This window comes from Lissotriton helveticus, chromosome 5_1 (genome assembly GCF_964261635.1).
Source record: "Lissotriton helveticus chromosome 5_1, aLisHel1.1, whole genome shotgun sequence".
In the NCBI taxonomy this organism is placed as follows: Eukaryota; Metazoa; Chordata; class Amphibia; order Caudata; family Salamandridae; genus Lissotriton; species Lissotriton helveticus.
Genome location: NC_136065.1, coordinates 2,110,149,062 through 2,110,293,240, shown reverse-complemented (window position 1 = coordinate 2,110,293,240; position 144,179 = coordinate 2,110,149,062). Strand labels below are relative to the sequence as shown.

At 47.3% G+C, this 144,179-nt stretch overlaps 1 protein-coding gene across 1 annotated transcript; it reads left to right on the top strand.

The window, feature by feature from the left end:
- The first annotated feature begins 25,843 nt into the window (after window positions 1–25,843).
- Window positions 25,844–97,791, top strand: LOC144754017 (zinc finger protein Gfi-1b-like). Its single transcript, XM_078641533.1, has 6 exons — window positions 25,844–25,976; window positions 32,389–32,547; window positions 42,499–42,767; window positions 67,011–67,148; window positions 91,409–91,574; window positions 95,800–97,791. The coding sequence occupies exons 1-6, from the start codon at window positions 25,865–25,867 to the stop codon at window positions 95,970–95,972; spliced, it is 1,017 nt and encodes a 338-aa protein (XP_078497659.1). The 5' UTR covers window positions 25,844–25,864; the 3' UTR covers window positions 95,973–97,791.
- Window positions 97,792–144,179: the final 46,388 nt, after the last annotated feature.

The window sequence follows — 144,179 nt, the reverse complement described above, 5'->3', positions numbered from 1 at the left end:
GGATTGCTGCTGGTAGGGTGGTGTATCATGGTGCCTTCAAGGATGTGAGCTGCTTGGATTGCTGCTGGTAGGGTGGTGTGTCATGGTGCCCTCAAGGACGTGAGCTGCTTGGATTGCTGCTGGTAGGGTGGTGTGTCATGGTGCCTTGAAGGATGTGAGCTGCTTGGATTGCTGCTGGTAGGGTGGTGTGTCTTGGTGCCTTCAAGGATGTGAGCTGCTTGGATTGCTGCTGGTAGGGCGGTGTGTCATGGTGCCTTGAAGGATGTGAGCTGCTTGGATTGCTGCTGGTAGGGTTGTGTGTCATGGTGACTTCAAGGATGTGAGCTGCTTGGATTGCTGCTGGTAGGGTGTTGTGTCATGGTGCCTTCAATGATGTGAGCTTCTTGGATTGCTGCTGGTGGGGTGGTGTGTCATGGTGCCTTGAAGGACGTGAGCTGCTTGGATTGCTGCTGGTAGGGTGGTGTGTCATGGTGCCTTCAATGATGTGAGCTGCTTGGATTGCTGCTGGTAGGGTGGTGTGTCATGGTGCCTTCAAGGATGTGAGCTGCTTGGATTGCTGCTGGTAGGGCGGTGTGTCATGGTGCCTTGAAGGATGTGAGCTGCTTGGATTGCTGCTGGTAGGGTGGTGTGTCATGGTGACTTCAAGGATGTGAGCTGCTTGGATTGCTGCTGGTAGGGTGGTGTGTCATGGTGCCTTCAATGATGTGAGCTGCTTGGATTGCTGCTGGTAGGGTGGTGTGTCATGGTGACTTCAAGGATGTGAGCTGCTTGGATTGCTGCTGGTAGGGTGGTGTGTCATGGTGCCTTCAATGATGTGAGCTGCTTGGATTGCTGCTGGTAGGGTGGTGTGTCATGGTGCCTTCAAGGATGTGAGCTGCTTGGATTGCTGCTGGTAGGGCAGTGTGTCATGGTGCCCTCAAGGATGTGAGCTGCTTGGATTGCTGATGGTAGGGTGGTGTATCATGGTGACTTCAAGGATGTGAGCTGGCTGGATTGCTGCTGGTAGGGTGGTGTATCATGGTGCCCTCAAGGATGTGAGCTGCTTGGATTGCTGCTGGTAGGGCGGTGTGTCATGGTGCCTTGAAGGACGTGAGCTGCTTGGATTGCTGCTGGTAGGGTGGTGTGTCTTGGTGTCTTCAAGGATGTGAGCTGCTTGGATTGCTGCTGGTACGGTGGTGTGTGATGGTGCCCTCAAGGATGTGAGCTGCTTGGATTGCTGATGGTAGGGTGGTGTATCATGGTGACTTCAAGGATGTGAGCTGGCTGGATTGCTGCTGGTAGGGTGGTGTGTCATGGTGCCTTCAAGGATGTGAGCTGGCTGGATTACTGCTGGTAGGGTGGTGTATCATGGTGCCTTCAAGGATGTGAGCTGCTTGGATTGCTGCTGGTAGGGTGGTGTGCCATGGTGCCCTCAAGGACGTGAGCTGCTTGGATTGCTGCTGGTAGGGTGGTGTATCATGGTGCTTTCAAGGACGTGAGCTGCTTGGATTGCTGCTGGTAGGGTGGTGTGTCATGGTGCCTTCAAGGATGTGAGCTGCTTGGATTGCTGCTGGTAGGGTGGTGTATCATGGTGCTTTCAAGGACGTGAGCTGCTTGGATTGCTGCTGGTAGGGTGGTGTGTCATGGTGCCTTCAAGGATGTGAGCTGCTTGGATTGCTGCTGGTAGGGTGGTGTATCATGGTGCTTTCAAGGACGTGAGCTGCTTGGATTGCTGCTGGTAGGGTGGTGTATCATGGTGCCTTCAAAGATGTGACCTGGTTGGATTGCTGCTGGTAGGGTGGTGTGTCATGGTGCCTTGAAGGTCGTTAGCTGCTTGGATTGCTGCTGGTAGGGTGCTGTGTCATGGTGCCTTCAAGGACGTGAGCTGCTTGGATTGCTGCTGGTAGTGTGGTGTGTCATGGTGCCCTCAAGGATGTGAGCTGCTTGGATTGCTGCTGGTGGGGTGGTGTGTCATGGTGCCTTGAAGGACGTGAGCTGCTTGGATTGCTGCTGGTAGGGTGGTGTATCATGGTGCCTTGAAGGACGTGAGCTGGCTGGATTGCTGCTGGTAGGGTGGTGTGTCATGGTGCCTTCAAGGATGTGAGCTGGCTGGATTACTGCTGGTAGGGTGGTGTATCATGGTGCCTTCAAGGATGTGAGCTGCTTGGATTGCTGCTGGTAGGGTGGTGTGTCATGGTGCCCTCAAGGACGTGAGCTGCTTGGATTGCTGCTGGTAGGGTGGTGTGTCATGGTGCCTTGAAGGATGTGAGCTGCTTGGATTGCTGCTGGTAGGGTGGTGTGTCTTGGTGCCTTCAAGGATGTGAGCTGCTTGGATTGCTGCTGGTAGGGCGGTGTGTCATGGTGCCTTGAAGGTCGTTCGCTGCTTGGATTGCTGCTGGTAGGGTGCTGTGTCATGGTGCCTTCAAGGACGTGAGCTGCTTGGATTGCTGCTGGTAGGGTGGTGTGTCATGGTGCCCTCAAGGATGTGAGCTGCTTGGATTGCTGCTGGTGGGGTGGTGTGTCATGGTGCCTTGAAGGACGTGAGCTGCTTGGATTGCTGCTGGTAGGGTGGTGTATCATGGTGCCTTGAAGGACGTGAGCTGCTTGGATTGCTGCTGGTAGGGTGGTGTGTCATGGTGCCTTGAAGGACGTGAGCTGCTTGGATTGCTGCTGCAGAGTTGGTCTGTCATGGTGCTTTCAAGGACGTGAGCTGGCTGGATTGCTGCTGGTAGGGTGGTGTGTCATGGTGCCCTCAAGGATGTGAGCTGCTTGGATTGCTGATGGTAGGGTGGTGTATCATGGTGACTTCAAGGATGTGAGCTGGCTGGATTGCTGCTGGTAGGGTGGTGTGTCATGGTGCCTTCAAGGATGTGAGCTGGCTGGATTGCTGCTGGTAGGGTGGTGTGTCATGGTGCCTTCAAGGATGTGAGCTGCTTGGATTGCTGCTGGTAGGGTGGTGTATCATGGTGCCTTCAAGGATGTGAGCTGCTTGGATTGCTGCTGGTAGGGCGGTGTGTCATGGTGCCTTGAAGGATGTGAGCTGCTTGGATTGCTGCTGGTAGGGTTGTGTGTCATGGTGACTTCAAGGATGTGAGCTGCTTGGATTGCTGCTGGTAGGGTGTTGTGTCATGGTGCCTTCAATGATGTGAGCTGCTTGGATTGCTGCTGGTGGGGTGGTGTGTCATGGTGCCTTGAAGGACGTGAGCTGCTTGGATTGCTGCTGGTAGGGTGGTGTGTCATGGTGCCTTCAATGATGTGAGCTGCTTGGATTGCTGCTGGTAGGGTGGTGTGTCATGGTGCCTTCAAGGATGTGAGCTGCTTGGATTGCTGCTGGTAGGGCGGTGTGTCATGGCGCCTTGAAGGATGTGAGCTGCTTGGATTGCTGCTGGTAGGGTGGTGTGTCATGGTGACTTCAAGGATGTGAGCTGCTTGGATTGCTGCTGGTAGGGTGGTGTGTCATGGTGCCTTCAATGATGTGAGCTGCTTGGATTGCTGCTGGTAGGGTGGTGTGTCATGGTGACTTCAAGGATGTGAGCTGCTTGGATTGCTGCTGGTAGGGTGGTGTGTCATGGTGCCTTCAATGATGTGAGCTGCTTGGATTGCTGCTGGTAGGGTGGTGTGTCATGGTGCCTTCAAGGATGTGAGCTGCTTGGATTGCTGCTGGTAGGGCGGTGTGTCATGGTGCCCTCAAGGATGTGAGCTGCTTGGATTGCTGATGGTAGGGTGGTGTATCATGGTGACTTCAAGGATGTGAGCTGGCTGGATTGCTGCTGGTAGGGTGGTGTATCATGGTGCCCTCAAGGATGTGAGCTGCTTGGATTGCTGCTGGTAGGGCGGTGTGTCATGGTGCCTTGAAGGACGTGAGCTGCTTGGATTGCTGCTGGTAGGGTGGTGTGTCTTGGTGTCTTCAAGGATGTGAGCTGCTTGGATTGCTGCTGGTACGGTGGTGTGTGATGGTGCCCTCAAGGATGTGAGCTGCTTGGATTGCTGATGGTAGGGTGGTGTATCATGGTGACTTCAAGGATGTGAGCTGGCTGGATTGCTGCTGGTAGGGTGGTGTGTCATGGTGCCTTCAAGGATGTGAGCTGGCTGGATTACTGCTGGTAGGGTGGTGTATCATGGTGCCTTCAAGGATGTGAGCTGCTTGGATTGCTGCTGGTAGGGTGGTGTGTCATGGTGCCCTCAAGGACGTGAGCTGCTTGGATTGCTGCTGGTAGGGTGGTGTATCATGGTGCTTTCAAGGACGTGAGCTGCTTGGATTGCTGCTGGTAGGGTGGTGTGTCATGGTGCCTTCAAGGATGTGAGCTGCTTGGATTGCTGCTGGTAGGGTGGTGTATCATGGTGCTTTCAAGGACGTGAGCTGCTTGGATTGCTGCTGGTAGGGTGGTGTGTCATGGTGCCTTCAAGGATGTGAGCTGCTTGGATTGCTGCTGGTAGGGTGGTGTATCATGGTGCTTTCAAGGACGTGAGCTGCTTGGATTGCTGCTGGTAGGGTGGTGTATCATGGTGCCTTCAAAGATGTGACTTGGTTGGATTGCTGCTGGTAGGGTGGTGTGTCATGGTGCCTTGAAGGTCGTTAGCTGCTTGGATTGCTGCTGGTAGGGTGCTGTGTCATGGTGCCTTCAAGGACGTGAGCTGCTTGGATTGCTGCTGGTAGGGTGGTGTGTCATGGTGCCCTCAAGGATGTGAGCTGCTTGGATTGCTGCTGGTGGGGTGGTGTGTCATGGTGCCTTGAAGGACGTGAGCTGCTTGGATTGCTGCTGGTAGGGTGGTGTATCATGGTGCCTTGAAGGACGTGAGCTGCTTGGATTGCTGCTGGTAGGGTGGTGTGTCATGGTGCCTTGAAGGACGTGAGCTGCTTGGATTGCTGCTGCAGAGTTGGTCTGTCATGGTGCTTTCAAGGACGTGAGCTGGCTGGATTGCTGCTGGTAGGGTGGTGTATCATGGTGCCTTCAAGGATGTGAGCTGCTTGGATTGCTGCTGGTAGGGTGGTGTATCATGGTGCCTTCAAGGATGTGAGCTGCTTGGATTGCTGCTGGTAGGGTGGTGTATCATGGTGCCTTCAAGGATGTGAGCTGCTTGGATTGCTGCTGGTAGGGTGGTGTGTCATGGTGCTTTCAAGGACGTGAGCTGGCTGGATTGCTGCTGGTAGGGTGGTGTGTCATGGTGCCTTGAAGGAGGTGAGCTGCTTGGATTGCTGCTGGTAGGGTGGTGTATCATGGTGCCTTCAAGGATGTGAGCTGGCTGGATTGCTGCTGGTAGGGTGGTGTGTCATGGTGCTTTGAAGGACGTGAGCTGCTTGGATTGCTGCTGGTAGGGTGGTGTATCATGGTGCTTTCAAGGACGTGAGCTGCTTGGATTGCTACTGGTAGGGTGGTGTATCATGGTGCTTTCAAGGACGTGAGCTGCTTGAATTGCTGCTGGTAGGGTGGTGTATCATGGTGCCTTCAAGGATGTGAGCTGCTTGGATTGCTGCTGGTAGGGTGGTGTGTCATGGTGCTTTCAAGGACGTGATCTGGCTGGATTGCTGCTGGTAGAGTGGTGTGTCATGGTGCCTTCAAGGATGTGAGCTGCTTGGATTGCTGCTGGAAGGGTGGTGTATCATGGTGCCTTCAAGGATGTGAGCTGCTTGGATTGCTGCTGGTAGGGTGGTGTATCATGGTGCTTTCAAGGATGTGAGCTGCCTGGATTGCTGCTGACAGGTTGGTGTGTCTTGGTGCCTTCAAGGATGTGAGCTGCTTGGATTGCTGCTGGTAGGGTGGTGTATCATGGTGCCTTCAAGGATGTGAGCTGCTTGGATTGCTGCTGGTAGGGTGGTGTGTCTTGGTGCCTTCAAGGATGTGAGCTGCTTGGATTGCTGCTGGTAGGGTGGTGTGTCTTGGTGCCTTCAAGGATGTGAGCTGCTTGGATTGCTGCTGGTAGGGTGGTGTATCATGGTGCCTTCAAGGATGTGAGCTGCTTGGATTGCTGCTGGTAGGGAGGTGTATCATGGTGCCTTCAAGGATGTGAGCTGCTTGGATTGCTGCTGGTAGGGTGGTGTATCATGGTGCCTTCAAGGATGTGAGCTGCTTGGATTGCTGCTGGTAGGGAGGTGTATCATGGTGCCTTCAAGGACGTGAGCTGCTTGGATTGCTGCTGGTAGGGTGGTGTGTCATGGTGCCTTCAAGGATGTGAGCTGCTTGGATTGCTGCTGGTAGGGTGGTGTGTCATGGTGTCTTGAAGGATGTGAGCTGCTTGGATTGCTGCTGGTAGGGTGGTGTGTCATGGTGTCTTGAAGGACCTGAGCTGCTTGGATTGCTGCTGGTAGGGGGGGGTGTCTTGGTGCCTTCAATGATGTGAGCTGGCTGGATTGCTGCTGGTAGGGTGGTGTATCATGGTGCCTTCAAGGATGTGAGCTGCTTGGATTGCTGCTGGTAGGGTGGTGTATCATGGTGCCTTCAAGGATGTGAGCTGCCTGGATTGCTGCTGGTAGGGTGGTGTATCATGGTGCCTTCAAGGATGTGAGCTGCTTGGATTGCTGCTGGTAGGGTGGTGTATCATGGTGCTTTCAAGGACGTGAGCTGCTTGGATTGCTGCTGGTAGGGTGGTGTGTCATGGTGCCTTCAAGGATGTGAGCTGCTTGGATTGCTGCTGGTAGGGTGGTGTATCATGGTGCTTTCAAGGACGTGAGCTGCTTGGATTGCTGCTGGTAGGGTGGTGTGTCATGGTGCCTTCAAGGATGTGAGCTGCTTGGATTGCTGATGGTAGGGTGGTGTGTCATGGTGACTTCAAGGATGTGAGCTGGCTGGATTGCTGCTGATAGGGTGGTGTATCATGGTGCCTTCAAGGATGTGAGCTGGCTGGATTGCTGCTGGTAGGGTGGTGTATCATGGTGCCTTCAAGGATGTGAGCTGCTTGGATTGCTGCTGGTAGGGTGGTGTGTCATGGTGCCTTCAAGGATGTGAGCTGCTTGGATTGCTGCTGGTAGGGTGGTGTGTCATGGTGCCTGGAAGGATGTGAGCTGCTTGGATTGCTGCTGGTAGGGTGGTGTATCATGGTGCCTTCAAGGATGTGAGCTGCTTGGATTGCTGCTGGTAGGGTGGTGTATCATGGTGCTTTCAAGGACGCGAGCTGCTTGGATTGCTGCTGGTAGGGTGGTGTATCATGGTGCTTTCAAGGACGTGAGCTGGCTGGATTGCTGCTGGTAGGGTGGTGTGTCATGGTGCCTGGAAGGATGTGAGCTGCTTGGATTGCTGCTGGTAGGGTGGTGTATCATGGTGCCTTCAAGGATGTGAGCTGCTTGGATTGCTGCTGGTAGGGTGGTGTATCATGGTGCTTTCAAGGACGTGAGCTGCTTGGATTGCTGCTGGTAGGGTGGTGTGTCATGGTGCCTTGAAGGACGTGAGCTGCTTGGATTGCTGCTGGTAGGGTGGTGTATCATGGTGCCTTGAAGGACGTGAGCTGCTTGGATTGCTGCTGGTAGGGTGGTGTGTCATGGTGCCTTGAAGGACGTGAGCTGCTTGGATTGCTGCTGCAGAGTTGGTCTGTCATGGTGCTTTCAAGGACGTGAGCTGCTTGGATTGCTGCTGGTAGGGTGGTGTATCATGGTGCCTTCAAGGATGTGAGCTGCTTGGATTGCTGCTGGTAGGGTGGTGTATCATGGTGCCTTCAAGGATGTGAGCTGCTTGGATTGCTGCTGGTAGGGTGGTGTGTCATGATGCCCTCAAGGACGTGAGCTGCTTGGATTGCTGCTGGTAGGGTGGTGTGTCATGGTGCCTTCAAGGATGTGAGCTGCTTGGATTGCTGCTGGTAGGGTGGTGTGTCATGGTGCTTTGAAGGACGTGAGCTGCTTGGATTGCTGCTGGTAGGGTGGTGTGTCATGGTGCCTTGATGGTCGTTAGCTGCTTGGATTGCTGCTGGTAGGGTGGTGTGTCATGGTGCCTGGAAGGATGTGAGCTGCTTGGATTGCTGCTGGTAGGGTGGTGTATCATGGTGCTTTCAAGGACGTGAGGGTGGTAGGGTGGTGTGTCATGGTGCCTTCAAGGATGTGAGCTGCTTGGATTGCTGCTGGTAGGGTGGTGTGTCATGGTGTCTTGAAGGATGTGAGCTGCTTGGATTGCTGCTGGTAGGGTGGTGTGTCATGGTGTCTTGAAGGACGTGAGCTGCTTGGATTGCTGCTGGTAGGGGGGTGTGTCTTGGTGCCTTCAAGGATGTGAGCTGCCTGGATTGCTGCTGGTAGGGTGGTGTATCATGGTGCCTTCAATGATGTGAGCTGGCTGGATTGCTGCTGGTAGGGTGGTGTATCATGGTGCCTTCAAGGATGTGAGCTGCTTGGATTGCTGCTGGTAGGGTGGTGTATCATGGTGCCTTCAAGGATGTGAGCTGCTTGGATTGCTGCTGGTAGGGTGGTGTGTCATGATGCCCTCAAGGACGTGAGCTGCTTGGATTGCTGCTGGTAGGGTGGTGTGTCATGGTGCCTTCAAGGATGTGAGCTGCTTGGATTGCTGCTGGTAGGGTGGTGTGTCATGGTGCTTTGAAGGACGTGAGCTGCTTGGATTGCTGCTGGTAGGGTGGTGTGTCATGGTGCTTTGAAGGACGTGAGCTGCTTGGATTGCTGCTGGTAGGGTGCTGTGTCATGGTGCCATGAAGGTCGTTAGCTGCTTGGATTGCTGCTGGTAGGGTGGTGTGTCATGGTGCCTGGAAGGATGTGAGCTGCTTGGATTGCTGCTGGTAGGGTGGTGTATCATGGTGCTTTCAAGGACGTGAGCTGGCTGGATTGCTGCTGGTAGGGTGGTGTATCATGGTGCCTTGAAGGACGTGAGCTGCTTGGATTGCTGCTGGTAGGGGGGTGTGTCTTGGTGCCTTCAATGATGTGAGCTGCTTGGATTGCTGCTGGTAGGGTGGTGTGTCATGGTGCCTTCAAGGATGTGAGCTGCTTGGATTGCTGCTGGTAGGGTGGTGTGTCATGGTGTCTTGAAGGATGTGAGCTGCTTGGATTGCTGCTGGTAGGGTGGTGTGTCATGGTGTCTTGAAGGACGTGAGCTGCTTGGATTGCTGCTGGTAGGGGGGTGTGTCTTGGTGCCTTCAAGGATGTGAGCTGCCTGGATTGCTGCTGGTAGGGTGGTGTATCATGGTGCCTTCAATGATGTGAGCTGCTTGGATTGCTGCTGGTAGGGTGGTGTGTCATGGTGCCTTCAAGGATGTGAGCTGCTTGGATTGCTGATGGTAGGGTGGTGTGTCATGGTGCCTGGAAGGATGTGAGCTGTTTGGATTGCTGCTGGTAGGGTGGTGTGTCATGGTGCCTTCAAGGATGTGAGCTGGCTGGATTGCTGCTGGTAGGGTGGTGTGTCATGGTGCCTTCAAGGATGTGAGCTGCTTGGATTGCTGCTGGTGGGGTGCTGTGTCATGGTGCCTTGAAGGTCGTTAGCTGCTTGGATTGCTGCTGGTAGGGTGCTGTGTCATGGTGCCTTCAAGGACGTGAGCTGCTTGGATTGCTGCTGGTAGGGTGGTGTGTCATGGTGCCCTCAAGGATGTGAGCTGCTTGGATTGCTGCTGGTAGGGCGGTGTGTTATGGTGCCTTGAAGGATGTGAGCTGCTTGGATTGCTGCTGGTAGGGTGGTGTGTCATGGTGCCTTCAAGGATGTGAGCTGGCTGGATTGCTGCTGGTAGGGTGGTGTGTCATGGTGCCTGGAAGGATGTGAGCTGCTTGGATTGCTGCTGGTAGGGTGGTGTGTCATGGTGCCCTCAAGGACGTGAGCTGCTTGGATTGCTGCTGGTAGGGTGGTGTGTCTTGGTGCCTTCAAGGATGTGAGCTGCTTGGATTGCTGCTGGTAGGGTGGTGTATCATGGTGCCTTGAAGGTCGTTAGCTGCTTGGATTGCTGCTGGTAGGGTGCTGTGTCATGGTGCCTTCAAGGACGTGAGCTGCTTGAATTGCTGCTGGTAGGGTGGTGTGTCATGGGGCCTTCAAGGACGTGAGCTGCTTGGATTGCTGCTGGTAGGGTGGTGTGTCATGGGGCCTTCAAGGACGTGAGCTGTTTGGATTGCTGCTGGTAGGGTGGTGTGTCATGGTGCTTTGAAGGACGTGAGCTGCTTGGATTGCTGCTGGTAGGGTGGTGTGTCATGGTGCCTTCAAGGACGTGAGCTGCTTGGATTGCTGCTGGTAGGGCGGTGTGTCATGGTGCCCTCAAGGATGTGAGCTGTGCTGATTGCTGCTGGTGGGGTGCTGTGTCATGGGGCCTTGAAGGATGTGAGCTGCTTGGATTGCTGCTGGTAGGGTGGTGTGTCATGGTGCCTTGAAGGATGTGAGCTGCTTGGATTGCTGCTGGTAGGGTGGTGTATCATGGTGCTTTCAAGGACGTGAGCTGGCTGGATTGCTGCTGGTAGGGTGGTGTGTCTTGGTGTCTTCAAGGATGTGAGCTGCTTGGATTGCTGCTGGTAGGGTGGTGTGTCATGGTGCCTTGAAGGATGTGAGCTGCTTGGATTGCTGCTGGTAGGGTGGTGTGTCTTGGTGCTTTCAAGGACGTGAGCTGGCTGGATTGCTGCTGGTAGGGTGGTGTGTCTTGGTGCCTTCAATGATGTGAGCTGCTTGGATTGCTGCTGGTAGGGTGGTGTGTCATGGTGCCTTGAAGGATGTGAGCTGCTTGGATTGCTGCTGGTAGGGTGGTGTGTCATGGTGCCCTCAAGGATGTGAGCTGGCTGGATTGCTGCTGGTAGGATGGTGTGTCATGGTGCCTTCAAGGATGTGAGCTGCTTGGATTGCTGCTGGTAGGGTGGTGTGTCATGGTGTCTTCAAGGCTGTGAGCTGCTTGGATTGCTGCTGGTAGGGTGGTGTGTCATGGTGCCTTCAAGGATGTGAGCTGCTTGGATTGCTGCTGGTAGGGTGGTGTGTCATGGTGCCTGGAAGGATGTGAGCTGCTTGGATTGCTGCTGGTAGGGTGGTGTGTCATGGTGCTTTGAAGGACGTGAGCTGCTTGGATTGCTGCTGGTAGGGTGGTGTGTCATGGTGCTTTGAAGGATGTGAGCTGCTTGGATTGCTGCTGGTAGGGTGGTGTATCATGGTGTCTTCAAGGCTGTGAGCTGCTTGGATTGCTGCTGGTAGGGTGGTGTGTCATAGTGTCTTCAATTAAGTACGCTGGTTGGATTGCTGCTGAGCAGAGACACGCCCTGCTTAGTCTGTAATGCAACTGGTGCTCTGTAAAGCGCTCTGACACCTTCAGTTCACGCTATTTAAAATTGTAAAAAAAAAAAAATCCGCTGTCAGAAAATCACCGACACGGTCACCACACACCTCATGTGTGATCCTGAGCACTTTACTGTCTCTGTTAACCACCTGTCAGACCACGCATGCGCGCCATTGAAAGGACAGGGGCCTTTACCTGGCTTGGCGCCATGGCCTGGGTTTTTTGAAAAACCCTGATTTTTCATGCTTGGCTCGGAGTTTGATACTCGGACTACCTGCGGGGAGTCCCGGCCGCCACTTCCTGTTCTGGAGTCGGAAGTAGAAAGAGGAAAGGACTGGACGGGGAACTTTTGCTTCTCTGCAAATGTCATTCTGTGAAAAAGAGCGCAGGAGCTTTCTGTCCACGGCTTCATGTTGGTGAGGGATGCACAGGTGAGGATGGGTGGGCGGGGCCAGGCGGAATCTGAGGATATGACTGGGGTCAGGGTGGACTGGGCGGGGCCAGACTGGATCGGATGGATATGAATGGGGTTAGGGTGGACTGGGCGGAGTCAGGCTGGATCTGGTGGATATGAATGGGGCTAGGGTGGACTGGGCGGGGCCAGACTGGATCTGGTGGATATGACTGGGGTCAGGGTGGACTAGGCGGGGCCAGACTGGATCTGGTGGATATGACTGGGGTTAGGGGGACTGGGCGGGGCCAGGCCAGATCTGATGGATGTGAATGGGGTTAGGGTGGACTGGGCGGGGCCAGGCCGCATCTGGTGGATATGACTGGGGTTAGGGGGACTGGGCGGGGCCAGACTGGATCTGGTGGATATGACTGGGGTTAGGGGGGACTGGGCGGAGTCAGGCTGGATCTAGTGGATATGACTGGGGATAGGGGGACTGGGCGGGGCCAGGCTGGATCTAGTGGATGTGACTGGGGTTAGGGGGACTGGGCAGGGCCAGGCCGTATCTGATTGGGGTTAGGGTGGACTGGGGGAGGTCAGGCTGGATCTGGTGGATATGAATGGGGTTAGGGTGGACTGGGCGGAGTCAGGTCGGATCTGGTGGATATGACTGGGGTTGGGGTTAGGGTGGACTGGGCGGTGCCAAGCCGTATCTGATGGATATGAATGGGGGTGAAATGGGCAGGGCCATACCGGATCTGGTAGATCTGATTGGGGTTAGGGTGGACTAGGGATGGATATGAATGGGGTTAGGGTGGATCTGGTGGATATGAATGGGGCAACGGGGGACTGGGAGTGGCCAGTATGGAACTTGTGCATATGAATGGGGCTGTTGTGGACTGGGCGGGGCCAGAATAGATCAGAGTTCACTGGCCTGGGCCAGGGTAGCTCTAGTAGTTGTGAATGGGTTAAGTTGGCAATGCTTGTTCTGATAGATAAGAATGGGCTTAGGGTGGACTAGGTGGGCCTGGCCTGACGTAGTGGATACGAATGGGCTCACAGCAGACTGAATGGGGTCAGGTTGGATACAATAGAGATGAAGAATGGACTGGGCAGGGTCAGACCGGATCTGGTGGATATGAATGGATGATGAAGAACTGGGCGGGCCAGGCTATTTGAGGGCGGGCCAGGTGGATCTGATAGACTTTAATGGGTTTAGGGTAGACTGCATGGGGCCCGGTTGCACCTGGAGATTAAGAATGGGGTTAAAGTGGAGTGGGATGGGTCAGATATTAACTGGTAGATGAAAATATGGTTAGGGTGGACTGGGAGGAGTCAGGCCGGATACGGTGGATATGACTGGGGTTAGGGTGGACTGGGTGGGGCCAGGTGGACGGCTGGTGTCTGGAAGGTTGGTGGAAATTCAGGTGGTGGTTGATGTATGCTGGTCCATGGTTGTTGGTTCTTGGTCGTGAAGGGCCTCGTAGGCGTGTATCAGCATCTTGAATTGGCATCTTTTATGAATGGGGAGCCAGTGGAGGTTCTTGAGGTGGGGGTTAATGTGGGTCCGTTTAGGAAGGTAGAGGATAAGCCTGGAGCTGAGTTCTGTATCATCTTGAGCCTCTTCAGGAGGTGGATGGTGATTCCTACCTAGAGTGCATTGCCGTAGTCCAGCTGGCTGGTGACTAGAGCTTGAGTGACGGTTTTCCTGGTGTTGACGGGAAACCATCTGAGTATTTTTTGGAGCATGTGAAGGGTGTGGAAGCAGGCGGAAGATAGTGCCATGATCTGGTTTTTCCTGGTGAGTTTACTGTCCAGAATGAGGCCACGGTTGCTGACGTGATCTGTCGGTGTGGGTGTAGGTCCTAGTTTGGAGGGACACCAGGTGTCATTCCATGGGGAAGTGTTGTTCATGAAGATCAGCACTTCTGTCTTGTCTTTGTTGACTTTCAAGCAGTTGGGCTTCATCCAGTTGGCGACACTCGTCATGTTATGTTATGTTAATAACATTCCTAGAGCGCGACTGTTACCCTAAGGTGTCCTGGCGCTGAGCACTGCCTAATTGGTTCCCGTGGAGTGAAACAACTAAAATGTAAATAATTAGGGGCCAGATGTAGGAGCCCTAATACCGGTCGGAAACGGACGATTTCGTCCGTTTCCGACCGGTATTAGGGTTTTCAGATGTAGGGGGCTGAAAATTACAGAATCGGTATATTTACCGAATCGGTAAAATTACCGATTCGGTAAATTACCGAATCAGTAAATATACCGATTCTGTAATTCCAAATGTAGGTGGCACAGTTTACAGTGCCACAGGCCCTTAATGGTAAAATACTGAATTCAGGTGTGCATGCACATCTGTGCATGCACACCTGTGCAATGTGATACACAGACATGCCCTTAGGGCATGTATGTGTGCCACATGTCACACAAGCCTGTACTTGGGGTGCTAGAGGGTGTCAAAGTGACACCCCCTGCACCCTTGCAGGATTCGGTATTTACCGATTCTGTAAATACAGAATCGGTATTTCCCATTGATTCCTATGGGCTTCAAAGAACATAGGAATCAATGGGAAATACTGATTCTGTATTTACAGAATCGGTAAATATCGAATGTTACAGATTCGGTAATTCTGAATTTGAAATTACCTACATCTGCCTCCTTCCTATTTACCTACTCTTAAATACCGAATCGGTAAAATTCGGTATTTAAGAGTAGGTAAATCGGAATTACCTACATCTAGCCCTATGTTTTCAACCCTCGCCTGAAGGAGAGGAGCTCAGTTTCATTTCTAAGGTGGAATAGTAGATTGTTCCATGCTTTTGCGGCGGAGGCAGTAAAACTCCTGCCACCCCAGCAAGCTTTTTTAATTAAGGGAACAATCACCTGTTTTGATGCCAGAGAGCGCACGGTTCTTCTGGGGACATACCATTTAAAATGTTTTTTCAAGTAGTCAAGACCTTCTCCATTTAATGCCTTGGAGACTGTGCACAGGGATTTAAATTGAGCCTGATGTTTTACTGGGAGCCTGTGAAGCTGTCTTAGTTCCCTCTTGACAGAGATAAACCTAGCTGTACACGTCAGCAGACTGGCCGCTGCGTTTTGAACTACTTGAACTTTGTTCATATGTCTCTTTTGTATATTCAAGTAGAGACTATTACAGTACTTTAAGCAGGACATAAAGAGTGCTGTAACTACTGTCCTCAGGCTGTCGCCAGAAAGAAGGAACTTTATTTTCCTCAGAATTCTGAGACGAAGGAAGCAAGAAGAGACAACCCCACTTATTTAATCTCCAAAAGTGTGTTTATTGTCCATAATCACCCCCAAGTTCTTCACCTTCTCAGCTGGTTCTGGAAGTGTTCCCAGTTCTTTCGGCCACCAGTAAGGTGTCCAGATATTCATGTTATTACCAAAAATAATAACCTCAGTCTTTCCAGAATTAAGTCTCAAGCAGTTGGACGCCATCCATCCTGAGATGGCTTTCATGCAGTTGTGACATTTTATTCCGGGTTCAGATTCATGGCCACGCTGAAGGGACAATGGGGCACATGCATCATTGGTTTTTGCATTCGCAAACGGTGCGAATCGGAAAAATCGGCCGTTTGCGAATGCAAAAAACATTTTTGGGATGCATCAAACTTTTTTTCTTAATTCGCATTTTTTTGCATTTCTAAAAAATGCGAATGCATTTAAGGAATCGCATTTGTGCGATTCCTTAAATGCAATGCATCAATTAAAAAAAAAATGCGAATTATGAAATAGGAAGTGCAAATTAACACGAGGTTGGCCCTCGTGTTAATTTGCGAAAGTCTTTCAAAAATGAAAAAAATGAATTTTTTAAACTGTCATGTTACAGACACACATGTTCTTAGGACATGTGTGTGTGAAACATGCACTTTCAAATATATTTCAGGGGTGCAGGGGGGGTCCTTTGGATCCCCCCCTGCACCCGTGGAATGCATCAACAAATTGCGAATTCTTAAATGCCTTCCCATTGACTCCTATGGGCCTTTCGGCCCATAGGAATCAATGGGAATTGCGAAAATGCACTTTGGAATTCGCTATTTATTTGAGATTCGGTAAAAATTGCGATTTTTACCGAATCGCAAATAAATAGTGAAAAAAATGATGCATAGCATTTTGCAATTCTTAATTTGCGATTCGGTAATTTTCGCAAATTAAGAATCGCAAAACCTATGAATGATGCATGTGCCCCAATACAACTTGCGCGTCATCCGCAATGATGTCAGTTGGAACCCGAAAGACCTTATCAGGGCTCCCAGCGGGGACACGTATACATTAAAAGGAGTAGAGCGCAGGGAGGAACCCTGAGGCACCCCACAAGGAAGGGAGAAGGGTTTGGACCTAACCTTGTCCAGGTCCACTGTTTGCAATCTGTCAGTGAGAAAGGATTTAAGGAGGCTCCAAGCAGTGCCTTGAACCCATAAACAGTCCATCAGAACCCTGTGATCGACCGTATCGAAGGCCACCGAGAGATCTAACATGATCAAGATTGCGGCGCCTCCTTGGTCCAAGGCCTCTCTAACCTCCTCTGTGGACTTGACCAATGCCAACTCTGTGCTGTGTTCAGCTCTGAATCCATATTGGGTTGGATCCAGTATATTATGGGTCTGCAAGAACTGGCTGAGTTGCACATTCAAGGATTTCTCGATCATTTTTGCTGGTAGTGGGAAGCGGGAAATAGGTCTATAGTTGTTCGTGTCCTTGGGGTCGAGGTTTTGTTTTTTGAGCAGAGGCAGAATAGATGCTGTCTTCCATTTTTTGGGAAAATGACCCGATTTAAGAATGGAGTTAAACAAGGGAGTGAGAGCTGCCCCAACAGTTTGTGGGTTTTGTTTGATCACAGAGGCAGGGCACGCAGTTGTGGAAGTTAGTCCTAGTTATGGAGGAGACTTCTGAACACAAGAGGATTAGCAGAGTGTCGCCTGTGTAGAATGTGATGTTGAGGCCATATGTTCTGACGATGTTGACAGGGTGGGGATGAGAGACGAGACTCCAAGGACACCACAGATGATGTTCTTGAGTTCGGAGTAGAAGGGTGATAGGTGGATTCTCAGTTTTTTTCCTCTGAGGCAGGAGGCAATTCATTTGAAGGTGTCTCACTGGATCCCGATTTAATGAAATCGTTTGATAAGGGTGTGGTGGGATACGGTATCAAATTCTGTTGAGAGGTCGAGGAGAATCACGGCCACTGTTTCTCCTCAGTCGAGGAAGGTTGTGATGTGGTCGGTGGCAGCGATCAGTGTTATGGAAACCGGATTTGGAGATGTCCAGCAGACTGTTGATCTCCAGGTGTTCGGTGAGTTAGCGGTCGATGACCTTCTTGAGGTCTTCAGCGGGGGAGGGGAGTAAAGAGATAGGATGGTAGTTCTTGAGTTTGCTGGGATCAGCGAAGGGTTTTTTGAGGAGGGGAGGAGTTTGACCTCTGCATGTTTCCATCAATCAGGGACCTAAGATTGAAGAAGTGGTAGTGCAGGCGTCCAGCAGTGCTGTGGAGTGGATGTAGTTCATGATGACTGTGGTGCTCTGTGTGGTGAACTGTTCCCATGTGGTGAGTGGGTGATTGTGGGTGGCATTAGTTGGAGTGAGGAGGCTGTAGAGTTCGGTGGGTTGGGGTTCAAAGTTTCCGTAGATGGTAGATATCTTGTTGTGGAAGTAGTCTGCCAGGTTGTCAGGGAGTTACTGGGAAGGGGAGATTATGTTCCAGGTGTCTGAAGGTCAGGAGAACTGAACTCCTGTAAGGGGTTAGAAAGGACTAGGTAGAGTCAGGCTGGTTCTCACAGAGGTTAATGGTGTTAGAAATGACTATGTGGGGGTCAGGCTAGTTCTGGTAGAAGTGAATGGGGTTAGAATGGACTGGGTAGGGTCAGGCTAGTTTAAGCAGAGGTGAATGAAGTTAGAAAGGCCTAGGTAGGGTCTGGCTAGTTCTGACAGAGGTTAATGTGGTTAGAAGGGACTAGCTAGGGTTGGGTTAGTTCTGGTAGAGACCAATTGGATTATAATTGACTGGCTAGGATCAGGCTAGTTCTGGTAGAGACAAATGGCTTTACAATGGACTGAGTAGGATCAGGCTTGTTCTGGTAAAGGGTAGAGGCAAATGAGAATAGGACTAGGTTGAGTCATACTTCTTCTGGGAGGGGGTTAGGGTGAACTAGGTATAGTCAGGCTACTTCTGGTAAATGAGAACGGGGTTAGAATGGACTAGGTTGGGTCAAGCTACTTCTGGTAGATAAGAATGGGGTTAGAATGGACTAGGTTGGGTCAGGCTATTTCTGGTAAATGGTAATGGGGTTAGAAGGGACGAGGTTGGGTCAGGCTGGTAAAGATGGATGTTAATGAGGTTATAATGAAATGGGTGGAATGGCTAGGTAGGGTCAGGGTGGATCTGGTAGAAGTGAATGTGGATTGATAGCACGGGGTAGAGCTGGCTACCTCTGGTCGTTTTGAATGTGGTTTAACTCCATTTGGCCAGGCTCTACTAGTTCTGGTAGATGTTAATGGGGCTAGAATGTACTGGATTGTGTTCTGCTGGTTCCGATACAGTGAATGGGATTAGAATGGAATAGGTAGAGTCAGGCTAGTACTAGTAGAGGCAAATGACATTAGGCAGAACTAGATAGGGTCAGGCTAATTGTGGTAGAGGCAAATTACGTTAACAAGAACTAGGTAGGGTCAAGCTAGTTCTGGTAGAGGTTTATGAGGTTAGAATTGCCTGGGTATGGTCAGGCTAGTTCTAGTAGGGATGCATTACCATTTATCGGGTTAACAATGTCAGCAACCAAAATATAGAGTTTTCATTCTACCATTTTTTTTATTGTCAACCAGAATACCATCCATAAAGGTAAATGTGTGTGTGTGTGTGTGTATATGTATATATGCTGAGATTGAAGTGAGAATGCTTAATCTAACTCTTCCAAACACGTACACTTCCCATGTGGTTTCTGTGATTAGTGTAGAAATAGTAAATGTAACCCCTCCAATCACCTACTATTTTATAGCTATGATTGTAAACTTATATTATTTTGTTTTTTAAATACATATATGATTATTTATAAAAAGGAAGAGATCATTTGTAATGTTTTATTTATATTTAAATGTTGATTTTGTATTAATTGTATTTTTAATACAATTTGAAGAATTTGTTAACATTTATATATATATATATATATTCCTTTTTCATAAATTTCTGTAAATACTTTCTAGATTTTGTTTCCTATTATATTATTGTTGTAAAATGTAATATTTCCAATAACTTGAATATGAATTTATATATATATATATATATATATATATATATATATATATATATATATATATATATATATATATATATATATATATATATATATTTTTTTTTTTTTTTCAAAATTATCCAATTTAGACGCGCACTCAGAGGTAAAGTGGTACACAGTGTCGCTTTATTTGCTGTTACGCGTTTCGGAAGCCTTAACTCCCTTGCTCACTGTGTGAGCAAGGGAGTTAAGGCTTCCGAAACGCGTAACAGCAAATAAAGCGACACTGTGTACCACTTTACCTCTGAGTGCGCGTCTAAATTGGATAATTTTGGAAAAGCGATTGACTGGCGGGGCTCTGCCAGCCGTAAGCGCGCCACCAGACTGTGGGAGGTTCCGCCGCGAATGAGCCGTGGAAAGTAAGCAGCTATATATATATATATATATATATATATAATATTGTGGACCACAATACCATCCAAAAAGGTAAATGTCAACAACAGTAGCGTACATTATGGACTTTAGAGGGGTTAGATATACTATTCCCTCTCCAATCTCAGCAAGAGTTGGATTTTGGAAGGGTTAGATTGACTATTTCCGCTCCAAACTCAGCAATAGTAAGGAACGTGTTCGGCTTTGGAGGGGGTCACATTTACTATCCCCACTCTACCCTAAACTAAAACAGGGAAATTGTTAGACTTTGGAGAGGTTCGATTTACTATTCCGACAGCAATCTAAGTGGTGGACTTAGTAGGTGACAAATTTACTATGCTTTTTCAAAAACACATTTAAATATAAAACAAAATAAAAACATGTAAACATATTTAAAATAAAAATATATTCACTTAAAATAAATTTGATTGAATTAAATTCTAAAAATACACATTTTATATTAAGAATGAAATACAAAACTTGAATGAAAATACACTTTACTCTAGAATATCTCAAATAACTGAACAATTAAAATTAAGAACTGAATAAAACATTATATAAATGAAACATTAATATTATTGAATTATTTTTAAATACAACAATCAAAAGTAACATTATTATTAGATAAAAAATAATGCACATCATTTTACGAATAAATAAATACACACATGGATCATTTTGCAAATATTTATCAATTACTACATTGATTTACATAAAAATAATTTACATTAAAAAAATGCCTTTTAAATAACCTCCTAATGCAATCCCCTACAAACTCAACAACCAACTACTAAATTGAAAACATCTGATTAAATTTAGAAAATTTAAAGTTCACAATAGAATGACCACGTATACTATAAAAATTAAATGGAAATACTTTTATAATACTAATACCATAAAATGATAAAATAACTAATATCTATTCAATTTACTTACACAAGACATTTTTACAACCATAGTATATACAATTATATTATGAACAACAATATTTATAAAAACGATAGTATATTTTTAAAAACAATTTATTCTTACCATCTATATTTTGTCCAACAATATTTCTGAAATAACAATATTTTTGACACAATATTCTTGTCTCACCATATTTTTTTCCATGATATGTTGGTCATTGGCTTCTGGTAGGAGTGAATTGGTTTACAATGGACTAGATTGGGTCAGGTTAGGTCTGGTAGAGGTAGATAGAACTAGAATGGACTTGGTAGAGTAAGACTACTATTGGGAGAGGAGAATAGAGTTAGAATAGAGTTGGTAGACTCAAGCTAATTCTGAAAGAAGCGAATGTGGTTTAAATGCACTGGGCAGGGCTGGCTACTTCTGGTAGAGGTAAATGGGTTAAGAATGAACTGATCTTGGACAGGTTACTTTGGTAGCGGTGAATATGGTTAGAAATGACTGGGTTGGGTCAGGCTAGTTCTGATAGACGCGATTGGGGTCAGAATGGACTGGGTGGGGTCAGGCTAGTTCTGGTAGAGGTGAATAGAGTTAAAATGGACCAGAGCTGGGTCAGGCTAGTTCTGGTCGAGGTGAATGGGGTCAGAATGGGCTTGGTGGACTCAGAGAAGTTCTGATAGAGATAACTGGGATTTGGTTGCACTTTGCAGGGCTGGCTAGTTCTGGTAGAGGCAAATGGGATTACGTGTGACTGGGTTGGGTCAGGTTAGTTCTGGTAGAGGTGAATGGGGTTAGAAAGGGCTTGGTAGACTTAGGCTAGTTCTGGTAAAGGTGAATTGGATTTGGATGCACTGGGCAGGGTTGGCTAGTTCTGGTAGAGGTAAATGAGATTAGAATGGACTAGGTTGGGTCAGGCTAGTTCTGGTAGAGGTGAATAGGATTAACATTGACTGGGTTGGGACACGTTAGGTCTGGTAGAGGTGAATGGGGTTAGAATAGACTGGGTTGGGTTGGGTTAGGCTAGCTCTGGTAGAGGCGAATGGGGTTATAATGGACTGGATAGGGTCAGTTTAGTTTTGGTAGAGGTGAATGGAATTCAAATTGACTGGGTTGGGGCAGGCTAGTTCTGGTAGAGGTAAATGGGGTTAGAATGGCTCGCTTGGGTCAGGCTAGCTCTGGTAGACACAAATGGGGTTAGAATTGACTGGGTGGGGGTAGGCTAGTTCTGGTAGAGTCGAATGGGGTTAAAATTGACTGTGTTTAGTCAGGCTAGTTCTGGCAGAGACGAATGGGGTTAGAATGGACTGAGTTAGGTCAGGCTATCTCTAGTAGACACAAATGGGGTTAAAATGGACTGGGTTGGGTTGGGCTAGTTCTGGAACAAGCGAATGGGGTTAGAATGGATTTGTTAAACTGAAGCTACTTCTGTTAGAGGTGAATTGGGTCAGAATGGACTTGGCAGAGCTAGGCTGTTTATATTATTTGTGAATGTAGCTAGATCACAATAGGCCCGCCTGGAGTTGTTTTGGTGTATGCTACGGGGGTTGTAGTTGACTGAGTGGGGCTAGCTGGGTTTGATATGCGTAAATTTAATTGGACTATATATGGCAGAGGTTCGAAAGTATAGCATTGAGAAGAACGTGGCATGGTTGCATGGTTGCATGTGATAAGGAAGGAAAGAGAGAATTGTGTTTTGTTGTCAGAGCTCACTCACCAGAAGCTGATCCGACAGGGTTGAAAATGGTTAGAAACCTAACTTTGGATTCAAGTACTTAGTCAGGTTGGAGGAAAGAGCCTCTCCACAGGACAAAAGGTCTCTATCCTCCAAAATACATCCCTTAGAAAGGAAAGGTTTAAGAGATGCTTGCATCCCTTACAAAAATGCAGCAAAACAATACCTAGACCTACATCTCATGTTATGCACAGAAGGGTACCTGGCCAGCATCATGGGCCACCAGGACATCATTACGTCACCAAGGGTTATGGGTATGACAGACTGGTAGCTTGTGGTGGGCACTGGCCAGGGATTTTACCTAAGTCAGATACCTGGAACAGGTCATAATGAAGTCAAGAAAGTCTTCAAATCTCTGCTGGTGTGATGGATTTCAAGATCATCTGGGGGCACCCTGCAGCATCCCTGGGTTAAAGCACAGCACTGAAGCAGATCCCATTGAAGCCCCTTCTATGGCAATGCTTTGATGAACACTTTTAATCTATGCCTCCTACACTGTGAAAAGGATGCAAGGTAAAAGCTCATTCTGGTCATCACCGGAGGCCTCTATAAACGCAGCCCAGCCCAACCCAGCCCAACCCAGCCCAGCCCAAGCCAGGCTAGCCAGCCCAAGCCAGCCCAGCCCAACCCAGGCCGGGCCAGGCGAGCCCAACCCAGCCCAGCCCAAGCCAGCCCAGCCCAACCCAGGCCGGGCCAGGTGAGCCCAACCCAGCCCAGCCCAAGCCAGGCTAGCCAGCCCAAGCCAGCCCAGCCCAACCCAGGCCGGGCCAGTCCAGCCCAGCCAGCCCAGCCCAACCCAGCCCAGGCAAGCCCAACCCAACCCAGCCCAGGCCAAGCCAGGCTAGCCAGCCCAAGCCAGCCCAGCCCAACCCAGGCCGGGCCAGCCCAACCCAGCCCAGCCCAGGTCAGCCCATCCAGCCAGCCCAAGCCAGCCCAGCCCAGCCCAGCCCATCCAGGGCCAGCCCAGCCTGCCCAGTCCAGCCCAGCCCAACCCAGCCCAGCCCAGGCCAGCCCACTCAGCCAGCCCAGCCCAAGCCAGGCCAGCCTAACCCAGTCAGGGCCAGCGCAGCCTGCCCAGGCCAAGCCAGCCCAGCCCAGCCCAGTCCGACCCAGCCAGCCCAGCCCAACCCCTCCCAGGCCAGCCCAACCCAGGCCAGCCCAGTCTGCCCAGCCCAGCCTGCCCAGCCCAAGCCAGCCCAGGCCAGCCCAACCAGGTGCCACCAAGAAGAGGACTTGGGAAGCAAAGGCTTGTCATAGGCTAGGACTTTCTGTTGAAAGCCATCAGTTGAAAAGTTTACCTTAGTGCTTAATTCTGATAGAAGGACTGCTCCTAAGCACTTTCAATTTGTTTCACTCAGCAATTTGTTTAAACTAAGACATAACCTTTTTCCATTGACGACCTGTCTGTAGTCAACTCAGTCTGTGAAGGACCAGGCCTCACCAATCAGAGGACACTCAGCTAGTCAACCCAACTTCCCACCTGTTTGATGACTTCCTGGTGAGCTAGCACCTTGGCGTCGCGGCAGGGTGACAGCACCCTACGGATCACCAACAATAACGAAATGGGCTCTAGAGATCCCGGGGCTGACATGGGGTGAGAATATGACCCTGAAACCACTCTCTTCCCTGCCAGGTCTGCTCCACCCTCGCTGAGGCAGGGTCACCTTCCCTCGCTTCCAAGCGACCCTTCATGTCCTCCGCTCCCAACATTTCTAACCCACTCTCTGACCACTGGTTTTGTTCCCTTCCAGAACTTCCCAATGTCTCTTACTTTGCACATTCTCCAGCAGTCCTGGGACTGCCCACCATACTTGCGAATTCTGGTTTAGTGCTGCAACCAATGTGTACATCTGTCGACAGTGCAAAACAGAAGGCGGCTTTGCATAGTAGCTGGCAACTATGCCTGGGCGGTGAACTTCGCTCCGTTCGCAGAGTTTGCAGAGTTTTCTGCACTCCGTCGAGCTCACGGAGTGCAGAAAGCTCCGCTTTGCGATGTGCACCTGAGTTTTTTCCCCACTCGCGAACAGTAAGTTCGCGAGCGCGACCTGCGGCTCGAGTAGAATTTCTACCCAAGCAGCAGGAATATCAGCAAAAACTTCAGTCCGCACTGCACTACGCCCCTTGCGGAACTTCGCAGAGTTTTTTTGTAACTTCGCAGAGTTCCGCGTAGCAAAACTCCGCGAACAACACCCAGGCCTGGCTGGCATGTGAGGCACAGTGGCCGCTTTGAAACCCGCCCTTTATGTATGAGGCCAGGTGTGAAGATGTAGAATCTATAATAAAAAAACATAGCACATTCAAAATGGAGAATTCTTTTTTATTTTTTAAACACATTTTTATTGGTTTTTAGCCCACAGCAAGTGGTAAAAGTGAACAGTTCACACACACATTTATCGCAGTGCAGAAGAAGAACAGACAATTGCTCAAATCAGTGACTCTCAAGCCTTGCACCATAATTGGAGAAAGCACCATCCCACTTACAACTCCAATTACAAGTTCAAACAGATTGACACAACCATTTCCGACACATCCGCCATATTTGTGGGGACAGCCTCTTGCCTCATAGACCACCAGGTCCTGCTGCGCTCACCTGATGTCCACCCTGATGCCCGCTGCCAGGGTGGGCGACATCTATCGAGCAGCGATATCGTGCTTGGCAACTAGGAGGGCCGAACCCAGGAATGATCGTTCAGTCTTGTGCCTCCAGAGCCCTCCAACACACCAAGTAATAACAACAAGGGGGAACTTCCTACCCAAGGATGTCCGATAGATCTCGGGTCACCATGGTCCAGTAGCTTGGGGGCACATTATCAAGCGGCAGTGATAATTATCACTGGCTGCGCTTAGCGTTAGATTTTTTAATCGCCGGCTAACGCTGGAAATTATCGCCATGCTAGCGCTGTATTAACATCGCATAGCGCAAGGACGATAATTATTCCAGCGATAGCGGTGTTTTCCATGGAGCATCGCTGGTTTTCCAGCGATGTTCCATGGAAAACGGCGAAAACCTTGGTGATATGACCCTGTGGTCGTATCAGCATAATCCACCCCCAATGTAAAGTATAGGTAAGTCAGCATTTTAGCAGACGTTAGATTTTGTCGAAACCTGCGGTTTTCGCCAAAAACTAACGTCTGCTAAAATGCATGGGCCTCCTTGTAAATATCCCGATGTGCACATCAGCGATAACTTACAAGCAGTACCGCCCAGTGACGCCCACTCTGCATCTCATTAGAGATGCAAAGGGAGGCGTCGGGAAAAGGGGTGCGAACATGCGCTAATGCATGTTAGCACCCACTTGTAAATAGGGCGAAAGTTTTATCTCCGCTTTCTTGGCTTTTAAAGCCAAAAAAGCGGAGATAAGGCCCTTGTTGATATGCCCCTTGGAATCACTGAGTAGGACCATAGAAATGGAGAATGCTTAATGATAAAGTTTCAATTTTACTTAGATTGATACTAATTTTTAATTTATATGACGAAAGTATGGCTTCAATGCGAACCCGAACCGTAAACCTAGTTATAACTCTAGCACTAACCATAATGTTTGCTCAAACACTAACCTGTGCTCTAAGTCTTACACTGACCCTCATGCCAACCCTTGCACTAACCATTACCCAACCTCTAACCCCAAGAAGAAGCCTGGTTACAGCCCTGGACCAACACTCAATTCAACCCTCAGTTGTTTTTTATTAAATGTCACATTGCTATTTTTAAAAACATCAAAGACATACACTATCTCAATGCTTTTTTCAAGATACCTAAAATGTTTGTCATTTTTTCTTTTCTTCATTCTGTATTCTACAATGTTGTGTTTCTGTTTTTATGGTTTCTTTATTTTCACCTCAGGGTGGGGCTCAGATCAAGAGACTTTGTTGTGATGTATTACACCATTACTTCCACATAAAACCATTTCTTTGGAGTCAATAGAACTGGAGTTGGTGTAAAAGGGTTTTTACTGAAAGGTTGTGTGTTCTGTTCCTCAAGGATCACCCCGGCCATTGGGTAGAAAATGCCTCGGTCTTTTCTCGTGAAAAGCAAGAAGACCCACTCGTACCATCAGCACCGCTACGTGGACACCGACTTCCTGCCCCGATGGAATCCAGTGATGAGTCTCAGCACAGGTGAGTGGATCTCCTTATATGGATCCCCTGATCACAATCCATCAGCCCCAAGCTGAGGAGCCCAAGAGGTTCCAGGGAATGTCCTTGCTCCCAACTCTGACCAGAAATGAGGAGAGGTTGACCCTTCGGCTTGAAGACCCCCACCCTAGATTCCAGAATCCATTGGTCCAGTTGAGTCAAAAAGGTGCCCACCGTCTCATCGCGAGTAAACAGAGAACCCCCAGTGTAGATGGAGCTCCCTGGGACTCAGGTCTGCACTCTAGACCTGATATTGAAAGGCTCCAGAAATCTGATAATGAAATCAGAGAATGTAGCCTTACGGCTAGAGCGATCAACATCGAAGCTGGGGAACCGGGTCGAGTCTCGGCAGGGACGCTGACCATCCTGTGATTCTGGGCAAATCACGTAATCTCCCCGTGCCTAACAAAAATGAATGTGTCCATCTGTAACCCAACTGGTGCTCATGTAAAGTGCTCTGATACCTTATCTCTGCGGGTCGAGTCTGCGCTATATAAAACTCAAATAACAATTGTTCTCGGTTCCACGTGGAATTTTTTGAAGCTGAAAAACTATATATAACTGAAAAATATGAAGGTAAAAATGATAACTTGTCTCTTGAGATTGTCTAAAATAATATTTTGTTGGAAGACTAGTTTATCGTCCTACGGGCTGAACTATTTTTGTTTGTCATTGCATACAAGTATTAATAATAGAATATAAATTTAAGGGTGCTGTAAAAATGTCCATTACTATAACAAGGATTCGGACTACTAATATACTCCATCATATAACAGGAAGTAGGTGACTTGGATTTTGAATTTTTTTAGGGTCAATGGTTTTGTTTTTAGGGCTTTTCTCTGGTCTATTTTTAACGTCTACATTTTACATTCTGCACCTAAAGAGTGTAAGCTATTTAAACTACAGGTCTGTGCTTCACATGAACACAGTTGGCAGGGTAAAATGGCGACCAAGGTGTACTGTGCATGTAGATATGGAGGATGTACGTTAGTACAACACGATCTTTTAGATCGCGGTACTTTACAACGCTACCTTTACAACGCAAGTCGTTACAACGACTTGCGTTGGTGTGCGTGGATTGTGGAATATTATAATTTTATATTCCAACACCAGTCCACGTAACAGTAGGGAAGGTGTTGGAATATAACATTACAATATTCCTTAACCAACAGCGCCATCCAGCGCAAGTCGTAGTAACAACTTGCGTTGTATTGGCACCGTTGTAAAGGTACTGCGGTGTAAACATTGCGTTGTAAACGATGTTCCCCGGGTATGGGCACTGCACCAGACCGCAGTGTTTGCTTTCCGAAAGTGCATGCTATGTAGCTGAGTTTCCCTAAGACCTGATGGCTGGGAAGGAATACCAAGGCTTCCTTCACCCTGCTCCTGCCACAGTTTCACAGTAAAGCCAGGGTCAGGCTCAGGATGGGATTCTCCCAGCATGAATTTGGTAAAGGCTCTTATGGCTCATACCGGAAGCACTCAAGAGAAGACCAGGCAAGCAAAGCTCCAAGGTGGGCAGCTGGTTCACATATGCCAGGTACGAGTCCAGACGCACCTGCAGACATCTCGAGAAGAAATGAAGGAGCAACAAAACCCCAGAAACTCATGCTACCTTCAAATCGGCCATCAATGCACACCACCTCCTCCTGAAAACCACCAAGAAAACAGCCCTCCAAGACAGAATCAACACCAAAGTACACATCAGCAAAGAACTCTTCGCCATCGTCAAGGAGTTTGCCAGGCCCAACAGTGAGGCCACAGACAATCCCCTCTCCCAAGACCTCTGAAACAAACTAGGCAACTTCTTCCACCACAAAATCAGGAAGTAATACAACAGCTTCAACACTTTAGACACAGCTGCCATGTCTGTCACCATCGCAGACAATCAAGCCACCACTCAAACGAACATGCTCTACTAGACCCCGCTCACTACAGAGGACATGCTCAAGATGATGAAGAGCATCCACTCAGGGGCCCCGGTGGACACTTCCACAGATCAGCAGCCGCCATCGCTCCCAGCTCCGCTGCACCATCAACCGCTCCAACGAAACTGCCACCTTCCCCGACAACTGGAAACACGCCGGGATCAACTCCCTGCTGAAGAAGCCATCCTCAGACCCATCGGACATCAAGAACTTCAGACCGATCTCTCTCCCCCCCCCTTCCCTGCCAAGGTCATCGAGAAGGCCATCAATATCCAGATGTCTGAGTTCATCAAAACGAACCACGTCCTGGACTGTTCCCAATCAGGCTTCTGTAGCAACCACAGCACAGAGAGTGCCCTATTCACTGCAACAGACGATATCCACTCCATCCTTGACTGCGGCGTGACCGCAGCCATAATCCTACTGGACTTCTCAGCCTCCTTTAACACCATCTCCCACCGCACCCTAATTCCCAGACTCCACGATACCGGCATCCGCAACAAGGCTCTAGACTGGAACCACTCACCGTCCGAAACCATTGAGTCAGACTACCACAGACTACCACAGTTTCTCTTAGAACCCATGGAGATCAGCTGTGGAGTCCCCCAAGGCTTCCTCCCTGAGCCCACCCTCTTCAACGTCTACACGTCCCCCCTCACAGCCATCGTCAGAAGCCATGCACTCAACATCGTCTCCGAAGCCGATAACACCCAGCTGATCATCCTCTCCCTCACCAAAGAACTCTCGACCGCCAGACCCAACTTCCACAATGGAATAAAGGTTGTCGCTACATGGATGAAAGACAGCTGCCTCAACCTCAACTTGGACAAGACGAAAGTTCTCATTCTGGGACCCTCCACGTCAGCCCGGGACGACTCCTGGTGGCCGCCCGCGTTGGGCACTTCCCCCACCCTGATGGACCATGCATGCAACCTTGGCATCATACTGAACTCTTCGCTCACAATGAACCACCAAATCAACGTAGCCGGCTTCCACATGCTCCACCTGCTCTGAAATACATTCAGATGGATCCCCACAGAATCCAGAAGGATGGTCACCCATGCATCATCATCACCAGCAGACTCTACTATGGCAACGCACTCTATGCTGGCGCCATCCAGAAACACTCAAGAAACTCCAGAACGTCCAAAACGCCACTGACAGACTGATCCTCGACATCCCCTGCTGCAGCCACATCATGCAACACCTCCAACAACTCAACTGGATCCAAGTCAAATAGAGAGTCACCTTTAAGCTCTTCACTCATGCCTATAAGGCACACATGACGAAGGACCAGTGAACTTGAACTACTGCCTCACCTTCCAAGTACCCACCAGAAAACTCCGATACTCTCAACTCGCAACTCGACCTCGCCTCCATCCCCGGGATCCATGTAAGGAAGGACGTAACTCCAACATTTCTGACTTCCTCGACCAAGTCCAGGAAACAGAGAGCGCTCCAGTATTCCATGGAAGGAGAGCGGATGAATGGCCACACCCCTTAGAAGGCCAAAGGAAGCACAAGGCAAAAGGGGAGTGTTTAACATGGTAACTGCCCGCAAGAGACAAGGAAGATGCAGACATTCGGATACTGGGAGGAGAGGCAGCAACGTCAGGAAGCGAGGAGACAGACGACTTCCCTGCTGGATCAACCCATAGCCTGGACCCAGCTGCAAGAGCAGCTGAATGCCCCGGAGATGCTGGAGTGAAGGACCCCTAAGAGTGGCTGTTGTACTGCACCGGTGAACGTCCAAGGTACTTGAGGGACGAGACAGATGCCTCAGCACCCAATGTCACGACCCATGAGACGGGTTGTGGCCCAAGGCAAGTACCGAAAGACACACAGTGCTTCTGGCGGGGCACCACAAAATAAAGGGCACGATGAAACAAAGAAACGCATGTGGGATTTGCACGTGGGTATGTTGGGGTGACCTTAATACCACCAACTTCCCACCACGCATGAACACCCCTGGCTGGTGGCGGTAGCATTAGCATTAAGGTTGACATCCTATAAAGAGGAAGCCAGGGTCAGGCTGGGATTTTCCCAGCTAGGCCTGGGCAGTAAATTCCATTCCGCTTGCGGAATTTGGGTAATTTTCCGTTTCAGGGAGAACGCGGAATTGACAAAAATTCCGCGATTCCGCTTGTTCTCTCTTTCAAAATGCGTGTTCACGAGATATTTCTCCCCGAGCACGCAAACAGCATTTGCAAACAAGAAAAAAGCATTGCAAACAGGAGGAACAAGCAATTCCACATGTCCCTGGAACTTTTACGTCCTCGTGGAGATTTTTTACCATTTTTTGGAGCTTTACGTAGCGCGATTATGCAAATTCTGCCCACCCCTACAGTCCCAGCATGCCTTTGGTGATACAACGGTGAGGGAGTGAGGCAGCTGCAGAACAAAGCTGCTGTTTCTTTAAAGCTACAAAACAGACAGCAGCAGGTCTGAGGATGAAATCTGCAGCCTGAATTACAGAAAAAAACACAAAGATGACGCTTCTAAGCATTTGTAGGACTAAAAAGTGGCCTGGGTTCCCTTACATGGATCACTGCTCTGAGGGGGTCTGGCAGGACCTCTGGTTGTCCATCAGCACCAGTGGTGGACCAGAGATGGAGTGGGGGGCGGGGGGGTACAGAGGACCCCATGTATGACCCGCAGGTGGAAGGGTCCGGGAAACGTGCTGACAAATCCGTCAAGTAACCAGTGGTGTCACACATATGTCACACATATTCAAAGTCCCAAGGCTGAACGGGGGAGTGGTCCTGAAGGGTTGGGTCCCCCCCTGTACTGCAGGGGCCAGTGTCACACACTGTGTTACCACCTGGTGCCCCCCACCCCCTTGTGTGAGTAACTTCACAGTCACAGCCAGGTGTAACCACGTTTTAACTCGTGACTGTCCCATGGGATTCACTTTTAAATTGATTTCATTTTTTAAACACTGAAAAGATATTTTACTCTTAAGTGAGTAAAATATTTTTTTCTTGATTTTAGTGGAGTAAAAATGCAGTCAGCTGATAACTGGATAATTAGGGCGAGGCATCAATTATAATACATAGTTGAACGGAGCCAGGAGAATTTCCAACAAGCATTGGAACAGGCAATAGATCTGGCGCTTGCCCGGGTTTTTTTTGTTGGGGGGGTTGTCGGGTGTTTGTAAAATGTTATTTTAGGTGAAGCTGACGGCACCTGGCACTCAAGGGAACTACGTTGTGGCTTGTGAAAGGGCAGAGTGCTGTCACTCACAGTCAATTTAGCCAATGGCGGAAGTGGGCTGACCCATTGTCCCTTGTTGTGTATTGTAATGGGTGGAAGAAACATGTGAATGACCCAATAACAGACCAATGGATGAAGAGGGCTGACTGAAAGTCCCTCCAAATGTATTATTCTTACAACTTGAGTAAAACCAAAAGGTCATGGCCAACACCAGAGGTACAGACTGCCCAGCATGCTTAGGGGGTAGACTTGTACAATCAGTTGTAACTATTTCACAGTGGACTTTGGCTTCACGAAACACGGGCAAAGCATGGAAAACGAGGCTTCAAGTCCACTGAGGTGAACTAGGCGACTGCCTAGGGTGCCAGGACAGATGGTGTGTTAAAGTCGAGGAAAAAAATTAATTTAAAACAAAATGTAAATTATTTTAAAAATGGTGGGGCCGCTATAAAGTATAGTAAACAAAGAAGGCCATTGCTCATCAAATTACATGGGAAACTTGCTGTTTTAGATTGCAAAGGTTTTTATTAAGTCTGGGCGGACAACTACGCTACGCTTGCGTAGTTTGTGAAGTTTGCGCTACTTCGCGCTACGCGAATTGTATGTAGCACAGTGCAAACACGCGAAGCGTAGCGGTCATTTTTTGCTTGATTGCGGTCCTCAACGTCAAGTTGGGGACCGCGGGCAAGCAAAATGACATCCAGGTGAGACTTTTTCCTCGTTCGCGATCAGCAACATCAAGTTGGCGATCGCGAGCGTGGAAAATAAACTTCCTGGCGAGATTCTCATTGCGGGGAGGTCAGGTTTCTCATTGCGAGTGGTCACGTATGCTCGTGACCGCTTGCGATGAGAAACTACCAGTCCGCGTTGAGAAAGCTGCCGCTCGAGTAAAAATCTACTAGAATGGAAGAAAACGACAGCTCGCACTGTGCAAGATGCCGTTTTCAATGATTGCACAGTGCGGACAAGCAATCATCGCGAACAGCGCACTATGCAGTCCGCGTAGCATGCAAAGTACACTTTGCGTAGCTACGCTCAGCGCTACTTCACGAACTACGCCCAGGGTTACTTTTTATTAACCATAAGCAATATAGTATTAAACTTGGCTGTGTTCGCTCCAACTCTTGTGGAATCCGGCGCCTTGCGCCACAGGCAGCGCTTTGTGCTTTGGTGAGGAGTGGGTGTGCACACTGGTGTAAAATGAAAAGTGACAGCTTTAGAAGAAGATTGGCCCATGTACTGTTTATTTCCAGCTGTGTTCGGTGAAACCAAGGCGGAGCCGGAACCCTGTATAGCCGCCCCCCTGCTGAGCCCAGCGCCCGAGCGGCCCATCAAAGAAGAGGCGCCCTGCATGGACACAGGGGTCTCTCCCCTCCAGTACCTGAACAGGACGGTACTGCACCGAGCTCAAGGTAAGGGCGAGGGCGTGCACTCTTTCACAGCCACACACCCAGGGGCTGACTAAGCTCCACCGCCAGCAGTCTGAGGTCAAGCGCAGTCCTGGCCTGACAGTGAATGTGTGGGTCCTGGCCTGAAAGAAGAGGTGTCAGTCCAGGCCTGAGAGTGGTGGTGTCAGTCCAGGCCTGAGAGTGGTGGTGTCAGTCCAGACCTGAGAGTGGAGGTGTCAGTCCAGGCCTGAGAGTGGTGGTGTCAGTCCAGGCCTGAGAGTGGAGGTGTCAGTCCTGGCCTGAAAGAAGAGGTGTCAGTCCAGACCTGAGAGTGGAGGTGTCAGTCCAGGCCTGAGAGTGGAGGTGTCAGTCGAGACCTGAGAGTGGAGGTGTCAGTCCCGGCCTGAGAGTGGAGGTGTCAGTCCAGACCTGAGGGTGGAGGTGTCAGTCCAGACCTGAGGGTGGAGGTGTGAGTCCCGGCCTGAGAGTGGATGTGTCAGTCCCGGCCTGAAAGGGGAGGTGTCAGTCCAGGCCTGAGAGTGGAGGTGTCAGTCCAGGCCTGAGAGTGGAGGTGTCAATCCCGGCCTGAGAGTGGAGGTGTCAGTCCAGGCCTGAGAGTGGAGTTTTCAGTCCAGACCTGAGAGTGGAGGTGTCAGTCCCGGCCTGAGAGTGGAGGTGTCAGTCCCGGCCTGAGAGTGGAGGTGTCAGTCCCGGCCTGAGAGTGGAGGTGTCAGTCCCGGCCTGAGAGTGGAGGTGTCAGTCCCGGCCTGAGAGTGGAGGTGTCAGTCCAGGCCTGAGAGTGGAGGTGTCAGTCCAGCCCTGAGAGTGGAGGTGTTAGTCCAGCCCTGAGAGTGGAGGTGTCAGTTCTGAGAGTGGAGGTGTCAGTCTACACCTGAAAGTAGAGGTGTCAGTCCTAGCCTGAAAGTGGAGGTGTCAGCCCAGGCCTGAGAGTGGAGGTGTCAGTCCAGCCCTGAGAGTGGAGGTGTCAGTCCAGCCCTGAGAGTGGAGATGTCAGTCCAGCCCTGAGAGTGGAGGCGTCAGTCCAGGCCTGAGAGTGGAGGTGTCAGTTCACACCTGAAAGTAGAGGTGCCAGTTCTGGCCTGAGAGTGGAGGTGTCAGTCCAGGCCTGAGAGTGGAGGTGTCAGTCCAGGCCTGAGAGTGGAGGTGTGAGTCCCGGCCTGAGAGTGGAGGTGTCAGTCTCGGCCTGAGAGTGGAGGTGTCAGTCCAGGCCTGAGAGTGGAGGTGTCAGTCCAGGCCTGAGAGTGGAGGTGTCAGTCCAGGCCTGAGAGTGGAGGTGTCAGTCCCGGCCTGAGAGTGGAGGTGTGAGTCCAGGCCTGAGAGTGGAGGTGTCAGTCCAGGCCTGAGAGTGGAGGTGTCAGTCCAGGCCTGAGAGTGGAGGTGTCAGTCCAGGCCTGAGGGTGAAGGTGTCAGTCCAGGCCTGAGAGGGGAGGTGTCAGTCCAGGCCTGAGAGGGGAGGTGTCAGTCCAGGCCTGAGAGGGGAGGTGTCAGTCCAGCCCTGAGAGTGGAGGTGTCAGTCCAGCCCTGAGAGTGGAGGTGTCAGTCTCGGCCTGAGAGTGGAGGTGTCAGTCCAGGCCTGAGAGTGGAGGTGTGAGTCCCGGCCTGAGAGTGGAGGTGTCAGTCTCGGCCTGAGAGTGGAGGTGTCAGTCCAGGCCTGAGAGGGGAGGTGTCAGTCCAGGCCTGAGAGGGGAGGTGTCAGTCCAGGCCTGAGAGGGGAGGTGTCAGTCCAGGCCTGAGAGTGGAGGTGTCAGTCCAGGCCTGAGAGTGGAGGTGTGAGTCCAGGCCTGAGAGTGGAGGTGTGAGTCCAGGCCTGAGAGTGGAGGTGTCAGTCCAGACCTGAGACAGGAGGTGTGACTCCCGGCCTGAGAGTGGAGGTGTCAGTCTCGGCCTGAGAGTGGAGGTGTCAGTCCAGGCCTGAGAGTGGAGGTGTCAGTCCAGGCCAGAGAGTGGAGGTGTGAGTCCAGGCCTGAGAGTGGAGGTGTCAGTCCAGGCCTGAGAGTGGAGGTGTCAGTCCAGGCCTGAGGGTGAAGGTGTCAGTCCAGGCCTGAGAGTGGAGGTGTCAGTCCAGGCCTGAGGGTGAAGGTGTCAGTCCAGGCCTGAGAGGGGAGGTGTCAGTCCAGGCCTGAGAGGGGAGGTGTCAGTCCAGGCCTGAGAGTGGAGGTGTCAGTCCAGACCTGAGGGTGGAGGTGTCAGTCCCGGCCTGAGAGTGGAGGTGTCAGTCCCGGCCTGAGAGTGGAGGTGTCAGTCCCGGCCTGAGAGTGGAGGTGTCAGTCCCGGCCTGAGAGTGGAGGTGTCAGTCCAGGCCGGAGAGTGGAGGTGTCAGTCCAGCCCTGAGAGTGGAGGTGTCAGTCCAGCCCTGAGAGTGGAGGTGTTAGTCCAGCCCTGAGAGTGGAGGTGTCAGTTCTGAGAGTGGAGGTGTCAGTCTACACCTGAAAGTAGAGGTGTCAGTCCTAGCCTGAAAGTGGAGGTGTCAGCCCAGGCCTGAGAGTGGAGGTGTCAGTCCAGCCCTGAGAGTGGAGGTGTCAGTCCAGCCCTGAGAGTGGAGATGTCAGTCCAGCCCTGAGAGTGGAGGCGTCAGTCCAGGCCTGAGAGTGGAGGTGTCAGTTCACACCTGAAAGTAGAGGTGCCAGTTCTGGCCTGAGAGTGGAGGTGTCAGTCCAGGCCTGAGAGTGGAGGTGTCAGTCCAGGCCTGAGAGTGGAGGTGTGAGTCCCGGCCTGAGAGTGGAGGTGTCAGTCCCGGCCTGAGAGTGGAGGTGTCAGTCCAGGCCTGAGAGTGGAGGTGTGAGTCCAGGCCTGAGAGTGGAGGTGTCAGTCCAGACCTGAGACAGGAGGTGTGACTCCCGGCCTGAGAGTGGAGGTGTCAGTCTCGGCCTGAGAGTGGAGGTGTCAGTCCAGGCCTGAGAGTGGAGGTGTCAGTCCAGGCCTGAGAGTGGAGGTGTGAGTCCAGGCCTGAGAGTGGAGGTGTCAGTCCAGCCCTGAGAGTGGAGGTGTTAGTCCAGGCCTGAGAGTGGAGGTGTGACTCCCGGCCTGAGAGTGGAGGTGTCAGCCCAGACCTGAGAGTGGAGGTGTCAGTCCAGGCCTGAGAGTGGAGGTGTCAGTCCAGGCCTGAGAGTGGAGGTGTGAGTCCTGGCCTGAGGGTGAAGGTGTGAGTCCAGGCCTGAGAGTGGAGTTTTCAGTCCAGGCCTGAGAGTGGAGGTGTCAGTCCAGGCCTGAGGGTGTAGGTGTCAGTCAGGCCTGAGAGTGGAGGTGTGAGTCCAGGCCTGAGGGTGAAGGTGTCAGTCCAGGCCTGAGAGTGGAGGTGTGAGTCCAGGCCTGAGAGTGGAGGTGTGAGTCCAGGCCTGAGAGTGGAGGTGTGAGTCCAGGCCTGAGGGTGAAGGTGTCAGTCCAGGCCTGAGAGTGGAGTTGTCAGTCCAGGCCTGAGGGTGGAGGTGTCAGTCAGGCCTGAGAGTGGAGGTGTCAGTCCAGCCCTGAGAGTGGAGGTGTCAGTCCAGGCCTGAGGGTGGAGGTGTCAGTCAGGCCTGAGAGTGGAGGTGTGAGTCCAGGCCTGAGGGTGAAGGTGTCAGTCCAGGCCTGAGAGTGGAGGTGTCAGTCCAGGCCTGAGGGTGAAGGTGTCAGTCCAGGCCTGGGAGTGGAGGTGTGAGTCCAGGCCTGAGAGTGGAGGTGTGAGTCCAGGCCTGAGAGTGGAGGTGTGAGTCCAGGCCTGAGGGTGAAGGTGTCAGTCCAGGCCTGAGAGTGGAGTTGTCAGTCCAGGCCTGAGGGTGGAGGTGTCAGTCAGGCCTGAGAGTGGAGGTGTGAGTCCAGGCCTGAGGGTGAAGGTGTCAGTCCAGGCCTGAGAGTGGAGGTGTCAGTCCAGGCCTGAGGGTGAAGGTGTCAGTCCAGGCCTGAGAGTGGAGGTGTGAGTCCAGGCCTGAGAGTGGAGGTGTGAGTCCAGGCCTGAGAGTGGAGGTGTGAGTCCAGGCCTGAGGGTGAAGGTGTCAGTCCAGGCCTGAGAGTGGAGTTGTCAGTCCAGGCCTGAGGGTGGAGGTGTCAGTCAGGCCTGAGAGTGGAGGTGTCAGTCCAGGCCTGAGAGGGGAAGTGTCAGTCCAGGCATGAGAGGGGAGGTGTCAGTCCAGGCTTGAGAGTGGAGGTGTCAGTCCAGGCCTGAGAGTGGAGGTGTCAGTCCAGGCCTGAGAGTGGAGGTGTCAGTCCAGGCCTGAGAGGGGAAGTGTCAGTCCAGGCATGAGAGGGGAGGTGTCAGTCCAGGCTTGAGAGTGGAGGTGTCAGTCCAGGCCTGAGAGTGGAGGTGTGACTCCCGGCCTGAGAGTGGAGGTGTCAGTCTCGGCCTGAGAGTGGAGGTGTCAGCCCAGACCTGAGAGTGGAGGTGTCAGTCCAGGCCTGAGAGTGGAGTTTTCAGTCCAGGCCTGAGAGTGGAGGTGTCAGTCCAGGCCTGAGAGTGGAGGTGTCAGTCCAGGCCTGAGAGTGGAGGTGTCAGCCCAGACCTGAGAGTGGAGGTGTCAGTCCAGGCCTGAGAGTGGAGTTTTCAGTCCAGGCCTGAGAGTGGAGGTGTCAGTCCAGGCCTGAGAGTGGAGGTGTGAGTCCAGGCCTGAGAGTGGAGGTGTGAGTCCAGGCCTGAGAGTGGAGGTGGAGTCCAGGCCTGAGAGTGGAGGTGGAGTCAGGCCTGAGAGTGGAGGTGTGAGTCCAGGCCTGAGGGTGAAGGTGTCAGTCCAGGCCTGAGAGTGGAGGTGTCAGTCCAGGCCTGAGAGTGGAGGTGTCAGTCCAGGCCTGAGGGTGAAGGTGTCAGTCGAGGCATGAGAGGGGAGGTGTCAGTCCAGGCCTGAGAGGGGAGGTGTCAGTCCAGGCCTGAGAGTGGAGGTGTCAGTCCAGGCCTGAGAGTGGAGGTGTGAGTCCAGGCCTGAGAGTGGAGGTGGAGTCCAGGCCTGAGAGTGGAGGTGGAGTCCAGGCCTGAGAGGGGAGGTGTCAGTCCAGGCCTGAGAGTGGAGGTGTGAGTCCCGGCCTGAGAGTGGAGGTGTCAGTCCAGGCCTGAGAGTGGAGGTGTCAGTCCAGGCCTGAGGGTGAAGGTGTCAGTCCAGGCATGAGAGGGGAGGTGTCAGTCCAGGCCTGAGAGGGGAGGTGTCAGTCCTGGCCTGAGAGTGGAGGTGTCAGTCCAGGCCTGAGAGTGGAGGTGTGAGTCCAGGCCTGAGAGTGGAGGTGGAGTCCAGGCCTGAGAGTGGAGGTGGAGTCCAGGCCTGAGAGGGGAGGTGTCAGTCCAGGCCTGATAGTGGAGGTGTCAGTCCAGGCCTGAGAGGGGAGGTGTCAGTCCTGGCCTGAGAGTGGAGGTGTCAGTCCAGGCCTGAGAGTGGAGGTGTGAGTCCAGGCCTGAGAGTGGAGGTGGAGTCCAGGCCTGAGAGTGGAGGTGGAGTCCAGGCCTGAGAGGGGAGGTGTCAGTCCAGGCCTGAGAGTGGAGGTGTCAGTCCAGGCCTGAGAGGGGAGGTGTCAGTCCTGGCCTGAGAGTGGAGGTGTCAGTCCAGGCCTGAGAGTGGAGGTGTGAGTCCAGGCCTGAGGGTGAAGGTGTCAGTCCAGGCCTGAGAGTGGAGGTGTCAGTCCTGGCCATAGAGTGGAGGTGTGAGTCCTGGCCTGAGAGTGGAGGCACAGGTATCAAAAGTCTCTAGAGGGGAAGGTACCAGTGGTCTCAAGAGGCACAGGTACCAGGGGTCTCAAGAGGCACAGGTACCAGAGGTCTCCTGAGGCACAGGTACCAGAGGTCTCCAGGTACCAGGGGTCTCCAGAGACGCAGGCACTAGGGGTCCCCAGAGGCACATGGGTTCTGGTCACTAGAAACACATTGTTCAGGGGTCAGTAGCGGCTCAGGAGTCAAGTGTCTGTTGAGGAGAGGGGTCAGAGTTCATTAGAGGCACAGTCTCAGATGTGTATATAGGGGCAGGAGACAGATGCTTCCAGAGGCACAGAAGTCAGAGGTCCCTAAGGGTACATAGGGTCACTGGCATGAAGAAGCATACCGTTCAGATATTTCTCGGGGCGCAGGGGGGTCAGAGGTCACTAGAGGCACAAATTCAGAAGTCTGTAGAAACTATGGGCCCGTATACCGGGCCAGTTGCACGAAAGGCCTCGAAGCACTTCCTCTTTAAAGTGGGCTTTTAAACAAGTAAATGAGGTAGTGGAGTAGACGTTTCTGTACTTTTTTTTAAAGTTTGAAGTTTATTGAAGAAAATAGAAACAGTATAGGAAAGAATATGCAATAAAATACAAACGTTACAGTGGAAATCAATTATGACCATAATATGTAGAAAAGATAAGGAGAGGAGAAGAAGGGAGGGGGAAGAGAAGAGAAAGAGGGGGGAAACGAAGAAAAGGGGGGTCCAAAATATTACCCAAATGCAAGTCTAGCAAAGGTAACAAATGTAACAATAAATTGAATATGAACATCCAAGGTATGATAGTCACAATCAGGAGAAAGGAGTTATAACGGAAAGCATATATTAAAACATATGTAAGCATAGGCAAAATTAGAGGCCATGGAGGTTCCCTGACCTCCTCTGAGGTGAGTAAAGAAGTGGAAGCTAAAGCTGAGGAAGACAAGTAAGATGATAAAGGAAGCCAGAAAAGATCTCTCTTAATACCTAAAGAAATTGGGGAAACATTACTGGTGTCTAATCTGTGGTGGAAACAGACAGCATTCCACCAGGCCTTAAAAGTGAGTTTCTCAGCTTGCTTCCAATTAGAGGTAATTAGGTGTAGGGCTATTGCGATAAGCAAATCTAGTAGTGTGGGAGTGGAGGAAGGGAACGGCCATACGGGTGAAAGGGAGCCTAGAAAAATGTTAGAGATAGAAAAAGGAATTCGGGTATGAAAGATTTTATTAATTTGGGACCAAATCAAAAGCCAAAAGCGGGAAAGGAAAGGGCACTCAAACAACATATGTTTTAAATCTGCTGAGGGATGTTTGCATGACCAGCAATGGGAGGAAAGGTCAGAAGAGAAGGCGGCTAGTTTCATCGGAGTGAAGAGAAGGCGTTTGTATAAGAAGTATAAAGTTTGAGAAGTGCTGGCTGTTCTGGACGTCTTATGAATCTTTAACCATAATTTATCCCAAAAGGGAGTACTCCAACAATCCGCAAGGTCTTTTTCCCAGGCCAATTCACATTAACTTTTGGGTCTATCCGAAGAGAAGAATAAATTACGATAAAGTGATGAGGTAGAAGTAGAGGGAGATAGTAAAGGAAAAAGTATTGTACATTTGTTAGGAATAGTGGGACTAGTAGGTAGGGAGAGAAGGTATTGCTGGAGGGAGGGGAGTAGTAAATCATATTGAGATCTACAGGATGAAGGTAGAGAGAAGGACGATTGAAGATCTAGAAAAGAACGAGGAAGATCATTAGATACCAATTGAGAAATCCATAGTAAACCTCTGGATCTCCATACTTTCCAGTAAAAGGTCCTACCTTTAATGCGTAAAAAATAGTTGTTCCAAATGGGTTGAAGGTCCAGCGATGAGGTAGCAGGGAAGGAGGACGGAAGAAGAGGCACTAGTATTTTACGAGTATGAGAAATAACTTGAGGACGAAAGGAAGAAATGGTTTTAGTAAAAGCAAGAGATTCATCAAAATGGAAAGGGGTTATGAAATATTTTTCAATTTCCAGCCAAAGAGGAGGGTGAGAATCTTGATCCTGATCAGGAGAAGAAATCCAACGAGAGGCTTGACGAAGTGAAAAAGCAAGATGATAGGATTTGAAATCAGGAAATTTAAGACCACCAGAAATTTTATCAGCTTTAAGAGCAGCAAGAGAAATACGAGGAGATTTATTTTTCAAAGAAATTTGTTTAAGATGGAGTCAATCTTTTTAAAATAAAAATTAGGAATATGAACTGGAATCATGGATAAGAGATAAAGGACGAGTGGAGAGAGCATAATTTTGATGGAGTCTAAGCGTCCCCACCAGGAGAGAAAAAGTGGATGCCAACGGTCAATAGAAAAAGATAACGATTTGGAAAGAGCCTCAAAATTTTCTTTCAGTGTGTCAGGGATGGAAGAAGAGAACCATAAGCCTAAGTATTTAATCTTAGTAGTTTTCCAAGAAAAACCGGTTGAGATAAAATCTTGTTGTAGGCAAAGAACATTTAAGGGAAGAACCTCACATTTATCTGAATTCAGACGATAACCAGAGAGTTGGGAAAAAGTGTCGACTTGGGATAGGAAAGCTGGAAGAGAAGTAGAGGGGTTGGAGCAATAAAGAAGGATATCATCAGCGTATACCGACAATTTAACTTGTGAAGTACAAAGTTTAAAACCGGAAATTCTATCATCTAGACTGATTTTCGTTAAGAAGGGGTCTAAGGCAACTATAAATAAAAGAGGGGAGAGGGGGCAGCCTTGGCGGACACCTCGAAACAAAGAAAAGGAAGACAAAGGTTTCCCATTGACAAATATAGAGGCTTTCGGATCTGAATATAATAATGAGATGAAAGAAATCAATTTGGGAGGAAAACCTATCCATTTAAGAGCCTGAAACATAAAATCCCATCCAATTCTATCGAAAGCTTTCTCAGCATCTACTGCTACAGCAGCAATGGGATAGTCAAGGGAAGAGGCTTTACTGAGAATATTAAAAAAGACTCTGGAATTATCTGAAGACAGACGACCTTTAACAAAACCAGATTGTTCCGGTCCAATAACATATGGAAGAATGGGGTCAATACGAAGAGCAAGAATCTTAGCAAAAATCTTATAATCCAAATTGACCAAGGAAATTGGGCGGTAGTTTTTACATAAAGAAGGGTCCTTATTTTCTTTGGGGATTAAACAAATCACTGCTTCTTGAAAAGAACCAGAAGAAGAGTTACATCGTATAAAGTATTGATAGAGCGATAGAAGATGAGTAAGTAATAAAGAGGAAAAATTATGATAGAATTCAATAGTAAAGCCATCAGGGCCAGGGGCTTTACCCCTTTTTAATTTGGAAACAGCTGTTTTAATTTCGGATAAAGAGACGTCGGTATCCAAAGAGGAAAAGTCCAAGGCTGAGTGTAAAGGGGTAGAAGTGAGTCAAAAAAGGAGGAGAGCGCAGCGGACGAAGGGTGTTGTTCTGGTGTGTATAAGGTCTTATAAAAAGAAACAAATGAATTGAGAATGTCCTCATCTTTAAAAAATGAGTCACCAGCATTGTTACGAATAGCTTCAATTTTTGTACGTTCTTTACGAATTTTTAATTAGTTCGCAAGCAATTTGCCCATCTTGTTTTGTCCTCCATAGTACCGGGCACTACTTTTCAAAAGGTAAGAGGAAGCAGCTTCTGTGGAAGATTTATTAAAGGATATTTTAGCTGCAATAAACTTTTTTAAGGAAGTGTCGGAATTCGTACGGTAATAAGAGTATTCTAGATGTTTAATTTCAGCTAATAGTTGAGTATGTTGTTTCTCAAAGAATTCTCTTTTCCGCGAAACGAAGTTGATAATAAAACCTCTAGCCGCCGCCTTGAAAGAATCCCAGATCATTACTGGAGAAGAGTCTGGGGAAGAGTTAAGAGAGAAGAATTCAGTCACAAAAAAAGTGAATTGGCCTGTGAAATTAGGATCCGAAAGTAGTGTATTATTAAAACGCCATCTGCCAGAATGAGGAGAGAAGGGGAGCAAATCAAAGTCCGCAAAGACAGGAGCATGGTCGGAAATCAGAATAGAACCAATTTCAGAGTGTGAGACAAGTTGGGATAGAGGTTTACTGAAGAAAAGATAGTCTATTCTGGACTGCGAATTATGAGGAGGAGAATAAAAAGTATATTCCTGTAGATCAGAATTACAAAGCCTCCAGATATCAGACAAGGCTTTGCGGCGAATGGCAGAGGTGAATTGTGAGTGCATTCTAGTGTTGGAGAATTTAACTGTGGAGCATCTATCTAAAATGGGATCAAAAACTTGGTTGCATAGACGTTTCTGTACTTTAACGAGAATCCATTTCCTCTTAGATCCACCTCTGGTCCCTCTGCCCATCAAGGCCTACAGCTCGCCCGCCATGGTACCCTACTACAAGCCCAGCTTCCCGTGGGACTCCTACTGCCCGCCCTACCCCTCTTTCAGGCAGATGACCCCCAGCGCACAGCCCGCCCTGCTGGAGCGCTCCATCAACCTCTACGGAAGCCGCCTGGGACCAAGCGCCGACCCCGAGCCGCCCATCGACTACTGCACCCGGTACTCACCCCTCATGGAGTCCTACCACTGCGTCAAGTGCAACAAGGTAAGTGGTCTCTGCACTTTGTGTACCCTGTACACAGCGTCTCGGGGTAGCACTTGGAGGATCACAACCTGTGCTTAATTTGAGCCGGTGGTTTCCTGGGCTCGCCACCGGAACTTAATTGTGAACACTGGCGCTTTTGTAGTCTGCCACAAGGTGGCCCAGTTTGGCTAATTTAGAGGTGAACACAACAACAGTTAATTTATTAATTTAATTTACATTAAATATGACTATTACCTGCGTCCCAAGCCATTGTTAATAGATTTGGGGCCTGAAATAGTCCAAATTGTCACACTTGTAGGCATGTCGTGGTTAGTAGGTGTGTTGTTACTATCATTGGCAGTGCTGGCAGTGTCAATGTGTGATGCTAGCTGCAGTGCCCTCCTAATGAGAGCCCTGGCACTTAATATTTTACAAATTAAGGACTGGCACAAACCGAGAACGAATTGTCAATAAAAGATCATCTCCACGCCCCAGTGGAAACCATCATCCTCAAGCTCCAGTGCACATTCTCACCAGGATTCCTCCAGAGTGGACCCCCCACCCGTACTCACCTAGAAGTGTAAGTCCTGAACAGCCAGGGGTCAGGAGGTCAGTTTGAAGACTCGCTGGGGCCCCACCTCCAGCGACAGCCACAGTCAGCACATCAGACACTGCCCTGTCAGCCTGGGAAGAGCAAGGCTGTTCCTGTTTCACATTTCACGTTTTACGTACTTTTGCATTTTCTGAGAGTATTTGTTTTTTTTCTCCAGGATGGCGTGGTTCTGTAGTTTTTTTCATGCACCATACTACTCTCTAATGCGTAGTGTGAAAAAGCCACTTCTATCTACCACTGTGAGTTCAGGTTGTGAGAGGGCCACGATTAAGAGCTAGAGAAATCAGGGTGAACGCAGTGCAAATGTCTCAAAATACCTGCCAGTGGGTCAGCAAGGGATTCGGAATACATGCTCATCCAATCCTTGGCCTCTCTGTAAAGGTCACATAGCAATGGACAGTGGTGCCAATTGTAACTGTGAGTATATGCGAAAGTATGTGAAGGAGGTACTCAGCTGTCAATATATTGGCAGGGTGAAAGTTCAAGAAAGTTGGGTGCTTACGGGTGTGTGGGTGCGTTGTATTTGTGTGGGTGGGTGGTAAAGTGAAAGAGAAGATGGGAGTACGTGCAGGACAGAGTGACAAGAGGGTGCTGAAGAGGAAAGGGGCGAGGCGTACGACACGTCTTAAAAATAGACTGCAAAAGAGAGTCCTGTGAAGAAGAGAACAGGAGTGATTGAGACACTTTGAAGACCTTGCCCCCTCCACTGACCATAGTAATGTTTAATTCACAGTCTGCTTGAAATGTTTAAGGGCCATATGTATCATTCCAAATTGTGATTACAAACGCTGAAATTCACAGAATTTCAGCGTTTGCGATCGCAATTGGGCTTAGTGGTATGTATGAAAGAAAAACTGCTTCGCAAAATAAGGAATCGCAAAATTGGCGATTCCCTATTTTGAGATTGCATTTAAGGAATTGCAATTTGAGATTCCTTAAATGCAATGTAAGAAGCACAGAAAAAGTGCAATTTGGCATTAAGGAATAGCAATTTACTATCAACTTTAAGTTGGTGGTAATTTGCAATTTGTTTTGAAAAATTCACTTTTTTGCATTTTTCAAAGTGCTGTGTGGCGCACATACATTCCCTTATGGCATGTATGTGTGCCACATGTGCACACATGCACATATCAGGGGTGCAACAGGGTGTCCTTTTGACACCCTTGAAATTGCATTCTCAATTTGCGATTCTTTAATTGAGAATCGCAAATTGAGAATGTCTCCCCATTCATTCCTATGTGCCTCTAGGCCCATAGGAATGAATGGGGAGGTATTCCCTAATTGCGAATCGCAATTTGCAATTCACAATTAAGGAATATGTAGGATTTGCAAAATTATTTGCAAATCCTACATAAGCGTTTTGCAATTCTCAAATAGCGATGCGCAAAAAATCGCTATTTGAGAATCGCAAATGAACATTTTGATACATATGGCCCAAAATTAATATATATAAACATATACATACAACAGACGTGCACATTCTTCATGATCACTCGTTGTATGCAGCCCCATCCGTTTATCTGTGGTCCCTTGTGTCCCCTCCCACCTAAAAATCACATCTACAGACCCCACTGGGCCAACTTTACGCTTTCTCATGCAGGGGCGGTTGGCAAGTACTTGGATCGGTGGGGCAGGCAACAGAGTTGTTGGTGGTTGGGTGCATGCGGTCACTTACCTTGCTTGCTGCACGTCGGACATCCTCCTCGCTCCAGTGCCTCTTCTGTCAGCTCCATGGGCTCCAGCCTACAGCTAATTCCCCTAGCCAATCCTGGCACTACTCTCAAGCTGGCAACCAGCATGACAGAAGCGCCAGGATTGGATGGAGTGGGCTGGATGGACAATCCTTCAGCCCCTGTAGGCCTGTGCTTCGCCTCCACCCAGCTGTTAACCTAGGTATACAACGTTGCCAACGCAATTTTTACAACGCACTACCATTACAACGAAACTTTTACAACGCAACATCCATTACAACGCATACATTTACAACGCAGTCATTACAATGCATGACACTACAATGCACACCACTGCAACGCATACCATTACAACGCAGTCATTACAACGCATACTATTACAACGCAAAACTTACCATCCAACACTTACCCTACTGTTGCACCCCCTGGAGTTAGAATAGTAATTTTAACCCCTACACTATCCAAAACTTTCCCTACTGTTGCACCCCCTGGAGTTAGAATAGTAATTTTAACCCCTACACTATCCAACACTTACCTTATATGCAATGTAATGTAATGCGTTGTAATGGTATGCGTTGTAAATGTAGTATGCGTTGTAAAGGTATTTTTAAAGAATTCGTTGTAATGGTATGCGTTGTAATGGTGTGCGTTGTAATGAATGTTGCGGTGTAAAAAATGCGTTGTAAAGGTATGAGTTGTAAAAGTGTGCGTTGTAACGTCATACATCCGTTAACCTGAGCCCTGTCCACTTTCTGTCCTTCCCACACCACGCCACCTGTCTCTTATCCCCTCAGTAGCCTAAAGGAGGCTGTTCTGGGAGGGAGGGAGGATATGGTGTCATGTCTGTGACATCATAGGGAGGGAACAGGTGCGCGGCGTCACTTCCGGTACCCCTTGCATCTTGGTGAATTAACATCCATCAGGGCTCATGAGGCAACCCGTCCATACCGAGGACTTCACTGGGTGGCTGAAGAGAGCTGGTTGCAGAGAGGCCGTAATAACAGGGAAAGACAGACATGTTTCATTCAAACACTTGTCATATAAACAATTAAATATTCAATTGTTCAAAATTGCTAACCTGAATGATCTGAGCCCTAAAACTAATGCTTGCAGCAGTTATACAAACTTTACGGTGCAGAGCTACGCATCGAAAAAATGGGCTGTTAATAGAGGTGGGAGAAGTTTTAACCTGGCTTCCAAAGTTGTTGTAAAGTTCACAGGTTGCAGAGTTATACCAGCCTCGCACAACTAGGCTTAAAGAAGAATTTCTGTAAATTATATTTTGGGAAAATAAGTCTTCCTCTGCTGGCATTTTGTTCCTGAAAAACAATAATGTCGATTTTATTGCCAGCAATTTATACTTCTTATTTCTCAACAGGGCTACCTTTAAGGTGTTGCGATCGGTGCAGCCGCACCAGGCACTGACATCACGGTGTCCTGTGTTTAAAAATAACATATGGGTTTAAATGCAGGTGTTGCTGAGTTCCTTGTGCATCCGGCCGTTTTCAGGCAACAATAAAAATGTCAAGATAAATCTGGTGATTAATGTTCCTGCTGGAAAGAGATAGGAGTTTTGTCTAGTGGCTGTTTTGACTCATCCTAAAGTAGCACACAGGGTTAATGTGCCTGCTGCAAAGAACGTGTACCATGCAGGACGCAGAACTGAGTGTGAGTGAACTATGAGTAGCGCTATAAAAAAATGATGTCTGAGGGTGGTAGTGAGGGAGTTCATGGAGAAGGAGGTCATTGTGGGTGCCAAAAAGCTCATTGCACCGGGCGCCACTAGTGCTAAAGTCGACCCTGCTTCACAACCCCTGCAAAGATTGCAAAGCTTCAGTAGAAGACTGTGGAGGAAAAACTTTGGGACTTTCCAGAGCCCTGGTCAGAACCAAGGTGCAGCTACGGTGCGCGTCACCGGAGCACATCTCTGCACTAGGGAACACAAGGTTAACAAAGCTAGAGGAAAGTTAGCACAAAGACACACACATCCAGCCTGGGGCCTGAATCAAAAGCGCTGTAACAGAAAATCATCCAATTTGGGGAGGCGCTAAATGCAGAGTGGAGCCCATCAGGCTTGTGTGAGAGGGACTGGTGCCCCCTGCTGGTATGAGAGGGGGCTGGTTTCAAGGTGCTGTGTTGTGGGGCTATTTATGGGATTTTAGAGTAGGGCAGCACAGCAGGGCATCTTGCTGTGCTGCCCTACGCCAAAGCGAAAGGGCCGGAATGCACAGTAATTAAGCAATACAGTGCATTCCTATCCTTTCTCCATGTGCTGGCGCTGTTTCGACAGCCGCGCGCCAATGTAGGCACTCTTGCACCATGGTGCCAAGGTGCCTCTGTTGCATGCAGGATTGTTTTTGTGCAGTAATGGGCACCTTCCTGCACAAAGGGTGTAATGTTATGCAGCGGGCACATGGTGAATGTGTGTGCTGTTTGTATGGCACAATTCAGAAAGGCTACAGTACTGAGCAGTGTGCGCAGAGTGAAGATGTGTGCTGAAAGTTTGTGTGCCTGGAGTGGCACGAGATTGACGTACTTAACAAAAAGAGGAGACCCTGTGTCCCTCAGAACCTTGGTAAGCTTATAGTTAATCAAAAAATGGTTCTGTCGGGTAGTAAAAACTTAGGTTCAGGATGCTATTAATGCAATCTGTAAAAAGGCTCTCTGACACACAGCGATAACATAATGTCTTTAGCACTTAATGAATAAGACAAGAAAAAGGAAAGATTTGATGAGGTTATTTATATCAGAGTTACTTCATTCAATGATATACACGTTAATACAGATGGACTGTCAAGATCAGTGCATATAAGTGACAAGTGTGCCTGGTGCTCAGGTGGCGAACATTATATACAGTGCAAGCATTTTCATATATACAAGTGATAGCAAAAGTAGGCCAGATGTTGATTTCAATCCAAAGATTCCTATCTATCCTAGTATAAAATCCTGGTGATGCTGGACCTAGAAAAGCGTCAATGTTTCGACCCTGTGGCGCCCTGGCTGGTCATCTAAACTGACACCAAAGGCTGATCACTCAGCTTGGGTAAGGTGGTGTAATCACCCCTTACTTAGATATAGTATATCTATATCTACCTTATATATAGACACATAGTAACCTATAAGTCACTGTTGGACTTTGCCCTTCTGGCAGGTTCACCCCTGAACTTTTTACCTTTTAGTGTTACATAATTATAATGATTTCTGGTCCTTGCACACTTTAGCACTGTGGCGCAGTGTAAAGTGAGTGTGCTCTCTGAATGAGTGTGTGAGATTGGCCTGCCCTCCCATAGGAATGCATGGGGAATGTGTGTGTCCATGGTAATTCCTGATGCGCGGGGAGGGCAAGTGCGAGTTTGGTATGTGCGGACTCGTGAGATTGAATGCTGCGCGATGATATGTGCGGCGTTCATGTGTCTAGTGTGGAAGTGCCACTTCTAGAAGTTGGTGTGTCTGTGCAGTGAATATGCTGGCTTGTGATTGGCTGGAGCTGGCTGGCGTGCCAGGCTCCTGGAGTCTGGATGGGTCTGCCCCGGTGGTGAATGGGGAGATCTGCATGTGATGGCAGGGAGGGGCTGCACCTGGGACCTGAATAGGGCTGGGCTTTCCCCTCACAATGCTGGCTCGATCCCCTGTGGTGTGTCTGATGTCCCTGACCCATCCTGTGAATAGGCAGAGGGGCTGAGCAAAACAAAGTGCTCAGGGACCAGTTGTATCTGGTTAGCCCCTTGCCTGCACCTTTAGACAAAGGAATTGTGTGTATAAAAAGAGGCTGTGACCTCTTGTAAAATGTTCTTGTTTCCTGACTTGAATCTACCAGGGGCGTGCTGCTGCTGGGGCCCAGGGGAAGGCTTGCCTCCCTGGGCCCTGCCCAGCCCCTGGATGCCCTGGATGCTGGAAGACTTCTTGGGGACCCCTCTGCCTGGTTTGGAATGACTAGAGGATTTTTCCTTGCCCCAGGATCCTTTCTTGTTCTTCTGGGACCTTTTGACTGTTTTCAATGCCCCCAGGACTTTTGCGCTATCTTTTGCCTTGGGAGCCTGGGGGCTGAGCAGGTAGCACTGGGCTGCGTTGTATGTGAGGGAGTCCCCCTGCTGGGGACCCCCCCTCTTTGGCCCCTTCGTAGCAGGAGCCCACCCTGCTTCATCGTCCCATTCAGAGGGAGCCTACCCCTCATTTGCGGTCTTGAAAAACCTACGTATTTACAAAACGGGTGCCCACCCCGTGTTTGTGTGCCTTAGCGGGTGCCCACCCCGCTTCTACATTTTATTTGCCTACTGAGGGTGCCCACCCCTCATTTGCCGTTAAGAAAATCACCGCCACAGCCCTGCTCCGTGAAACCGGAAGTCAGGCACCTTTGGCCGGGACGTGGGCGGGGCCTGCGATCCGGCAGGAAGTCCCGCCCGCCGCCACCGGCCGGAAAGAGAAGCAGGCCGAGTGATGGCCGCCCGGGGTTCCCATGAATTAGGGAGAGCCCCGGGGCCGCCAGAGACACCTGCTGAATGCTGCGGGGCTCCCATTTCCAGGAGGGAGCCCCGAAAAGAAGTTGACCCGGAGCCTTGCGGCTCCACACTGAAGTCCCGGTCCCGAGATGGGGGACCGGGTGAAGACCGGGGTGAAGAGCGGGCACATTGGGAAGGCGGGGCTCCCATGAGGAGAGAGAGCCCCGCCGAGCGCTACCGCCGCCCAAGAAAGAAGCCTTTCCCCACCGAGAGCCGATAAGCAGGGACGGCTGGAGCGGGGGGGAAGCCATGGTGCATCGCGGGCCCGCAGTGGTGGGCTGGCCCTAGCGATGGGCAAATCCAAATAAAGGGGCCCCCGTGGGGCTCCCTCAGGCACCCGAGTGGTGCTCCTTGCCAGAGCAGCCCCGGATGTCAGCAGGCCGCTCCTACGTTTAGGGGGGCATCATTGTATTTCGAGCCCACGAGAGGCTCCTACCTATGCCCACACATTTGGGGGGCATTACGGGAGGTAGAGCGGCCCCAGCAGGCAGCGGGTCGCCCCCCCCAGGATGGCAGCATTTTTGCCTCCAGAGCTCACATGGCTCCCACGAGGCCCCAGTATCCCTTGAGCCTAGATGGCTCCAACCGGGGGCCCATTTGTTCCTAAGCCTGGAGGGCTCCCAGAAGGGCGCATATGATTGTTCCAGAGCCTAGAAGGCTCCCAGTTGGCGCAGTTTTATCCTAGGGCCAGTGAGGGCCCTTGTCGCCATTTTGACCTACAGCTGCCCAGCAAGTAGTGGGCAGCTGCTCCGTTTAGGTTTTCTTTCTAGGGGACTTGGTCCTTGGACTCAGGAGTGAGTCGCACTCCTTCGCCCCTAATTTGGCCTTCCATAGCTGCGCAGTACTTTGTGCCAGCTGCAGCGTTTAGGCCCTGTTCTTGTCCCCCAGCTGCCCAGCAATTAGTGGACAGCTGCTACGTTTAGGTTTTGGCGCAGTGGCGCAACCTGGACTTTGATGTGAGACATGTGCTAACTGTGATTTCTGCACTAAATGTGATGTATGTGGTATTATGATTTATGCGCTAATGCTTTGGGTGGTAGGAAATGTACTGTGTGTAGTATGTTTTGCGCACGCTGTGTTCTGACACCGCTGAATGTGTTTTTATGCGTCATGTGTTTTACTGACACCGCTGAATGTGTTTTTATGCGTCATGTGTTTTCCCTACACCGCTGAATGTGTTTTTATGCGTCATGTGTCTTACTGACACCGCTGAATGTGTTTTTATGCGTCATGTGTTTTCCCTACACCGCTGAATGTGTTTTTATGCGTCATCTGTCTTACTGACACCGCTGACTGTGTTTTTATGCATCATGTGTCTTCCCTACACCGCTGAATGTGTTTGTATGCATCATGTGTCTTACCTACGCCTCTGAATGTGTTTTTATGCATCATGTGTGAAGCTTCTGCTTGTTCTATGTTCTAAGTGCTAGTTCTAAAAGTGCTTATTCCTGACAGTGATCCATGTGGCCCTGTCCCATATATATAATCCCCTGTAAATTCTGCCCATGCCTATGGCATAATGTACATCCTGAGATTCTGATTCTGATGTGTTCTGATAATACAAAGGCAATTTTTTATATAACCTTGTGTAGAGTTCCTTTCGTGGGGGGCCTGGGATGTTGTTGCTGGGGGTGCGTGCGCAAATGCTTTACACATTGCCTCTGAGATAAGCCTGACTGCTCGTGCCAAGCTACCAAGAGGGTGAGCAGGGGTTGTCTTGGCGGGTGACTTCCTTGCCCTGACTTAGAATGGTGGTTTCTGCCTGACTTTGGCGCAAGCCTTAGCCAACCAGAAATCCCATTTCTAACATTGGTGGCAGCGGTGGGATATGGACTTGTGTTTGCGCAGTACCACAGCAACAACTGGCTCCACTACAAAACTCTGCATTTTAGATAGTCACATGGAAAGGGATTATTGTTTTTAAGTTTGTTCTAAATGTAATTTCTTTGGAAATGTGATGTGTTTCTTGTGCACTGTGAGTTAGGTGTCCCTAGCTCGGGAGGGTAGATCACCCCCTAAGTGCAGTATGAGTTTTCTGGATTCACCAGTAAGGGTGGTATCCAGTGGTGGCAGCAAAAATGTGTCCAGTGCATGTGTTCCCCATCCCGTTCCCGGAGTAATGGTACCTGTGTCACGTGTGGTCAGGTTGAGAAATCAGAGGTGGTAGAAACTGCCTTACCGGTCTGGGGGGTGGGTGGATGAATGGTGTGTTGCACTGGACAAGTGGTGTGAGTTCTCTGGGATAGGGAACTTGCTGAATGAATGAGTGTGAGTTCTCTGGGATGGGGAGCCTGCTGAATACTTGTTGTGTACTCTTGTTTTTAATCAGACACCTAGGTTCCTTGTGTTAAACTTTTCCTGAGAACGTCTGCAGAAGTGGAGCCTGCTTTTGATTTCTGTGGTCTGTTTAGATAGAGTATGTGCGACTTGGTAAGGTTCTGGGAAAAGAGAGACATAGGAGATGGAGTATTTCCAAAAGTAGTGGCTGCGGTGTCTTCCAGCCCAGCGTGGTGGAAGAGTTTAAGTGTAGCCCAGCTAGGTCTCGCTGTAGGGGCTCACGTCCTGTCTCAGAGGAGAAGGAGTGGGCGGGACTGCGTGTCTCCAGGTGCCCGAGACCCAGTCTCAGGGCCTGGATTGTTTCTGAAGGGAACATCAGGTCGGGGGCCTAGGCTGTACCAATAGGTCATTTGAGGAGGATCTCCCAGAGTGTCTAGAGAACGTGGAACATCTGTAAACAGGGATCCAGCAGTTCTGGTGTCTGGCAGTACCGCTCCAGTTGGGAGGGTGCAGAAGTCCAGATTGAGGGGTGCGAGGGGGATAGGCTCCCCAGTGGAAGAACCAGTGGGTCAGGGGCTAGCCAGAAGGGTTGTGTCGCCAAGGAGTGACCATGGTGATGCCACTTCTGTCCTGGATAACAGGCAGACTTGTGACGTGACACATTAGTTATATGTCACCCTCAAGGAAGTCCTGGTGCGCCAGGCATCTGACCGAAGGGTACGTCCCTCAATTGGGGAGCCAGTAGCCGGTTTTTCCAGATCTGGACGTAAGGGCAACTGTAAGTAGTGTCCTGAAGTTACAAGAAGGAACTTCTGCCTGTAGAGAAGGAACCGGGTAAGCTGTATTGAGGAGTACTGTCCCTGACATGGGGGATTGGCCTGCAGTGGTTGCCTTGCTGCTGAAGGAGAGGAGGAAGTCTTAGATTTTTGTTTTCAACTTGTAGAAGTCCTGGTGCGCCAGGCATCTAACCAAAGGGTAGCGTCCCTAGGTTGGGGAGCCAGGTTCAGGTGTTTGCCTATCCTGGACGGCAGGGCGACTGTAGCAAGTGCCCTGGCCGGTTTGTCTTCTAGGGGTACCACTCCAGTTGGGAGGGTGCAGAACTCTGGAAGGGGGTCAGAGGGAGTCTGACCCAGTGTTCCCTGGAACCTGCGCGGCTGGGCGCCCTGGCACATCAATGCCCCTGAGCGCGCACTGCAATGTGTGTGGCGCGCACACACATCTCCGAGAGCATTCGCGCCACCGAAGCAGCGCGAAAAACACGCAAATTCCTTTTGTTTTCTAGAGTGTGGCTGTGGGCTTCATTGTGTGCTTTTGTTTAAAGCATACGTGTTAATTGCAGAGCCCATCACAAGCTGCAATTAACATCAATGCTTTAAACAAAAGCACACAATATGTCCTTCAGCCACACTCTGGAGAACAAAACAAATGCAGCACCAAACACAGCGTGTGCTTTTAGAATCACCTAAAAACAAACCCTGTGTTTGTATTCTTGCTACATTTCTTGTCTTAATAGAGCTGGGCTGTGGGGTGTGATTCTGTGCCTTTCTTTTTTAAAGTTTTCATGTTAATTGCAGCTCATGGACGCTACCATTAACATGAAAACGTTAAGAAAGGCGCAAAATCACCCCACAGCTGCGCTCTATTAAGATAAGACATGCAGGAAGCCTACAAACGGGGCATCTAACTGGCACAGTACAATGCAATCTTAGCAGCCTCTTGACGGATTGGACAACCGTTCTGACATTTTATACTTTAGGTTAGAGCTCATGTGATGTACCGGAATCTGGGCTCTAGTGAACTGCTCCTTGAAGATGATAGACGACAATCTACTTTACTGAGGTATTTGCTCAGCAGGTTCATGCTAATGACGGTGGTCGGGCTCTTACTATGAAGAATGTTATATTTTAGCAAGTTTTAGATTATATTTTCACCGTGTTTTACGCCCTAGGTTTGAGCCTTTGTGATTTATTGGGCTCTGGGACCTTTTTCCTGTTCCTTGTAACGCTATACTGAGGTATTATTTACATTCCGAGTTACCTTCCTATTATTTCTTACAGTGCCGGCCATTGTGCCATGGATTAGCGGTGTGTTCCTCTTTTAACCTTTTCACTTGTTCAATTTTTGGTTACCAGAGTCTTGCGTATATGGCTTTTGTACTTGTGCTCTTATCTGTTATACGCATATGCATATTTTATGAATATTGATTCAGGATATGTAAACATGTTTGCCCGTTTATATTAATATTGAACAGCTAGTCGTACTTGTCTGCCTTAATTAATTTTGCAGCTCCGTCTTGATACATATGATTATTATTTTGTGCAATGTGTCTTGTGTCACACTTATTTGTATGATTGCATTAACTTCAATATACCCTTCCTGCTCGTTTCGAGGGTAATGGCTTGTTTTTTTGACTTGCTGTGTAGTTTCTTCTGCCTCTTCAGACGTTTAACTTGGTTCTAATGTTGGTAGAACATTATCCATTAACACAATACATACTCTGTTGCCCTAATTGAGAGCCTTTTTTATGGCAATTTTGAATGGTGATTAATACGTCCTTTCTAGGATTTTGATACAATTAGGTCGTTTGGCCTTTGGATGATTCCATTCTTTTGTGCCACCATTACTTTACTTACACATAATTTATTGGTAAGTTGATTTGGTCCTTATTTTTTATGCATAGTGTAAGTGTGTATTGTCTGTAGTTCACTAGGGGTATATTTTCTTTTTCTTTTATTTTTTCATCTGCACTTACTTATATGTTTGGTGTGTTATTGCACATCTTTGCACTTCTTGGCACTAGAGGTGTTGGCTTTTCTCTCATTTTTCTTACTCTATTCATTCTGGTACATTACTGCCTGCATTTCCTCATTTGGAAAGTGATCTTCATTCAGCACTTTTCTGTAAGTTCTTTCTACTTACTTTCTAAATAACTAGTAAAGTGATCCTTTATGCTCAATGTAGGGCTGTTCCAAATATTATCTAAGACTATTTAATGTTTGTTTTCACCCCTGACAAAGTAGTTGGTCTTAATGTGCCAGACGAAACACGTGTTGGCAAGATCTGCTGGCCTTTCCATTTGCTGAAGAACTCTTTATGATTTGGTTACCCTGTGTTTGGGCTGAACTGTGAAAGGATTTATAATGAAGAAAGCATGAATTTTGAAAAATAAAGAAGAAAACGAAAACCTTACATATTGGAGAAGAATGTTATTGATATGGACATGTATTTATGCTAGCGCTGCCCAGGTTGGAAATTGTGTGTGACGGATTGGACAAGGTTTATCAGTCACATAACAGGACTATGGTAGAGCAATGTATTTTGGGCCCTTCCTGAGGACGAGTTATTAAGTTTGTAGTTTTATAAAGCGTTACAGGTTGCTTTTTGGATGCTTCTTAGCATTGGACGTCGATGTGATAGAACAGTGTGCTCTAGCAGGAATTTAGAAGGTTAGATCTGATCTGGTAGGGTAAGAATTTATCCTGCTATTCTTAATTTGATCTCCATATTCTGCCATGACTTAGTGAGTTTGAGAAGTTTGCTTTTCAAGTTTTCTTCCGAAACGTATGTTGTTTTGACTAGGTTCCCATGTTTAGATACAGGAAGAGAATGTCCTCCTTCATCATGACAAATACATGGTTAGGCATGAAGTAACGTTTTCCGAATTCTCAGGTGTGTGTTTCTATTCAAATGAACCCTTTTTGCAACCATAGGGTAATCAGACTGGGGAAAACATGAAAGTTAATAGCTCACTGTTCTATTTTAGGATTTTGACTTATAAACTGCACGTATAAAAAGGATCTCACTGACAAAAGCAGTGACCCACTGACCCATTTACATTATGTGCACTTTGTGATCTGGATGGTACATGTTATTTGCAGCAGGCAAATTAGCCCTCTGCGCTACCTTTCCATGAGTCAAAACTTTCACTTGACAAAACTCCACCTATCTCTAGGAAGAACATTAATCACCGGAGTTATCATGACATTTGTATTGTTGCCTAAAACTGCTAGCGGCCAGGCCTGCTCAGCACTGTTCATGAATATTCTATCTCTGATGCATAGTAGTCTAAATTTGAAGGCGCAGTTGCATACTCATATATGTTAGACAATTTTAGCGTACTGGTGCTGCTTCATTGGCAGTGTACCTCAATTGCAGTATTGTCAAAGGGGTGCTAGAATACAGGACTAATGCATTTTAATGCTGTGATGTGGACACTAGCATTAAAATGCGTTAGTCGAAAGCCTGATGCAGCCCTACCCTAACCCAGCCCTGAAACTGCATTTGTTAAAGTTTTCATGTTAATCACAGCGCCCTTTGTGAGCTGAAATTAACATGAAAACTTGAACAAATGCACACAATCAACCCACAGCCCAGCTCTATTAAGAAAATAAATGCAGCAACATAGCTGCCAATGTGGAAATAAGGGTTCAGGCAGATCAGGTCGGTTACCCCTTTCTACTAGTTGCCCGGCGTTAGCCGCTTCTCACCCAACTCGCGATTATCAAATAAAGAGGCAGGCGCTGGAGACTGGAAGGCAAGAAACAGGAGTTTATTTCCGATCGGAACAGAACACGTCAAATCAGACAACAGGGTATCTTCTCGAGGTGCTCTCCCCAGTTTCTCTACGGCTCCGTCTTTTATACACAGGTTTATGATGCACAAACATTCCTTATTACAATAAAGACACTTTGAAGTACAAAAAGGGCATGTCTGGGATCCCAGCTCCAGGCCTATTCCCATACCGGCCGCTCTGATGTTGTTTTCCCCTCCCAAATGTGACATGTGACTGCAATCTGAAGCCGGACATCTCAACAGGACATGAGGGCAGGAGGGGGTATGTCCATGAGACCTAGTTTTATGACCTGGGACTGGGTCGAGAGGCCAGGTGTAGCCGGGGGGGGTCATCGGAAGAGGGGAAGGGTGTTCCTGGGAGGAATCCAGGGGTGTCGGTCAGGTCTAGGGGTGTGAAGGCCTTCATTAATCACCGCTCTTCTGATGTGAGGCGAGGTCCTACTGTAGGAAGTAATAAACTGCATCTGTTGGGCTAGGTGATGGCCTGGGATCAGGCCGGGCAATCGGGCAGGGAGGAAGAGGTTACCGAAAGAGTCTATTCTATGGCTGGGATGAAAGAGTGAAGGGGGGGGGGGGCAGGGGTTCAGCATGGAAGCAGGGTCGTGCTGAGGGGCGCGTTCATGGCTCGCGCAGGAGAAACCGGGGGCTGTCAGGGCGCGGGGGAATACTCGCGAGGCTGGGGAGTGGGAGAGAGAGCGAGACGCAGGCTATTTGGCAGTGAGCAGAGAGGCCATGACACAAAAGTGGCTACTATCTATGTTCGTGATGGGGCCTAAAAGGGGACAAGATGGCGGGGCAACTGTTTCGTGATTTTCGCTTTTCCTCCAATAGTGACGAGGGTGAACACAAATGAACGCCGCTTATGTACATACATATTGTCAATTTCCACACCAAGGTTTCAAATTGACACGTGGGACGGTTTCAAACCTGCCTTAACAACATTCACTTGGATCTGTTGGTGAGAAAATGCACCGTCTTTTCACTTTTTTAAGCAAGTTTGGAGTGATATTTGGCGCTGCACCCACACGTGCGGTCTGGTTACTGGCGCACATAGCCTTGGTTCCAGCGCACATAGACCTTACACTGCCGCACACAGAAGAAAAATATTAGAGGGAACATTGGTCTGACCCCTGTGCATCTGGTGAATTTGTATCCCAGGTGGTAGACCAGTGGAGGGAGAGAGGTCCTAAACTGGTGGGAGAGTAGTGTTCTGGAGGGTGCTTCTCCTGGGAGAGTGCGCAACCCCAGAAGTAGAGGTGGGGTGGGGCATTCTTGCCCGTGACCTCTGGTCAGCCTGAGGGTGCGGACCCTGGGTTGGAGGATCAGTGGTAGTTTGGAACTACACTGAGAAGGAGGGTGGAGAATGGCTATTGTAGGCCAGGGGTTACTACCCCCCACTCTGTGGATTGGCAAGGACCAGTGGTATCTGGGTGGCCTAGGGCCTGGTCCTAGCCGTGGACAACTAAGGAGTACCAGTGGGGTAGCCTAGTTGGGCCTGAATTTGTTTTTTAATTGTGCTTGTTTATGGATCAATGTGGTGTAGAACCGGAGGGTGTCCCTGCAGTGCGGGCCCGCGCCCGTGTTTTATCGCCCAAAGCAGGGAAGTCCATCACAATGGTGATTGGTCTGCCCTGTGTTTTGGTTGGAAGGGGGTTGTGTTGGACTTGGCCCTTCCTGCAGGTTCACCCCTGAACTTTTTGCCTTTTAGTGTTACATAATTATAATGATTTCTGGTCTTTGCGCACTTTAGCACTGTGGCGCAGTGTAAAGTGCGTGTGCTCTCTGAATGCGTGTGTGAGATTGGCCTGCCCTCCCATAGGAGTGCATGGGGAATGTGTGTGTCCATGGTAATTCCTGATCCGTGGGGAGGGCAAGTGCGAGTTTGGTATGTGCGGACTCGTGAGATTGAATGCTGTGCGATGATGTGTGCGACGTTCATGTGTCTAGTGTGGAAGTGCCACTTCTAGAAGTTGGTGTGTCTGTGCAGTGAATATGCTGGCTTGTGATTGGCTGGAGCTGGCTGGTGTGCCAGGCTCCTGGAGTCTGGAAGGGTCTGACCCGGTGGTGAATGGGGAGATCTGCATATGATGGCAGGGAGGGGCTGCACCTGGGACCTGAATAGGGCTGGGCTTTCCCCCTCACAATGCTGGCTCCACCCCCTGTGTTGTGTCTGATGTCCCTGACCCATCCTGTGAATAGGCAGAGGGGCTGAGCAAAACAAAGTGCTCAGGAACCAGTTGTATCTGGTTCGCCCCTTGCCTGCACCTTTAGACAAAGGAATTGTGTGTATAAAAAGAGGCTGTGACCTCTTGTAAATTGTTCTTGTTTCCTGACTTGAATCTACCAGGGGCGTGCTGCTGCTGGGGCTCAGGGGAAGGCTTGCCTCCCTGGGCCCTGCCCAGCCCCTGGATGCCCTGGATGCTGGAAGACTTCTTGGGGACCCCTCTGCCTGGTCTGGAATGACTAGGGGATTTTCCTTGCCCCAGGATCCTTTCTTGTTCTTCTGGGACCCTTAGACCGTTTTCTTTGCCTCAGGACTTTTGCGCTGTCTTTTGCCTTGGGAGCCTGGGGGCTGAGCAGGCAGCGCTGGGCTGCGTTGTGTGTGAGGGAGTCCCCCTGCCTGGGGACCCACCCTCTTTGGCCCCTTCATAGCAGGAGCCCACCCTGCTTCATCATCCCATTCAGAGGGAGCCTACCCCTCATTTGCGCTCTTGAAAAACCTACTTATTTACAGAACGGGTGCCCACCCCGTGTTTGTGTACCTTAGCGGGTACCCAACCCGCTTTTACATTTTATTTGCCTACCGAGGGTGCCCACCCCTCATTTGCCGTTAAGAAAATCACCGCCACAGCCTTGCTCCGTGAAACTGGAAGTCAGGCACCTTTGGCCGGGAGGTGGGTGGGGCCTGCGATCCGGCAGGGAGTCCCAACCGCCGCCGCCGACCGGAAAGAGAAGCAGACCGAGTGATGGCCGCCCGGGGCTCCAATGAATTAGGGAGAGCCCCGGGGCCGCCAGCGACACCCGCTGAATGCTGCGGGGCTCCCAATCCCATTTCCAAGAGGGAGCCCCGGAAAAGAAGTTAACCCGGAGCCTTGCGGCTCCACACTGAAGTCCTTGTCCCGAGATGGGGGACCGGGTGAAGAGTGGGGTGAAGAGCGGGCGCGTTCTGAAGGCAGGGCTCCCATGAGGAGAGAGAGCCCCGCCGAGCGCTACCGCCGGTAAGCAGGGACGGCTGGAGCGGGGGTGAGGCCATGTTGCACCGCGGGCCCGCAGTGGCGGGCCGGCCCTAGCGATGGGCAAATCCAAGTGAAGGGGCCCCCGTGGGGGTCCCTCAGGCACCCGAGTGGTGCCCCTTGCCAGAGCGGCCCCGGATGTCAGCGGGTCACTCCTACGTTTAGGGGGGCATCATTGAATTTCGAGCCCACGAGAGGCTTCTACCTATGCCCACACATTTGGGGGGCATTACGGGAAGTAGAGCGGCCCCAGCAGGTAGCGGGCCGCTCCCCATCAGGATGGCAGCATTTTTGCCTCCAGCGCTCACATGGCTCCCTCGAGGCCCCAGTATCCCTTGAGCCTAGATGGCTCCAACCGGGGGCCCATTTGTTCCTGAGCCTAGAGGGCTCCCAGAAGGGCGCATATGATTGCTCCAGAACATAGAAGGCTCCCAGTTGGTGCAGTTTTGTTCTAGGGCCAGTGAGTGCCCTTGTCGCCATTTTGACCTACAGCTGCCCAGCAAGTAGTGGGCAGCTGCTCCGTTTAGGTTTTCTTTCTAGGGGACTTGTTACTTGGACTCAGGAGTGAGTCGCACTCCTTCGCCCCTAATTTGGCCTTCCCCAGCTGCGTAGCACTTAGTGCCAACTGCAGCGTTTAGGCCCTGTTCTTGTCCCCCAGCTGCCCAGCAAGTAGTGGGCAGCTGCTACGTTTAGGTTTTGGCGCAGTGGCGCAACCTGGACTTTGATGTGAGATATGTGCTAACTGTGATTTCTGCGCTAAATGTGATTTATGTGCTATTATGATGTGTGCGCTAATGCTTTGGGTGGTAGGAAATGTACTGTGTGTAGTATGTTTCGCCACCGCTGAATGTGTTCTTATGCATCATGTGTCTTCCCTACACAGCTGAATGTGTTTTTATGCATCATGTGTCTTACTGACACCACTGAATGTGTTTTTATGCGTCATGTGTTTTCCCTACACCGCTGAATGTGTTTTTATGCGTCATGTGTCTTACTGACACCGCTGAATGTGTTTTTATGCATCATGTGTTTTTCCTACACCGCTGAATGTGTTTGTATGCGTCATGTGTCTTACTGACACCTCTGAATGTGTTTTTATGCATCATGTGTGAAGCTTCTGCTTGTTCTATGTTCTAAGTGCTAGTTCTAAAAGTGCTTATTCCTGACAGTGGTCCATTTGACCCTGTCCCATGTATATAATCCCCTGTAAATTCTGCCCGTGCCTATGGCACAATGTACATCCTGTGATTATGATTTTGATGTGTTCTGATAATACAAAGGCTATTTTTTTATATAACCTTGGGTGGAGTTCCTTTTGTGGGGGGCCTGGGATGGTGTTGCTGGGGGTGCGTGCGCAAATGCTTTACACATTGCCTCTGAGATAAGCCTGACTGCTCGTGCCAAGCTACCAAGAGGGTGAGCAGGGGTTCCTTGCCCTGACTTAGAATGGTGGTTTCTGCCTGACTTTGGCGCAAGCCTTAGCCAACCTGAAATCCCATTTCTAACAGTCACTCCTATAGCAGGCCTTATAGATCCTGGAGGCAGATTGCTTGGTTTTATGTGAGAGGGTGCCCTAGCATGAGCTTAGCCCCTCTGTAGCTTTCGGAACCATCTCCTTATAGCTGTTCTATGATATAGCCATACCATATACTCTTAAGTGCATTATAATCCTCGCAGTTAATGCTAACTTTTGTTTGGCTTTATCAAAACAGTTGTGTAAGGTGTCAAACACTTTGGAATACTACCACCCCCCACCAATTCTGGTGGCGGGGGTAGCATTCCACCCTTCTAGAGGGAGAAGACATGTAGTTACTGTTAACCCCGGTTAAAGTAAAACAAAGCTTCAGCATCACAAAATGGATGCTGCTGCCACAGACACGAGTCTAACCTCCTGTTGCTGGGTGAAACTCCAGCAAGGGCAGCCTGGACAATAGGTTTCCTGTCCAGGGAGGTGCCAGCACCTCCCCAGACAGGGTTTTGTGTATTGGGGCAGGGAGGGCTGCATCAGCAGATGCTTTTTGAGAGACTGCCTGGGGCAACCAAGGTGCTCCATACATAGCCCGGTTCAAACCAGTTGCTGGGGCACTCCAGCCCCAGCTCTGGCGTGAAACTGGACAAAGGGAAAGGGGTGTAACCACCCCCTTCCCAGGTCCACCCATAGGAGGGACCTAGCAGGTAATCTAGCCCCTTTTCCTAGTATAAGTATAAGAGCTGTGTCCCCAGGACTTTAGATTATCCTGGAACGAAACTTTGATACAGAACTCTTGGACCTTCGACGTTCTATTCTGACTAGAACACTGAAGACATCTCCCTTGTGGTCAAGGAGTGACCACCCTGTGCAAACAGGCACCACCAGTAACTTGCCAGTCTGCTTTGTCGATGCTCCTGCCGGAACCCGAAGACTCAGCGACACAGAAACTGGACTTCCAGATTTCTCTGACTCCGATCCACATCCACAGCAAAGCTGAGACCCGTGGTGGACACGAGAGACGTGGGACCAGACACTCTGGACATCCTGCATTTTGCTAACTGCATCAACTCATGAAGTATCTCGAAATTGTGCATTGGGGCACAAGAAGCCCCAGACCCGAGCACCATTTGCACCGAAGCTCAGCCCTCCACACTCCTTGAGTGTGGCGTGGGGCCTGCTCTTGCATTTCAGCTTGATGCGTCTTCCTGGTTGCTAGCCCGTTGGCTAGTTAGCCCTCTGAAGACTTTCTTTTAAACCCAAACTGCTTTCCTGGTTGCTCCAGGCTTGCTCCAGCTTCCCTGCAAATGAGAAGCTCTACAGACCTTGCTGGTCTGCACCGAAGCCAATCTTCACTTCCTGCGTGGGTTGCGTTTGCCAAGGCTTGTTGGGTCTAATCCGGATTCTAACACTGCAGTCAACTAGATCCTTTGTGGGGCAGCTGGAATCCAGCTCCTGGTCATTGTCGACACCTCCTGGTCCTCGTGGCTGCAGAGACAAGCTTCACCTCTTCACCTGAGATCATCGCAACATTGCCTGGTTCCTTCCTGGTACCTTCCTGGTCACTGGTAGTGACCCAAACTCTGTCCCCTCTGCTTTCAGGTTCTTCAGTTCTTCGATCCACCCTTGGATCCACCCGGATACTTTTCCTCTGGTCGCCTGCAGCACTTCTTTGCAGATCTCTATTGAAAACATCGACGAAACCCGACACCAAAAGGCACCTATGCACCCGGCTTCCCTGGGTGAGGTAACACGAGTATTCCGGTGCTCCCGTGGGTCTTGACTCTTGAAGTGTCCTAGTCTAAAGGGGTTTTGTCATAGTCCCTCCGGAAGTGCCCTTAAACAGTAACTTTGTAACTTTTACGTTTCCCATTATAAGTCAATAGTAACTCGCGACTGTGTTTAGACACTGCACGCGTCTCCCGTGGGTCTCCTACTTCCTAACCTTTGGTTGTTTAGTGTAGCCCCAGCGATTTCCTAGGCCCTAGGCCTACTTACTATTTCTGTTGTGGTTCTTATATCACTATTTTAGTATATGGTTTGTGAGGCCCCTAGGGCATTACTGTATATTGTGCAACTTATCATATGCTAATTAAGTAACTTGAATTGTGCTTTTACCTCTGACCTCATAAAGAGTGCAGAGGGGTTCTGTTTAGAATAAATACATATATATTTGATATATACCTTGTGTGGTGTCCTTTCATTTGGTATTCAAGGGATTATAATTGGTAAAACAGCTGGCTTCACATGCTCTCTGAAGTTTTAGCCTAAGACAGCTGGTCCATGCTACCACTAGGATAGCTTGTCTATAAGGTTGACTTTACAACCACCATCAATAAGGGTCGTTTAGACTGGTGCAAGGTGCCCGCTAGAATAGTGGACATCATATGCCAGGCTAACTTCTCACACAAGTCTGCCTGTAATGGTACATTACATGGACGACTCTGGGTTTCACCAGGCTTGCCTGTTGAAGTCATGAGGGGGTAGAGGAATCACGCCGACAGATGTGTGTCTTGCTGCACTCCTGTGAGCTGGGTGGGACACACTTCAAAGACTGCTCTTTGTCTCTGTGATATGTCGCAAGGAAGGTGCCTGGACACATCTCAGGAAGGAGATGGGGCTGATAAGGGAACCTTAAAGAGTAGGGCTGAGAGCCTTTTAATATACGTCACTGTGGCTGACATACAGATGGTGTGAACACCAGTCAGTCCCATGGTCTGTTTTGTGGGACTATCAGCTTCGAAGTCTCTCCTGCTGTGACAGATGCCATTTCAAGAGGAGAGGTGTGTACTGCAAAACAAGCAGACCTCCAACATAAAACTTCAAAGACCGAGACCCAAAATCAGGGCCGGTTTTAGGGCAGTGCGACCAGTGCGTCTGCACTGGGCGCTGACCTGTGGAGGGGGCGCTACATTTAGTAATAACTTATGATTGGAGAGCTGAGCGGCACTTTTGCCCGGTAGTAGTGAGAGAATCCGAAGAGGCGGTCATGGGGTGTAGGGGCTTCAAAAATGTTTGTTGCACGGGGCATCACTAGTGCTAAAGCCGGCCCTGCCCAAAATCACATTTGGTGTCTGGAGATAGACTATCGGTAGGGGAGGTTGAGACCATAAAAAGTCTCATCTACCAAGCAGCGAGGTGGACTGTTTGAGAGGGGAAGCACTGCAAGACTTCTCACTTTGACCAGGACTGGGGACCAAGACCACCTACTCTGAAGCACCAGTGCCTGCCTGCTTGCCAAGACCAGCGTGCACTGTGAGGAAGAGGAGAGAATGGAGGGAGTGAGATCTATTGTTGAGGTCTGTTGAGTGGACTCCTAGTGAGCCGTGTCAGGAAACGACTATTGCACCTATGGGGTCATTGCCTGTGTGCAGATTTAATTCGGTGATCTCCGAATGCCAGGAGAAGGCCTCCGTAAAGATAGTCGTGGAAAGTGTGCCGTGCGGTGAGAGCACAGCCGGTGCAGCACTGCTGTGGTGACCCCGTATGCCAGGAGCGGCTGCTGTGAAAGTTACTGCCTAATAACGAGGGGTGAAGCCTGTGCTGCATCGTAGTGGCAACCCCATGTGCAAGGAGGGTCTGCCATGGTACAGACCGCTGTGCGGTGAGGGTCGGTCCCTGGGTGGCAGTGGTGCGGCAACTATGTATGCCCGGAGAGGCTCCGGGAAATATTTGTGCTGTAAGGATCAGGATGATGCCTGAGAACTGTGAAGCCGTGATGACTTGTTGGTCATGAGGAGCATCGAGGACTGCATCTGACCCGAAGAGAGAGGGAGGACGCCGTGGACACATCGCCACATCACTGGGAGCAGGGGCGGCTTTAGGCATGTGCAAGCTGTGCACCTGCACAGGGCCGCCAAACCCCAGGGGCCGCCACGCCAATATATATCCTTAATATAATAATTCTCTGAGGATGGATACATATTTGCGTGGCAGCCCCTGGCAGCGATTCGGGGGCCCCACCCGGACCCCCTTTTCCGAGGCACCCTACCTACGCTCCCTGCCCAGGGCCGCCATGAGCCTAGAGCCGCCCCTGCTGGGAGCCAGATCAGGAGCATCAGAACCAACCCCCCTCCCCTGTTGGACAGCACATAACTTACTGTGGAGTGGTGTGGCTCACTGGTTAGAGGCGGCAGACCCGGAAGCAGGAGTCGGCCCGGGACCAGGGTTCAATTCCCGACGCGGCAGGGTCGTGGACCAGGGTCAGCGGACTCGATAATTCCCGCCTCGGTGCCTACTCTAACCAGGGGTCCCACTCGCCAACTCTGGGCATTAGCTTGCCTAATCTCCACAACGGCCCCATCAACGCCGGGGATGCCTGGCTTCACCTTGGGGACTCCCAGTAGGGACCATCCCACAGGGAAAGCCAGTACGGGTTCCCCAGCGGTATACCGCGCCAGGATACTCCGGCAGTAATTGAGCGCGTTACAAAACAGCTTATAACATAACATAACTGTTCAGGATGAGAGTGGCAATACCTCTGATTGCTGCTGGAGACGACTCGAGGAGAGCCTGCATTTGCCGAGTGCTGCTGTACCTTACGCGTGTAGCCAACTCACCGAGCAGAACCGGAGCCTTACGAGTGCCCGCAGACGGGGCTCCCGCAGAAACGCTGCACTCTTCCTCTTTGCTGGAGTGGGTTAGATTGGTAACGGGTCTACCAGACCCCAGGGGTCTTGTTGCTTAGAGTGCTGCGGCGCCAAGACACTTTTGACTATTGTCTAAAAGTCCGAGGGGACTCTTGATTTAAGGCTACTAGTGGCATTCCATGGATCCCCCCACTAGTGAATGGGGGAATAACCCCAACCACATTTCGAGGAGCAAGTGGGACAGGGATTTGCCAGAGAAACACTAGAGCCCAATTTTAAGGAGAAATGTGTTGTTGTTTATAAATGTCGTAACCTCCTTTGCATGCTTAGAGTTAGAAATAAAAGGTGTTTTTTTGTTAGAAAAATAAGTATTAGTCTAGATATTGGTTTATTGATACTGCTGTACGTTCTTGGAGTTGTGAGTCGTGTTCACAAACCTGTATCCACACTTCTTCCCCGAGGGAGCCTTGACTGCTCATCAACCGCTACCACTGAGAGTCAAGTGCAGGAGGGGTTCTTGGCCCAGTTGCCCAGAATCCATAGTAGGTCAGGCCCCGGGGCATCAGGAGTAAAAGACCTCAACCCCCACGGTTGAGTATAGTATTCCTGAGGCCCTCTGAAAAAGGTTCTGAAAAAAAGCAGTCTATCTTACGCAACATATGTCTCTGCTCATGTACTTAATTATATGTACATAATTTTACTCAATAAAAACATCTTTCTACAGTGCCATCTTCTGGTCCCACAATGGAGCCTAACTCTATTAGAACATAACAGAACCTAGGATATGTATGAGCTATCCATGCAACTGGATGGATGGGTAGGTGGAGGAGTGGGTGGATGGGTGGATGTATGGTTAGGTGAGTGGGTAGATGGCTGGATGGATGGATGGATGGGTGGGTGGATAGATGGATGGATGGATGGGTGGGTGGGTGGATAGATGGATATATTGACTGATGGATGGTTGGGTGGGTGGATGGATGGATGGATGGATGGGTGGGTGGGTGGATAGATGGATATATTGACTGATGTATGGTTGGGTGGGTGGATGGATGGATGGATGGATGGATGGATGGGTGGGTGGGTGGGTGGATGGATGGGTGGGTGGGTGGGTGGGTGGATGGATGAGTGGGTGGGTGGATGGATGGGTGTGTGGGTGGATGGATGGTTGGATATATGGAGGGAGGATGTATTGATGAGGGATGGAGAGAGGGATGGATTGAAGTCTTATGTCCAAGATCTTGCTGAAATCCCACTCTCTGTACAGGGCACTCCCATCTACCCTACAACAGTGAGTTGACTGGTTGCCATTTACTTTTTCCCAGGTGTTCTCCACGCCACATGGGCTCGAAGTCCACGTGCGCAGGTCCCACAGCGGCACCCGGCCCTTCGCGTGCGACATCTGTGGTAAAACATTTGGCCACTCAGTGAGCCGGGAACAGCACATGAACATCCACTCTCAGGTACGTCTCTGGCGAGCACCCATGGTCACCGTCTGCTTTGATTACGCCACTATCCTCCAAATCACCTTGTCTGTCTCACAAGCCCCACCATGGCTTGCAGTCTATTATCGCCCTACTCTACAACGCATGGCATGTCTTTGCTCCTAAGTCAGAACCACTTGAACAGTTAAATGAGTAAGTAAGGGGCAGATCTACAAGCCCCTTGCGCCACTTTTGCGTCACTTTTCCCATGTTAAAAGTGACGCAAAAGTGGCGCAAAGGGCTTATAATTCTGTCCCATAGTATTTTTAGAAAAATATGCCATGAAATTGGAAACCTTGTAGATGTGCTGGAACCTTGGGGGGCATAAAGACAAAACCGCCATATTGTACAGAAAATAATCGAAAAAGAGATATTTTTTACTCATTTAGAGGGGGGCAGCTCTTGCACTGTGGTGCTGGGTGCAGTTTACTGTTTGCCGTCTTCAATGTTTACGTCATTAAAGTCGTAGGGATTGTGAAAACTCCAAGCATTCAGCAGGAGAGTGGGAAAGGTGTAGTGTGTAGTTGGTGGTGCATTTTGGGGCACACCGTCAGAAACACACTATTAAAGCATGGTGTGGCAGTGCACTGTTGTTTACATACAGCACATCTCCATTGAAATGACCACTAAATATGCACAGAAGATGAGTTTTACTGATAAAACTATAAAGCTCACAAGCAATGATGTTTGGAAATCAGGTTTCAGCAAATATTTTAATTTGTGCGTCACCAAGTGTATTGATTTGCTGTGATCCAATTATAATGTGCTTCATTGGGCTTTCTCATCTGCTGATATATTCTGAAATATTAAAATGCTGTTGTGTGTGACAAAAAAATTACATCCTACAGCCTTTCAAGTCAAGTCAATAAAACTTTATTTCGGTTTTTGTTCAAAACCATAAAAGTACATATACAGTAATGCTAGCAATTCATAATACTTTTTGTTAAAAGCACATATCATAATAAAGTGCAGAGGTGCAAGGATCTAATTTCGTCATTACATGAATACCAGGAGATTGGAAAAATTCATTGCGTAAGGCACATTACAGATCCACACATTTTCTATATTTAACAGTTAGTTTTAAAAATTCAGTAACTTGGAGAATACTATCATTGTGCAGAAGTTGTAAATACATCAGGGCCGGTCTGATCTGAGTAAAATTAAGATTCCTTAAAAGAGTCACCAGATAGCGCTTACGGGGTATTCATAAAAACGACATAAAAATATAAAATGCAGCATGTCCTGCGGAGACTTTCCGTCACAGCCGCAGGGAGCTGCAGTCTTGTTAAAATTAGCAGTTCTTGGCCTAATAAGCAGATTTTGAAAAAGATTCAGCCTGAACCTGGTTAATAAAAAATTTTCATAAGAGGTCAGGGAACGGCTCAGTAGTTACACACGTTTTTAACATAACATATTTTCTGACACTCGGCTTCTGGAGCTCTATGCCTTCCCTCTGGGTCTTCCTATCCATGAGGAAGGCCCATTTCGTTACCTCCAGGTCCCCCTTAACAATATGACTGGGATTTACAAACAGTTCGGGACGCCCCAGTCTAGAGAAGCTGGATTTCAGGTATTTTATCCATGGGATAGCCAGTGCCTTGTCCTGAGACAAACAGTCCATCACAATCAGGTGTGTCAATGGGATGTCAGGATTCAACCAGTGTTTTATCCAGCAGGTCAGTGGGCGTAAAGAGAAGGTGTCACATATATATTGTGTCCCCAATTCTTCATGAACTGCAAGATTGGACGTACCTGAGGGGACGCACAGGAGATGCTTCATAAAAGAATTTTCAACAATCTGCAGCTGCTCACCACCGACATACCCCCATATTTCACTACCGTATGTAGCCGTGGCCACTGATTTGGCATTATAAAGTTGCAGCATGGCTCCAGTAGGTTTTTTCCCCAATTTCGAGGCAAAGTTAAAAATAGAAGCGCTCACCCTAATCAGTTTTCCTTTCTTTTTTAGGGCCCCTGTTATGTTTTGTATCAAAAAGTACCCCTAGGTAGGAGAACGTTTTTAATATCGGGATTACTGCTTCGTCTATTTTAAATAGAAAATTTCTTCTGGGTTGTTGACCTACTTGCATGACAAATGATTTAGAGTTATTAATCATTAGGTCTCTATCTGTCATGATGGATTTAAAAGCATTTAAAAGAGCTTGAAGGCCCCTTTCGGTCCTGGATATTAATACTGCATCATCTGCATATAAAAGAACTGGAATACCCTGCCGACCGACTCTGGGACAGTCAGCCGGCACCTCCTGTAAGACGCTATCCAGATCATTGATATAAAAATTAAAAAGGAAAGGAGCCAAGATACATCCCTGGCGGACTCCCTTTTCAATATCAAAATTGTTAGTCACGCTCAGGTCTTGAGAGTATCTAACATTAGCTCTGGTATTGCTGTGAAGATCCATAAGAAAATCGACAATACCACTGTCCACCCCCTTCGCCCTCATCGACTGCCACAGCTTCCGCCTGTTCACACAGACGAAAGCTGAGGACATGTCCATGAAGGGGAGGTGGATGGTGCCCCTATGAGCCACTGTGTACTTACTTAAAATTAAGAATAGGTTAAGGCATTGGGTTATTGTTGAACGATGTTAGAAAGGCGAACCCGGGGGAGGCAGAAGGTGTCTGACTGACCACCCCTAGGTCTACCCCTCCTTCAGAGAAGGGACCGAGGGATGTCGAGAGGCCTCCGATGGGAGGGCCCTCTCCTAGAATCGTACAGCAGAGTAACCACACCACTACAAATATACACCACACGTAGATAGAGTTTTCAATCTTTATCGGACAATTAGTATCGTTTCAATATATATACAGCAGATCCCGAGATCTGGAAAGTCTTGTGGCAAGGGGCAAGGTAGCGGGACAGTCTTATAGATGGTCGGTTGCAAGGAGACCCTACGCACAGCTCTCAATCCTCGAGCTGGGGGGTTCCGGAAGGTTGGGCCGCGGCAGCGCCAGCAGGCTCCAAGATGGTTCAGCGAGTGTGGACCGCGGCAGCGCCAGCAGGTTCCAAGATGGTTCAGCGAGTGTGGACCGCGGCAGCGCCAGCAGGCTCCAAGATGGTTCAGCGAGTGTGGGCCGCGGCAGCGCCAGCAGGCTCCAAGATGGTTCAGCGAGTGTGGACCGCGGCAGCGCCAGCAGGTTCCGAGATGGTTCAGCGAGTGTGGACCGCGGCAGCGCCAGCAGGCTCCAAGATGGTTACAGCAAAGATGGACCGCGGCAGCGCCAGCAGGCTCCAAGGTGGTTACAGCGAAGATGGACCGCGGCAGCGCCAGCAGGCTCCAAGGTGGTTACAGCGAAGATGGACCGCGGCAGCGCCAGCAGGTTCCAGGTAGAGCAGCAAGGGGAGTTCGTCTCAGGGTCAGCCGCGACAGTGTCAGCAGGGCTTCTCGACTCCGGGATACAACTGCCGTCCTACTCCGGGGCTGGCCCAGATATAGGTCTGGAGTCCTTTGATGTCCGGACCCTCTCGCCTGGGGGTCAGAAGGGCCGGGATGATGGTGTCCAGACACCCAGCAGGGGTTGGGGCCAGCGCTCAGGGAGGCCGGAGGTCGATCGAAACCAGGCATCCGGGGACGGTTGGAGAGCCATCGAAACTCCCCTCTCCTTGTCTCTGGTTGAGTGGCCACTCTACCACCCGGAGGGTTCTTGGTGCCTCGATGGCGAGCTCGCTAGGGCCGTGGCCGCGGCTGGTCCGGGACCACGTGTCTGGGACGTGATGGGCCCAAGATGGCGTCGGGCCTGGAATGTGGGTCCGGGGTGGGCACCGGACCGGTAATGCTGGGGCGGCCCGAGTGTGCCGTGTCAGTGGTTGTGGGCCGCCGGGTGGCGGATCTGGAGGTTTGGAGGGCGTGCAGAGGTGTGCCCGAGGCCGACCCGGGCTGGATGGAGGGCCGATGTCGTCCGGGGCCCGCCATGCGGGAGGGGTAGGACCATGCCACGAGGCCGGGTCCAACACATGTCCCCTCCAGCTGAAGGCGGGGGAGAGTCACCCATCTTCTTGGGGATTCTCCTCGCCAAGGCGGAAGAATCTGGAGAGGCCGTCAGCGTTGGCGTGGTCGTTGCCAGGGCGATGCTCCACGGTGAAGTTCATCCCTTGGAGGGAGATGGACCAACGTAGCAACTTCTGGTTCTCGCCCCGCATCTGCATCAACCACCGCAGGGGCCGGTGGTCGGTCTGTATTCGGAAGTGGGTGCCGAAGAGGTAGGGCCGGAGCTTCTTTAGGGCCCATACGACGGCGAATGCTTCCCTCTCGATGGTGCTCCATCGTTGTTCTCGGGCCAGCAGGCGCCGGCTGATGAAGGCCACAGGGAGGTCAACTCCGTCAGAGTTCATTTGGGACAGTACGGCCCCAATGCCGTGTTCCGAGGCGTCAGTTTGGACGATGAACTCTCGGCTGTAGTCGGGGGCCTGGAGCACCGGGGCGGTGCACATGGCAGTCTTTAGTGTCTCAAAGGCTCGGACGGCGGTCTGGGTGACGGGGGGCTCCCAGGCCTGGATGGCGTCGATCTTGGGTTGGAGGGGAGCCACTTGGCCGCTCCCCACTTGGTGTCCCAGATAGGTCACGGACCCTTGACCGATCTGGCACTTGCTGGCTTTTATTGTTAGTCCGGCCCGTTGGAGGGCCGTCAGGACCTTCCAGAGGTGGGTCAGGTGCTCGTCCCAACAGAGGCTGTACACCGCAATATCGTCCAGATAGGCGGCACTGAACTCTTCCAGCCCTGCCAGCACCCGATTCACTAGTCTCTGGAAGGTGGCCGGAGCATTCTTCATGCCGAAGGGCATCACGTTGAAGTGGAAGTGGCCATCAGGGGTCGAGAAAGCGGATCGTTCTTGGGCCCCTGGCGTGAGGCCGATTTGCCAGGATCCGGCCATGAGGTCGAAGGTGCTGAGGTACCTGGCGGCTCCCAGGCGATCGATCAGTTCATCCGCTCGGAGGATGGGATGGGCGTCGGTCCTGGTGACGGCATTCAGTCCCCGGTAGTCGACACAGAACCGCAGCTCCGGGGGCACCTCGGGGGCGGCGGCCTTAGGGACCAGGACGACGGGACTGGCCCTTGGACTGTCTGAGGGCTCGACTACCCCTAGGGCTAGCATCTTGGAAACTTCGGCTTGGATGCAGGCCCGGACTCGGTCGGGGACTCGGTAGGCTCGGTGCCGCACGGGCGGACTGTCCCCGGTGACTCCGGGGGTGAGGGAAAATAAGTTCGCAAATTGACCCAGCAGTTTCTGGCAGTCCTGGCGCTGTTTGGGTGTCAGCGTGGGAGAGAGGGAGACTCCCTCGACGGAGCCATCTTTCTCGGAGGGGCTCAGGAGGTCTGGTAGAGGCTCGGAGTCGTCCTCTGCTCCGTCATCGGTAGCCAACAACAGGCTCAGTTCGGTGCGGACAAAGTGGGGCTTGAGCCGATTGGCGTGTAGGACCCGGAGGGGGTTCCGGGGGGACTCCATGTTCACTAGGTAGGTGACGGGGCTCTTGCGCTCCACCACTTTGAAGGGCCCCGTCCATTTGTCCTGGAGGGCGCCGGGGTCGACCGGGGACATGACCCAGACCTGCTGGCCCGGTTCGAATTCAATGGACGAGGCATTTTCATCATACCAGCGCTTCATCTCCGCTTGACTGGCCTTAAGGTTGGTTTCGGCCAGTTCCCGGAACTTCCGAGTCTGGTTGCGGAGAGTCAAGAGGTATCGGAAAACATCAGGCGGAGCATCGGAGGCGGCCAGCTCCCAGCCTTCCTTGACCAGGCTGAGGGGGCCTCGCACCGGGTGTCCATATAATAGTTCAAAGGGGCTGAACCCCAGGGACTTCTGGGGTACCTCCCGGTAGGCGAACAGGAGGCACGGCAGCAGAACGTCCCATTTGCGCCGGAGGGGCTCTTCTAGGCCCTTGATCATTCCTTTCAGGGTCCTATTAAATCACTCCACTAGTCCATTCCCTTGAGGGTGATACGGGGTGGTGAACTTATACGCGACCCCGCACTGTTGCCACAGGGACCGCATATATTTCGATATAAAGTTTGTGCCCCGATCACTGACGACCTCTCGGGGGAAGCCGACTCTGGAGAAGATCCCCATTAGCGCCCGACCCACTACGGGGGCTGTGATAGTCCGGAGGGGGATAGCTTCTGGGTAGCGGGTGGCATGGTCCACCAGGACGAGGATGAAGCGGTGCCCCTGAGAGGTTGGGGGATCCAGGGGCCCCACGATGTCGATCCCTACTCGCTCGAAGGGAGTGGTCACCACGGGAAACGGTTGGAGTGGGGCCTTGATTTTCCCCCCACTCTTTCCGCTGGCTTGGCAGGTCGGACAGGTTCGGCAGTGGTTGTACACATCGCGGCGCATCTTCGGCCAATAAAAGTGGGTCACCAGGCGGCTGTAGGTTTTGTCCTGCCCCAGGTGCCCGGCGAGGGGCACATCATGTGCCAGGTTTAAGAGAAAGTCTCTGAAGTGGAGGGGGACGACTAGCACTCGGCCGGCCCCCAGTTCGGCGATCTTTTGTTCACTGTACAGGAGGTCCTGGTCCCAATAGATCCAGTGGGACCCCGAGGAGTCTCCTGAGGCTTGCGTGGTGGCTTGTTGTCGGAGTCCCTCAAGGGAAGGACATGTCTTTTGTTCCCGACGGAACTGTTCGCGGGTGGGGACCCCTTCTTGAAGTCACTGGGCTAGTTTGGGAAGGGGCCCGAGCTCGGGAAGTTCTTCATGGCTGGGGCCCTGCGGCCCCAGTTCGGGTTCGGCCGTGGCAGTGGCGGGTGGCGGAGGTGCCGGCCATTCAGGTTCTTCGGGCAGATTGTCTTCGGTTGGGGCGGTGTCCCGGGTGGACATGGATCGGGTCGTTACGCAAACCCATTCAGGAAGGCCTAGCATCCCCAGATGCTCTCTTCGCTCGATCTGTGCCCAGGGGGAACTTTCCAGGTCGTTCCCTAGGAGGCAGTCCACCGGGGCATCGTCTCGGACGGTGACTTTCAGCATGCCGGACACTCCTCCCCACTCGAAGGGGATGCGAGCCATCTGGCACAGGCTCTCGGAATTGTCCGCTGACCGGACAGGGCACAGAACGTGGGGCAAGATTTGTTCTGGGGTCACCAGATGGCAGCGGACGGCGGTTATGCTGGCCCTCGTGTCACGGAGAGCCTCGGCCCGGCGTCCGTTGATGGTGACCCACTGGCGGTACTTCTGGGTGTTGATCGGAATCTGGTCTCGGGGGATCATGTCTTTGTCGCCCAGGGAGGCGAGGCACATGGCCGCGGACTCCCATTCTTCTGGTTCCATAGGGACCTCCTCTTCTTCATCCTTTTCTTCGCTCAGAGCAGCTGCCGTGATTTGTTGACCGGGGGGCCCGGTGGTGCCGGGCCGCTGGTTCATGGGGCAGAGAGGATCATTGGCATAGTGACCCAGCCGCTGGCATCTGTGGCACGTAACGTTGGGGCGTGGCCCCGGTCGGGCTGGATGGGTCCCCCTCGGGCTGGAGGCTGGTGTAGAGGAGGCGGGCGAAGACCCCGGCGGGAGGTCTCGGCCTCGGCTGATGCCAGACCCGCCGCCTCGCGGCTGGTGGTTCCCCGGGGACCCCCGTCCGTATTCTCCTGTGGTGTTCCGGTGGACGCGGTTGATCGCCCACCGATCTGCTTCGACCGCTAGCTTTCGCGGCTCGGTCAACTTGCTGTCGAGGAGGTGCTGTCGTAGTTCAATGAAGCAGTTGTTGGAGATGTGCTCCCATAACATCAGGTCGACCAACTGCTGGTAGGTAGTGACCTGACTGCCTTTGACCCACCCCTCGAAGGCTCTGCTAAAAAAGTTCACATATTCTACCCAAGTGGTACCGGGGATTTTTTTACAGTCTCGGAACCTCTGCCGGTACATTTCGGGGGTGAGTCCGTAGCGCGTGAGTAGGGCCGTTTTCATGTGTTCATAGGAGGTCATTTCGGTATCAGGGAGTTCCAGCAGGGCGTCCCTCCCTTCGTTGACGAACTTCCCCCACAGGCCGGCGCCCCAATCCTTCAGGGGCACCCGATGGACGGTCATGGCCACCTCGTAGGCTTTGAACCATTGTTGGATATCATCGTTCTTGTAGTATTCTTTGACTACATCTTTCGGTAGGTGAACCTTGGTGTCCATGGGAGGGGCCGAGGTCTTGGCCCCGGCCGCGCTATCTTCGTTGATCTTGGACTTGATTTCTAGTTCTCTCAGGCCTCGTTCGTGTTCATATACTAGTCGTTTTTCTTCGAGGTCACGTTGTCTCCGTTTCTCTTCTAGATCCCCCTCCAGCCGTAGTTGCTCGAGGGCTATCTTTTTCTCCGCTAGCTGGAGTTCTCCGTCTAGCCGGAGTCGTGCAAGCTCCACTTCGTGTAGCCGGTTGCACTCTCGTTCTCGAGCGTCTTCATAGATGAGGTCCGCGTTTAGTGTTGCGGTTCTTTCCCCCGTGGGGGGTGCGCGGGTTTCCTGTTGCCCGTTCGGGCCACTCTCCTCTTGGGGTGGTCTGTCTCGGGTTTCCACCCAGGCTTGTAGGGCCGATTTGAAGTCCTCTTTTGTGCTCAGGCCAGTGGTAGCGATACCCATGTCTTTACAGAATTGTTTTAGTTCTTTGTGGCTGTATTCTTCTATCTTCTCTTTCTGGAATTCGGCAGGTAGGTTGGTTCCTTGGGTCGTCATGGTCTCTGTGTGTTTTTCCGTCGTAGCGGGTAGATCACTCTCTGTACGATTTTGCGTTGGCTCGGATCGCAGCGCCTGCCACCAATGTTAGAAAGGCGAACCCGGGGGAGGCAGAAGGTGTCTGACTGACCACCCCTAGGTCTACCCCTCCTTCAGAGAAGGGACCGAGCGATGTCGAGAGGCCTCCGACGGGAGGGCCCTCTCCTAGAATCGTACAGCAGAGTAACCACACCACTACAAATATACACCACACGTAGATAGAGTTTTCAATCTTTATCGGGCAATTAGTATCGTTTCAATATATATTCAGCAGATCCCGAGATCTGGAAAGTCTCGTGGCAAGGGGCAAGGTAGCGGGACAGTCTTATAGATGGTCGGTTGCAAGGAGACCCTACGCACAGCTCTCAATCCTCGAGCTGGGGGGTTCCGGAAGGTTGGGCCGCGGCAGCGCCAGCAGGCTACAAGATGGTTCAGCGAGTGTGGACCGCGGCAGCGCCAGCAGGTTCCAAGATGGTTCAGCGAGTGTGGACCGCGGCAGCGCCAGCAGGCTCCAAGATGGTTCAGCGAGTGTGGGCCGCGGCAGCGCCAGCAGGCTCCAAAATGGTTCAGCGAGTGTGGACCGCGGCAGCGCCAGCAGGTTCCAAGATGGTTCAGCGAGTGTGGACCGCGGCAGCGCCAGCAGGTTCCGAGATGGTTCAGCGAGTGTGGACCGCGGCAGCGCCAGCAGGCTCCAAGATGGTTACAGCAAAGATGGACAAGAAAAGGCTTTTTCATTACGGCCCAAAATCTAGAGCTACTCTTTAAAGTTATGGGGTCCAGTATCTCGTTCCAGGCCACTTCCCTTAGGGATTCCTTACGTTTGGCTATATTAGATTTATATTCTTTCCGGCAAAGTTGTACGGTCGCCTGTTCTCTTGGTTTAGCTACTAAATCCAGCCTGAGGTTACTTGCTGCTTTAGTGCAGTCATGATTAAACCACTTTGGGCCCACATTAGCTTGATTTTTAGCTGGTGCCGACAGCAGCTTGGAGACCTTATCTGAGAGTCACTGAAACGCCCCGAGCACCTTTCTAGGCTGAGCACCTTCTTGGGTACAAGTATTAATTTCATCTTCGCATATGACTTTGATGTCTTTATGCAGCAGATCTGGAGTAATCTTGGACCATCTCTGTCTGCGTCGCCCATCAGTTGTGCTCAGTCTTCCCTGACTGGGATTCGGCCCTTCCTTAACTATCCAAGGTCCCAGCAGACGTACAGTGAGAGGGTTATGGTCGCTAAATTCACTCTCTTCAATAATTAAAGAATCCACAAAAGACTGCATAGATAAAGAAATTAGTACATAGTCAATGAAAGTTCTCCTCCCATGACCCTTAAAAGTAGGTGTCTCAAATCTTTTGACGGGATCCATCAAGGCGATAGTAGGTGTCACATCCAGATAATTCAGTAAATCATTAAAAAGCTCCCCCTAGGAGGAGCCTAGCCTGCGACGAAGATGGCCGCCTAGGACATCGGCTCCGCCGACCCTAGCGCTTCTCTTCATTATCCTGTTCTTTATCCTGTCCTTCTGCCCAGCGACTGCAACGGTGATACTCTCCTGCTTCCGCCGGTGTGTCTCCCGGCGAGACCCGAGTCGTTTTGGCGGTGATCCGCCCTTGCTCCTTTCCCGGCCCGGCGCAGCTGGGGGACCGGGGCTTTGTTTGTTGGTCCGGCCGTCCTCGACCACAGTGGTGGCGGTCAGCGCGGAGGAGGAGGAGCCGGTCGGCTGTTGGGAGGCTGCCGAGTTGTTCTTGTCGCTGCAGCGCCTCGTCCTGCTCGTTTATCCTGTGCGCCTGGATACATTGTATCTCTGCAATTGCTCGGCTTGGAAGCTGTCGGAACGGTTTCTTTGTTTCATCGGCTGGTAGCGGACGCCATTTTCTGCTCAGCCCCTCAGCTTCTGACAGTGGAGTGCCTGGAGCTCATTTGGGGATCCCGATGTTGCATGAACAAGACTGAGCCTGTGCCGCGATGCCCACAGTCGCCCCCATGTCTCTGGCCCGGCGGCCACTGGCGAAAAGTCGGCGCAGTGAACAGTGGGCGGCGAGTTACGATGGCGCTCGGCTTCCCGGGCTGTCTCTCCTTAGTGAGCCTGGTGTGGTTGGAGCTGCTCTTTTCTCTCAGCCTGTGAAGCCGCTGGGGACCGGTGCTGTCCTGTGTGCACTGGAGGCGGTTGGGGCTGCTCTTCGTGTCCATGCCCGAGATCTGGGTTACAGGCTCGATGCTATTTCTCCTGTGGGCCGTGGTTACCCCCCCGTGCGGCACACTGCGCCACATCCTGAGCCGATTCCTGTTGATCTCCATGCTGGGGCGTCTATTGAGAGGTTGGAGGATTATGGATCTGATTCTGCTGAGGTGCTGACCGCGATGATCCGGAGGAGCTCTGGAATTTGTGGTTTCGTACGCTGGCGGGGATGTCGTCCCTGGGCGCCATTTTTGTCATCTCCTTTGTGTGCTGGTGGCGTGACTTTAAATCCATTCCTGGGACTGTTGTTGTCGCTCTGGCCGGCTGCTTCTGACTTCCAGTTTCACTGCCCTGTTTCTGTTTGCATCACTCCTGGACATGTGACTGTGTTTGGCGTGGGCTTTTGTGGGCGACCTCCCATCCTTTGCTGGCTGTTCCGGGATTGTTTCTTCTTCGCGGCGCTGGCCGGACGGCTGGACTCCATCAACCAACATGATCGCAAGGGACAAGGTTAAGACAGTTTTTTTGGGTCGCTATTCCTTCCGTTGCTGGGACTGTATTGAGTGAGCGGAACATTGATTACACCGGCCGTTGGTATCCTGTCTGGTGTGGGAGCCGGTAGCGGGCGGCCGGGTACATATTTGTTGGTGGTCTTCTTCTTCTTCTGCTGATCCTTACCACCTTCGTTGTTTCATTCTCTCCTCCTCCATTCTTTGTACTTGTTGTACTTTTTCCCTTCTTTGGGGCAGTTCCGGGCGACAGGCACGCTGTTTATGGGCTGGGCCGTAGCCATCACAGGGGTGCAGGGTGGCGGGTGTGGGGGGGGTTTGTTATTTTAGTTTTTTTTGTTCTATGGTCTCTTTCGCTCTTTTCTAGCTTGGGAGGGTTCTTTCCCCTTTGTAGGGCTGGCTGTCCCTTGGTTTTGTGCCTTCTTTCTTTCTCGGGCGTCTTCTTAAACCCCTGTCTTTCTCTTACTGGGGTGGGACTTCTGGGGTGATATCGGGGAATGTTGTTTATTGTATGGTGACCTGTTAATTGATATTACCGTCTCGGTTGTTTAGCTTATTTGGTAGTTATAATCATTGCCTGCCTCAGTTTGCCATCCGGGTATGTCCCCAATGTTTTTTGGTTTTTCTCCTTTTTACGTGAGGTGCAATATCCTTGTTGTGACAGCCCCTACTCTCCTTTGTAATTTAAAAACGAAAACCTAATATCCTTTGTTTTACGCCCCACGACCGGATTTGGTGTCTTTTCATGTATCCTGTTTACCGATTGGTATGCCTTCCTCCTGTTTATGATCGACTGTTTTGCGGCCGGCCATGATGGTTGTGGGCCTGCGCATGTATCTCTTTGTGTTTTTCGAATAAAGGTTTTCAAAAAAAAAAAAAAAAAAAAAAAAAAAAAAAAAGCTCCCCCTAAATTGAGTGTTCTAGGTGTAAACCTTTAAATCGTACACAGTTTAGATCTGAGATACATTTGAATAAGGGGTCACCACAAGGGTGAACATAAGTCACCCATGATCATAAGGTTATGCAAGCTCTGTTTCATTGACATACTAATGAAGACATTCAAAGCAGATAAGTGACTAAAATCTGAGCACGAGTTAACTGAATTATAAAAATGTACCAGACCAGCCAGACAATTTTCTCCATTTAAAATTAAATCAAGAATACCAGGGTTAGCAGATGGTACTCTACGTACTTTACAAGTTAGTGCAACAGCAATGTATATAACCAACCCCCCCCCCCCAGGTCTTCCCTTGTTGGTTGCAGTGGCTGGAACATAATATGCCTTCTACCCTTCTAAAAAGGGATTACATTCAATAGACCAAGTCTCCTGTAAACAAATTATAAGATACTGTTTAATGTAAGTAATCCAATTACAATCCTGCATTTTAGCACCTAAGCTGGCAATGTTCCAAGAGATTCCCAGGCATGCACAAACGTAACTAGCAAGTACACATGTAGATAGAATTATCTACAACAACATTAGACAACTGCTTTCTCCAATAAAATTGGTTTTAATTTCTTTCAAATATTCATAAGAAGTTCATACGATAAAAATGCATTACAATGTTCAGAGTCAATGCAAACTTCATTGTAACTATACATAATTTGTCATGGTTAAAATTTCAATAGACATTATAAAAACTGATGGTTTCCTGTCGACGCGTTTCGACACGTAAGTTGTGTCTTCTTCAGGACTGTACCATCGATATTCTGTAAGAATAATAATTATGGACATTTTTTACTTTATAGTTCTTTTCCTGGTAAAGCAGTTATTCAATCATTTATAACATGTTCGTTGTACCGCTAGTCATTCTTTCATACAAATTGATGTACCGCATTACTGCTCTAAATATCTATAGTGAACCCATTAACTATGTCTATTGTCTCTATACACATAGGCGTCTTCAAAATAGGCCATAAACATGCTTTAAAGTTAATAGCAGTATCAGCATTTGCTATTCAACATCATCAAAATAAAGCGTAATTATGCTTCATAGTTCTTCACATTGTTGGCATTTCTCATATACAATCCAGATTTTCTAGTTACCCTGGTAATTTGTTGAAAACTCAAAGACAAGTTTATGTCAGAACAGGCTGGCATGGGTACATACTATGCTGTATATATATTCTACTCAAACACAAAAGGCAGGGATTACCCATGGAGGAAAAACGTATAGGTCTGCACAGTCGTGGATAGAGTTCTACCGACTGTACAGAGTAAGTCGTATTAATACCCGAATGCGTAATCGGTGCACTATCCCGCGGGAAGAATTATCCAGCGAAGCACTGCAAGGAATGCGCACTGATCTATTGGTGAATATGTGTTAGAGAGAATGACCCATGCATGTATACCTATCTCTGCATGTGTAAATCGATTCACACATATTGGTCTTGGCCTATTCCTATTTAGGAGACAAATACTACAAAAGTATATCAAGGCAGCTCGTCTGTCCCCTATATAAAGTGATTGCTTTCTAATTTATTATTTACTCACATATACAAGAATCTCACCTTCTAGTATGTCAAAAAATGGCGTTGATATATGTTAGGTTTAATTTTCTAAAGGCGGGTTACCCAACGAAGTACTCCAGTCACAGGGATATAAAGACACTTAATATCTGGAATGGTATGAAAACAAAGGGTATCATTTAAGGTGTTCTAATTTAATTAGGACGACACAATTGCTTTACATTTTAGCACTGGGGCATGTTACCTTGGATTCGGTGACTCGTGACTGGTGGCATGTGCTATTTTGGTAATAGTTAAAACATCCTCTTTCCACTCTATGATATATCGGGACGCTGGGCACGCTGTAGACGCTGTAGAACGCTCGTATTGCCGACCCTGAAGTTAAGAACATTTACTATTATAGCGTGTATTTACTTTTCCCCATTATTCAGATTCTCGATGCTCTAATTTAATTAGGACGACACAATTGCTTTGCATTTTAGCACTGGGGCATGTTACCTTGGATTCGGTGACTCGTGACTGGTGGCATGTGCTATTATGGTAATAGTTAGAACATCCTCTTTCCACTCTATGATATATCGGGACGTTGGGCACGCTGTAGACGCTGTAGAATGCTCGTATTGCCGACCCTGAAGTTAAGAACATTTACTATTATAGCGTGTATTTACTTTCCCCCATTATTCAGATTAAAAAGCACGGCGATTCTTACCGAGTTGATTTTATTAGCCACACCTACTCAGAGGATTTGGTATAACCAATAGACGGACAAGGGGACGGCCAGACTTGACGGAATGAAGTTCGTCCGTTTCTTGGCGGATAAGATGAAAAGAACGCTCTGTGCTGAAACCGGCAGCTATAGGGATAGAGGCCTGATTTTAGAGAAGTGATATCTGTAGCCTACCCCCTTAAAATTGAAGGACATGTATACCGTGTGGACAATTCTTACCGGTAAAATTTTCCTAGATCTAGTTGGTTGTCTGGAGCGGTGCAGCGTGTAGGTTGATAGCGGTGACGTCTATCTGTATAATAAGGCAAGGGAAAGAGGGTGTCACCCGAACTGAGTTCACAGTCTATTTGTACACGGAAATAGTTAACGCTACTGAAGCCGTCCTACTCTTACCGTTCTCCCAGGTCTGTGAGTCGCGTATGCTGTCTTCCTTCGTTCGATCAAGGTTTGAGTCTGTGACTACCCAGGCCTTTTATATAAACGAACTAGCCATTGGTGGATACAATCCATTTTATTTAAAGGGATATAGCGCCTTTTACAAGGCGACGGTCGTTCTTAGCCTTGGACTTACAACTTAGCGGTGATAACACATGTATATAGATGTAGCCTGTTTTCTCATGAAGCAAATATAGCGTTATTTATCTAACCCTTAAGGGGTTTTCATGAGAACTTAATTTGTTTCTTTTATTTAGTCATGACATAAGTATTTTTTCCACATTGCGATTATATTGCGGTGTACATCAACATTGGTATGGAATGGTGGAGGGGGAGGGAGGGGGCGGGGGGGGTTATAATTGGAAGATACAAGGGGGACACACTTCATCTTTAAATCCAGCATGGATTTAAGACGAAAATCCCTCATAGATATCATTGAGTGTGTATGAAAAACAGTATTTGGGCTCCTGGACATCTCATTCGACAGTAGTTGGGCTACTATTTCTGTTAGAGGATGGCATTTGACCATGGTAGATCATTATTCAGGCCTTGAGAAAATGTCTTAAGCGAAAAAATCCAGAAGACTTCTTTCTTCTTTCTTATTTTATCGCCACCCGCATTATCGGGTGTGTGTATTTTCTCAAGAATGCGCCATCTGATGTCAGTTGGAGCATGGCGATATTCTATGTAATGACTCACTAAGGGAGATGTTAATTTCTTTGTCTTGATCGCTGATTTATGTTCCGTCAATCGTGTTTTGATCATACGGGCAGTTTCGCCAACATACCCTTTGTTGCACGGACATAAAATCAGATAGACAACATTGCTTGTCTTACAGGTCCAAAGTTCCCTTGCTGTTATTTTAAAATCATTATGTATTAGAGTATCTCCTGAGATGATTCCATCACAAGATAGGCATGTGCCACATCGAGAAGTGCCTTTAAAGGCATCAGTGCCTGTTATTGACTTCTGTATAAAGGGGGTTCTTGCCGTTGGGCTGTCAAAGCGCGATCTGACTATCAGATCTTTCAGATTCTTATTTCGCCGATGCGCATACATCGGTTTGGCAAGTTTCGGTCTGGATGGATCTGTGTTCAACAAGTGCCAGTTGGCATTGATAGTTTGTCTGATGGTAGCATTCAATGTGGAGTGCTTAGTAATACACACCAGTTTAGGTTCTTGTGTTGGTCTATTCTGTTTGAGGAGACTCTCTCGGTTGTAAAACCGGGCTCTCTTGTATGCTTCTCGCACCCGACGACGTGGGTATCCCCTATCTATGAATTTTTGTTTCATTTTTATAGATTGTTGGTCATAATCTCTAATGTTGGTGCAGTTTCTCCTTACACGCAAGAATTGGGAGAAGGGGATTCCATCTTTTTGGCACCTGGGGTGATAGCTGGAAAAGTGGAGGAGGGTGTTCCTCGCGGTAGATTTCGTGAATAGATCCACCTCCAGTTTGTTGGACTGATTTCTGATATATATATCCAGAAATTCAACCTGGGACTCATGTACATGTGCAGTGAACCGAAGGTTACTGTCAGCCATGTTAATCCATTGCAGGAATTCTCGTAGAGTCTGTTCCCCATTGGTCCAGATGAAAAAGATATCATCTATAAACCGGTACCAATGGGAAACAGACTCATAAAAGGGGGCCATTTCATTGAATATATGGTGAGCCTCAAAGAGGGCCATATATATATTTGCTATGGACAGAGCCATGGCTGCCCCCATGCTCACGCCCTTGATCTGCTGGTACATATGGTCACCAAACTGGAAGACATTTTCCTTCAGTACCAGGTTGAGGCATTCACAAATAAATTGTTTATTACATGGAATGCTATGTAAGTCGATGAACCACATGGTGGCCTCTACTGCTTCTGTTTGGGGGATGTTGCTATACAGAGCTTCAACATCAAGAGTGACTAATAGGTCACTATTGGTGTTGAAGGGAAGATGTTCTATCTTAGTGATGATCGCTCCAGTGTCTTTGATGTACGATGGAGACAATGATACGTATGGTCTCAGAATATTATCTAAATATTTTGAAATGGCCTCAGTGGGGGTGCCTATGGTGGATACAATGGGACGATAGGGTGGGTCTAGTTGGTCCTTATGCATTTTAGGCATCCCGTAGATGCATGCTATCTTTTTTTGTGATGTGTTGAGGAACTCATACTCCTTTTTATTTATTATGTTTTCCTGTAGGGCCTTGGTGGTGATTTTTTGGATTTTGTTGATTACTCTCATAGTAGGGTTGTTTGTTACTTTTTTATAGAAAAGGGGGTCATTCAACATCTTTAGCATGTTGGTTTCATACTGTGTTGAATCTATAAGAACAATGCCCCCTCCTTTGTCGCTACTCTTGATTACGACCGATTTGTTATTTTTTAAGTTATTTAAAGAGTCGTATTCATCTTTAGATATATTGTACCTAGGTTTGGGTATATATCTGAGAGCTTGTTCCAACTTGGGTATAACCACTTTTTCAAAAATAGCCACTTCTGGGCCTAATTGGTCCAAATTTGGGGTAAAGGTAGAGGGTAAGGCTACAATGTTATTGCTTCCCATGTCTATATCATTGTCAGATTTGTCCTGGAAGAATTTTTGAAGTCTTATCTTCCTGAAGAAAAAGTGTAAGTCCTGATGAAGTTCAAATGTATCTACATTTGTATGGGGGACGAAAGTAAGCCCTTTTGTTAGCAGGGATACATCTGATGTTTCCAGATGGTATTTGGAAAGGTTAAAGATGGGTATTAAATCCATTGTTTGTGGTATTGTTTGTGGTGTGTTTCTAGGTAGTTCTGGTGTTCTGGAGGATGTTGGTGTGTCTGATATTGACCTCGGGACTGGGGTTGGAACCGAACCCGTTGTCGGCCCGTCTTGCCCCGCGGTGGCCTAAAAAAGGCTGCCGAGTATTTTTTCGTCCCTGTTGGGGATTATATGGGCCGTCTTCCTGATAATTTGAATCTATGTCTGAATCCGGGTCGGAGGAATCGAAAAGTTATTTATTCTAGGTTGGTTATAGTTGGCTCCTCCTGAATACCGGTAAGAATTGTCCACACGGTATACATGTCCTTCAATTTTAAGGGGGTAGGCTACAGATATCACTTCTCTAAAATCAGGCCTCTATCCCTATAGCTGCCGGTTTCAGCACAGAGCGTTCTTTTCATCTTATCCGCCAAGAAACGGACGAACTTCATTCCGTCAAGTCTGGCCGTCCCCTTGTCCGTCTATTGGTTATACCAAATCCTCTGAGTAGGTGTGGCTAATAAAATCAACTCGGTAAGAATCGCCGTGCTTTTTAATCTGAATAATGGGGGAAAGTAAATACACGCTATAATAGTAAATGTTCTTAACTTCAGGGTCGGCAATACGAGCGTTCTACAGCGTCTACAGCGTGCCCAACGTCCCGATATATCATAGAGTGGAAAGAGGATGTTCTAACTATTACCATAATAGCACATGCCACCAGTCACGAGTCACCGAATCCAAGGTAACATGCCCCAGTGCTAAAATGCAAAGCAATTGTGTCGTCCTAATTAAATTAGAGCATCGAGAATCTGAATAATGGGGAAAAGTAAATACACGCTATAATAGTAAATGTTCTTAACTTCAGGGTCGGCAATACGAGCGTTCTACAGCGTCTACAGCGTGCCCAGCGTCCCGATATATCATAGAGTGGAAAGAGGATGTTTTAACTATTACCAAAATAGCACATGCCACCAGTCACGAGTCACCGAATCCAAGGTAACATGCCCCAGTGCTAAAATGTAAAGCAATTGTGTCGTCCTAATTAAATTAGAACACCTTAAATGATACCCTTTGTTTTCATACCATTCCAGATATTAAGTGTCTTTATATCCCTGTGACTGGAGTACTTCGTTGGGTAACCCGCCTTTAGAAAATTAAACCTAACATATATCAACGCCATTTTTTGACATACTAGAAGGTGAGATTCTTGTATATGTGAGTAAATAATGAATTAGAAAGCAATCACTTTATATAGGGACAGACGAGCTGCCTTGATATACTTTTGTAGTATTTGTCTCCTAAATAGGAATAGGCCAAGACCAATATGTGTGAATCGATTTACACATGCAGAGATAGGTATACATGCATGGGTCATTCTCTCTAACACATATTCACCAATAGATCAGTGCGCATTCCTTGCAGTGCTTCGCTGGATAATTCTTCCCGCGGGATAGTGCACCGATTACGCATTCGGGTATTAATACGACTTACTCTGTACAGTCGGTAGAACTCTATCCAGGACTGTGCAGACCTATACGTTTTTCCTCCATGGGTAATCCCTGCCTTTTGTGTTTGAGTAGAATATATATACAGCATAGTATGTACCCATGCCAGCCTGTTCTGACATAAACTTGTCTTTGAGTTTTCAACAAATTACCAGGGTAACTAGAAAATCTGGATTGTATATGAGAAATGCCAACAATGTGAAGAACTATGAAGCATAATTACGCTTTATTTTGATGATGTTGAATAGCAAATGCTGATACTGCTATTAACTTTAAAGCATGTTTATGTCCTATTTTGAAGACGCCTATGTGTATAGAGACAATAGACATAGTTAATGGGTTCACTATAGATATTTAGAGCAGTAATGCGGTACATCAATTTGTATGAAAGAATGACTAGCGGTACAACGAACATGTTATAAATGATTGAATAACTGCTTTACCAGGAAAAGAACTATAAAGTAAAAAATGTCCATAATTATTATTCTTACAGAATATCGATGGTACAGTCCTGAAGAAGACACAACTTACGTGTCGAAACGCGTCGACAGGAAACCATCAGTTTTTATAATGTCTATTGAAATTTTAACCATGACAAATTATGTATAGTTACAATGAAGTTTGCATTGACTCTGAACATTGTAATGCATTTTTATCGTATGAACTTCTTATGAATATTTGAAAGAAATTAAAACCAATTTCTTTGGAGAAAGCAGTTGTCTAATGTTGTTGTAGATAATTCTATCTACATGTGTACTTGCTAGTTACGTTTGTGCATGCCTGGGAATTTTTGTTTACGTATATTCTCTACCCTGACCCAGGATTGCTATTCGCACCAGGGGGCTCCTGTTATTTTACATAATGTTCCAAGAGATTACATTGTTAGAGGTCCTCTTGCCCAAGGTAGCTTCTGTAGCTCCCAGATCAATCGATCTCTCCAGTCCCTGTTCTCCGGGGCACTCAAGTCAATCACATGCTTCTAGACCTGATAAAAGTTCAAATCTGTTTTGGGTTGGGACACCGAACCCGTTCCTACAGTGGTTGCCAAGATTGTTAAATTGTAACCTTGGTGGCGGATAGCTGGTAAGGGGTCTCGCCCTTGAATTATCTCTTGTGCGCCAATTACCTCCCTGGCTAGGGCGTGTCAGGCCTCTCCCAAAAGCGGGCCTGTAGAAAAAGCCTAGAGGGAATAATTCAATTGCAGTACCAGTCATCCGCTGATGACATTGTCCGTAGGATAGTAATTGGCCAGCAGTGGAAGGGTTATCGAAATTAACAATGATACAGTCCCCACTCCCATTTTTGTTTGTGCTGCCAATCCAGCTGACCCTACGTAACATTAATATGTTATTTGCGACATTCATCCTCCCTAGGCGGTTTTGATTAAGCCAGTAGGTTGTTTTGTTTCATAGTTGCTCATAGCTCTCTGACTCCCCGTGTGGGAGAGCAGGAGCAATCCCCAATATAATGACATATGGGGTCACCTCTGGGGGTAAATAAATGACTATGGAGCGGCGGGTCGCACTGACTCTTTCGTCCAGTCTCGGTTGGGGGTCGGGTAAGGGCATATCCCTCCTAGTGCTTGCCTGTTGTGAGGTAGAAATAGTCGCATCAGCAGGACCTGGAGAGCTTAGGTTATTAATTTCTGGAGCAGTCGGATTGATGCTACTGCTGAGTGTCTTGGATTTACTGCTAGTGGTAGAAGGAGGATTTGCTATGTTAGTAGTGGGAGCTGTAACCGCTGTTTGCTTTCCATTCCCCATGGACGTTTCCAGGAGCAGAAGCCTGGATTCTATCCCAGTAAGCTTCAGTATAATTGGTGCCAACAGCGTTTGCATAATACCTTCTAGTTTCCCCCAGAACTCTCCCCAAGTCAAATTACAAATCTGTGCTATTCCGTCGCATTGTACGTTTCGGGTGAGACCACTGTTGGTTTTTCCCCCGGTGGCATGGATATCTGCTACCGTTATAAACTCACTACCTGTAGCTACGCGGCTCTGTTTAGGCACCCTGCTATTTTTTAGGGAAGTGGGTTTTTTCGAGCAGTTCAAGACTGGCTTTTCTGTTTTGCCCTTAGTCTAGGTTTTACCGGGCTCAGGGCCTGTACCAATAATTAGGTTATCATTTATTGAGGAAGTGTCACTGTCTGGCTGCATCACCGTTAGTTGGCCAGGTGGGGGTTTGTTAGTGACTCATTACTCAATAAAGCAGGGGAGGCTATTACTCGTCCAAAAAGAGGGTCCCTAGAGAGCCTAGGCTCATCAGGGAGATTTCTTTATTGACGACTGACTCGGCCCTAGTCAGGTAGGCATCTAGGGTCCCAATCATCCCCGCTGTACCAGTGTCTTTCTCTTTGCGTGGTGCCATATTGGGCTCCTCAACCAAAGAAGCAAATAATTTACCGTTTAGGAGAGCTTAAACCACACAGAAAATAAGTGTAGAAACAAACACAATAGTATTTACACCATCTGGATTGAGACCACCCAAATCGATTGTTTATAGTTCCTGTTAACCTTGAAAATGAGATGTTATTTCCGTAAGTTCTTTGTGCCTTTAGAGACCTAGCCGGTGAAAAAACACTCAATGTCAATGTAAGTCGAGTTTTAACACTAACAGGAAAAGCGTCCAAGCGATCCCACTTAGCTAAATGTCACTTAATCAAGTTGCGACTATGCCTACTCACAGCGTTTCTTACAGTAACTTTTACTTTTAAGGGGGGTGGCCCAGCCCAGCCTCTTCTGGCCCCTGATGGCCACAGATGGTCCCGCCCTTGTCCCGGGCTCCTCCCAGGCTCGCCCGCGCGTGTCCCGCGATGCGGGAGGAGCAGCTCTCCTTTAGGCGCCTCCGGGCGCGGAAGTGGGCGGTGGTAGGCGTCCCCCAGCAGGCAGGGAAGGAACGCTGGGAGCCGTAGTCTTTCTCCCCTCTCGGCGGGCGCGTTGTTCCTGCAGCGGCAGCGGGGGAGAAATCGTGGCTACAGCAGACCCCCTGGACGGCGGTCTGGGCAGGCGAGTATGCGGGTGCCACACAAAATGCCCCCAAAGCGTTATGAGAGCCCCCTTACAGCCTTTCCTTTTACACTACCAGATCTTCTTCAAGATTGTCACTGTATAAAATCCTCTTACTTTGCAATCAAACAAAGAAAATTAAACACCAATCTCCATGTTAAAAGAATAAGCAGCACTTTGTCATAAAACAGAGCCTGACATTTGACCTCTGTTTTTGAAGCACAACAAATGTGATGTGGTACAAAAACACAAAATGTAAAGGCATCTTTATTGCTCATTCTGTTTCTTATCTCCAGCATGGTTATAATGGAGGTGCTGCAGCAACCCCTTCACCCCTGCTTCCAGCACCTATGCTCTTGTCTGGTCTTGTCTTGCTGGAATTATGCGATTGTGCTGCTGCAGTGCATGTGGAATAATTATAGATTTGCTGCATTTGCCACCTAATCCATCATCTGCTGCGTAATCTGCAGGTTTGAACGAAAACAAAATACTTCTTGGTCAAATGGTTCAAGAGTTACTAAAAATGCAGCCACATGTCTGCCGGCAGAAGAAGGCCCTTTGCAAAGGTTGACTGGTCACCTTTCTGTTGTTGGTAGCTATTTCGGGATATTAAACTGGTACTAAAGAGGTGCACTCAATGCCCAAACAGTGTAAAAGTGAAAGTAATACTATAGCAAAATGTGGCGCATTACGCCACATAATTTGCCTATTCTTGCCGCACAATAAACGTAAGCCGCCTGCCGCATAATTTGGTCCTCCTCTGCCACATAATTCCACTGTCCATGGTTATAGGGTGTCGTCTAAGCAGATTAATGCAGAAGCGTCATGGCGCTGTAGGCCATGTAATCGTGGCTTTCCTTACAGCCTGGTCTGAGCACAGAAGATCACCTGAGACCTGCCCGGCGGCTGCACAACTTTGTTTTTGGATCTATCTAGACCAGAGCCCCACCTGCACTGTAGGTAAATGTAAATACAATGTTGTATTTGTAAAGCGCACGGCTGCCCAACTTCATTAATACATCATGTATTACCTCTACCCAAAGTCATGAAAAGCAGTATATCTGAATCAACTGGTCATTTCATAACAATCCATCAACTTCATTAATACATCATGTATTACCTCTACCCAAAGTCATGAAAAGCAGTATATCTGAATCAACTGGTCATTTCATAACAATCCATCAACTTCATTAATACATCATATATTAATGAAGTTGATGGATTGTTATGAAATGACCAGTTGATTCAGATATACTGCTTTTCATGACTTTTATGTGAAAGTTTTGTTCTATGTTTTGTCCCCATGAAATTTTCTCTATGATTGATCTTAATACAAAAATTTGAAACATAACCTTTCTTTGCTGTGTACTTCTTCTCTTGACCACATTCTTTTATTTGTATGAAAATCGGTGATTATATTTGAGTAATCCTGTAGATACATCTGGTTCAATTTATTGAAAGAACCTACGAATAACTATTATATATACCCCCACTGATCTATAAACTAAATCCCTTGTAGCCACCCCTTACTTGAACTAACTACTGCCCAAGCCTACAAGGGTATATTGGGTCTCCCACGTCCTTTGAGAGCATCATTGTATGTCACGCTAATGAGGGCAAAATTGCGACATACAAAGCTATCCTAGCTTAGCTATCGATTCCAAGAATATAGTGAACGTACGCATTCATAGGTAAGTATTGATTCACTTTTGTTAACACCACATCTACGTACCTTGAAGATATACGTATCCTCAGGGTACATGTGTGCACCTTCACAATATGTTAGCATTCAATATTCAGGCCACAATTTTCTGTAAATCCATATTTCGCCCATGGTATCCCAGTAGTATACTCCCGCAAGGTGTCCGGCAAGTCACTTTGTTGAAGACTTGTGAGAATTAGGTTTACAAAAGTTGATAAAAAGTTAAACCTGTGCATTGGGGTCTTATCCCCCTCCAGGAGCGAAGCTTCGAGTGCAAGATGTGCGGTAAGACCTTCAAGCGGTCGTCCACGCTGTCCACCCACCTCCTGATCCATTCGGACACCCGGCCCTACCCATGCCAGTTCTGTGGCAAGCGCTTCCACCAGAAGTCCGACATGAAGAAACACACGTACATCCACACAGGTAAGGACCTGCCAAGTGGGTACTGGAGCCTGGGGTCCAGAATGGCATTTGTAGGAAGGTATGTGTATTGGACTGCTGGTGACCTGTTCTTATTTGAAGGATGGTCTGTGTGTTGGACTTCAGATGTCCTGTTTGTGTTTGAAGGAGGGTCTGTGTGTGTTGGACTTCAGGTGTCCTGTTTGTGTTTGAAGGAGGGTCTGTGTGTTGGACTGCAGGTGACCTGTTTGTGTTTGAAGGTGGGTCTGTGTATTGGACTGCTGGTGACCTGTTCGTATTTGAAGGAGAGTCTGTGTGTTGGACTGCTGGTGACCTGTTCTTATTGGAAGGATGGTCTGTGTGTTGGACTTTGGGTGACCTGTTTGTGTTTGAAGGAGGGTCTGTGTGTTGGACTTTGGGTGACCTGTTTGTATTTGAAGGAGGGTCTGTGTGTTGGACTGCAGGTGACCTGTTTGTATTTTAAGGAGGGTCTGTGTGTTGGACTTTGGGTGACCTGTTTGTATTTGAAGGAAGGTATGTGTGTTGGACTTTGGGTGACCTGTTTGTATTTGAAGGAAGGTATGTGTGTTGGACTTTGGGTGACCTGTTTGTATTTTAAGGAGGGTCTGTGTGTTGGACTTTGGGTGACCTGTTTGTATTTGAAGGAAGGTATGTGTGTTGGACTTTAGGTGACCTGTTTGTATTTGAAGGAGAGTCTGTGTGTTGGACTGCAGGTGACCTGTTTGTATTTGAAGGATGGTCTGTGTGTTGGACTTTGGGTGACCTGTTTGTATTTGAAGGAGGGTCTGTGTGTTGGACTGCAGGTGACCTGTTTGTATTTGAAGGATGGTCTGTGTGTTGGACTTTGGGTGACCTGTTTGTATTTGAAGGAGGGTCTGTGTGTTGGACTTCAGGTGTCCTGTTTGTATTTGAAGGTGGGTCTGTGTGTGTTGGACTTCAGGTGTCCTGTTTGTGTTTGAAGGAGGGTCTGTGTGTTGGACTGCAGGTGACCTGTTTGTGTTTGAAGGTGGGTCTGTGTATTGGACTGCTGGTGACCTGTTCGTATTTGAAGGAGAGTCTGTGTGTTGGACTGCTGGTGACCTGTTCTTATTGGAAGGATGGTCTGTGTGTTGGACTTTGGGTGACCTGTTTGTGTTTGAAGGAGGGTCTGTGTGTTGGACTTTGGGTGACCTGTTTGTATTTGAAGGAGGGTCTGTGTGTTGGACTGCAGTTGACCTGTTTGTATTTGAAGGATGGTCTGTGTGTTGGACTGCAAGTGACCTGTTTGTGTTTGAAGGGAGGTCTGTGCGTTGGACTTTGGGTGACCTGTTTGTATTTGAAGGAGGGTCGGTGTGTTGGACTTTGGGTGACCTGTTTGTATTTGAAGGAGGGTCTGTGTGTTGGACTGCAGGTGACCTGTTTGTATTTTAAGGAGGGTCTGTGTGTTGGACTTTGGGTGACCTGTTTGTATTTGAAAGAAGGTATGTGTGTTGGACTTTGGGTGACCTGTTTGTATTTGAAGGAAGGTATGTGTGTTGGACTTTGGGTGACCTGTTTGTATTTTAAGGAGGGTCTGTGTGTTGGACTTTGGGTGACCTGTTTGTATTTGAAGGAAGGTATGTGTGTTGGACTTTAGGTGACCTGTTTGTATTTGAAGGAGAGTCTGTGTGTTGGACTGCAGGTGACCTGTTTGTATTTGAAGGATGGTCTGTGTGTTGGACTTTGGGTGACCTGTTTGTATTTGAAGGAGGGTCTGTGTGTTGGACTGCAGGTGACCTGTTTGTATTTGAAGGTGGGTCTGTGTGTTGGACTGCAGGTGACCTGTTTGTATTTGAAGGAAGGTATGTGTGTTGGACTTTAGGTGACCTGTTTGTATTTGAAGGAGAGTCTGTGTCTTGGACTGCAGGTGACCTGTTTGTATTTGAAGGAGGGTCGGTCTGTTGGACTTTGGGTGACCTGTTTGTATTTGAAGGAAGGTATGTGTGTTGGACTTTGGGTGACCTGTTTGTATTTTAAGGAGGGTCTGTGTGTTGGACTTTGGGTGACCTGTTTGTATTTGAAGGAAGGTATGTGTGTTGGACTTTAGGTGACCTGTTTGTATTTGAAGGAGGGTCTGTGTGTTGGACTGCAGGTGACCTGTTTGTATTTGAAGGAAGGTATGTGTGTTGGACTTTGGGTGACCTGTTTGTATTTGAAGGAGAGTCTGTGTCTTGGACTGCAGGTGACCTGTTTGTATTTGAAGGATGGTCTGTGTGTTGGACTTTGGGTGACCTGTTTGTATTTGAAGGAGGGTCTGTGTGTTGGACTGCAGGTGACCTGTTTGTATTTGAAGGTGGGTCTGTGTGTTGGACTGCAGGTGACCTGTTTGTATTTGAAGGAGGGTCGGTGTGTTGGACTGCAGGTGACCTGTTTGTATTTGAAGGAGGGTCTGTGTGTTGGACTGCAGGTGACCTGTTTGTATTTGAAGGAGGGTCGGTGTGTTGGACTGCAGGTGACCTGTTTGTATTTTAAGGAGGGTCTGTGTGTTGGGCTTTGGGTGACCTGTTTGTATTTGAAGGAAGGTATGTGTGTTGGACTTTGGGTGACCTGTTTGTATTTGAAGGAAGGTATGTGTGTTGGACTTTGGGTGACCTGTTTGTATTTTAAGGAGGATCTGTGTGTTGGACTTTGGGTGGCCTGTTTGTATTTGAAGGAAGGTATGTGTGTTGGACTTTGGGTGACCTGTTTGTATTTGAAGGAAGGTATGTGTGTTGGACTTTGGGTGACCTGTTTGTATTTGAAGGAGGGTCTGTGTGTTGGACTTTGGGTGACCTGTTTGTATTTTAAGGAGGGTCTGTGTGTTGGACTTTGGGTGACCTGTTTGTATTTTAAGGAGGGTCTGTGTGTTGGACTTTGGGTGGCCTGTTTGTATTTGAAGGAAGGTATGTGTGTTGGACTTTAGGTGACCTGTTTGTATTTGAAGGAGAGTCTGTGTGTTGGACTGCAGGTGACCTGTTTGTATTTGAAGGATGGTCTGTGTGTTGGACTTTGGGTGACCTGTTTGTATTTGAAGGAGGGTCTGTGTGTTGGACTGCAGGTGACCTGTTTGTATTTGAAGGTGGGTCTGTGTGTTGGACTGCAGGTGACCTGTTTGTATTTGAAGGAAGATATGTGTGTTGGACTTTAGGTGACCTGTTTGTATTTGAAGGAGAGTCTGTGTCTTGGACTGCAGGTGACCTGTTTGTATTTGAAGGATGGTCTGTGTGTTGGACTTTGGGTGACCTGTTTGTATTTGAAGGAGGGTCTGTGTGTTGGACTGCAGGTGACCTGTTTGTATTTGAAGGTGGGTCTGTGTGTTGGACTGCAGGTGACCTGTTTGTATTTGAAGGAGGGTCTGTGTGTTGGACTGCAGGTGGCCTGTTTGTATTTGAAGGAGAGTCTGTGTGTGGGACTTTGGGTGACCTGTTTGTATTTGAAGGAGAGTCTGTGTGTTGGACTTTGGGTGACCTGTTTGTATTTGAAGGAGAGTCTGTGTGTTGGACTGCAGGTGACCTGTTTGTATTTGAAGGAGGGTCTTTGTGTTGGATGTCAGGATGTGTCCTTTTCATTTTGAATTAGGGTCTGCTTGGTGACGTATAAGTTGACTTATATTTACTTAAAGCTGACCTACAAATTGGAGTGTAGTAGAAGTTTGATATTTGAAACGGGTGTTGATGTTGGAGCACAGGTTTACGTTTGGCTTCTGGAAGACCTGGGTACTGGATCTTAGGTTAGCTTTTGTTTTTTGAAGGTTTCTGTCTTGCAGAGCTGTTTATTTTTGGTACTGGGTGAGGGTCCTTGAGGGGAGCCACATGTTGATTTTTAGTCTGTTATACAGGTTTGGCTGTTGGGTGTCAGCTAATTCTGTCCTTGGTGTATTGGGAGACTCTTTTGATGGCAGTGTGTGATTGATTGGACTTTGGTGGTGGTTCCTGCTTTAACCAGGGTCAGTGAAGATGTCTCAGAATGGAAGCCATATGAACTCTCCTCTTGGTCAGGAAAGGACAGTGGAAAAGTGGTCTGGGTTATTTTGGCAATGAATGACCCTCTTCTTCGGTCGCCTAGGCCGGTTCTTGTAAAGGTCCATTTCAGCTCCAACCACAGCATCAGTGTTTTTGGGTGGGTGAGGCTTGGGGTGTTTTAGTAGGTGAGTGCTCAAGTTGTCAGGCTCTTGTTCCTTGTTTTGGAGCCCACCACCCTGAACTGATCTCTTTCCTGCCTTGTGTTTCAGGGGAGAAGCCTCACAAATGCCAAGTCTGTGGCAAAGCCTTCAGCCAGAGCTCCAACCTCATCACACACAGCCGGAAGCACACCGGCTTCAAGCCCTTCACCTGTGAATTGTGCGGCAAGGGCTTCCAGCGGAAGGTGGACCTCAGGCGCCACCGCGAGAGCCAGCATGGCTGAAGCAGTGCCTGGTGGTCTACCGGAGAAGAACCACCATGGCTTAAGGTGCAACTGGCAGCCAGGGCAGAGCCAGCACTGGTGAATGTGGGCCCAGAGCAGATAAACGCGTGACTGGAGGCACTGGGAAAGCCAACACAAAGGAACTTTTCAGAGCCAACTCATTGAATGTTTCAGTGTGGATACATGTGCATCAGGCGGTGTTAGGGGAGTCGCACTAGTGGACACATGCCCGGCAGCCAGGCCTAACCCTCTTTGCACTAATAGACAGACTTCTGAAGACCAAAAGCAAGAAGTGACAGTGTCTGAGGTTGTGATGCAGAGACGGGAGTAGGGGCAGAGACTTGAGGGGTATACCGCCCGAGACATGTACACACACGTGCACGTGCACACACACTCTCTTCTGTTTCACAAGTTATTGTGAGTTTGGTTAAAGAGTGGGCGCCAGGTTCGGGTCTGACTGGAGCCCGAACCCCCAGATTCCCACCCAGTTCATCCAAGGCCCATTCAGGAACTGGAAAACCAGAGTTTGATCTTTTTCTACATGCTTCACGGGTTCCTGCAGCAGACATTTCTGTGCTTAGTGGTTTCACTTTCGTGATTAACACTAGTGACTTGGGCTACTTTAAGTGCCAGGTGTGAGTATAGTAGGGGTGGTGTCTGCTGGGACATGCACACCCAAACAGCAGGGGTCTCTAGTGACACTGCCACGCTACCAAAACAGACTGCAAGCTCCCATCACAGTTCACTTCAGAGACAAAAACAGTCTTACAACAAACAATAGGAAAAGGCTGCTGCCATCCCTAAGCAAGGGAGTGAAAATGCAGAATATTTGAACATAAGTGCCAGCAAGTGACTTGTTCTATTTTCGGATGTAAACGCAACTCTACATGCATTTGCCACGCATGCCTTTACTCCGCAGTCATTACCCCAACTGCGACGCTCCATGCATTCCTCTACCGCGCAAGTCATTACAACAACTTCACTTAGGGGGGCGCTGGACTTTGGAATACTATAAATTACTATTCTAACTTCAGTCGGTGTATCAGTAGGGAAGGTGTTGGACTTAAAATCCAACACCAGTCCAACGACACACGCCTAAAGCAAGTCATTGTAACGACTTGCGTGGTAAAGCAACACATGGTAACGCCGAAGTTGGGGTAGTGACTGCGGAGTAGAGCAGTTTGTGGTTCTACCTGCGGTGTAAAGGATGTTTCCCTTTATATTTTTCCTCCTTAGAGTCCATTCCTAAGTTTCAGTTCTAAATGAAAAATAAATGAAAAGTGCACGAAAACTGCAACTGTTTTTCCAAAGGTACATTCACTAGAGTGATTCTGCATTTCATTAGGGCTCCGTATAGTTACTGAGGTGAGCTTTATACCTACCTCCTTAAGGGATGCACTTTTCATTTTCACCAGGAGGGAACAAAGCTTGCACTGTTGATGCTGCTGTGAAGTGCTGTCCACTTAGTGTCTTTCAGGTGCTCCCCGAACATGAATTTGTTCTTTCTACTCAGGCACAATCTATACATAAGTCTGAATGTGCTTAAAGTGTTTTTCTCTTCAGAGGCAGTTTTTACTATTTATTAATTTAGAGGTGGAGCTCTTATAATGTAGGTGAATGTCAGGCTTTGGGAAATGTGATGCAAGCAACATTGTTAAGTGTGTACTTTAAGGTGACTTATGAAAAACCCCATGTAAGGATAGTGCTCAGGAACTGTGTTCATCTCATAAAGGATGTATGACGTTACAACGCAGGCTATTACAACGCCTGCCTTTACAACGCGGTTTTTACATCGCAATCCATTACAACGCATAGTGCTTTTGGGTGTTGGATAGTGAATAGTTTAGTGTGGCGCCGCGGCCAGGGCGACTGACGCTGGAATCTGGGGACCACGGTTCGATCCCCGGCTCCGGCGGCAGGTCAGCCCAGCACCATGTGACTCTGGGCAATAGCTCGCTTAATCTTCCCGACGGCCCCCCAGCGCCTAGAGACCCTTACGGGTGATTGTGCGCTTTACAAATGTGGACTTTACTTTACTTTGTGGACTTTACTATTCCAACTCCAGTCCCCGTGGACACTAGGGAAGGTTATTGGATAGTAAATTAACCTATTCCCTATCCTAGAGCGCCCCCCAGCGCAATGCGTTGTAATGGTTTGCGTTGTAATGACCGCGTTGTAATGGTAGAGCGTTGTAAAAGTTTCGTTGTAAAGGTTGTTTACCTCTCATAAAGCAGGACTTCCAAACATTTGTTAACAAAGACTCACTTTTTAGAACGACAAACCTTCACCAACCACCTAGCTTTAATGGACATGAAGTGGGTGATTTTTTAATGCAAATGTAATAAAGCGTTGTGTGGCAGAACACTGTCATTACAGACAGAATATTTTCTATTGTCGTTACCACCTAATTGTGCCCAGAAATACAGCTTTACTGATAAAACTATACAGCACACAAATGATAGAGTGTGTGGATCGGGTTTCAGTGAATATTTATTATTTGTGAATCACCAAGTAAATTGTCTTGATTTGTTTTGAACCTATTAAAGTCTTTGCTTCATCACATTTCACAGTTACAATTACAAAAAAAATTGTTTCAGTTTGCTTTCCTAATTGTTGAATGTGTACAGTTCATTTAAAGGTATTTACACTTTGTTATGTGTTACAAAACATTACATCCTACAGCCTTATCTTTCACACTCCCTCTCCTTCAGCAAGATTGTCACATAATACACTTTACTTTTCTTTATCTCACTGTAAAGTGAGAGCAGTTTCTAAGCCCCAACGCCCATGTTAAAAAACAAAAACAGAAGCAGCCATTTGTCAGAATACATGGCCTGACATTTGACCTCTGTTTATGAAGAGCAGCAAATGTGACAAGAATAATACAGAATTTAAAGGTATGTTTATTTATTGCCAGAAGTAGCGGAAGTGACCTCACATACCCTTTGACCTTAACAACATCACAGGTAGTGATATCATATGACTTTTGACTCTGCTTTTATAATCGGGAAGGCTTCTCACAAGACCCTAAAATCACAACCAGTCATAGGTGAAGTTCTGCGATAACTGCGTGATTAGTATAACAGCATAAAACAAACAAATATTTAGATTAGATACCGCATATATTATGGTGGGCACTTGATCTTTGAAAGTTCTAGGTCACAATTGTTGCCCTTGATTTGAATGAGTGAACAAAGTGAGTAAGTCAGTCATTTTTTGGGGGGTTCTCCTCCCAAGAAAAAGTTGAAAAGAATGGGGTAAAATTGTGAATTTTAAAGCGCAATTTTCACATGCATTTGCTAAAATGCCATAGGCGCTGAAAGGGCAAATATTAAATATTGAAATCCTTTCATGGGGCACCAAGCTAATGAACCCTGACCTACCCCAGGAGTTGACCTTTTTCCCCAAATGTGCTATGGATGCACCCATTTTTCAAAAATGATATCCACTATGCTAGACCCATTATTTTGTCATGTGCATCCCCCTATTCCAAGGGTGCTCCCTTATTTAAAAAAAGACAGATCATTCCAGTGGCAACATTTTGGAATGTATACCGTCGATATAACATATGTTTATGTTTATGTTTATGCAATTTTTGAAGCGCACAACTACCCGGAGGTGTCTCGGCGCTCAGAATACAAAACATAGGGGACCCGTATGCCAAAAATTATGCCAGTGTGCCAGGACCAGTCTTTTGTCATGGCTGCTGGCCTCCCAGATGCCTCGTTGTTCACCTGTATGCCAAGAATGACCTCAGTTGTGCCAGGGCCAGCATTCTGCCACTGCTGTCCACGTGCCATGGTCTCAAGCATGCCAGTATTTGTCCATGGGTGCCCTTCATGCCATGAATTACCTCGAGTATGCCAGTAGCATTATTTTTCCGTTGGTGGCCCAGTATTCCAAGAACTACCCTAGTGTGCCAGTGCCAGCATTATGCCACAGGTGTCTGTTTTACTAAGAATTGCGCAAGCATGCCAGCACAAGTATTTTGCCATATGGATTTCCATAAGACAAAAATTACCTGCAGCATGCCAGGGCCAATGACAAACCTGCTCACACTCACATTCACTCACTCATACTCATGTTCTCACTCACCCTCTCTTTCACCCAATAATTCTCACTCACACTCTCTTACACCCCCATACACTCATTCTTATTCAATCTTGCTCACTTGCATTCACTCTCCCTTATTTACTCACTCATACTTACTAACACTCAGTTCCAGATTTACTAACTTCTTATGCCGGATTTGCGTCAATTTTGCGATGCAAACCAGGTGCAAAATGTTCAGGTGGGATTTAATGTCCAATGCTAATCAGGGCTCGCGTTGGATAGTATCCCAAAGTAAAGCAAAGTTGCGCTATGCGTTGCTTTATATTATTTTGTGTGATGAGGGATTTCCATGGGTGGCTCAGGGGTGTTTCCATGCAACCACCCATGGGATTTGATACAAATCCCTAACTACAAACATTGGTAGACAGGAATTAGCTCCAAAATCTTACACCTCCTTGAGGCAGGCATAATGAGGAGAAGTGCTTTCTTTTGACTTTGTTTTTCCAACTTTGCATGTGTGCTGCCTTGTACAGCACACATACAAAGCGGGAAGAGATTTAAAGCATAGTTTTTGTACTGGAGGGGACGCCTTGCAGTCCCAAACCTATGCTTCAGTGAATGAAGACATCCTGGTTGCATCCTTGTCCTACGGCACAAGGGTTTTTGCTTTTCCGCATGGCTGCCAAATGTGCGCCAGCACACACAGAGAGAAAAATGCACCAGATCTTAATAGATTTGGCAATTTCTTTTCTCTCCCGTTGACGCAAGGCAGTGCAGCAACTTTGGGGATGCGTTGCATTTCATCAGAAAATAGAACAAGCATTTACAATGCAATGGTTTCGCCTTTTGAAAAGTTTGAGCTATTGGCATTGTAAATGACAACATTTTTATTTATGTGTTGGTTTTCGAAAACAGATAATTAAATGGCATTGTCATTTACAATGCCAATAGTTTAATCTCTGGCAAATGCCACACAAAAACACATAGACCCACACACACACACAGACCCACACACACAAACAGAGCCCCCCACACACACAGAGCCACACACACAGAGCCACACACACAGAGCCACACACACAGAGCCTCAGCTCCATAAAGGCGTAGTCAAAGATAGGGCTCTCCCAAGCTCTTCGTCAATTATTTCAATTTGGGATTCAGAACTACAGGAGTACTAGTTAATATGCTTATAAATACTTTGTGGAATACGTTCCACAAAAAGAATGTAAACTTTGCATTATCTGCATCGAGCTTTGCAATGGCATTTAGGCATACAGTAAACATCATGTGTTTAGTGGGAGCAGACACAAATGAAGTTTAAACACTCCACTATTTGTGTCTTTTCCTTATTAGAAGCAGACAAACAAAAATAATGTAAATTATGCACTATTTGTATCGTGTGTTTAGTGAGGGAGTATGTAAACAAAGCTTAGTAAGGGCAGAGGAAAGACTGTAAACACTGCTTTATTTGCACCGTGTGCTTAATGAGGGAAGACGGTGGCCACTGCTCTGTTTGCAGCATGTGCTTAGTACGGGCAGACTAAAGTCTGCAAACAGTGCTCGGTAAGGGCAAAGCAAAGTCTGTAAACAATGCTCTACTTGGATCATTTGCTTAGGGAGGGCAAATACTCAGACTGTTAAGGTGCGCTTTTGGGATGCTTTTGAAGGTTGACACAGGAACAGAATAACAATAAGTCTTCAGCATCATATAATCATCGTGAGGTTTACATGTAATGGTGAAGTCCTGCCTTTCCAAAACTCATTGGTTGGTTCGGTGTTGTCCGTATGTACACACTCACCCTGTTGCAGCATCTGAGAGGTGAAGCGGTATGACCCCGCCTGTCCTTCGCTATGTACCCCATATACTAACTGCACTTAGGAAAAGGGAACTGGAGACTCACACATCCGTATTATGAGTATTTGAAGTGGGCTCTGGTTGCGTGCACGATTTCACACAGGTACAAAAGTAAGAATGCCAGCCCCCAAGCGACAGCAGAAGTCTCTATTTTGGACGTGCCCCCATTGCCACAGGTGAAGGGTATAATGCCACAAATAAAGGGGCGCGTTCTGAAACTGCCGTTATGGAACAGGAATCGACCGAAGGGCACCGCTTTCTATTTCACGCAACTTTGATCGCTGGCCTTACAAGTTCCAAGGAGAGGGGGGCATGCTCTCAACGTGGCCATTCTGGTTCCAAATTGCAAATCGTACTTGCACAGTGTGAATGGGGAGGTGATGCTGCATGGGGCTTGGCGTGTCCCTCGCAGTATGTTCATCTGGGCCCCTGAGATGAAGCCCGATCTCCTTGCTGCCTATTCATGTTTTAATTCAACGCTCTTCAGCCACAGGCCTCTGGTGCATCAGCGGGAGGGGGGACGGGTACACGGACAGCGGGAGGGGGGACGGGCACACGGACAGCGGGGGGGGGGGGGCACACAGACAGCGGATGGGGGGGTGGGGACGGGCACACGGACAGCGGAAGGGGCGGGCGGGAACGGGCTCACGGACAGCGGGAGGGGGGCGGGAACGGGATTAAAAAAAGTATTAAAATATCACAAATGAAGTTTAAACACTCCACTATTTGTGTCTTTTCCTTATTAGAAGCAGACAAACAAAAATAATGTAAATTATGCACTATTTGTATCGTGTGTTCCAAGGAGAGGGGGGCATGCTCTCAACTTGGCCATTCTGGTTCCAAATTGCAAATCGTACTTGCACAGTGTGAATGGGGAGGTGATGCTGCATGGGGCTTGGCGTGTCCCTCGCAGTATGTTCATCTGGGCCCCTGAGATGAAGCCCGACCTCCTTGCTGCCTATTCATGTTTTAGTTCAACGCTCTTCAGCTACAGGCCTCTGGTGCATCAGCGGGAGGGGGGACGGGCACACGGACAGCGGGAGGGGGGATGGGCACAAGGATAGCGGGAGGGGGGACGGGCACATGGACAGCGGGAGGGGGGACGGGCTCACGGACAGCGGGAGGGGGGACGGGCACACAGATGGCGGGAGGGGGGCGGGGACGGGCACACGGACAGCGGGAGGGGGTCGGGAACGGGTACACGGACAGCGGGGGGGGCTGGAACGGGATTTAAAAAAGTATTAAAATATGCCGCTTACCTGCTAGCAACTCTTGGAAAGTCAAATCGCGCAGCCCACCCCTGCAAAGCACACGTTGCAAATGAAACCAACATGCAGATACGAAAAAAAAAAAACAACCGCCCACCGCCGGAATGACGTCACAAAGGGGCGGGATGAGAAAAAGTCGACGGAAACGCCCACGAAGCCTCGCAGAATGACGGACGCCTCTCTCTTCCAATGGCTAGCCTCCATTTATGGAGCTAGCCAATGGAACAGAGAGGCGGGACAACACACACATACTATTCTCAAAAGATTTCGCCTGCGCGAAACGCTGCTGCGCAGCTGTTCGCCAGGCGAAACCTAAAAATTGGGCCTCAATCTCACACAGTCTCACTCACTGCCTGTCACTGACTCTACCTCAGTTTCACTCACACACACTTGCTCAAACATACACACGCTCTCTCTCACTTAAACACTCTCACCGAAAGCACGCACACAACATACATTTACAATCATTTTAACATCATAACCGTCACCAAAAGGTCTCGTTCCAGCAAAATGTGCTCCACTTTTTTATTTTTTATTGACCATTACAACATTCGTCATGTACAGAATCGGGATATACAGTTCGTCATTGAAAAAAGAGAAATGCTGTTTAATATGCAACAATACAATCAGGTATTACAGTTTCATGAATTTCCTTTGTGTCATTTCAAGTTCTACAGTTGGTGAGATGCATAGTTCCCCCCCCCCCCCGATAAGCATTCCAGGCCCCCCCATTTTTTATCCCACTTCTTAGGGCATCCTCTTGTTTTGTAGACTTCCTTTTCGGCTACCATACATTTGTCCATTTCCGCCACCCAACCAATCAGCAACGGCTTGTCTGCAGCCCCCCCCCATTTCATAGCAATGGCTCTTTTAACCAGGGTGTATCCCAGGGTGGTGAATTGTTGTTCTATATCTGTAAGGTCATTTGCTTCCCAGATGTTCAGGAAATGTGCTCCACTTTTGATTACATTAACTGTGAATAAAAGAACAATAATCACTTTTAATATAATGAAAAGGGGGCAGAAAGTAAAGAATATGGGCAGCCTCAGCATCCCTGGCACTGTTTTTGTCACCTCTGACACCAAGGGAAAAAAAGGCAGTGCCAGGGGTTGCAAGGGGCAAGCCAGGGGTTGCAAGGGGCAAGCCAAAGGTTGCAGGTGTGAACCCTGGCTGCCACTAAATTATGTTCATAATGCCTACATGGTACTGTAAGCAGACAGTTTTTGCAGCACCTAACACTACATTTAACTCTAAACAGTTTATGAAGAAAAGAGCAGTTTCTCATGGTATGAATGTGATAAAGCGTCCCTTATCATTGATGCATGCCAGGAAGCAGGCTGCACACTGCCATCTAGTGGAAGTCAGGAACACTTATGAACAACATGACAGTTCAATATAAATACATTTCAAGGCATGCAAATGTATGAAAAGGGATCCCACAGGAGTACTATTTTACATACTGTATTTGCCTTTGTGAATTGACACCAAAATATCTCATTTGGGAGTACAAAAGGTACATTCAGGAAATGTTCATGTGTATTTAGTGCAAATAGAAAGGCCTGTGCCCTCTTTGCACTTTTACTGCTAGGGAGTTGGATTTTGGACCTCGTTACCAGTGAACTTAAAAGTCTGATGGACCTGGCAATGGAAGTTTGGCCTGAGTCTCCTCCGGGTGTTTATAACGGGCCCGATGAAGAGTTCTGGAGCTGAGAATGAAGGCTGCACATGCTCCTCATGGTACCTGTCAGGGGACCAGAAAGATGTTCAAAATTCATGGTCAGCCAATACTTGCACGCTCTGCAGACCACACAGGACAATGTTCTTGTATTCCAGTTGCAATTGTGATTCTGTGCAAATGTATGTGAAGGAGGTACAAAGTTGCCAAAACATTGACACGGTAAAGGTAAAAGAAAATGCAGCACTCACAGGTGAGTGGGTGCGTTGTGTGTTTGGGGGATGGTGAAGTGAAGGAGATGCGAGGGAATACATTCAGGAGAGAGTGAAAAGAGGGTGCTGAAGAGGAAAGAGATGAGGTGTGAGATGAGCAGATGGAGGAATGTGTAAAGGAAAAGGGGAGTACATGGATAACACTGAGTGAACATAAAAGGAGTGATTGACACTTTGAAGACCACGACCCCTTCAACAGGCCTCAGTGATGTTTAATTGAGTTTTACAATTTCAGAATTGAAACCTTTTCAATATTATTTACAACAATTTATTGTTGTTATTTATCCTAAAAAGTGACATTGAGCTGCTTGGTGCTCTACTCACAGCGTCAAGAATTGTACATCAAAGTCTCCTCGGCTTCAGGCATCCACCGCCTGTACATCATCAAAAGCTAGACATCTAACTCCAACCTGGAGCTCAACCCCACTGAGACTGAATTCTTGTAATTTGACAAGAACAACAAACAAGAATTTGTACAAACCTGGCTCAGTGGCATGAACCTTGACAGCTTCAAACCCCAACTTTCACTGAATGCCAAGTCACTAATATTCACCCTTTACACAAACCTCACTCTTAACCCCTTCACTGCGGTGGCTATTCCGCCGCAGTGCTAAGGGGGCGGGGCGGCCACGCGGCGGGCGTATGCTGGTGACGGAACCGCTCCGTCACCAGCCGCGGTTGCGCTGTGCTCATGACGGAGCGGTTCCGTCACGGCCCCGCCCGCTCAATGGAACGCTCAGCGCAGGCGCGGAATCCGCACCGCGCAGGCGTGCCGAGCGGGCCGTGACGGAACCGGTCCGTCATCAGCACAGCGCGACCGCAGCTGAATACGGAGTGGTTCCATCACCAGCAGGGGAGGGGTTAAGGAACACATTGTCAAAAACAATGACAGTCATGTATCACCTCACTCTTCTAAGAAAAATGAATCTATTTCTTCCAGAAAGCGATTTCACAACTGTTGTTCAAGCCCTCCTCCTCATCCACATCTGGGTGGTGGTAATGCCCTACTCCCTGTCCTCCCAGAGTGGCACACCTTCAGGGCATCCTTGGCATTGCAGCTCGTATCATTCAAGGTCTGAAGTTATATGGTCACATCTCCCCATTCTGAGGGAGAACTACAGCTGTAGTGAAGTGAGCGTCCAACCCTACTGTATCAAGTCTTCAAGGCCTTCTGATATTTTTGATTCAGGAACTAGGTACCTGCTCTCTAGCTGAAATCTAGAGGTTCCGATAACATCACATGTCCTATCGACCACTTGCTGCATTGCAGAAAATGTATTTAAAAAGTATGGAATTTAAGTGAATTCAGGGTTATATTTTCTAGCGACTCAGACTGTGAAGCACTTGTCCATTGCTTTAAAAATGTGCACTTAAAATACTGTGCTAGGGTCGGGAACCCCTTTCAGAGGGCCACTGGGCATGCAAGGGCTACTGGGCACAACCATGGTGGTTGAGGACTTTTACTCTTGATGTCCCGGGGCCCGCCCTTATATGGATCCTGCTCAACTGGGCCCAGTACCTCGCCTGAACTTGACTCTCAGTGGTAGCTGTGGTCGACCAGTCAAGGCTCCCTCGGGGGTGGGGGAGGTGTAGATTCAAGTCAATGAACATGACTCATAACTCAAAGTGCAGACAGTATGAACAATACGTCTATGTCCAGCAAAATACTTGCTTTTATAATAAAATGTAGTATTTGATTTCTAACTCTACACATGCAAAGGAATACAACATTTAAAAGCAACAGCACTATCTCCCTTGAGGTCGGAGTTCTAGTAGTTGTCAGACAAATCTCTTTCCCACCCTCCTTAGTGTAACGGGCCAAGGGTTGTTCTCCGTTCATAGGTTGCCGCATTATGGAATGCAACTATTAGGCCATACTCAAGAGTTCCCTTTTGACTCTTCAGGCTTTCAGTCAAAAGTGTCTATGGTGCCACAGCACCTTCAGCAGTGAAACCCCCGGGGCCCCACAGTCCTGGTGTCAGTCTGACCCACTCTGGCGGTGCAACAGTATTCAGCAGTGCAGTGAGTACCCTCTGCTCAGGCACTTTCAAGTCTGCATCCTGTACTGCGAAGTCAAGCCGCTCGTAAAGGATGTGTCAGCGCCTGACGGCACAGGCTTTTCCTGTCGAGCAGCGTTGCCAGTCGATTTCCAGCATTCAGAGCTGCTCCCGCGTGATGGATACAAAAGGTAAGTTGCGCTTCCCCTAGCAAAAGGCGTGGGGGGTATTTGACTCCTGACTGGAGCTCTGGTGAGGATGCGACGTCCTCAATGGCATCCAGTGATCCTTGGGGTAACAGTCATGCACAGTCAGAGGGCTAGACCCGCATGTCATGGCAGTAATCTTTTTGTCTGGACCACAGGCCACATCAATATTGGGAGTCCCTTCTGGCATTTGGAGTTGATGCATGACTTGCTATTGGGCGCAGACTCTTTGGGGCAACCCACTAAAAAAAGACTCAAGCTTCGGCCAATTAAATTCACCGGTGGCCCCTTCTGGCATATGGGGTCACTGCATTGTGGTGGTGCAGGGCTGGTGCTTCCCGCATGGCACAGTTCACACGGCTGAGATCATTGTGGCACTCTCCTGGCATGCGGAGACCCGATCGGTGCACAGCTGCTCGCCTCACACCTTGCTCAGGGATTTCCTCTCAGCAGGGATCCCCACTGGACTTCGCTTCCTCCAACGCTCTCCTCTTCCTACCAGGGCACACTGGTCTTGGTAACCTGGAGCTGGTGCTCCAGGCTCTGGGGCAGGTGGTCTTGGTGTCCCCGGGTGATGTCCCCTCACCCAGCAGGAAGACCAGCAGGGCTTGACTCCCAGGCCAGGTCTCAGGCAGAAGTCTTGCAGAGCTTCCCCTCTTTCCATCTGGCAGCTTGGCAGATGACAAATGTTTGGGGACTCAACCTCCCCTTCTTTTAGTCCTTATCCAGACACCAAGTTTAATGTTGGAGTTCTGCTTCTTTTGAAGTGGGCACTTCTCCTGTTCATCTTCCTTCACAAAAGAGGTCTGCCACGGCAGGCACAACACTGAAATTGATTGCCCACTACATAATTTATGGGAGTGGTCAGAGTTTACACCTGGATTACAGTCACAGGGATATGTGCATCAAAGGGTTAATCTCAGACCCACAGTCGTATGATTCTCTTATCAGCACCCCCTCCGTTCCTGAGATGTGTCAGGGCCCTTCCTTGTGATCTATCACTCAATCAAAGATGTAAACGCAGCCTCTTCCTTCTCTCCAGTGTGTCCTCACCCAGCTCACAGGAACGCAGCGTTACACACTTCTGTCTGGGGGGATTACTCTGCTCCTCATGTCTTCACCAGACAGGCCTGGGATTTCCAAAATGGACGAAAGAAAATACTATATATTTAGATACACACATAGATGTTGGGCACGGCCACAAAAGCCCAGTACTCTTCTTAGAGACCGAAAAAATGTAAGTAAACATCTATCAAACTGCGTAGTAACATGCAGCTGCACCAACTTCACCAAAGCCAACGGAAGATGAAACACTGCATTTACCATACCGTTGGCATGAGGGTGCCTACCACATAGAGTAATGCTGCAGTCCAGCACTGCTAGCGCTTGAATCACGAATGACGTCCATGGACGGATCGCTGTAGGAGCTACCCTCAATATACAGTTCACGCACACATCAATCACCCACAGTGATTTGCAAGGGAAATCAAAGCATACAAAGGAATATGATACAAAGACTAGTCTGAGCAAAGCAAATGCAGTAGGCAAAACCATGGAGCAAATATGCAAACTAAACAAGGCAGACCACAAGTCAAAGTAATACAAGAGCTACAGTCATACCTAACTGTCCCATCAACGTCAGTACACAGTAGATAACTCCCTGTCATGTACCTGGGGACTCTCACCTGCAACAACTACAAAAGCACAGCCCACACCATGAACGTCCCTGTCTCAAAAGAATAAACCATGCACTAGGTGATGTAAAGAACCTGCAAGATCACCTAAGCATGGGATGTCCTGTTTTCAGTCACTAGTCGATATGAATTCCCGTGGCCTTTTTTAAATTCAAATGTGTAAAAACAATGGTTGTTGGTATTTAATTTATGCTGGAAAAAATCGCAAGGGTGGTACTTTTCTGTGATTGCAGAGATTTCCTTTTTAATCACTGTTTGTTTATGTACTGTATTAATCAACTGCCAGACAGTTGAGATGTAGAAGAGATTTAATGTCAGGAACTACACAGCTGCAGGTCATCACTTTCCAGGTACAATTAAAACAGTTAGGTTCAGTTACAACATTTCAAACAGTCACATTCTGATCGTGTACTTGACTGTGACATAATAGCTTCAGACAATACAGCACCAGAGAATACTACATGAACCCACATTTCATAATGTATATGTATATATATATATATATATATATAAACGAAAGCCTTCCTCCACAAGAAAAGAAGCAGGAGCCCAGGAGAACAGGTAAGACGGATTTTATTAGCAAACAGGCAGTCCCAGTTGCGGCAGATGCATTTCGGCGTGGGGCCTTCTTCGGTGCCCAACACCGGGAGCCCTCATCTGTGTTCTGTTCCTGCTGCCTCTGATGAAAAGTTAGCGTGATCCGCTCCTCCTCCTGACAATGAGGCACACCTGTCGTAGTCCGTGTTAACTACAAGGACTGCAACTCCCAAAAGGCCATGTAATAGCGGCAATTCGGGCCCGTGAAATGGGGAGGGTGTGTAGATAATCTGCACCGCGGTCACACAGCAGGACACGATGGTTGAGCCTTCCCCTGCCGTCATGCTAACAAGTTCGTCCAACTGTTCCCCAATGACGCCACAGCCTCGCACCCAGAAGATCCAATGTGCAGGGATCAAATATGCTGTCAGCACAATGTCCATGGACGGATCGCTGTAGGAGCTACCCTCAATATACAGTTCACGAATCTATGACAGAATATCAAGAATGCAAATATCGACAGACAAAATATCGGCGCTGGAATATCGAAGGCAAGTATATCGACACCCTATGTACAACATGGTAAGTACAAAAATATCGAAAATAAAATATCGATGTTAAAAATATCGTAATTAAAAATATCGGTTTTTTTTCAGTAAAACAAAAAAGTTAAATTAAATAAATAATACTTATATATAATTTAAACTTATTTTAAAATTTGTTATAATGTTTAAAATGAATAAATAAAACATATTTAATATTAAACATTTAATTAAAATTAAACATACAATATATCATATATACTTAATTAATATACATATATATATTTATTAAATTAATTAAAAATATTAACAAATAATATAAATTAAAAATACATCAACACTCATAAAATAATAACATAAATAATAATAAATAATTATATTTAATAAATAACAACAATTAAATATACTTTCAATATTTTTAAAAGTAATGAAATACAACATTATGTAACATATCAAATACATAAATAAATATAAATAATATTGGATAGCGTAAGGGTAAAAATTACTATTCAAATTGCAAAGAGTGCAACAGTAGGGAAAGCGTTGGATAGCGTACGGGTAAAAATTACTATTCCCACTCCAGAGAGTGCAACAGCAGGGAAAGCGTAGGATAGCAAGTGGGTAAAAATTACTATTCCCACTCCAGTGAGTGCAAAAGTAGGGAAAACGTTGGATAGCGGGTGGGTAAAAATTACTATTCCCACTCCAGTGGGTGTAACAGTAGGGAAAACGTTGGATAGCGTAGGGGTAAAATTACTATTCCAACTCCAAAGAGTGCAACAGTAGGGAAAGAGTTGGATAGCGTAGGGGGAAAATTACTATTCCCACTCCAGAGAGTGCAACAGTAGGGAAAGCGTTGGATAGCGGGTGGGTAAAAATTACTATTCAAACTCCAGAGGGTGCAACAGTAGGGAAAGAGTTGGATAGCGTAGGGGTAAAAATACTATTCCAACTCCAAAGAGTGGAACAGTAGAGAAAGAGTTGGATAGCGTATGGGGAAAAATTACTATTTCCACTCCAGTGGGTGCAACAGTAGGGAAAGCGTTGGATAGCGTAGGGGTAAAATTACTATTCCAACTCCAAAGAGTGGAACAGTAGGGAAAGCGTTGGATAGCGTAGGGGTAAACTTACTATTCCAACTCCAAAGAGTGCAACAGTAGGGAAAGAGTTGGATAGCGTAGGGGGAAAAATTACTATTCCCACTCCAGAGAGTGCAACAGTAGGGAAAGCGTTGGATAGCGGGTGGGTAAAAATTACTATTCAAACTCCAGAGGGTGCAACAGTAGGGAAAGAGTTGGATAGCTTAGGGGTAAAATTACTATTCCAACTCCAAAGAGTGGAACATTAGAGAAAGAGTTGGATAGCGTAGGGGGAAAAATTACTATTCCCACTCCAGTGGGTGCAACAGTAGGGAAAGTGTTGGATAGCGTTGGGGTAAAATTACTATTCCAACTCCAAAGAGTGGAACAGTAGGGAAAGAGTTGGATAGCGTAGGGGGAAAAATTACTATTCCCACTCCAGAGAGTGCGACAGTAGGGAAAGCGTAGGATAGCAAGTGGGTAAAAATTACTATTCCCACTCCAGTGAGTGCAACTGTAGGGAAAACGTTGGATAGCGGGTGGGTAAAAATTACTATTCCCACTCCAGAGGGTGCAACACCAGGGAAAGCGTTTAATAGCGTAGATTTTTATTTTAACATACTTATAAACCATTCTTATATTTGCAATAATGTATAAATACATTTTTAAATACATCAACATCAATAAAATACAATTAATAATTAATAAAACCAATGAAATTTAAAAAATGTAATTGACAATAAATTAACAACAAACACCATTAAATAATAATAATTAAATATTACTCACCAAAATAATGAAAATAATAAAAATAACTAGTTATCATAAAAAAATATTTAAATTTAAATTACTATTAAAATTTAAGAAACAATATACAAAATATTTTAAAAAAAATTAAAAGTTTACCAATTAATTATTTTTTCTAGTTTTTAAAAATTACGATTTAAAAATATTAATTCCCAATTAAATACATTTTTTATGTTTAAAAATAATTATTTGCCAATTAATAATTATTTAATACATTAATTATCAGTAAAAAATTTGTTTAAATAATTAAATTACTTCCCACCCAATACCCCTATAAAACCACAACACGCTCCAATACTAAAACATCACATTTAATCAAAATTAACAATAATTACCAATTAAATAATTAATTTATCAATTAAAATAATTAATTTCCAAATAATAAATATTTACTAAATACATTATACATCAAAAAAATTAATTAATTACAATTAAATTACTTCCCACCCTATTCCCCTGTAAACCCACAACCCACTATGGTACTAAAACTTAACATTTAATAAAAATTAACATCAATTACCAATTAAATAATTAATTTATCAATTAAAATAATTAATTGCTAATTATTAATTAAATTAAAAATTAATTACACATAAAAAATTCATTAATTTACAATTAAATTACTTCCCACCCTATTCCCCTATAAACCCACAACCCGCTCCGGTAGTAAAACATAACATTTAATACAAATTTGCATTAAATACCAATTAAATAATTAATTTATCAATTAAAATATTTATTTGCCAATTAATAAAAATAAAAATTAATTACGCATAAAATAATCATTAATTATTTACAATTAAATTACTACCCACCCTATTCCCCTATAAACCCACAACCCGCTCCGGTACTAAAACATATAATTTACTTAAAAATAAATTTATTAATATATAAAAAAAAATACACATATAATATGAATTAATTTAAATACTTAACAAATACATATAACACATACATAATAAAAAACATAAAAATAATACAAATATCGATATTAGTGACATCGAAATTAGTTACATCGATATATATGCTATCGATATTACTAACTTCGATATTACTTACATCGATATAAATGAAATCGATATTACTTACCTTAGGATCGATATTCTGTCCAACGATATTCTTGACATCGATATTCATGACCTTCGAAATTTCAAACACGATATTTTGGTAGGTCGATATTTAATACTCAATATTTTGACTGTGTACCACAGTTCACGCACACATCAATCACCCACTGTGATTTGCAAGGGAAATCAAAGCATACAAAGGAATATGATACAAAGAATAGTCTGAGCAAAGCAAATGCAGTAGGCAAAACCATGGAGCAAATATGCAAACTAAACAAGGCAGACCACAAGTCAAAGTAATACAAGAGCTACAGTCATACCTAACTGTCCCATCAACGTCAGTACACCGTAGATAACTCCCTGTCATGTACCTGGGGACTCTCACTGGCAACAACTACAAAAGCACAGCCCACACCATGAACTTCCCTCTCTCAAAAGAATAGACCATGCACTAGGTGATGTAAAGAACCTGCAAGAACACCTAAGCCTTGGATGGCCTGTTTTCAGTCCCTAGCCGATATGAATTCCCGTGGCCTTTTTAATTCAAATGTGTAAAAACAATGGTTGTTGTTATTTAATTTGTGCTGGAAAAAATCGCAAGGGTGGTACTTTTCTGTGATTGCAGAGATTTCCTTTTTAATCACTGTTTGTTTATGTACTGTATTAATCAACTGCCAGACAGTTGAGATGTAGAAGAGATTTAATGTCAGGAACTACACAGCTGCAGGTCATCACTTTCCAGGTACAATTAAAACAGTTAGGTTCAGTTACAACATTTCAAACAGTCACATTCTGATCATGCACTTGACTGTGACATAATAGCATCAGACAATACAGCACCAGAGAATACCACATGTACCAACATTTCATAATGTATATATATATATATATATATATATATATATATATATGAAAGAAAACAATCCTGCTTCAGAGAAGAAGAGGCACGTACACGAGGCATGTATGGATCAGGCTTCTTTATTGTTATTCAGGTCTCCCACGACCCTGCAGTGAAAGAGAGACGCGTTTCGCCTGCGCAGCAGGCTTTATCAATCTAATTGGCGCCATGACATTGTTAGTATATATAGCCCTCCTCCCTCCTTCAGGCATACATAGACATAAAGGATAGACTGCACGGTTGACATTATAGATAGAAGACATACTGTCCTTCGACAAATGCGTAACTTGCAAAGTGCAAGACATTCAAAGTTATAAATATATATATATATATATATATACACACACACACACATATCCATATACTTATATATACACACACACATATATACATATATATATATGTGTGTGTATTATATATACACACACAAGCATATATATACATATACTTATATACACACACACACATATATACATATATATGTGTGTGTGTGTATTCTATATACAGAGAAAAACCAAAGGTGGTGATGGACGGAGCGTTGACATGGCTTGGCAGTTCGGGCTGGACTGTTCCCATGAGGCACAGGGTCAGACTGATTTGCAGATGGCCATGTCTGAACTGGGGTGGCAGAGTGGGCTAAAGAACGGTGATGGATTAAACCCAGATCTGTTGACTGGGTGTGAGTGTTTGATTGGTTCAGATGCTCCGTCCATCACCACCCCCTTTTGTACCACTTTGTTCGCCATAAGTTGGCAGGTAATGCTCAGACGTGAGTCCCTTGCTCACTTTGCCACTGGATTCAAGCAAGCCGGACTGAAGACGGCTGAAATGCCAGAAACCGGTCCTCGGAAGCTTGTTTCCGGTCCAGGGAAGGCATGGCTTGGCAGTTCGGGCTGGACTGTTCCCATGAGGCACAGGGTCAGACTGATTTGCATATGGCCATGTCTGAACTGGGGTGGCAGAGTGGGCTAAAGAACGGTGATGGATTAAACCCAGATCTGTTGACTGGGTGTGAGTGTTTGATTGGTTCAGATGCTCCGTCCATCACCACCCCCTTTTGTACCACTTTGTTTGCCATAAGTTGGCAGGGGATGCTCAGACGTGAGTCCCTTGCTCACTTTGCCACTGGATTCAAGCAAGCCGGGCTGAAGACGGCTGAAATGCCAGAAACCGGTCCTCGGAAGCTTGTTTCCGGTCCAGGGAAGGCATGGCTTGGCAGTTCGGGCTCGTCTGTTCCCATGAGGCACAGGGTCAGACTGATTTGCATATGGCCATGTCTGAACTGGGGTGGCAGAGTGGGCTAAAGAACGGTGATGGATTAAACCCAGATCTGTTGACTGGGTGTGAGTGTTTGATTGGTTCAGATGCTCTGTCCATCACCACCCCCTTTTGTACCACTTTGTTCGCCATAAGTTGGCAGGGTATGCTCAGACGTGAGTCCCTTGCTCACTTTGCCGCTGGATTCAAGCAAACCGGGCTGAAGACGCTGAAATGCCAGAAACCGGTCCTCGGAAGCTTGTTTCCGGTCCAGGGAAGGCATGGCTTGGCAGTTCGGGCTATACTGTTCCCATTAGGCACAGGGTCAGACTGATTTGCATATGGCCATGTCTGAACTGGGGTGGCAGAGTGGGCTAAAGAACGGTGATGGATTAAACCCAGATCTGTTGACTGGGTGTGAGTGTTTGATTGGTTCAGATGCTCCGTCCATCACCACCCCCTTTTGTACCACTGTATTCTATATACACACACACAAGCATATATATATATATACATATACCTATATATACAGGCTCTATTTTGGAAAACGGCAAGAGTGGAGGGTGGCAGCCTTCGACCTTGTGCCTAGGGAAAAGTTGTGGAAAGTTTTAGCAGACTTGGGTCTCCCGCCTTACTTATTGAATATCTTAATTAGATTACATACTGGCAACTATGCCCAAGTTAGGTGTGGGAGGTATGGAGACCTCTCTGCACCCTTTCCTGTTTCAAAGGGTGTACGACAGGGGTGCGTCCTAGCTCCCACGCTATTCTGTTTTTACATCAATGGTCTTGTGGACCACTTAAATGGTGTAATAGACAATGACGCTCCTAGGCTGGCTACCAGGCGGGTGCCCGCTCTGATGTTTGTGGATGACACTTTGTTGTTATCCAAAACATCATCGGGCATCCAGCGCACTCTGGAGGGTTTTGCGTGGATTGGAGGTCAACTTGGATAAGACCAAGTACATGATATTCAATCCCCCGAGGCAGACCCACCCAAATCCTGTCCTCAATAGTAATCCCCTGGAACGTGTCAAAACTTTTGTCTATCTTGGTATTACTTTGATGGAAGATTTTGACTGGGGCATCCAAGTCAGCTCTCAGGTTAACACAAATAGTAGTGTGTATTAGCAAGCTCCACAGAACATCTGACTTCAAACCGGCAGCTCCGGTGCTTGAAATTTATCGACTCCAAGCGAGAACAGCCTCAACCTACGTTGCTGAACTCTGGGGCCATAAGAATACATCTAATCTTTTGAGGGTGGAACAGTGTTTTATGTGGAATTTGGTAGGTTTACCACAAAGTACACCACTCATCCCTTTACGATTTGATTTGGGTCTGGAGTCAATAGAGGAGTTGGTAGCTGCACGGCCTTTGCTCTATTGGAGAAGGCTCTGGTCGATCCCTGAGCTGGCCTCCTATAGAGCGGAATTTTTGGAGGTTTGGGGTCTTTTTAAAAGCAAAAATATCCCGTGGTTGCTTCACATTAAGGTTATTAGTGCCCGGATAGGGTTACCTGAGCTTTGAGAGACCCCGGAGTTGAGTTGCCCGAGGATATCCAGATCGGAACTCCAAAATCTGCTGAAGCGGCAAAATTATTTAGCCCTACAGAGATCAGCTACACTGGGGAGGTTGTCCGTAGAGTTCCTCTTAGTAAAATCGGAACCACGACTAGAGGAATTCCTAGATGTAAATCAACCACCCCTTGCGAGGAAGTTATACACTCAACTAAGGCATGGCAGCCTACCAGTCAGGGCATTTACTTCTAAATGGGCTAAATCAGAGAATGGAGTCTGCCCGGTATGCAATTATAAACTAGAAGATGTCCCTCATGTCATGTTTTTTGTCCAGCGTATGTAACAATAAGGAAATGCTGGCTGATCCCATTATGTAGGAACCTGGGGGTTAGACACTGTACACAGGCCTGCAGGGTTCTAATGTATGACACTTCTTCTCCCATAGTATTTGCTGTATCTCGTTTTCTACTTGGTATGTGGCGCAGAAGGAAAAGTTTTGTATAGTCCCTGTGATCAATTGTGACTTTTATATTCCTTGATCTGTTGATAACTGCTGACTTTAATCTATTTTTATTTGTAATATTTATTGGTTCACTATTTATTGTTTTAAAATGAACTGTGCCTTGTATGTATTTTATTTGCACTTTTATGGTCTTTCCGACCGAAATAAAGTTATCAGAGAGATATACACACACACACACATATATACATATATATGTGTGTGTGTGTGTGTTATATATACACACATATATATATATATATATATATATATATATATATATATATTCACTGAAAAAACCATAGGTTATAGACCATATATAGTTAGGAATTAGCATTTACAAAACCTTGAAAATTCACTGAAAAAACCATAGGTTATAGACCATATATAGTTAGGAATTAGCATTTACAAAACCTTGAAAATTCATTGAAAAAACCATAGGTTAGAGACCATATATAGTTAGCTGGACATTTTATTGACATAAAACCAATGAAATTCCATAAATAGTTAGTTGCACTAACTATATATCGCGCACCCGCAATCCACTGCTGATGATGTCACATATTACATCATTCATGACATGGTCAGTGACATCACTGATGACATCACTGATGACATCTCAAATGACATCACTGATGACATCACTGATAACAACATCCAGTGATTTTTTGTTTCTGTAAAGTTTAAATATGTCTTACATATTGAAGAATGAGTGGATGTGTAAGTGTCTGGACGAAGGATTTAGTAGGTGCATGACTGACTGTATGAGGGAGTGATTAAATGTGTCTCACTGAGTGCATGGGTTAGTGACTAAACTGTCTTAATTTGTGCATCATTATGTCTGTTGTTCTGTAAACTGCTGCATGTGTTGATCAGTAGCTATATGAGTAACTATATGGGTTATTGATTGATTGCCCAAGTATTTGTATGGGAGACTGAGTGTGTGTGTGGCTAGCTGGGAGGTGTGTGACTCTGTGCAGATCAATGTGTACTTGTATCAATGATTGTATAAGAAGGTAAGTATGTGTTAGTATATGTTTGAAAATGTAAGGTGCTCTATGTTTAACTGTATAGACAAGAAAATGGAAGTGTCATTGATTCTTTACAGGACTGACTAGGTGTGTGAGTAACTCCATGGATGAGTGGCAGACTGTGAGTGTCTGTATAGGTGTATGAGTGCATATGATAGTGTTGTAAAGATGAGTGATTGTATGTATGAATGATTGTATGGGTGAATGAGTGAAGGTGTGTGTAGACGTAGCAATCAGTGAGTGCGTACGTAGTAACTAGTATTGGTGTGTCAATGGTTTCAAAAATTATACTCTGTATTTAACACTGGGTGAAACAGAGGTTATATTAAAATGTGAGGAGATGCATTGTATTGTCACATGAATGATATCATCAGTGATGTGGTCATTGATGTCAAATGAGATGTCATCAGTGATGTCATCAGTGATGTCATTTGAGATGTCATCAGTGATGTCATCAGTGATGTCACTGACCATGTCATGAATGATGTAATATGTGACATCATCAGCAGTGGATTGCGGGTGCGCGATATATAGTTAGTGCAACTAACTATATATGGAATTTCATTGGTTTTATGTCAATAAAATGTCCAGCTAACTATATATGGTCTCTAACCTATGGTTTTTTCAATGAATTTTCAAGGTTTTGTAAATGCTAATTCCTAACTATGTATGGTCTATAACCTATGGTTTTTTCAGTGAATTTTCAAGGTTTTGTAAATGCTAATTCCTAACTATATATGGTCTATAACCTATGGTTTTTTCAGTGAATTTCAATGGTTTTTTAATAGCAAATATCATAAGCTGTCGAATGTCAAGTACGTGGTAAGTAAAAACATTTTCGTGTTTATGCACACTGATCTGCTTTGAATGCTGCCCCCCACCCCTCATTTCTATTAGGAGTACTCTCTCTTTGCAGATAGTGAAGGGTAGTTAACGCAGGCCTTTGCCCCCGTTGTAATCCGTCGTGCCTGCTTCTCTCTTCATTTGATTGATTGTTCTCTTTGGTTCATTCTCTATTTACAAACAAGCACAGAGTCGCAATACTCTGTTTAGTCTTTGCAGATAGCGAAAAATCGTGTAAAAAAACAAAAGGAATCGAGCAAAATCAGTAGGCCACTAATGGGATCTCTTTTTGACCTCGCTAAAATAGAAACATTAGGAACAACCTGTTGAAAATAGCAATGTGTATGTACATAAGCGGCGTTCATTTGTGTTCACAGTACCCCTTGTTGATTGTTTGAATCGAGCATTGAATTGTTCGAAGTTGGTTCTCTTAAGGATCTTCTCTGCCTGCAAACAAGGAAGAATAGGAATATTCTCTCTCCCTTTGCAGATAGTGAAGGGTAGGTAACGCAAGCCTTTAACACGTCGTACCTATTTCATTCCTCATTGATTGATTGATTGTCCGAACATTGACTGTTTGGGAATTAGTTCTTTTTGGAGGTATTCCCTGTTTGCAAATAAACATAGGAAAATCTTTGCAAGTAGTGAAAGGGTAGGTAATGCGGACCTTTCTCCCCCGTTGTAATCTGTCATGCCTATCTACTCCCCACTGATTGATGCACCTGTTTCACCCGGACCATTTACTAGAGATATCTGGCCCAACAAGAGAGCACCCCTAGTAAAAAGGACATATGCAATAATAACGAAGTGATCACTGTATCCTGTTAACAGAAACTTTAGCATGAAACAACCTGGAAAGAAAAGAATAGGAAAACGAAAATCAGTAGGCCACTGATGAACTTTTTATTAAATAACAAACAAAGAAACGATAACAATACGTAATGATAAAACCTATTATTGTCCTAGAAACAAGAAACGTTCGACGTAAGCCCGTAATAAGAAACCTGAAAACATCGCCCCTCACTGCCCCAAAACGTGTCTGTCCCACCGCCTGCCACGGCCAAATAACGGCAAACTGGGAAAGATAGAAGTCAGCAGACATCCGCCCCATTCTAGAAACTTCCAAAGGGCAACAGGTTTTCGGCTACGCCCAGCCGGAAGCAACACATATAAGGCGGGTCCTGCTGCCACGCCTCGGAGATCATCACGTAGGGTGTAGCCGGAGGAGAGGCCGAGGCCGAGGCCAGCGGGACCCGGCCAGGGGGATTGACAACGCTGGAGAGTTGCAGGGGGGGGAATGTCCGTGTCCTCGACCCTCCCCTCTCTCTCCCAGTCCGGCCGCGGTGGCCCTTGACAGTTTCAGGTAGTCCCGCCACATTCTCTACCAGTCCGGCCACCAACGGCCGGGGCCGATGGGATCCGGCTGCAACCGATAAACCAAGGAACCCGTTCATGGGGCCAGAGCAAGGGGCGTCCGGCCGACATCCACCGGAAGCCCGGCCCGAAGACGGACGGGACACTTCTTCTTTCTTGAATAATGGCTTTGACAACACTGGGGGGGATGTCTTGCACATGCCTCCGACCCCCCCCCCCTCGTCCTCATCGCCTGGTCCGGCCATAACAAATCTCAAGCGAGACGCCGTGGGGTGCACTGGGAGGGAGAGACGGTGCGAACAGGCCTCTCCCGCCTCCCCAGTGGAGGCTTCCCACCTGCACCCTCAGCGCTCCAGGCGCCCGGAAAAGGGTTCTTCCACTGTGGCGATGCTGCAACGTCTCACCCGGCAGGGTGGAGCCCGTCCGCTCATTTGACCCCGCGATCGCCAGTAGCTACCGAACTCTCAAAATGGCGATCGACGTGGCAAGAGCGGGCCCAGCATAAAGAAATGGCCCGGTCACTGGTTGACTCCACCACAGTAGTCCTCCACGACCTTGAAGATTCTAGAGGAGCCGCGGGAGTCTCCGACCCCCGCAGACACCCCCGATGGGGAATGACTGCCATGATCGCCCGTGGAGTGACGAAACTGTATCCGCGGGACGTCGGCGCTCCCATGCTGGCGCCAGCCTCACTTTGAATTACTAGAATCCTGCAAACCTCAGTTCCGGTGAAAGCACACTGTGACCCGGTAGGAAAAATTGTTGCACCCCCTCCCCTTTTTGACTGATAGTTCAAACCACCGATCCTTTCCTTTGCCCTTTTACCAGAACTTTGGACTGCCTCCCCCTCTTTTACATTTTCTAGAGAAAACAAAACATTAACCACTACATTAGCATAGCAGTTGACACCAGAACTGTTTTCAAATTGAAAACCAACAACATATTCAACAGAATCCTTTTTGTTTCTGTTGTGACCCTGCTACAGCACAGGCATTGTCCCCAGCAGTAATTCTGCAATGCCGGTAAGAATACCTGTGGTGCCTACTGGACTCACTCACCCCCGCGGCACCCCACGCCGTTATTTGCTGGGCGGCAACTTACTAGACATCACCTTTGTGCCATCTAGATTTCAGCGCTTTCTGCTGCCTTGGAACTATTCGCACAACAGACTGCTACTGACGACCCACCCCCAGGCAACATCTTCTGAATTTTCATAATTTGAAAGAACTAGTAACATGTCCTCATCAGGAATTTCCTCATGAAAAGTCTGCAATGATGATTTATGTAACTCTATGGTCTCCAAACATTCGATAAATTCGCCATCAAGAGATTGATCAAAAAAATCATTCAAGTCATCTCCTCTTTGTGAGAAAATTTCATTATTGGTGCTGTCAATTTCAATAAATGTATTGGATAATTCAAAAGAAATTGCCACGGTCTCTTCGTTGTTTAAATGTTTTTACTGTTTTTGTTTTGTTGTATATATTTATAAGTTATTAAAGTTTTATAATCCTACTACTTTGTTGGAGTGCTATATATTTTTAATGTGACACATAAATGTAAAAACTTTGATGTACAAAGAGTCATCCCTGGAATCTTCCGCTTCAGGCTCGGTCCCCTCCCCAATCACAATACAGGATGGTTTTCAGATAGTAGGAACACGTGTGGTGTGACGGATCTCATCGGGTGTGGGCCTTGATCTACTATAACTCCTTTGAAGAGGGGTGATTCTTTACAGCTGGGGCCATAAACTACATCTGCAGGGCTAGCTGATAGCCTGGACAATCGGACACAGAGGAAGAGGAGTGTCAGAGGGTGCGGTAGTGAATAGGGCGAAAGGGAGGTGTCGGGCGGGCACAGAGTGTGATTCTCAGGGAAGAGCAGCGCAGATGGGGAGAGGTTTATTGCCCATGCATAACACAGAGAGCGGGGGTGACCAGTGCCTGGGGAAGATGCTTGCGAGGGTGGGGAGCCATGCTACGAATCGACAGCGTGCAGAGAGTGGGTCTGGTCAAGGCATCTAAAATGGCTGCCGTGCACGACAAAAGTGTGGCATTTCAAAAAAGGCAAGATGGCGCAAACAATGTTTTTCAACACTTCCTCATTTCCTTCGAATCGATCATTAACAGACGTTGGTGCATATTACCAAAGTTAAGCGATATTTATCGCTAACGATGCTTACCAACGAATTTTTTACCGCTAAGCATCGTCAGAAATTATCGAAGATAAACCTTGCTATTATCAAGGTTTATCGCAAATGCGATAAAAAACGACCGCAATGCATTAATATCGCTGAAAACTCAGCGATATTCATGCATTACCGAGCTAATGCTCTTAGCCATGTTATCCACCTCCCATTGGATAACATGGCTAAGAACTGCTCAGGGCAGGTGTTAGTTTTTGGAGATATTCGCGCTTAGCACGAATATCTCCAAAAGTTGGTAATAGGAGATATATATCTTGCATGTTGTAATGCAAATTATTGTGGTATATGGAACTCATACCATAATCTCTCAGGAAAGCAGAAACTGATCCTTTTGGGACCGCCTGAGAAGGCCTAGGGGGTGAGGGGTACTCTACTTTGCCCCCTTTTCACGTTCCGAACTATTTTATTTTACTCTCTTCTGTAATTACACAAAATAGCAGCGATAAGATGCATCAGAGACACACAGTGAGAGAAAGGAGGCCGGAGATGAAGAAGAGATGTCAAATACACATTGGAGATAATATAGTGGGAGAAGGGAAGTAAATATGAGTAAACTTACCATGTAACATAAAAATGTTGCACTCTATACTATAAGTCTCATTTTATACTACAATCACTTCGCTACAACCTCATAAATTAAAAGTAAAAATGAATAATGTCTCAAACAATTTTTGATTTCTAAATATACATTTATTCTTCTGAATTTTCTAAATTTGAAAGAACTAGTAACATGTCCTCATCAGTAATTTCCTCTTCAATCATCTCATCTGGAATCTCCTCATTAAAAGTCTGCAATGATGATTCTTGTAACTCTATGGTCTCCAAACATTCGATAAATTCGCCATCAACAGATTGATCCAAAAAATCATTCAAGTCATCTCCTCCTTGTGACAATATTTCATTATTGGTGCTGTCAATTTCAATCAATGTAGTGGAATCATTCAAGTCATCTCCTCCTTGTGACAATATTTCATTATTGGTGCTGTCAATTTCAATCAATGTAGTGGACAATTCAAAAGAAATTACCACGGTCTCTTCATTGTGAGCCATTTTATTTTGAAATTGCTTGCTGTAAATTGCAGAAAAAAATAATCACTTTCATTTATCGTTTTTAGTAATACATAATATAAAACTAACTTTATCAAGTATTTAGTATAACAGAAGGACTGCAAATAAATAACAGAAAACATTTTTCTAATTATCTTCAAGTGTACAACATAGTTCCCCTTACAAATTAACAACTCACCTTTTTAAAAGTAGGAGAAGTGTTAGTACTGTGTAAATCAAACACCAAAAATTCACCACCAAAAATTCCTCACAAATGTACCTCAGACAGTAGTATCACAAAACGGCTGTGGTTTCCTCTCATTTGAGATATATACATAACCAATTAACTTTCATCACACACAAATACAAAACTAAAGTAACATTTTAATTGGTTCTAAATTTCAACACTTTCAAATGTGTTTTCCCCATGCAACTTTCCATAGGACATTTACATACGTCTACAGCCTGAATGGCTGAACGGAATTACATCAAACTTGGCAAAATGGTACATCAAACCTAAGAGGTCAGGAAGGATCTACTATGCCCCCTTATGGTCATTTGCCCCTTCGCTTTGGCCTCCTCTTGTCTCTCGATCCTACCGAGAGACAAGATGGCAGCCGCTACGGACTGTTTGGAATGTTTACAGACGCCGGAGAACCAATCAGCTTCGCAAAGCTCCGTAACGCGAAAAGTACGCGAAGCGGAGCGCTGTTACAGATATATATCTTTTTTTGAACGTTAATTTCTCAAAATCCACTGGAGCACATATATTGAGACCTAGCAAAGGCACATCGGGCTACCAGTCCCTAATATTTTGCCAAGTTTCGTGCAAATCCATTCAGCCGTTCGATTATTATTATTATTTATTTTTTTTGCCCCGCGGGGCCCTTTTAAAACCTCCACATCAAACCTAGGGGGTCAGCGAGGATCTACTATGCCCCCTTATGGTCATTTGCCCCTTCGCTTTGGCCTCCTCTTGTCTCTTGATCCTACCGAGAGACAAGATGGCGGCCGCTACGGACTGTTTGGAATGTTCACAGACGCCGGAGAACCAATCAGCTTCGCTTCACAAAGCTCCGTACCGCGAAAAGTCCGCGAACCGGAGCGCTGCCCGGTCCGCTGTTACAGATATATATCTTTTTTTGAACGTTAATTTCTCAAAATCCACTGAAGCACATATATTGAGACCTAGCAAAGGCACATCGGGCTACCAGTCCCTACAATTTTGCCAAGTTTCGTGCAAATCCATTCAGCCGTTCGGGCTAAAAGTGAGGCCAACCGCCCTATGGGAAACTCAATGTTAAAAACACGTTTTGGGACCCCCCTTTTTTCTCGGCCCCCCCTTGACGAAACCCCCCCAAATTTTCAGGGGCTGCTCAGAAACAAAATGTTCAATTTTCCTGAAAATTTCAGCCAATTCCGTCCACAAACGCCAAAGTTATTAGACATAGAATTTTCAAAAATCCCATAGAGAAAAAATCCTAACTATATATACCTACTGGCGACCGCCAGTAGGTAATATATATATATATATATATATATCAACTGCTCCCAGAAGCCACCAGCCAGTTGCACTCACGAGCGGGTGCTGTCAATGCGGAGGTGTACCCGCTTCACAGTATTAGCTCCCAAGATCCTTTCAAAATGCGGTAAATCCAGCCACCAAGAGAGAAGAAAGCACTCACGAGGGGGAGGTTCCCAGTAGTTTCTAATGAAACCTTCAAGCACCAGCAAGACGCGTTTCGGCACTTAGCCTTTCTCTATTGCACCACATAACGCACCGCGGCCATTTTTTAAATATTATTCAAGCTGTCTACGTCATCAGAGTTTCATGAACATAGAAAAGGGACATCTAAAAATGTAATCCCGCCATCTTGGAACATGTAATTCTAATAAACATTCTAAACGAAATCGAGTGAATGCTTACAATCACAAATATGTCATTACAATTTCAGGATGAAACGAATACATATTAATGTTTCAGTTATTAAGCCCTGAATGGGCTTCAAAGATAGTGTTTTGCAGCCGCAAAACTCAACATAATCTCGCCCACTGAGTGGCTTATTTCACAAACTCCAAATGATCATAGACTACAACTTGTAAATCCTTAAAAATTAATTGCATGTATACATAAAGTCAGAAACAACCCATCAGAATCATTAAAGCATTTCATTTTAGCAAATATTCGAAGTTAGATATTGCAGAACAAGAGAACATATTCCAATAACCCAAGTGTGATGCCAATTCTTCATGGTTATTTAGACCAAATGGACTCTTGGTTTGAAGATCAATAATATAGCGAGACTCTAAACGTCTAAACTTTTGCAAACGATCTCCCCCCCTAGGATGTATGGGTATATGATCCAGACAGAAATAGGCCAATAGGTCCCTATTGTGCCCATGAACTTTATTAAAATGTCTGGCAACACGGTACGCTTCATCAATGTTATTGATTGCACGCATATGTTCCAATATGCGAAGTTTAACTGGGTTTATCGTGCTGCCAATATATTGCAGCCCACAGGGACATGTTAGACAATAAATCACATATGGTGTTCAACAGGTGATAAATTTATTGATTTTTTTAGGTTTCAGAATACCTGGGATTTTATAGCTTAAGGTTCGTTTACTCATTTTGCAGGCTTTGCACTTACCACAGGGATAAAAACCCTTTAGTGGTTGTAATGATTTGCATTTAGAAATAACTGTGGCATGATGACTATGTATCAAATGATCTTTTAAAGCTCTGGCTTTCCGAAAAGTGATTTGCGGATTAGTCGGCAAATCTTCTTTGATACTATTGTCAGTTAATAGGATGCTCCAATGTTTTTTAAGGATCCTTTTCAAATCGCCTGCATGATCAGAGAAAGTAGTTATAAGTCTAGAACTCGCATTCTCTGAAATGTTTTTAGATTTAGGTTTCAAAAGATCTTCACGTTTAAAGTTGTTAACTCTATTACAGCTTGTTGCAGGACCCCTTCACTATACCCACGAGTTCTAAAACGATCCATACTACATTTACCTGACTTATGAAATTCTTTGATGTCAGAGTTATTTCTTTTGAGTCTTAATAACTCTCCAAATGGGATATTATTAATCAGTTTTTTGGGGTGATTACTTGTGGCAAATAATGTCGAATTCCCTGCTGTTGTTTTCCGAAACAATTTAGTCTGTATTTGTCCTTCCTCGATATATACAGTTAAGTCCAGATAATTCACACTCGACTTGCTAATTTCTCCACTGAACCTCAGATTCACCTCATTGTCATTCAACATTTTTACATAGACTTCAGCTTCTTCTATAGATCCTTCAAAAATAATAAAAAGATCATCTATGTATCGATGCCACACTATAATTTTCTTGAACCATCTATCGTTGGTGTTAGCCCAGGCCACCCGCTCCTCCCACCAGCCCACGAATAAATTCGCGAAACTGGGGGAGGAGCAGGAACCCATAGCCACACCCAACAACTGTCTGTATAGTTGGCTATTGAATGTAAAGATGTTATTCCGGAGACTAAATGTTAAGAACTCAATCAGCATCTTATTATGTTCATAGAACCTGACCGGTCTAGTTTCCAAAAACCATTGCACAGCCTCTAAACCAATGTCCTGGGCTATACTGGTATATAGGCTAGTGATATCTAGTACCATCATACAAAAGCCATCCTGCCATTTGATGTTATGCATGCAGTTCAGAAAATGGGTGGTATCTTTGAGGTAGGATTTCAACGAGGTGACATGTGGAGACAAAAAGGAATCAATGTAAACCGAAAGATGTTCCATGAGACCACCTTGTGAGGCCACAATAGGTCTCCCTGGTGGAAAGTTTTTGTCTTTATGCACCTTCGGCAGGTGATAAAACGTAGGTGTCACTGGATTTAGACATTTTAAGTGCAAAAATTCATCCGCATTCAACATGTCACTTTTGTACCATTTATTAATCATTTCATGAAAATCCGTGACACTTTGTTGGTAGTCTTGATTTGTAATTTTGGCATAACAAGAAACATCACTCAATTGGCGTGCTGCTTCCATCTCATAATGTTCCTTAGTCATCAACACAATGTTCCCTCCTTTATCCGAGGGTTTGCACACTAGGGAGGAATCATCGCATAATTTCTTTAATGCTAGCTGTTGAGTCATGGAAAAGTTTTTTGATCTGCTTTTGTATTGTATGTCATGCCTTAATCTTAAAAGATCTTTAATGACTGCATCCACAAAGGTATCAATAGCATCAATACTTGAGGGGGATATAAATCTTGATGTAGGTTTAAAAGCACTCAACCCTCCTTTTTGTTGAATCTCCATTTCCGCCAACAGTTGCGTAGATCTAAGTTCAATATCACTGCCTTCATTTACATCCAATCTGAGTTCTTCCATTGTTTTTATACCGCCCAAGTCTTTGCATGTAAATACATTCATGGTATTGCTCTCTCATTCCAGTGTGAGTTTTACTCCCATAGATTTAGGTTTTAATTTTAAAAATTTGTGTAACTGAAGCTTCCTTGTAAACTTAAAAAGATCGATTCTTGTTTGGGTGAATTCAAAACTTTTTTGAGGACAAAAGGAAAGACCTAATTTGAGTATTGACTCTTCCTTCTGGGATAGTGTTTTTGTTGTCAAATTGATAATGGTCAAGTTATCTGAATCCATCAATTTCTCTTGTTGTAGGTCTTCTTGCTGCGAGTCATGGGGGTTGATCCTACGACGTTTCTTGCCCCAGCCCCCCCTCCTCGTCTTCCTCTAACTGCTCTTCTTTCCGGTGGCTTTCTCCTGCCACCCTCCAATTGTTGCTTCCTCATAAGTTTGAACTCCTCGTGAAAAGGAGACGGTTCACCCATAGCATCTTCCGAAGAGTCTTCATCCGCTGTGACTGAGGATTCAGAAGTTTCTGGTACTGTCACAGGTGGTCCCACACGTTTTTTTCTGAGTTCCTTTCTTGTGCTGTCATATTTTTTAGCGAATGTTAGGACCCTTCCTAAGCTGTAGTCACGTTCGTCTCTGTCAAATTTCTCTTCCTTTCGTTGTTTTATTTTTTGTTTGTATTTTTCTAATCGTTTTTTCATCAAATCTCTTTTTGTTTTTAAAGTCTCTTGATCTTCTTCTTTGCTTAAATCATCTTCCATATCTTTGATCAGGGCTAAAGCCTTTTCTCGATCGCTCCATGCGAAACGCACCAAAATTACCAACATACCTTTGCAGGACTCAGCTGTGTGTTCTGCCCAGGCATCTAACAGTTGCGGACCTGGATCTTCATAAGCCGGAATAGTATATATCCTGAGCCCCCTTGGTACGCGGTTGACCTCAATGTAGTTTTGTAGGGAAACTGCCTCCCACCATTTTCTTGTCTCGCGTTCGTACAAGCGCTCTAATGTGGTCAATTTCGCATTCAGGGTAGTCGTATTTCCGCTACCCTTGTTAATGTCAGTGTTTGTGATTCCATCAGGTTGTTTCTTTTTAAACATTCCTAGTGCCGCTTCTTTGCGCTCCGTTTCGCAAAACATGATTTTCACACTATCGCAACGCAGATAGTGATCTCAAATTCGTGCTTCAACCCCTCCGCTCTGTGGTAATCGCTGTTTATATTAGGGAAGTAATGTTGTGCCACTGGCACCTTACCGGTTATTCGAAGTCATTAATGTTTTCAATGTTGAAGAAACACCGTTTAGGCACTCCCGGTTTTCAGCGTTATCCGTGTGCACATACATCCCAAATCCATGTTGTAAGCAATTCCACGTTGCAGCCGGCAAACAATCTCAACTGCTCCCAGAAGCCACCAGCCAGTTGCACTCACGAGCGGGTGCTGTCAATGCGGGGGTGCACCCGCTTCACAGTATTAGCTCCCAAGATCCTTTCAAAATGCGGTAAATACAGCCGCAAAAAGAAAGAAGAAAGCACTCACGAGGGGGAGGTTCCCAGTAGTTTTTAATGAAACCTTCAAGCACCAGCAAGACGCGTTTCGGCACTTAGCCTTTCTCTATTGCACCACATAACGCACTGCGGCCATTTTTTAAATATTATTCAAGCTGTCTACGTCATCAGAGTTTCATGAACATAGAAAAGGGACATCTAAAAATGTAGTCCCGCCATCTTGGAACATGTAATTCTAATAAACATTCTAAACGAAATCGAGTGAATGCTTACAATCACAAATATGTCATTACAGTTTCACGATGAAACGAATACATATTAATGTTTCAGTTATCAAAACACTATCTTTGAAGCCCATTCAGGGCTAAATAACTGAAACATTTTCTATGTTCATGAAACTCTGATGACGTAGACAGCTTGAATAATATTTAAAAAATGGCCGCGGTGCGTTATGTGGTGCAATAGAGAAAGGCTAAGTGCCGAAACGCGTCTTGCTGGTGCTTGAAGGTTTCATTAAAAACAACTGGGAACCTCCCCCTCGTGAGTGCTTTCTTCTCTCTTGGCGGCTGGATTTACCGCATTTTGAAAGGATCTTGGGAGCTAATAATATATATATATATATATATACACATAAACTTTCTCACTCTTCGTTTGACGCTGCTACCGCTGCATCACAGTCTATCCTGCTCAGACTGCTTTCCAAAAACGAACAAGTCAGACCCAGAATCTGGTGCAATCAGTGTTTTATTCCAGTTTAAAGAATAACACCCAGCAAGCCAGCATGACGCGTTTCGCCTCTAGCCAGAGGCTTGATCACATGATACATTGCTTGACATTGATGAGGGTACTTATGGAGTCCAAAAGTGGGCGGCGCTATGTGTTCTTGGCTTGCCCTGAATTAACCCATTGATGTTCACATTTCTGATAGGTGTCCACTAGTTGTTCAAATAAAAGGCATAGTACCTTTAAGCCAAATAGACATGATCTTGTGCAAAATATATGTTGTGCAAAGATACGCAATTATAAATAATCACCATATATGCAATATTGTACAAAAATAGATAGTATAGAGAAAATACATACAAAAACAATTAATACTCATTGTTGATTATGTCATATTTACAATAAAAGACAAAGTGCCATAAATACTAAATTTCTCCCATTTAAAACTGCTACTTTGCTGCTGATATTATTAGCAAACATTCAACAATAAATATCAAGTTTTGTAAAAAACCTTAATAAATATTTTAAAAAAAAGAGAAATACTATCATTTTAGGAATTATTTATATATTCTACTAAAAGACACCATATGATCATAAAAAAGAACAAACTATGTGTTGCGTTAAGAAAGATATCTTCCAAACAATTCATATGAACTCCAACCGTATAACATATGTTCCTCATCATTTACCCTAACCCTATGTGCAAAAAAGTGCTTTGTGTGATTTTAGTAATTCTGAATTATTCGTGTATATATAAAAATCATGGAAAAGGGTGTGGAGAGAGGTTGTTTCATAGTATTCTTTACCCTCACATCACCTTAGATGTTACCGTACTAAACCCACTTGACTGACATTGTTCATCATATTTATAAATTTACACTTCCATATCAGCAAGAGATGCAAATAACCCAGGTCGTATATCATAAAAGCCCATAGTGCATCAGCTATATTATTGCTTAAAAATTGATTAAAGACATGTGTATAGGTCTTCACTGGCATTAAGGGCCCGTGGGGCCTTGCTGTCCAGCTCTATTATATACCTGGTCTCCAATAATCGGAGCTTCGCATCTCTATCTCCTCCTCTCTTGAGTGGCATGACACAATCAATAACGTAATATATCAAAACTGAACGGTCACTGTTATGCAGACTTTCAAAATGGCGGGCCACCGGGTATGACTGATCTTTTCCCACGATGGCCCTCATGTGCTGCAGTACCCGTTTGTGCACCGGTAGGCGGGTGCTACCCACATATCGGAGGTCACATGGGCACTGCAGCACATAAACCGCAAATTCAGTTCTACAAGACATGCGTTTTTTAATCAATACGGGCTGGCTTTTAAAAGGCACCGTATATTGGGTTTATTACACCCATTTTTGCATGTTTTGCAGACAGTGCATTTCTTAAACCCTCCTCCGAGGGCGCCCCATGTATCAGATATTGGCTTTTCAAGAAAGTTACTTACTAACTTATCTGCCATGGATACGGATTTTCTAAAAGTAATACTTGGCTTACTTAAAATATGTTTTCCAATAACAGGATCCCCTGTTATTAGGTTCCAATTTTTATAGAAAATCTGCCGGATTTCCTTGTGTTGTCTGCTGTACGTGATGATGACTCTGGGCTTTATCGTGGTATCTCTAGTTGTCTGAACACTGGATTTCTCTTTTATTGCTAATGCTTCTTGTCTGGTAATAGATGCTGACCGATTGATCGCTTTCTGGATAGTTTTAACAGAATAGCCCCGGGAAAGAAATCGTGCCTTGCTTTCCTCCTGGGCAGTCAGCATCTCTCCTGCTTATTCGCTTGATCCTCAACATTTCCCCAAAGGGGGTGCTGCTGATCAGATGGTAAGGATGCTGACTAGAAGCATGCAATACGGTATTGCCGGCGGTTGGTTTCCTGTGTAACCTTGTGGCAATACCAGTATCTGCTATATAAACTTCAGTGTCAAGAAATACCACAGACTTTGCGTCTATATTTGAGGTGAATTTTAAATTGAGGTCATTTCTGTTGATTTCTTCTATAAAATCATGTGCTTCATCCAGTGATCCTTTCCAGACCATGAAAAGGTCATCAATATACCTTAAATATATAGGTATATGTTCCTGTGTGATGTTATTAAGGGTGCCACCAAGGACCTGCTCCTCCCATAGTCCCATATGGAAACACGCCAGACTCGGGGAGAAGCAAGCCCCCATCGCGACACCCCAACCTGTTGATACATTTGGTTATTAAACAGGAAATAGTTTTGTTCAAGACAGATTTGAATCATGGATAATAGCATCTTATTATGTGCAGAAAAGTTCATGGACCTTTTGTGTAAATAAAATTCCACCGCTTTTAGGCCGTCTGCATGTTTGATGGATGTGTACAATGAGGTCACATCTAATGTTATTAGCAAACAATCAGCACTCCAGACAGCATTCTCCATTTTTCTGATAAAATCAGAAGTGTCCTGTACGTATGATTTTAAACATTTCACCCATTCTTGGAGGAAAAAGTCTATATATCGTTAGATATTTTCAGTGGAACTGTTTATAGCCGAAATAATCGGGCGTCCAGGTGGTGCATTGATGTTTTTATGCACTTTTGGTATTAGATAGAAAGTCGTTATTACTGGATGATCTTTTTTCATGAAATTATACTCATCATTTGACAACAGTTTGGCACTTCTCCATGCCATTAATTTCAGGTTTTGTTCTTGCCAAGCTGCTTTTAGTGCTGTCAAGTTGCTTTTCTTGTAACACGTGGAGTCCAACAATTGACTCTCTGCCTCGGCAACAAACATATACCTTGGCCATAAAACAATGTTACCGCCCTTATCCGCCTAGCGGACAATCACATTTTGGTCACGCTCAAGTTTTTTAATTAAGTTATGATAACATTGATTTTTCTTATTCATTGCCTTGTGTTTTTTGTTAGTAGTTACGTATAGTTGCTTAAGTTCCTTGATGACTAATTCATGATAGACCTCCACATAAACTTATATACACACGCAAACTAACACACCAGGCAACACGGGAGTTACACTACACAGTCTCCAAGACCGAGTCATATTGGTAAATGGAAAGGATAACGATGCACAGCTGACCTCAGCGTGGTGTACCGTGCCCAAGGTATATGCGCGAACCTTGGGGCACCCCACATTAAACTTCATGCATTGCTGAGCTGGACTGGCCGTTCATTAGCAAATTGATCATAATCCTGCAGCAGATAGCTGATTCCTACTAGACCAGGTTGATCAATGCTCAAGCTGCCCTGGTGGTGACGAAGTAGGAAGGATGATTATAAGTGTCGCAGGCCTCTGAGAGGTCTGGCAGTATAAGGGCTGCTGGTCCAGTTTTGTCAAAAACTCTCAAGATTTTCTCAGGTCTCAGTGACTCAATGCCTCTGGCTGGAATGAAGCTACATTGTCAGTAGTGGAAGAAAAGGTCATTCACCTCTCCCTGGTTTCCTCCTTTTCTAAAACCTTTGCCTCTATGGAATGATTGAGACTGGCTGATGCCATGATAATATTATTACTTCTTCATGAAGCTGATTTTAGCGATGAGGGCCTGTTGCCTGCACAGGACATTCTCCGAGAGGAAGTGGATTATGACTAATGTCAGACCCAAATGGATGCAACCAACACAAGTACACCACTCTACACCCCTCGTAGCTGACTCACGAGCCGCAACCAGATGATTTTGGCAATTACCTCTATTGATGTTGCCTTGATAGGCCTGAACGCTAGTACAGATACAGAATCAATCAATCAATACTTTATTGTTTAACCTCTTCCATGCTCATGATAGCTCCCGGCCGTCATGAGTCACGGTGGGCGTATCCTGATGACGGCCGGGAGCCGTCATGACCACACCCGCGATCGGAATGTTTAGCACTGCGGCGGAATTCGTGCCGCAGCGATGAGGTTAAGTTACAGAAGATTTAATGCTGCTTGCCAATTTTTGGTAATTGTTTGTCATCAGTTTGTTTGATGAGATAAAAATGCTTTAACGGGGTCTTATATAAAGTTATTTATCTTGACAATCTTAAATGTCTTAAAACAAGGAATAGGTTTTCACTGATCTAAGTAATTCAGGGCCCGATGTAGGTAGGCATTTACCGGTCGGTAACGGCCGAATTCGGCCGTTACCGACTGGTAAATGCCTTTTCCAATGTAGGGGGCATGTATTTACAGATTCTGTATTTTTACCGAATCTGTATTTACCGAATCGGAGTATTTTAGCTGTTTAGAGGAGTGCGACTTTCATTGGAGATGGGACATCATCAGAGGCAGGGTAGGTGGATCCAGGCCACACCCCTGAGAGATGCAGCTGCCATAGAAACTGATGTACACACACACAGACACAGACATTCACTCACAACCAAACATACTGATAAGTACATACAGAACCAGTTACATACAAAATGCACACACATCTGCTAACACAATCACACACATAAACCAGACACCCAGAAGACTACAATGCAGTTACACACTTGTGCATGCAGACACAGAATCTCATACACGATCATCCACAACATTCACACATACCTTCACACACAATGAAAGCTGCCAACCACCGATATACAAATGTACAGATAACGAGAGATGCAGAGGCTCAAAAATACAGACACAGAAACAGAAACATACAGTTACTTATATAATCCATAGCTCCCTATTTATTTATTTATGTATTTATATAGCGCACTAATACCCGAAGGCGTCTAGGCGCTGACATCCTTGTTTACATCTGGCCACGAGTCATCAAGAGAAGAAGAAAATAATAATGACATATTTGAGGACTTAAAAAGCCAGGGGGCATATTATCAAGGCAGGCGAAATGAAATTATCGCCGAAGCGCCGATAATTTCATCGCCCTATTAGCAAGCTGTCGCTAACATCAGTTAGCGACAGCTTTTAGGTGATAGCGAGCCGTTTGGGGCCCGCTTTGCATGTCAGCGATATTTATCGCTAATGACATGCAAAGTGGGCGTACCCAACCTGTTAGTGACTGGAAACAGTCGCTAACAACGCTATCGCCTATTATCACGCAGGCGTAGCGATGGAAATATTCACGCTAAGCGCGAATATCTCCAAAACCTAACGCCTGCTCAGACCAGTTCTTAGCCTGTATATCCAATGGGAGGTGGATATTCAGGCTGAGACCCAATTGGTGTTAATACGTGAATATCGCTGTATTCTCAGCGATATTCACGCATTTCGCCGCTATCGCCAGAAATGTTGTAGCTGTAGAGATAAACGTTGCTAATAGCACGTTATTTCTGCGATAAAATCCGGCGATGCGCGGCGATAAACAAATTGTCGCTAAGCCCATTTAGCGATAAATATCGATATTTGTTGATAATATGCCCCGAGGTCTTTAGGCTCTTCCTGAAGGATATCAGGTCCGGCAGGTCCGGACTGGCCCTAGCGGGCACCGGGTGTTTTCCCAGTGGGACGTAAGGGTGGAGGCTGGTTTTGGATTGGTCGGGCCGTTTTTGGTATAGGGAGCCAGTTTTGCAACAGTGTTGAAATATCGGCCCCTATTACCAAATGCAGCAGCAGTTCCCACCAGCATCCCCCGCCCTCACTGGTGGCTGGTCAGATTTAATTGCCAGGGCCGGTTTGCATTCCCAGTCCGGCCCAGAGGTCGGGTGAGTTTTTCAGTGGCAGTGGCAATTGATTCAGAGACAAAAGCCGCTCTGCAGACCAGCGGCTATATAGAAATGTGTCCATTGTTCTCTGTACAACGATCCATAGCTAACCAGCTAGGTTTGTGCTTTAGAAATATACAAACATGCATCATACATACTTTAACTGAAGGGTGACAGGGAGAATCAGTGGAACCGTGTTCAGAAACAAAGAGTAGGAAACGAGAGAGAGAGAGAGAGAGAGAGAGAGAGAGAGAGAGAGAGAGAGAGAGAGAGAGGTGGGAAGGGAGGAAGGGAGAGAGGGAGAAGGAGGGAGGGAGGGAGCTATAGATAAATAAGCACTTAGCTGCCGCTCCCCCTGCCAGCCGCCTAGGTGCTCCTCTCTTCATGGAAGACGTCCAAGGGCCAGCACAGGCTCCCAGAATCCCCATCCAATCCAGAAGTTGCTCTCATGCTATGAGAAAAGACCCAGGATTAGTCTGAGTGGCCTGGTTAGGTGCTCACTAAGGGACTGAGAACCTGTGCCATTTCTCCACCCGGCTGTGCAATACAGCTGGGTTGGATAAATCTAAGTGCGCATATCGGTTTAGCCATCCTAAAACGGGCGGCTAAACCGACATGTCCATAGAGGACAGTCTGGCCCGCCTCACCCTAAACTCAGCAGCTTTGGCTGTCAGTCAAAAATAAAACTATGATAAAATTGTTTTATTATTGTTTTATTTTTCATCTGCAGTGGGGCGATGCTCCTCCGTCATATTGGAGGAGCTACTGCTGTGGGATGGAAAGAGAGAGATTAAGACGAAGAAAGCAGGGCTGGTTTGAGCATTTTTGCCAGGTCTGTGATTGGTTCCTGAGCCGGGCCCTGGAAGAAGCAGGGCGCTGCAGGAAGAGATACAATCAACGTTTGGGCTGTGGTTGCTAAGACTGATAGCCGCCTCTCGGGGTCCCACGGTCTGGGCTTGTCGCCTCCTGTAGGAAGGTAGATCCCTGACTATGGTTGCCCCCAACTTTTTGCCTGGTGTTTTGCTGGTTTTCTGACTTAGTTGACCTGGGGCCCTGCTATTCAGGACCCCAGGCCTACTGCTCTCTCTGTAAAATGGATTCCATGTACCTTAGGTACATATCTAAATTGGATACTGAGTCACCTTATCAGTCCCTGTACAGTGTACCTTAGGTACCCAGGGCATAGGTGTACCCAGGGCCTACCAGGGGCTGCAGCATGTATTATGCCACCCCTGGCTGGCCATCCAAATCTGACACAACTGGATGCTTGACAGCTGGGGCAAGGTGGTGTAATCACCCTTTGCTTTAGATATAGTATACCTATATCTAACCCTAAAAATGGACACACAGATCTCCTATCAGTCACTCCTATGGCAGGCCTTAACAATCCTGAAGGCAGAGTGCTTGGAATCGTGTGAGATGGTGCTCTGGCATGAGCTGAGCCTGTCTGCGGCTTTCGGGATCCATCCCTTAGCCGTTTCCATGATATCGCATACCATGTACTCTTAAGTGCATTATAATCCTCGCGGTTATATGCCAACTCCGGTATCGCTTTATCAAAACATGTCGAGTAAGGTGTCATACGAATTGGAATACTAACCCCTCGCCAATTCTGGCGACGGGGTTAGCATTCCACCCTTCTAGAGGGACACGACATGTATGTAACCCCGGTTAAAGTCAAACAGAGCCTCAGCTCCACAAAATGGATGCTGCCACCGAGACACAAGTCTGCCCTCCTGCTGCTGGGAGTCCTCCCAGAGCAGGAGATAAGGACAAAGGGTTTCCTGCCAGGGGCGGTGCCAGCACCGTCCCAGACAGGGTTTTGTGTATTGTAGGTAGGCAGGGCTTCAGAGGAAGGTGACTGCACGTGGCACCCCGGTGCTCACTGTGCATAGGCTGGCTGGAACCAGTTCCAGGGTCACTCCAGACCCTGTGCTGGGGAAAAGCCCGCCAAGGAAGTGGGTGTAACCACCCCCCTCCTAGTCCCACCCCTAGGGCAGGACTTAGTCGCGTGCCAGCCCCTTTTTACAGGATAAAGGTAGGAACTGGCCCCCTTCCAGATCAGATCATCTTTGAATCCTGAAACTACTTTCCACAAAAGGAACTCAAGACTTCTTCCTAAGATTTCTCCCTTGTGACTAAGGAGTAGTCACCCTGCATCCGCAGGCACCATCTTAAGAACACTGCGGTCTGCTGCAAGTCTCTCCTCCGGATCAAGACTGCCCAGCTCGACGAGAACCGGCTTCCCTGGCACCTCTGACCTCTACCTGCATCATCAGTCACGCTGAGATTCGTGGGTGTGACGAGACCTCGAGGGACCGGCCATCTTCAAGACTGCACGACTTCTTTCCAGCAAGCCCGCCGAGTAATTTCCTGGTGAGTGCTTTGGGGTCCGAGAAGCCCCGACCCTGAGCAGCTCCAGCACCGAAGTGCAGCCTCCCAGCATCTCCACGATCTGCGTGGGGCCCTTCTGCTTTTTGCTGCTCACCGCGTTGTTTGGCTACTAGCCCGCTGGCTTGTGGCCTTCTGAACGACGCCCGACGACATTTCTGCTGCTGGTCTGGTTGCTCCAGGCTGGCCCTTGCTCCCTTCCAAAAGAGGAGCCCCCCGGACCCTCCTGGTCCACTCAAGACGCCATTTTGAGTCCACCGCGTGGGCTTGAATTAGCCAAGGCTTGTTGCCCAATCCTGGGTAACTTCGACGCCGACAGCTTCATCCATCGTGGGACAGCTCGCCTCTCCCTCCTGGTCGCCGACAACGCCTCCTGGTCCGTGAGATCTGCAGAGCCAGCGTCGCCCACTCACCTAGTCGAGGTGACTTCGCCCGGTGCCATCCTGGTGCCCACTTAATCACTGGCTAGTGATTCAAGAACTTGGTCCCCTCTGCTTTCAGGTTTCCTTCTTCCTTGATCCAGGCTTGGATCCAACGAACTTTCCTTCACTGGTCGCCTGCCAGCAACTTCCTTCTTCCAGGCTCCTGGTCCGGCAACGAGATTCCCGACGTCTTTTCAGACCTATGCAGCTGCAGCCCCTGGGCTAGGTAACTTCGGCACTTCGGTGTCCCAGCATAGCCTCACTATTCTAGGGTCCGGATCCACTGTTGTTTTCTTCCTACCAGGTCGGGTTCGCCCGTGAACACTAACTTTGCCTTTACTAGCTCCCATAGACTTTGTCCCGCATCCCGCGTGAGAGTGCACACTCTGCACCCGAGTCCCCTAGGTCTCCTAGAAGTAATCTAACGATTCTATAGTCAAGCCCTAGCGAGTCCAAAGCCTATTAGTACTGTACTTACCTGCTAGTAATTTCGCATTCCACTTTTAAAGTATATGGTTTTTCGTGCCCCTCGGGCATTTGTGTAGAACGTGCTAACTTAAGTATTTTCGTAAGAGTTTTGTTGTGTGCTTAGCACCCTGTCCTCATAAAGAGTACAGGGTTGTTGTGATTCTAATAAATACATTGTTTATTTTCATAACACTTGTGTGGTGTCCTTTCACTGGGTGTTCAAGGGGTAATGTGATGGTAAAACAGCTGGCTTAACACGCCCTCTAGAGTCTTAGCCTTAGACTGCTCGTATCCATGCTACTAGGATAGCTGGTCTATAAGGTTGACTTACAACCAATCATCAATAAGGGTTGTTTGGACTGATATATAGTGATCACTAGAATAGTGAACACTGCACATCAGGCCAACTTCTCACATTGGTGAGCAGCGGTTGGGATTTGAGCTTGCTGTTGTTTTACCACACATGCCCTAAGAATATCTTGTGAAAGATCACATAAGTACTGAAGGTACATATAACTTAGCTTAGAATACTCTGAGTTCTACTGAACCAGCTGTTGTAGCTCCTAGGGCCTAGCACACCCTAAACTACAACTCTAGCAAGGGATCAGTAGGCAAACATATAGTGTAGGTAAGTGCACCACTTACACCTCACTAGAAAAGCATGTCTACCCAGGGAGATTCTACTGAGACTCCCCTGGTCAGTGTTGACCCTCCACAGGTCACTTCAAGATATGCAGCTCTCAGTTTCCAGGAGATGAGACAAATCTGTGTCTCCAGAAAACTGAAGCAGGGGTCTAACCCCACCATTCCCTTTCTGATAGGTCTCTTAGAGACATATGATGCCAGAAAGCTTTCTCAGTTACATGAGAACATGCCAGCCTTAGAGGGAACCTCTGGGGATCCAGACCTCCCCAACATTGCTACTGCAGTTGAGGAGGAGGATCAAGAGGAACTCTCTGGGGATGAGGTAGACAAAGGTCTTGAGGTAGTCAGAAGGCTAACCAGGACCAACTTAGACTTACTTGGGCTAGGATCTGGGAGACCCCCAGTACTAACCCGAAGTGGGCCTAACCTTGGAGTTAGGAGAGATAGATCTCTTTCTAGGGACTCCATTAGATCTCTGCACTCTAATGCCTCTTCTCAGAGGAGATTGACTTCCCCTCAGAGAAGAGAGCATGAAGCAAGGATGAGACAAGCTAGACTGAGGATTGAAAGGGAAGAACTTGCCCTGGCCAAAGAAAAGCTTGCATTTGCTAGAGAGCAGAAAATGAGTGGGTTAGCTCCCACTGGTGGCAGCAATCTCCCAAGAGATAGAGAGAAGGGTTTAGATACTAAACACCTGACTAAGATAGTGCCCCCCTTTAAGCAAGGGGATGACATCCAGAAATGGATGGCTGCTCTGGAGAGGGCCTGCACTGTGCAGTGCATTCCCCAGAGTCAGTGGGCAGCTATACTGTGGCTCTCCTTTGATGGTAAAGGTAGAGATAAGCTCCTCACTACAAGAGTAGAGGATGCTAACAATTACCAGGTCCTGAAGAATACACTGGTTGATGGGTTTGGTTTAACCACTGAGCAGTACAGGTTGCTGTTCAGAGACACCCAGAAAACTCAGTCTCAGGACTGGTCAGACTTTGTTGATTGTGCCACTAAGGCTTTGGAAGGCTGGCTACTGGGTAGCAAGGTTACTGACTTCACAGGATTGTATAATCTTATTATGAGAGAGCAAGTCTTAAATAATTGTCAGAACCAGTTATTACACCAGCACCTGGTAGACTTTGATCTGACCTCTCCACAAGAATTGGGTAAGAGGGCAGACAAATGGGTCAGAACCAGGATTAGGCCCAAGAACCAAGGTGGTGACCAGAAAAAGGAATCAACCAAGCCTCAAGAGAAGGGTGGGAATAAATCTACAGATCAAACCACATCAGGGCCCCAAAAATCCTCTGAGGGGGGTGGGTCCCAGAATCCTTCCAACAACCAGAAGAAACCTTATTGTTATCCCTGTAAACAGGTGGGTCACTTAAAAACTGACAGCAGTTGCCCAAAGAATAACAATAAGGAAAACATACCCCCAAGTAACATTCCCAAACCTCCTGTTACTACTAGTAGTAATCCCCCAGGTGGTGGGAGTGCCCCCAAGAATTTGGGTGCATTTACTTTGGGAGTTCCTGGGGACTCTGGCCTAACCAGGTCCCCAAACTTAGATACTCTTGTCTGTGAGACTGGCATGGGGTTTGCCAACTTCACAACTTGTCCCAACACTTTGGGCAAGTACAGACAGGAGCCCCTCATCAATGGTATAAAAGTTGAGGCCTATAGAGATACAGGGGCTAGCATCACTATGGTGACTGAGAGTCTAGTCCCCTCAAGGCAACTTTTACCTGGTGCCACATACCAGGTGACCAATATTGATGGAGTACAGAGAGATCATCCCATGGCAGTGGTCAATCTCAGCTGGGGAGGTGTCACTGGCCACAAGAGAGTGGCAGTGTCACCAAACTTGCCTGTTGATTGCCTACTGGGGAATGATTTAGAGCTCTCAGCCTGGGCTGAAGTAGAGCAAGAAACCCATTCTAAAATGGTAAACATCCATGGTAAGGTTAGTGGGGCAGTGGTAGCCACAGCCCCAGTCCAAGATGTCCTCCCTGAACAGGTCAGGAGGGTTGTGCCAGTCACAACCCAATCTCAGACAACTTCATTCCCAGAACAGGTTGTAAAGGCTGTGATGGTCACAGCCCACACCCAAACTGAGCCCCCTCCTGAAAAGGTTGGGAGAGTTGTGATGGCCACAGCTCAAACTCAGACAGATGATAGTGTTGTGAAGCCTGAAACTATGGATCACTCCACTCAGACAGAGAGTATTGAGGAGGAAGAGAAATCTCCCTCCCACCAGACTTTAGGAAAGGATCAGCCTCCTCAGGGAACTGATCTGACCCCTTGTGAAGAAACTGCCCCAGAGGTAGTCAGGCCTAGCCTGGCAGAACCCCTGATGTCAGTGGACCCTTCCAAGGTGGGACCCAGTCTGGAGCAGGTAACCTGCCCCTCTCTACCCTGCCTCAGTCAGCCCAGGGCTGTAGAGGTCAGGGAGGCCAGTGTTGGACCCCAAAGGGCCCCCTGTCCAAAAGAACCCCCCAATCAGCAGATTAAGGGCACTGAAGCTAGTAGTCCTAGCCAAGTGAAAATAAAACAAACTCCTGAGGGATCCCCCTTAAATTTAGTTAGGGACCTCCCACAGATGGACACTGTTGGACACAGCCAAACTTGGGACCTGAGGGCCCCAGACCTGACCTGTCCCTCCAGTAAGCCAAACAGAGGGACCCAACCTCCAGCTGTAGGTAGCCAGAGGTTGACCCTGAGAGCCCAAAACAACTCAGTCTTGGAAAGAAAGGCCTCTATGGTGGATAGTGATTGGAGGAAGCTGAGCCCAAAATTAGTGGAGCCTCACTTCAGTACTCCATTTCAGCACCAGCCTTTTACTTTGCCAAAACACACCACAGGTAGAGATTCCCTATGGTGGAGACCCTCAGACACCCTTAGGGTGAGGGATTGCTTAGTGGACCATGAGATAGGGGGTAACCATGCCAGTGCTGGTACTTCCTTATATGGCCACTCAGGCAATATAGGCTTACCTGGCAAGGCTAGCCTTATCTCCTTTCGTTTGGGGGGGGGGGTTAGGGCGTGTTAAGCCAGCTGTTTTACCATCACATTACCCCTTGAACACCCAGTGAAAGGACACCACACAAGTGTTATGAAAATAAACAATGTATTTATTAGAATCACAACAACCCTGTACTCTTTATGAGGACAGGGTGCTAAGCACACAACAAAACTCTTACGAAAATACTTAAGTTAGCACGTTCTACACAAATGCCCGAGGGGCACGAAAAACCATATACTTTAAAAGTGGAATGCGAAATTACTAGCAGGTAAGTACAGTACTAATAGGCTTTGGACTCGCTAGGGCTTGACTATAGAATCGTTAGATTACTTCTAGGAGACCTAGGGGACTCGGGTGCAGAGTGTGCACTCTCACGCGGGATGCGGGACAAAGTCTATGGGAGCTAGTAAAGGCAAAGTTAGTGTTCACGGGCGAACCCGACCTGGTAGGAAGAAAACGACAGTGGATCCGGACCCTAGAATAGTGAGGCTATGCTGGGACACCGAAGTTCCGAAGTTACCTAGCCCAGGGGCTGCAGCTGCATAGGTCTGAAAAGACGTCGGGAATCTCGTTGCCGGACCAGGAGCCTGGAAGAAGGAAGTTGCTGGCAGGCGACCAGTGAAGGAAAGTTCGTTGGATCCAAGCCTGGATCAAGGAAGAAGGAAACCTGAAAGCAGAGGGGACCAAGTTCTTGAATCACTAGCCAGTGATTAAGTGGGCACCAGGATGGCACCGGGCGAAGTCACCTCGACTAGGTGAGTGGGCGACGCTGGCTCTGCAGATCTCACGGACCAGGAGGCGTTGTCGGCGACCAGGAGGGAGAGGCGAGCTGTCCCACGATGGATGAAGCTGTCGGCGTCGAAGTTACCCAGGATTGGGCAACAACAGTAAGCTCCCTTCTCTCTGTGAAGTCACCTCTGGGGTGGGTCCCATGGGGTGGGGGGGGGGGCTCCGGCTCAGGGGATAGCTGAACATTGTGTTAGGTTAGTGTCAATTATATAGCACACCCTCTGTGCTGCTGGTTGTCAAGGTCATACAAGCGTTTGTGTGTTGGCTATTGTGCTGTAGTCCCTCCCTAAGACAGTGTAGTGTAACTTAGGCTTGGGTGGTAAATTCCCTTCCGCTCGCGGAATTTGCGGAATTTGGGTAATTTTGTGTTCCACGGAGAACGTGGAATTACCAAAAATTCAGCAATCTGCGATTGCATGGAATTTTTGGCTTGCTCGCGCTTTTAAAAGGCATGTTCGCTAGATACTTCTCCACGAACATGCAAAAGAACGTTCGCGAACAGGAAAAAAGCATTGC

What these genes read in the sequence shown, in the direction of transcription:
- LOC144754017 (XM_078641533.1), top strand. Translation starts at nt 25,865, where the DNA reads ATGCCTCGGTCTTTTCTCGTGAAAAGCAAGAAGACCCACTCGTACCAT. An exon ending in GGTACTGCACCGAGCTCAAG is followed by an intron (nt 32,548 to 42,498) that starts GTAAGGGCGAGG and finishes ATTTCCTCTTAG; the next exon opens with ATCCACCTCTGGTCCCTCTG. An exon ending in ACACACGTACATCCACACAG is followed by an intron (nt 91,575 to 95,799) that starts GTAAGGACCTGC and finishes CTTGTGTTTCAG; the next exon opens with GGGAGAAGCCTCACAAATGC.